The sequence below is a fragment of the Vigna angularis genome, chromosome 8, assembly GCF_016808095.1.
Source record: "Vigna angularis cultivar LongXiaoDou No.4 chromosome 8, ASM1680809v1, whole genome shotgun sequence".
Taxonomy (NCBI): domain Eukaryota; kingdom Viridiplantae; phylum Streptophyta; class Magnoliopsida; order Fabales; family Fabaceae; genus Vigna; species Vigna angularis.
Window position 1 is genome coordinate 34,511,848 of NC_068977.1, and position 125,858 is coordinate 34,637,705.

Consider the following 125,858-nt stretch of genomic DNA (forward strand, 5'->3'; position numbering starts at 1 on the left):
TTTCAGCTTTTTTGTTGTTTGATCTTCAAATTATAAAAGTAAAAAAAAAGTTTTAATATACTAACTGTTTCGACCGGGGTCCGGGCGGACCCTGCAAAAACACACGAGCTTACTGTTGAAGGCGGACGGGCGGACGACGAATGCTGAGGGCGGGCGAACGACCGATGGCGGGCGAACGGACACTCGAAGACGAACCGGCGAACGACGAAGACGAACTCCCGGGCGGATGAGAAGACGGGCGACTGATGGTGAATGCTGGAGCCGGGCGGATGAGTAGTCACGAACCGAGGCAAGCTTCACTGGCGGGCGGCATCAAGATGAATGATCACTCTGTGTCCCAAACGGGGCGGACGTCCTCCAATCCGGACGTTCGCTCCCTGCTCCAAACTGGGCGGACGTCCTCCAATCCGGACGTTCGCTCCCTGCTTCAAGCGGGACGGACGTCCTCCCCTCATGGCGGGTGATCCTTAGCATTCAGCTCCAAACTGGACGGGCGTCCTTCCTCTCCTTAGCGCTGCTTCACCCTCCCAGTGGGGAGGGGCCGGGTACCTGCTAAAGGCACTCCGACGCTCAAGTCAGTAATATGACAAGGCGTTAAATAATGCATGCATGCGTTGCATTCTAAGCAATCTGTCTAGAAATCATACCTGAGACCTTTATTTATACTGATCGTAATGGGCTTTTACCTTTTGGGGGCCTTCAAACGGCCCAATAATACCTTAATCTTTATTAAGGACTTAATGTGTCATTAGCATTTAACCGTGTAATCAGCGAAGTGCGTCGGTTGGGAATGATGGTCGGTCAGGGATGTTACCCTAGGCGATCGTCCGGCTCTTGGGCGGACGTTCAGTCCTTGGGCGATCGTCCTACCTCTTGGGCGAACGTCCGGCTCTTAGGTGGACGTTCCACATTGGGCGGGCGCCCCATACTGGGCGGACTTATCACATTGGGCGGATACTGCACACTGGGCGGACACTCCACATGGCGGACGCTCCATACTGGCGGACGCCTGGGCGATCGTCCTACTTCTTGGGCGAACGTCCAGCTCTGGGCGGACGTCCTACTCTGGGCGGACGTCCACTCCTTGGGCGGACATTCCACACTGGGCGGACGTCCAGCTCTTGGGCGAACGTCCACTCCTTGGGCGGACATTCCATACTGGGCGGACGTCCAGCTCTTGGGCGAACGTCCACTCCTTTGGCGGACGTTCCATACTGGGCGGACGTCCCACTCTTGGGCGAACGTCCACTCCTTTGGCGGACGTTCCCTATTGGGCGGATGTTTCACTGGCGGACGTTCCACACTGGGCAAACGCTCCATACTGGCGGACACTCGACATTGGGCGGACGGTCCACTTTGGGCGGACGTCCACCTCTCAGATGGTTGGCCGCTCGTTCGGTCCTGATTCCTGGGCGGACGTCCTTGGACGGTCGTCCGGTTCCTAAGGACGGACGGTCCTAGACTATTTGGCGGACGTCCGGACTACTGGGCGGGCGCTTCTTTATGCCGGGAGGACCTATCAGTACATAAGCCCCCGAAGCCCGAGCAAAATTTTATTGTGCGAAGGGGTTGTCCGTGCCTGGATGGGCGTTATTTTGGAAAACCGCTGGATCCATGCAAACTCGGACTAATGCTTATTTGGGTGTTCGGTCTTGGTTGCTTGACACGGATGGCCGCTCGTCATTTTGAACGGACATGCCATCTTGGGGACGATCGTCCTGTTTTCCATTTTTGGACGGACGTCCGGACTACTGGGCGGACGTTCCATCTTGGACGTGCCTTTTTCAGTGATTGGGCGTTCGTTCAATATTTGGGCGGACGTGCTACTTTATATAGACGTCCGGTTTTTGTGTTATGCGAGTCGTCCAGGATGTGTGTTCGGCTTTGGTACTAGACAGGGGTGAACGCTCGGCCTTGGTCCTGATTGCCATTTTGGGAGGACGTATCAGTACATAAGCCCCCGAAGCCCGAGCGTAATTTGATTGTGCGAAGGGATTTTTTAGATGGTCCCCGAATTGTTGGGTCCATGTGGTGGTTGTCTTGGCGTACCTTGGAGGACAAATGGCCGGATGGCTTATTGACGTCCTCCTATTTCATATTAGTGTTAAATGCCAGATTCGGCTAAGTTATAGACGGCCGGCTCTTTGCTGAATGCCAGATTCGGCTAAGTCATGGACGGCCGGCTCTTTGCTGAATGCCATATTTGGCTAAGTTATGGACGGCCGGCTCTTTGTTGAATGCCATATTTGGCTAAGTTACTGATGGCCGGCTCTTTGCTGAATGCCATATTTGGCTAAGTTATGGACGGCCGGTCACTTGCTGAATGCCAGATTTGGCTAAGTCATGGACGGCCGGCTCTTGTCGAATGCCAGATTTGGCTAAGTTATGGACGGCCGGTCTTTTGCTGAATGCCAGATTTGGCTAAGTCATGGATGGCCGGCTCTTGCTGAATGCCAGATTTGGCTAAGTTATGGACGGCCGGTCACTTGCTGAATGCCAGATTTGGCTAAGTCATGGACGGCCGGCTCTTTGCTGAATGCCATATTTGGCTAAGTTACGGATGGCCGGCTCTTGCTGAATGCCAGATTTGGCTAAGTCATGGACGGCCGGCTCTTTGCTGAATGCCATATTTGGCTAAGTTACGGATGGCCGGCTCTTGCTGAATGCCAGATTTGGCTAAGTCATGGACGGCCGGCTCTTGCCGAATGCCAGATTTGGCTAAGTCATGGACGGCCGGCTCTTTGCTGAATGCCATATTTGGCTAAGTCATGGACGGCCGGCTCTTGCCGAATGCCAGATTTGGCTAAGTCATGGACGGCCGGTCACTTGCTGAATGCCAGATTTGGCTAAGTCATGGACGGCCGGCTCTTTGCTGAATGCCATATTTGGCTAAGTTACTGATGGCCGGCTCTTTGCTGAATGCCATATTTGGCTAAGTTATGGACGGCCGGTCACTTGCTGAATGCCAGATTTGGCTAAGTCATGGACGGCCGGCTCTTGCCGAATGCCAGATTTGGCTAAGTTATGGACGGCCGGTCTTTTGCTGAATGCCAGATTTGGCTAAGTCATGGACGGCCGGCTCTTGCCGAATGCCAGATTTGGCTAAGTCATGGACGGCCGGTCACTTGCTGAATGCCAGATTTGGCTAAGTCATGGACGGCCGGCTCTTTGCTTTCTTGCCCGACCAAGCTGAGAGTTGTTCTCGTTGGAACACTCTTTTTCACCAGCTTGGTCTTACTGGGGTTGACGGTCCTTTTGCCCAACCAAGCTGAGAGTCGTTCTCTTTGGAACGCTCTTTTTCACCAGCTTGGTCTTAATGGGGCGGACGGTCTTTCGCTCCGTCGTCCAACCAAGCTGAGAGTTGTTCTCGTTGGAACACTCTTTTTCACCAGCTTGGAGTTTAGTAGGGCGGACGGTCTTTCGCTCCGTCGCCCAACCAAGCTGAGAGTTGTTCTCGTTGGAATACTCTTTTTCACCAGCTTGGAGTTTGGTAGGGCGGACGGTCTTTCGCTTTGTCGCCATCGTTGCCGGTTACCTGCACCATGAAGGGAACATAGCGAATTTCAAGTTTAACGAAAGATGTGTCTGTACCTTGTAAGGCCGAAAATATGCTATGGCCAAATGGCCGAGGAAAGGTTGAGGCCGAATGGCCAAGACTGTACTGAGGCCGAACGCTCTTAATCGGGTGGAGGCCGAATGGCGAAATAGGCTGAGGCCGAAAATATGACGAAGCCGAACGGCCGAAATAATTCGTAGACCGAGCGTCCTTAAATATGAGGAGGCCGAACGGCCGGGACTGCTGAGGCCGATCGTCCTAGATTATGCTGAGACCGAGCGTCCTTAAATACGAAGTCCGAACGATCAACAATACGCTGAGGCCGAGCGGGCCTATAATATGTTGAGGCCGAGAGTTAAGGCCTTATGGACGAGCGCCTGATGAGGCGTGATGGACGAGCGCTTCAGCCAAGTGGATGGGCGCTCTTTGAAGCTGGACGGACGAGCGCTTGAGTCCAGATTTGGACGAACACTCTTTGAATCCGGGCGGACGAGCGCTTAGGTCTGGATTGGACGAACGCTTCAGTCCGGTTTTGTTGGTCACCTGCAGTATAAGGGAAACATGATCGTATTTCTAGCTTAAAGGGTGTGTTCGTACCTTGTAAGGTCGAAAATATGTGTCCGAATGGCCGAGAATAGGTTGAGGCCGAACGTCCGAATTATGCTGAGGTCGAACGGTCGAGACAATGCTGAGACCGAACGTTCTTAAATGTGTGCAGGCCGAACGGCCGAGGACGTATGTCGAGCGGCTGTGAAGTACTGTCGATGGGGTTGTCTGTGCTCATTTCTCGTGGTCACCTTTGGGTAACCGAAGTCACACGGCCCCACGGTGGGCGCCAAATGTTTCGACCGGGGTCCGGGCGGACCCTGCAAAAACACACGAGCTTACTGTTGAAGGCGGACGGGCGGACGACGAATGCTGAGGGCGGGCGGACGACCGATGGCGGGCGAACGGACACTCGAAGACGAACCGGTGAACGACGAAGACGAACTCCCGGGCGGATGAGAAGACGGGCGACTGATGGTGAATGCTGGAGCCGGGCGGATGAGTAGTCACGAACCGAGGCAAGCTTCACTGGCGGGCGGCATCAAGATGAACGATCACTCTGTGTCCCAAACGGGGCGGACGTCCTCCAATCCGGACGTTCGCTCCCTGCTCCAAACTGGGCGGACGTCCTCCAATCCGGACGTTCGCTCCCTGCTTCAAGCGGGACGGACGTCCTCCCCTCCTGGCGGGTGATCCTTAGCATTCAACTCCAAACTGGACGGGCGTCCTTCCTCTCCTTAGCGCTGCTTCACCCTCCCAGTGGGGAGGGGCCGGGTACCTGCTAAAGGCACTCCGACGCTCAAGTCAGTAATATGACAAGGCGTTAAATAATGCATGCATGCGTTGCATTCTAAGCAATTTGTCTAGAAATCATACCTGAGACCTTTATTTATACTGATCGTAATGGGCTTTTACCTTTTGGGGGCCTTCAAACGGCCCAATAATACCTTAATCTTTATTAAGGACTTAATGTGTCATTAGCATTTAACCGTGTAATCAGCGAAGTGCGTCGGTTGGGAATGATGGTCGGTCAGGGATGTTACCCTAGGCGATCGTCCGGCTCTTGGGCGGACGTTCAGTCCTTGGGCGATCGTCCTACCTCTTGGGCGAACGTCCGGCTCTTAGGTGGACGTTCCACATTGGGCGGGCGCCCCATACTGGGCGGACTTATCACATTGGGCGGATACTGCACACTGGGCGGACACTCCACATGGCGGACGCTCCATACTGGCGGACGCCTGGGCGATCGTCCTACTTCTTGGGCGAACGTCCAGCTCTGGGCGGACGTCCTACTCTGGGCGGACGTCCACTCCTTGGGCGGACATTCCACACTGGGCGGACGTCCAGCTCTTGGGCGAACGTCCACTCCTTGGGCGGACATTCCATACTGGGCGGACGTCCAGCTCTTGGGCGAACGTCCACTCCTTTGGCGGACGTTCCATACTGGGCGGACGTCCCACTCTTGGGCGAACGTCCACTCCTTTGGCGGACGTTCCCTATTGGGCGGATGTTTCACTGGCGGACGTTCCACACTGGGCAAACGCTCCATACTGGCGGACGCTCGACATTGGGCGGACGCTCCACTTTGGGCGGACGTCCACCTCTCAGATGGTTGGCCGTTCGTTCGGTCCTGATTCCTGGGCGGACGTCCTTGGACGGTCGTCCGGTTCCTAAGGACAGACGGTCCTAGACTATTTGACGGACGTCCGGACTACTGGACGGGCGCTTCTTTATGCCGGGAGGACCTATCAGTACACTAACTAAAATTAAAACATATGTAGACATTCAGGTGCTATATCTGTAGTAATGTTATAATTAAACAACGTGATATGTCTCGAGATACAAACCATTCTTATAATTGATATCCAATATAAGTTTGTCACACCTCGTTTGGAATTCCAGTTCTTGTTACAAATTTAATATATTTTGATTTTTGAACTTTAAAAATAAATAAATAAAATATTTTTAATCTATGTTAAAATAATTTAACATAATTAAATTAAAAAAATTTATTCATTCGTATTTAAAATTTGAAAACTAAAATATATTAAAGGTTGAAAAATTTAATATAGATAGTAAAAATATATGTAATTCTATAAATAATAATGGTATAAATAAATGTTTTAACTTCCTATTTAAATCATTGAGTAGGTTTGCTATTTTGACAAGAACCATAAATATTTGTGCATGTTATAATCCACACGTCAACTCAGTTTATTCAATTATGAGAATCGAGACGATACGAGAGAGTGGTGTCGATCATGAGATGATCCACGTTTTTATAAGCTTAGCAACAATAATTGTGTGTTTATTAAATGAGTACGTATCTATACATTTTTAAAGTATACATATTTATAGGTATATGCAGATATTTGTTAAAATATAAATTTTTAAATTAAGAATAAAAAATATTAGAAATATATAACCAAATTAATCTCTCAAATGTCTAAAATTATGAAAACACAGCAGTGGCTTAAAAATCTGTTACCTGGCGTTGATTAAAATTTTAATTAACAGAACTAAATTTCATCAAATTTATCTCTACCTAAAAATAAAGTGATAACAACAAAAAGTTTTAACGAGTAATTGGAGGAGGAAGGTTTGGAATATGTGATAAAAATAATAATTAAATTTTAAAAAATAAACATAAACATATTATATGATTGTCGGTCACATATTTAAACATAAACATATTATATGTTGTTAAAATGGGTTCAAATATGCACGCCAACCCAGTCCATCGGGATTCATATTGGATTGGGTTGAAAAAAAATTGAAATTTTGAGATGAGCTAATTTTGAATTTGACTCACTAACCTGGATTGCTCACCAATCCCTAATTCATCTAATTTTTTTAATTTATTAGTTTAGACTCTTTTTTATTGTATTGTAGATGAAGATAAAGAATAAGATGTTTCAAGAAAGCAAAATATCGTAAATTTATTCATTCAAGATTACTCTAATATTATAATTGATAAGTGATACAAAAATGATCAATTTTTGATACTTATTTATTTTGTCTTTTGTATTTGTTTTTAGATTGTATTTGGAGTTTATGATAATTTTAGATTGTATTTGAATTTTATTGTATTTTTTTTATTTTGATTTGTTTATGGAGTTTAACATCATTTTGAATTGAAATTTATTTAGATTTTAATTAGAATTTGTTTTTAGAATTGAAAAAAAAACTTGTAATTAAGTGAGCTAGTGAGCCAACCTGTTTAATCCACAAACTCGTGGTGGTTGAGTTTAAATTTTTTTGGCTGATAAGTGAGTCAGGTTGGATTGACTTACTATGTGTTGCCCATTTTAACAAGAATAACTCTAATGTTGAACAACTTAAAATAAAGTGTAATTACCATCAATTGAATCACAATTAGGTTGTTGCTAACTAAAAGCGCACTCCAAATCTATAAATATAAATTTGAGGTAAGGAGGTAGGTATTGATTGATATCAAAGTATCTTCTACATGTGTCCTCCTATCGATTTGGACGAATAGTTAGAGACTTTGAGTATTAGTATTGGACTCCTTGAACTACTTTCTAGTTGAACACTCACCTCAATCTTACATTGGAAACATTTAATATTGAAAACTTTAAATAAAAAATTGAATGAATCTAATTTATAACGTTAATATTTAAGCTTGATACACCATCATCAATTTTATTTTATCTTCAATCTCAAATCCCAACTCCGAACAAAGTTTTTGACTTTTGCTCGTGAAAGGAAATTGTTCCCACGCCTACTCCCACGCCTAAACTAGGCGTGTAACTTTAAATGTAGGGAGTTTGTTTCTTTTTGAAAAAACTATCTATACTTTCCTCTTTTTTGATAATTAAGAATCCTACTTCACTATAATATATAGATACCGTATTCGTGAATGAATATACAAAAACCTAGTTGATTTTCCATCAAACAAGCCTTAAAATGTTACTTGAAACATTGGCCGTTCCTGCAACACTCCTTGTGGTATTCATTTTGGTTCTATCCTTTGCCTTGTTCCATCCAAACCACCTTAAAGATGATAGAAAACATCCACCGGGTCCCAAACCCTTGCCATTTATCGGTAACCTTCACATGCTAGGAAAACTCCCACATCGAACCCTTCAAGCTCTTGCCAAAAAACATGGTCCCATAATGTCCATCAAGTTAGGACAGATCCCAGCCATTGTGGTTTCCTCACCTGAAACTGCTGAACTATTCCTCAAGACACATGATATTGTCTTTGCCAGCAGACCCAAAACTCAAGCATCAGAATACCTATCTTATGGAAGCAAGGGCATGGTGTTTTCTGAGTATGGATCCTATTATCGCCACGTGAGAAAGCTGTGCGCCACACAGCTTCTAAGTGCATCAAAGGTTGAGATGTTTCGTCCTTTGAGGAGGGAGGAGTTACGAGTGTTTGTGAAATTGCTTGAAAAAGTAGCAGCTTCAGGTGATGTTGTGAATTTGAGTCAGCAGATTGGGGAGCTTATGTCCAATATTGTCTGTAAAATGATACTTGGCCGTACCAAAGATGATAGATTCGACCTAAAAGGACTTACTCATGACGTTCTGTATTTGACTGGAGTGTTTAATGTAGCAGATTATTTACCTTGGGCTGCCATCTTTGATCTCCAGGTACAACATTCAACTATTATTTAGATCTAAGTATTTCCAAAATCTATTATAACAGGGATTCTGTATAGGTTTAATAATTTCCAAAATCTATTATACAGGGATTGAAAAGAAAACTTAAGAAAGTCAATAAGGCATTTGATCAAGTGTTTGAGCAAATTATCGAAGATCATGAACATCCTACGGATAGAGACAAGAAAAGTCTATATTCTGATGATTTTGTTGACATACTTGTATCACACGTGCACCAAGCCATGGATGAGCAGGAACAGGATCACTTCATTGACAGAACTAATGTGAAGGCTATCATATTGGATTTGATTGCAGGAGCGTTTGAAACATCAGGTGTGGCCCTTGAGTGGGCCATATCAGAACTCTTAAGGCACGCAAAGGACATGAAGAAACTTCAAGAAGAGTTAACTGATGTAGTTGGAATGGACAGGTTTGTGGAAGAGTATGACTTATCAAAGCTACCTTTTCTGAATATGGTAGTGAAAGAGACTCTGAGGCTATATCCTCCTGGACCCTTGCTAGTGCCTCGTGAGTCCTCACAAGACATTTCTATTGACGGCTATCATATAAAGAAGAAGACAAGAATTTTAATCAACGCATGGGCCATAGGACGAGATCCTAATGTGTGGTCGGAAAATGCTGATATGTTTTATCCTGAGAGATTTGTCGACAGTAACATAGACATCAGAGGACATGACTTTCGGCTTTTACCATTTGGTTCTGGTCGCAGAGGATGTCCTGGGATACAAATGGGTCTGACCACATTTGGCTTTGCTTTGGCTCAGTTAGTCCATTGCTTCAACTGGGAGCTTCCAACTGGAATTTCTTCTGATGATTTGGATATGACTGAAACATTTGGCCTTTCAATACCAAGAAGTAAGCATTTACTGGCTATACCAACTTATCGCCTAGCTATTAAACCTTAGCCAAACGTTTGTTTAAGAAACTTGATTTTATCAGAGCAGAAGAGACAGCACCAAAAGTTTAGCAGAAAATTATGTGGCGAGGTTTTTGAGTAACGAGGTTATTTGTGTTCATTAGATTGGTTATAATTGTTAAGAAGGGAAATTTGTCGTCCAAATATATTAATACCAAACATGAAATATTAATGAATTATTCGATAACGACTAAAATAATATGGTAAATTTTAATTCTAATTTAATTATACAAAATTGTTTCATTAGATTGGTTAAATGTGTCTTAAGAAGTGGATTTTTATGTTTAAGTATATTTATAGTGTGATATTAATGGATAAGTAAAATAATACAGTGAATTTTAAGTTTAATTTAATTCTATAAAACTGTATGTTAAAATTAGTTTTACATCTATTTATATATCATAAATTGACTTTATCTCAAGTGGACGCAATATGGCAGGGATTACAGTGGTGCTGATGTTTATTTTTCTGGAATGTTTATTAATTAGCATTGATTTTATTACAATTTATGGTAATTGAATGATAAAGTCGGCCATTTAGTGCATTCTTGCAAAATCAACGGTAATAAGCCAATAACAGAGAAAGCCTCGTTCTAATGTTTCTGGTACTGTACCGATGAAAATAATTCTTTGATATCAAAAACAACCATTTAACGATTGTAGAAGTAAAATAGTTATTAAACAAACTGATTTTTATATTTATAAAGAAATAAACAGAATAATAAAAAATAAATAATAATATCAAATAGATATGAAAACTTTTTAGGTATCAAAATATCGTTCTTCCTTCTTAACTATTTTTATTTTAAGTAGTTTTTCGGTTTTGTTCACTAATAAATTTAGAGAAGAGTGATTGAATGAATTTAAGAGAATTTTTTGTTGTTTATTTGAGTGAATTTAGAGGTAAGTGAAAGTGAATTTGGAAGTAAAGTTGGTAAGAATTAGTATAGGATTTGATTAATATCACACATTAAAAAAATTTATTTTCAAATTCACTCTCACTTACCTTCAAATCCACTTAAATAAACAATAAAAAAATTTAAACAAAGTGTTAATGTATATGAATAAAAATCAGATTCTACGACAATTTATCGAAGAAATTATTTCCTTTGTCATGTTCCAACATCAAAATAGTTCCGTATTTTGTACGTAGTCGTTTGAGTGGGCAAATTAACTAGTTTTTTATTTCGAATATTTTAGTGGAAGGATGGTCTTATAGACTAGCATATATGAAAATGAGTATTTATTGAGATCTTGCTTATTGGCGTGGAATTGATATTCATGATGATCTTTGATAAGTTACTTTATAAAAATTTTATATATAATTTATTAGTGCGTGCAATGTTATAAATAACCATGAATAAAGGTAGGTAAAAATAATATTATTGAATGTAGGCATGAGATAATAACATGGGTTACATATATTTTTTATCTTAAAGTCAAAATTGGAATTAATTTATTTTTATAATTTTGATTTAATTTAGTCTTACAACTTTAAAAGTGTATGAATTTAATCTTTTTAATTAAATTTTATTAAATTTATTTAATATTTTAAATATGTTTCTCATTTTTCGTTAACATTATTATGAAAAGATTGTGTTATAAAATTGTGTTAAACAAGATAAATTATTATGAAAAGATTTATATAAAATTATATATGAAAAAAATTTATATCTAATTACATATGAAAAAATTCATATATAATGTTATTTATGATTATTTAATATACGAATTTTTATGCATATAAAAATCGCGGTTTTTCTTGAAATGAAAATAGGTTTTTTAAGTTTACTTTTAAAAACAACAAACCTAATCAATATAGTTTTTTATACCATACATTTTATTATTATTTTAAGTTAAGTATATAATTTTAGTTACTAAATATCAAATTATATTTTGTTGTTTCAAATTTTGAATTATTTTTATCTTTAATTGTTAATGAATGTTTAATCTTCGTGATAAGATAATCTTAAAGATTTGTTAACGTAACAAATTACAAGAACAACATACATCGTTTATTTTACATTAATTAATCTCAAATATTTAATGTGATTACAGAGATCAAATTCATTAATAAAGTTTGAGAAAAAAAAGAATTTTTAGGATGGGACAAAATTCAATTTCAAGAATATAAAATTAAAAATATATTTAACCTTTTAATATTTTTTAAAAAAATATCTATTTTCTAATTAATATTAGATGATTTTGATTTAGTTAACAAAAAATTATACACACTAAATACATTCTAAATATAGAATATAAATTAAAAAAATTAATATATTGAAAAACCAGATTAGGTATTTTATCTAGATAGTGGAACACTTGCTACTGTGGTGCCCTCATCAAATTGGCTGGCCAATCCAAGGCTCGCGATTTTCTCTCTGTCACACAATTTGTTTAGTTGTCTGTGGTGGAGGTGAGACAACTCTTTAACGGATTTTATCTTCAAAACAATCCATATGTAATACAAATTTAATTTGTTGAGAAATTTTGCTAACAAGAAGTTCATCAATAAATTAAACATGTATTATTGATAGATTTATCAAAAAAATTTCATAAAAATAAATCTGTCAATAAAATATTTTGTAATTAAAATTTTAAAAATTCATCAATAAAATTTGTTAATAATATCAATTTACAGACACAGTTATTTTTGTCCATAAAATTTCTTCAATCATTTCAAGAATATTTGTAGTTATCCTATTATTTTTAAATAATATGAAAATTTTAACTCATTTTAAATTCCTAAACACACCTTAATAGCCTAACATATAAAAAACAATATCATTTATACAAAATATAAGCTACAAGCAATTTCAAAAACAAAAATGTTAGACTTAAACCATTGAATTGATACACTTAAATCCAAAATCAAAAATCAAAATGATTATTCAAACTTGTGTCTCAAATTGGAATTGAAATCAACCACAAATATAGATGGACCTTGTTTTGCATTAGTATCCGTTCTTAAAACCTAATCAAGTAGTCGATGAACTGGTCTAGTTAATAGATGCTTTTTTCTTGGTATAGTGAGCCCAAATATCTCTTCCATGTCTAACTCATCACAAGACATGCCCAATGGAAGCTCCCAATCAAAACAATGCACTAATTGAGCCAAAACAAAACTAATCGTCGTTAAACCCATATGAATCCCGGGGCACACTCTTCGACCCGACCCAAATGGTAAAATCCGAAAGTCCTTTCCACGAACATCTATATTATCATTCTCAAACCTTGTAGGGTCGAAAATCTCAGCCCTGTCCCAAACTTTAGGATCTCGCCCTATAGCCCAAACATTTACCATAACTCTTGTTTTTTTCTTTATCAAATAGCCATCAATGGTAACATCTTCTCGACACTCGCGAGGTACCAACAAAGGTCCGACTGGGTGTAACCTTAGTGTTTCCTTCACCACCATGTTCAAATAAGACAACTTTTCTAAGTCATTTTCCTCCACGTGTCTGTTTATTCCGACCACATGTTCTAGCTCCTGTTGAAGTCTTTTCATGACAGAAGGGTGCCTCAGGAGTTGTGACATGGCCCATTCTACTGTTGTGGAAGCGGTGTCAAATGCTGCACTTATCATGTCTAATATGATAGCTTTCACGTTTGTTCTATCAATGGCGTCTTGAAAATCGTCGGGTTGATGCATGAGTGACAGCAAAATATCCACAAAGTCCATATTGCGATTCTTATTTTCGTCATATGGATTACTTTCATGTTCTTGGATTATTTGTTCCAATAGCTCATCAAACGACTTTGCTGTTTTCTTTAATCTTTTTGTTATTCCCTGCACAATTGTTGCATGTATAAGGGATAAATAAACCTTAATATCATTCTTTCTAAAACACATTAATTAATTTATTTTATTATAGTATACTAAAATAATAATTTATGTAGTTGTAAATTTGAGAATAGAAAAAGAAAAGGATAGGTGTGAATTAATCATGATTTATACCAAAGTTTAATAGCTTTAATGATTATATTATCTTAAAACTGAATTGTCAAATGGTTAGTGAAACGTAAAAAGATAATTTCTCAAATGTTTCATGTGTGTAAAACAAAAGTGACAGCACATATAATTTTATATCCAATAAATTTTTACATTCACTTTATATTTATTATTTTATTTTTTATGTTTTACAAATGCAAAAATTTGTTTTTTTAAAAATCATACAATCCTAAAAATGAATTTCAAATTGGTTGGTTGTTGGTGGGTGAAAAGATATTGCCAATAATGTCTTTTGTACGGATATGACCGACAAATGTTTTGGTTTGTTTATTTATGGAGTTAGATCATTTCATTTAATAATAATAAATATGGCAAAAGTTAAATAAACACTAGCATGAACAAGGTATAATTTTTTTTTGTGAACTACATTAGACAAAATATATATGAAAAAATAACTAGAGCAGTAAACACAAATAATAATATTTTCTATAAGAATTAAAACACATGCTTAATGCTTCTGGTAATAAACATAAATGATAAATGTAATAAATGAAAACGGTTTAAAGTTTGTATTAAAATGCACAAAAGAAAATTCTCTCTACACCAATTAATATATTCTAATAATATATATTAAAATATATTCTAATAACATTTAAATGTGGTGGATTGTACTAGAACAAGTGATTCAATTTGTGGTGGAGTTTGCAGTAGAACATGTGATTCAATTTATTATGGTGCTATTTGTTGTGGTATTATTTTGTGTTGGGAATATATTTTTTTCTTTAAAAATCTATATGTTTTTAGTAATGGGAGTCTGATTTCTTAGCTAGTATATCTCTTTTAAAGAATGTAATTATTATCGTTAATAATTTGCAAGATTTACGATACTAAACTTATTTAGGAAATACTTTCTAATTATTTGATGTCTAACAAAATTTAATATTTAAAAAAAGTTAAAATTAACTTTTAAATGGACTAATATGAAAAAGAAAATTAATATAGAAGAGAATGATAAACCAATTTAAACTATAAAAGAAGTTTGATAAAGATAAGTTAGAAAAAGTTAATCCTAAATTCTTCAAAAACAACCATTTTTAAAAAGCACTAATTAGATTTAAAGGCTATATGAAGAAAAAAGTATGAATTAATTTTCGAGAATGCAGTGATGAATTTTCTATTATCTTTATTATTGTTTGGACATAATTTTTATATAATGGATTTTTTTTTCTGTGTATAATATAATTTTATCAATGAATTTTGTGTAATTTATCATATTTTTCTTTTTTTCTCTTTTTATATTTTAATTTTTTAATATCATTTTAAGAATAATGTTTAATACAAACTTGTTTTTGAAAAATAAATATATTTTGTTTTATAAAAGTATAAATGTTTTATAGTTGATAGGTGGGACAAAGACAAAATACATAAAAGAAAAGATACGGTTGAACTTTTTTTGTAAAAAATTGATGATAAGGATAGGAAAGAAAATAATAATAAAAGAAAAAAAAAGTAGGAATTTGTATTTGTAGTGGTTGTAAGTGATCGGTGAAGGATTGCTGTAGCAGGAAGTTCTCGATATTATCGTCTGTATATATCCACCACAAAACAAAGCGCCACGTGAGTTGTTTCGTGCAGTGCTGAATCATAGGTTAACACATTTTTAAAATATTTTGGTACATGTATTATTTTTTTATTGATAGAGAATATAATAAATAAATAATAAACTAATGAAAAATATTTAATATATAATTAATTAATATCTTATGATACGAAAACTGATTATTTTATATGTTTATTGCACCACTTCATCATATGTTATGAAAATTGAATGCAAGATATGGGATTGAATTTGATACCTGAAGATCAAACACGCCTAGCCAGGGCATGTAATCTGCAAGATTGAATGATCCAATCAAGTTCATCACTTCGTGAATCAGAAATTTTAAGTCAAATCTATCATCTTTGGCACGCCCCAACACCATTTTGAACACGATGTTCTCCATAAGCTCTCCCAGCAACTGACTCAGATCAACAACCTCACCTGATTCTGCAGAATTTTTCAGCGACTTCACCAACACTCCCAGCTCTTGTCTTCTCAGAGGAGCAAACATCTCAACCTTTGAGGCACTCAGAAGCTGCAGAGTGCACACTTTCCTGGCGTTGCGCCAGTATGCACCGTACTCAGAAAAGGCCATACCTTTACTGCCATAAGAAAGAAATTCTGTGGCTTGGGTTTTGGGTCTGCTGGCAAAAACAATGTCATGGGTTTTCAGGAACAGTTCTGCAGTTTGTGGAGAAGAAACCACTATGACTGGGGTCTGCCCTAGCTTTAAGGACATTATGGGACCATATGTTTTGGCAAGAGATTGAAGGGCTCGATGTGGGAGTTTTCCTAACATGTGAAGGTTACCAATAATGGGCAAGGGTTTGGGACCTGGTGCAGTTCTCCCATCATGTTTCTTTTGAAACACAAAAACAATGAATGACAGTGTGATGAAGAGGATAGCTAGAGCTTGAAGCAACATTGCTGAATACTTTAGTTGCATAATGAGAAATAAGATATATGAGTCTGGTATTTATAGACCACAATGTTATTTGATGTGAAAATAAAAAAAGAAATACATATATATATATATATATATATATATATATATATATATATATATATATATATATATATATATATATATATATATATACTGGAATAGAATGTGTATGTTCTCTCTTTTTATACTCTGCCATAACAAAAAAAAATCAGAATATTATAATCAAAGATATATAGTTCAAAACTTATTAAAAAAATCTACAATATTAGAGATACAAAAAATGATAAATTGAATGTTTCAAGAAATTTAAATATATTAGTATAGATGAAAAAAGAAAAGTAATTTGACAAGATTAAAATCAGTTTTTTAATGCATATAAAATGTATGTTTGAAGGAAAGACAAAGAAAGTATTGAGAATATTTGAAGAAAAATTAAAAGAGGAAGAATATTTCTGAATTATATATTACATATTGTATTTTATAATGGAAATAAGTTAAGAGAGCATTTAAAAACAAAAAATAGTTGAGTCACTAGTTTAGTTGTATATGAATAAACAGATAGATAAAAACAATGTGTATGCAAGTAATTGACACTTATATTTGTTTAACAGCGACAAGTATCATCACTAGGATATCTACTTTTGAAAAAGAAAACTAAAAAAATAGATATTACAATTTTTAAATTAAAATTAATTTTATCGGTTACACCCTTAATAGTCTCACATAATCAAAACTAAAAATGATTTAAATAAATCCTTAATTTTCTTAAACGTCCTCAAACTTTTACTGAATTTCAAATGTAATAATTGTAAAAGTAGAATGACTCTGAAGAAATTAATACTACATAATATATGATTAGGTGGTAATTAGGTTAATGTAAAAGTTTGTTCAAACCCTTTAACTACAAACTGTTTCTCATTATCAATGATGAAGGATTGCAGTGACATTGTGTTTGCAAATAATTACATTCTTCCAAAATAGTTTTGCAGAAAGTTAAAGAACTTCAGACAAAAACAATAAACAAAGACGAAGGTCCAATTTTCTAATAAATAAAAATTAACGTCACTAATCTCATTACCGTATCATGTTATTAAAAAAATCTACGTCTTCATACTTAATCATTGCTTTTTTTAATATCATTCAACTAATATAACGATAAAAACCACGTTATTTCAAATTTTTGAAATTAAAAACTTAAATGAGATAAAAAAAATTAAGAGTCCCAGACTTCCAATACAAAAAATGCAAACCTCTAAAATAATTAAACCTTATATATAATATTTAATAAAAGTTACATTAATATAATTTGAAATTGTATATTATTTATTTATTAAGTAGGGACCAGAACCTAAGATAGACGGCATTGGGATTGGGCTGCACCGACTTGGAAGGGTCACCTCACATTAAATGTGATATAACAAAAAAAAAAAAACCTTCAATGTCTCTTCTACGGTGTCAGAGAGGACATATATTTATAAATTTTGAAATATATAAAATAAAATTCCCTAATCCGAAACTTTTAATTAAAAATTCAGCTAAGAATTCGATTTTATGATATCGACTTGTTTTCCAACTAGTTTTCTCTCGATCACTGTTCAAAGTTCGATTTCATGGTAAACAAATTTTGACCAGAAAATTTCTTTTGTTTGTTTATAGAGAAAAAATATCTTATTCAAACCTTTCAAGAAAATATATGAAGATTTTCTCCACCACAATTTCATAACCCAATTCTCACAAAGCCAACCTTACACATGTGGCCACCTTTAAATTTAATAAATGAAATATTTCTATTAGTAGTTTTGGCTTTTTAAATTTAATAAATGAAATATGATGGTAATTTTAAAAATTTCGCCATCTAATAGATTTTTGTGTGAAAGGAGTTGAAGCCATTACAAAATTTTCAAATTTTTTTAAAATTCTATTTATTTTCCCTAAGGGAAATTGGTTTTTATTATAATTCAAGTCATACATCATTTTTATTTCAATTTTCCAAAAATCAAAGCATGCGTGAAAATTTTTATAATTCTCGCTATTATTTTACCATAGTGAGGGGAATTTGGTTTCGGTTAACTAAAGTCCTACGTTTATTTTGTTTCGAATTTTAAAGAACCCAAACTGAAGAGTGTATAATAATTTTCAAAATTTATATTTTTTTTAATTCTTTTATCTAAGTGAAAATATTTTGTTTCGATTTTTCTTATAATTGATGTGACATCCCAAAACATATAACAATGTATATATGTAGAATGCATCGATTATAATAATAGAAAGCAGTTAAGAGTACACAATAGATAGGATTAAGGAGTACAGTTATCTAAGTCTGGCTGGAAAATTTTAAAACTTAAGTACAAGTTCATAATTCTCCAAAATACATGATTGAATAAAGATTCAACGAGACCTAAAGAGTGTTTCCAAAATACAGATTATGATAACATGGAGGCTAGAAGTCTTTCAAAATAAAGAGCTGTTTAAAATAAGAGCTTGTAGAAATCCTAAGCACTAGGGGCTGGGTCTTCCTCAACTTCCAAAGCTTGCTCCAAAGGTACATCATCACCTACTGCTCACATCCAAAGGATTGGATGATCATCGCAAGGGGAAAGCAAACACATGCAACACATACAAATGCAAGGATGAGCTAGGTCTCAAACAATCATACAATTTATTTTCAATCAGTCTAACATTTCCCAGAATATCCATACCCACATAAACACCTTAGTCACCATAAACATAAGCATTTATTTCATAAAACTCATCAAGACAAGCATCCTATCATGTTAAGACTCTAGACACGTCCGGACATAGAATGTATGTAGAGCTGGGGCGGGTTGTGCACTTGTGATGGCCTCTACTGCTTTGCAAAGCCATTGCCGAGGGGTTCCACCCGACCATACACAAGGCTAGTCCGTTACCGCGGAATAGACCTCCAGTGATAGCGTCTACCCTAGGACCTCCCACTACTCCCACCACACGCGTCAATCCTCTCTAAGTGAGAATGAAAGACCGTTGGAGTGTTAGGGATAACCCCCCATATGGAAGCCTCTTACATTCATTCAATACACTAACTGATCCCACCGAGAGATCTAAATTTCCGATTCAATCCGACCATTTTAAATCTCATGATATTCCTTTTGGATCAACAATGTACATCATAAACCACTTATAACCATACACTTTCAACCAATTTGGATCACATGAAAATGCATTCATAAATTGTAACTGAAATATTTAAATAACATAGCTTACTGGAATGAGGGGAAACATAACAGAAAACATCACCACTTAAATGGACGAACACTACTTGGACGAACGCCAAAATCCCTTGGGTATTTGGACGAACGTCATAAACCATTGGACGGACACTGTTTGAACGAGCGCTCAACGATCAAACCTCATGAAGACCGAACGTTCACGATCACTAACAAATATCAAGACCGAACGCCTAAGATTCAAACCTAAGAATACAAACTTAAGGCTGAACGCTCACAATCGCAACTAAACCAAGGCCGAACGCCACCAATATGAACTCTCGCTACTACATATGGACGCTCGCTACTAATTCAACCTCTGACCGAACGCTAATTAAACCATCAACTGACCGAACACTACTAAACCAACGAATGAACGAACGCTACTAACCAACACCTGAGCGATCGTTATTTAAACCAATGACCGAACGCTATTAATATCATCCCCTAAAACCGAACGTTCTCCAGACAAGGACGAACGCTAAATGCCTAAGCCAAAGCATGATTATGACCGAACGCTACTACCAAGAACGAACGTTAACCAAACCAACATTTGACCGAACGCCACTCAGCACATGGCATGACCAATCGTCCAAATCCGTCATGGACGAACGGTCAGTTTTCACATTCTGCAGAATTCTGCAGAATGGTAGCAAAACCTCCCTTGACCATTTCTAACCACTTTTCTCAACTTCTTAGACTCTTAATTCTCGTTTTAGACTTCATTAAACTTATCCAAATGATTCTAAGCATTTCTACTACCATTTTTAAGTGATTAAAGTTAACTTTCAGCTCCAAAACACTAACTTCAACAACTTAGGGACCCAAATTTGATTCTACTACTTGGAACATGTTTTCGACCACTTTTATGTTTCTAACAAGTCACAATGGACTTGTCTAGGCTGCCTAAACAGTCCAGGAACACTGCAGCCCTCATTTACTCAAAATCCCTACCTCACTTCCTCTAAAATAGCCCAAATTGATCATAAAGACACTTGATTTCCTTTCTAACAGCACTACCACCGAATTTTCATGTCAACACAGATCCAACATACACAATTTCATCACTCCAAATCATTCCAAACAGTTTATAGCCATCCATCACCAAATTCACATAATACACACTTCCATACAGTAAAGCAAGAGTAGAACTAGCTCCCCTTACCTTAAAGTTGAGCAGTCTAGCACACAACACAATTTTCAACAGTATCCTACCCCGGGAAGAACTTAAGCAATGCCCTACAACCATCACATTGGTGATGAGAACAACCCTTAGAGCTCAAACTTGACAGGAATTGAAAAGAGGACAGTTCTAATTGCACAAAAGCAGTAGAACCATAAGCCCTAAATTTCGAAAATAGCAGAGAAAAGAGGAAGCCACTTACCGGTTGAAGAACGTAAAATCAATCGGATGGTTTTAAAGCTCTCTACGAGACGGTCGCTAGGGTACCACCTAACAGAACATGCAATGGCTAAATCAGTGTGGAGGCTAGAGAGAAGGCAGAAACGAATTTGGGAAAGGGGGTTTTAGAGAGAGAAAGGAGAGTTGACAAATCAACTTTAGCCTTTTCTTTTTAGGAGAGCCCCCTTACCAAGGTCATGAGCCCAAATTGCTAAAGGTCTGACTGCCACAATTAAGGCCCAATAACCCTGGGTTCAAATTTTTAGGTCCTTACAATTGAAGCATAAAATATTGTCTAGGATTATTTTTAACGAAATTTTTATGAAGATGTTACGGTTTTTTATCTTTTTTCACTATTTAGGTTTTCTGCTATCGTTGCGTTGTCACCATTTTTAACTTTTTTCGTCATCAAACGTCACCAAGTTCTCATTTTGCCACTCCTACCACTCTTTCACTCCTTTGCTGAAGTTTTTTTTATTCGAAATATTAATGCAACTACTTTTTGTTTAAATTCTTTCCATTAGACACAATTTGTCACCTGATATTTCAAAAATTTACGAGATTTCCATTTCTAACTTTTTTTATGTTATTGGGTTCATGAAAAATTTTATTCTTTTATAAATATCTTTTTAATATATTTTTTTATATATTTATTTTAAAATATCTTTTTTTCTATGTTTTGATATATGCACTAATATTTAGCACTTTTACTTATAATCCTAACATCTTATTGTCTATAGATTTTGACTAATTCTTTAGATGATAAATATAATGTGTTGTTTTTTGGTGGTTATGAGATATTTTATGTAAATTTAATATGTCGAAAGAAAAAAAAAATTAAAATAAAACCCGGCTTCAATTATAACCCATAAGAAAAACATAAAATGGTATTTGACTTCCATTTTAAAAGAATCAAAGCCTACTACCTTTTTTATTTAAAATACTATTTAATTTTAAGAATATTTAAAAATCAAGGTCAAATATCTTTAATATTAAATAATATTTTAAATCACAAAGAATTAAATTCAGTTGTTATATATAAATAGAAACTTAATTCACATTTTTTTTTATTTTTTTTTATTTTTTACGGTTTGATAATTCGATCATGAGAGAACCAAAATATAATATAAACATTTATTCTTTGGTTGATAACCAAAACCAAAATATCATTCTTTTTTATCTTATTTAAATATACTTCATTTATAGAACCGAAATTCAATATTAAATGGGATCAAAAACTCTTTCATGTATTCATAGATTCATTATTCTTCATTCTAATAACTTCGTACTATTTTATCACACTTAGAACATGCATTATGTTTACATACGACCTTCCAAAAAACATATGTGTCAGACCTCGTAATTAAGCAACCAAACTCACCTGTCTAATCTCATTTATTACACCCAAAACTTTGCTCAGAACCATTAAAATGCACTTAGAAACCCTTCTGAGCGGACGCCAGGTGTCAATAAACGAGGATTCGAAAATCAGTTAGTGGGATGCAGGTGTCAGCAGGAGAACGGACGTTCGTTTTTAAACAAAACTGAATTTTCTGAAATCCGCGTCACTCTTCTGCATGCACCTTCTCCATTCCAAAACTCTGACTTTCTATTTCTCCTCCTTCTCACTAGAATTCCTACCTTCTCTCAAAGAAAACTAACCTTTTCTCTTCTCCGATCATCATTCAGAAACCGTAGAAGTGCTCCCGACAACTCAAGCTTCATCTTGAACCGAACAAGTTTCAAGTTTGAGCCGGTAAGTTTTCTCCCCATAGTCGTTCGTTCTTTTATTACATGCAAACCAAGTTCTGGTTGCATGCAGGGGTATAGTTTAAGTGATGTTTGGTTCTTTGTGATTGTTCGGTTTAGTTTGGACAAGTGTTGATAGTTGAGGGTAGAAGTTGTAGAATTTGACGAACCAAAAACCCACTCTTAGACTATTTCCATCACGTATCCAGGTAAGGGAAGCTTATTCAATTTAATTTGTATGTTTGTATTGTACTGTATGGACGTTCTGTGAGTGATATGAAGCATGAATTTGTGATATTTGATTTTTAGTATATGGTTGTGATTATGAACTGATGCATAAAAATTTTGAAATGTACTATGATATGAGTACTTGAAGATATGAAATTTATGTTGAGAAATGAGTTTAATATAAATGAAACTTTGAATACAAATTCCCTATGATAATGAACGTTCGTCATTGAACGGTCCTTGACCGTTCGGTGATTACTAGTAAACTTCTTTGAAATTGAATTCTTTCATTTGGAAAGAATTCTAGTTGAGAACGAACGCCCTTTTATAATAGTTCTACGTTTGAGCGTTCGGCCAAGCGTAGGTTGCCTGAGTGCTATGTGAGGAATTGAGAAACTTGTAAACATATATCTGGACACTTAGTCATTCTTCAATCCTCTCTTCACCATCCCGTATTATATTTATTAATATTAATATTTTATCACGAGTTCAAATCAGTGATGGGTTTCGACCCAAAGCGTTCGTCATGAGTGGCGCTCGGTCTTATACCGAACACTCGTACTCGTCTTTAACTATTAAACTTGTGGAAAATAGCGTTCGTCCAAATTCAGTAAATCCTTTTACCGTGTTCGGTCATTGACTGACATTCGGTTTTCTGTAATTGAATTATTCTAAGTATAGTTCTTTAATCGTTTTGAGGGGCCTGTATCCATTGGATCTGGCCTAGAGCCTTTGTACTTAAACTATTCGTTGAGTATTGATCTGAACTTCCGAGAGTCAGTTCATTCACTGACTCAAGTGGTAAATAACATCCGTTATATACGGTGTTCACTGTAATCAGTTTTATTCTGTTCTGGAACGGGGGATTCCTCGGTCTCGTTCCTAACGTTCGTCCTCGTTATGAAGAGGGCTGAACGTTCGTTATTTTATGCACTTGAAATGGATGACGAAAATGATATTAAATTGAAAGAGTATAAATGATGAACAGTATATGAAATGAATAATCGGTTGTTGATGTTGAACGAGCGTTCCGGGGAGGAACGATTCTTGGATGAAAGTTGAGATTTGTAAAGTATGAATGTGGACAAAGCTTAGCTGGCGATTCATCCTGATGTTCCGTGAGTGCTCGTCCTCAAGTAGAGGGGAGTATGTCATGTGTGGGAACGACGGGAGGTCTTAGTCCATAAATGTAATTTGGACGGAACGGACTAACCTCGGGTGGTAGCTGATGAAAATTCCAGTTACTATATCACCGGGTGCACGAACGTCGTAGCTACACAGAATTCATACAGTCCGGACAGTCAGTCTAGTATCAGGAATTGATTGAATTGTATATTGGAATATATTTGATATGTTTGATATGTTGAGAAATGCATGTTATTACTTGAATTAAATTAAATAAGCTTACCCTGTGTTTTTCTTTGTGTTGTCCTGTATCTGTACGTCCGTCTTGTCTTTGCAATGATCATCCGTGTGGATGTGAGCAGATGGTGATGCGTTACTGGAGGAGACGCTGGAAGAAGGAATATTAGAGGAAGAGAATCTCGTTGATGTAGAAGTGAAGGCCGAACAGTAGTCCGAACAGTAGTCCGTTCGGTTAATTGTTTAGTTAGTTATTTTAGCGAGTTGTCTTAGAACGACCACTTTTCCTTTTTCCTGACATAACCGTTCGGTATTTTCTGTTTTGTAAACCGTTCGGTCAAGTTAGCTTATTGTACATATCGCTATTTTGTAACTCGCTTTGTTTAATTAAGACTGATTTGGTTTATCATTAAATGTAATTAATTCTACTATATGATGTTTACTGTATTTTTGGGATGTTATAATATGTAATTAAATAACATAGCCATATGCTTAAAATTTTATTGATATATAATTTAAATTTATGAAATTTTCTTTTAAGAAAATAAGTTACTAAGAATTATTAAATTCTTTTCTTATAAAAGTTTGTATTTATTATTTGCAAATTATTCTGGTTTCACTTACGGTATTTATCTGGAAACTTAAATGGTAGAAAACGTGAATACAAAAATTAAATTACCAATTATAGAACAAAAACAAGTAAAAAAATTTATGAAAACGATGACTTAAATAACAATAAACAGCATCATCACATTATCATGTTTGCAGTGTTCTCAAAATATGTGTTATAAATACATCTTGTCATGATTTTTTCCTATATATTCCTCCCCTTTTTCTGGAGGTAATTTAAAATAAAATAAAATAAAGATAGTTGATTTTGAAAATCTTAAACTCAAAATAATTTTTCTTAACAAATTTTTAAATTCAACAATCCAAATAAATATAGATTTTTCAATTTATATATTATACATCATATTATTTTTTTAACTAACGGGAACTTTTAACTCATTTGAATTCTTAAAGGACTCCTTAATCATCTAACTTATAAAGCAATGTCATCAATACAAAAAATACAGTTATCACAATTGCAACACCACAATTAGAAAATTTATATTCTCACTCGTTATGACAAACAAAAATAGTTACACTTAAACCATTGAATGGATGAAACACTTGATCACTCAAATCCAAAAACAAAATCATTGTTCAAATTATTTTACAATATTGTTAAATGTGTCATGTCTCAAATTGGAACTGAAATCAACCCTCTCAACCAAAATGGCAAGTCGATAAAATGGTCTAGTGAGCAAATGCTTCTTTCTTGGTGTAGTGAGTCCAAATATCTCTTCCATGTTTAACTCATCACAGGACATGCCCAATGAAAACTTCCAATCAAAAAAATGCACCAATTCAGCCAAAACAAGACTAATAGTCGTTAAACCCAAATGAATCCCAGGGCACCCTCTTCGACCCGACCCAAATGGTAAAATCCGAAAGTCCTTTTCACGAACATCTACGTTGTTATTCTCAAACCTTGTAGGGTCGAAAATCTCAGCCCTGTCCCAAACTTTAGGATCTCGCCCTATAGCCCAAGCATTTACCATAACCCTGGTTTTTTTCTTTATCAAATAGCCATCAATAGTTACATCTTCTTTACACTCACGAGTCATTTTTCTCCACATGTCTGTTTATTCCGACCACATGTTCTAGCTCCTGTTGAAGTCTTTCCATGACAGTAGGGTGCCTCAAGAGTTGTGACATGGCCCATTCTACTATTGTGGAAGAGGTGTCAAATGATGCACATTTCTATTATAATGGCTTCACGTTTGTACTATCAATGGCGTCACGTTTGTACTATCAATGGCGTCTTGGTGATTCTGAAGATCATTGGGTTGGTGCGTGAGTGACAGCAAAATATCCACAAAGTCCATCTTGTGATTTTTATCTTCGTAGTATGAATTACTTTCATGTTCTTGGATATTTGTTCCAATAGCTCATCAAATGACTTTGCTGTTTTCTTTAATTCTTTTGTTATTTCCTGTAAATAAACCTTAATAGCAATCTTTCTGTTATTCCATGTTGCATGTATAAGGGTTAAATAAACCTTAACATCATTGTTTCTAAAACACATCAGTTCATTTTTTTTTATTATAGTATACTAAAATAACAGTTTATGTAATGGTAAAGTTGAGTATTGAAAAACAAAAAAGATAGGTGTGAATTAATCATGATTTGTACCAAAGTTTAATAGTTTTAATGATTATATTGTCTAAAAATTGAATTGTCAAATGGTTAGTGAAACGTAAAATGATAATTTTCTCAAATGTTTCATGTGTGTAAAACAAAAGTAACAACAAATATAATTTTATATCCTCAATACTCAGAAAAAGCCAAACCCTTGCTGCCATGACAGAGAAAGTCTGTGGCTTGGATTTTGGGTCTGCTGGCAAAAACAATGTCATGGGTTTTCAGGAACAATTCTACAGTTTGTGGAGAAGAAACCACTATGGCTGGGACCTGCCCTAGCTTTAAGGACATTATGGGACCATATTTTGTGGCAAGAGATTGAAGGGTTCGATGTGGGAGTTTTCCTAGCATATGAAAGTTACCGATAATTGGCAAGGGTTTGGGACCTGGTGCAGTTCTCCCATCATGTTTGTTTTGGAACACAAAAACAATGAATGAGAGTGTGATGACGAAGATAGCTAGTGCTTCAAGCAACATTTCTGAATAGTTTTGTTGCTTATGAGAAATAAGATGAGTTTACGGTATTTATAGACCACAATGTTTATCAGTTATACACTTAATAGTCTCAAACTTTTACTGAATTTCAAATGTAATAATTAACCCTAATAATATTGTATAAAAGTACAATCACTCTCTGAAGAAATTAATACATAAATCATTTCTAGATTGGAATCATTATCACCTTAAATCTCACAAAGAAACTAACACATTAATCATATTTTACATTAATTTTCACTGATTTACTTTATTTCGGAATTCACTCTCTTCTACTTTTAAAACCCTTTAAAATAACAACCATCAATTTATTTTCGATTACCGTCAAATTAATCTGCCATTTAACTTGAATTTTACACAAAATCGACGACATTGTAATTAGGCTGCACAGACTTAGAAAGGACACCTCACATTAAATGTGATATAACAAAAACTGAGAAGAAACCTTCAATGTCTCTTTTACCGTGTTAGGTAATATATTTATAAATGTAACATAATTCTCGTATCAATGAAAAATAAAATATTATTACAAAAAAGGGGTTACGAGAGATTTTTTCACACACTCGAATTTAAAGTTTATTGAAGTAACTTATTGTATTAAACACTTACACAATTTACATGATTTTTTTTTTCAAGTCAAAGTTTGGAATCCGGATAAGCAAATTTTAAATTGTTACTTTTTACAATTTTTCTTTTTAAATCTCTTTCTCTTTTCTATAAATGAAAATAAAAAAAATTAAGTTAAGAATTCGATTTTATTGGAATCGACTTGTTTTCCAACTAGTTTTCTCTCTATCATAGTTCAAAATTCAATTTCTTGGAAACAAATTTTGACCTGAAAATTTATTTTGTTTTTTTATAGAGAAAAAAATATTTTATTCAAACCTTTCAAGAAAATATATTAAGATTTTCTCCACACCACATGTTGAAAACTCAAATCTCACAGAGCAACCTTATACGTGTGGCAGCCTTTTAAAACTTAATAAATGAGATATTTATATTACTTCAGATAGCTTTTAAAATCACGTTTGTTCTGATTTTCAAGAAATCCAAACATATAAAAATGTGATGATAATTTTATAAATCTTGGGAATTTATTGGTCACACTTACAAAAGAAACCGAAACTATAAGTATATTTATGCTTTAGTTTCTTATTAACAAAAATTTAAAGGTGTCCGAAATTTTTTTAAAATTTTTAATTATTTTAATTATGTAATTTGATTGAGAGTATTTAAATTCAATTATATAAATAATTCAATTCATATATTTTTGTTTTAGTTTGCGGTAAACAATCAAAATTTTTAAAATTTTAAATTTTTAAATTTTAAATAATTATTTTATCTGAATGAGAATATTTGATTTCAATTTTTATTATAGTAGAAGCATAAAGTGTTTTGTAAAGTTATTTTAAACAAAATTTTTAGGAAGGTGTTAGTGTTTTCTATCTTTCTCTATTATTTTTGTTATCTGTTTTGTCATCATCCTTATTGTTTTCGTTGTTAAATACCATCACATCATCACTTTACTATGTTGTTTAGATTCTTCACATCAAATAAAATTTATCACTTGGTACTTTGAATACTTGGGAAGCTTCTGGTTCTAACTTGTTTTGGCTCTCAAATTCAATAGAAAAATTTTAATGTTTTAATTTTTTTATATATCTATATTAAAGTATTTTTTTTTTGTTCAATGCTTTTTTATGTTTGATATATGTTGGATTAGTATTCAACACATTTACTTGTATTATATTTTAGCTTAACTGAGTGTGATAAATATAGTGTATTATTTTTGTGTTAGTTATATGATATTTTGTGCATGTTTAATATGTAAAAAAAATAAAAAAAAATAAAAAAAATGTCGGTTACAACTATAACAAAAACATAAACTAGTATTTGACTTTGATTTTGAAATAACCAAAGCCTAATATTTTTTTATTTAAAATATTATTTAATTTAATACTCTTAAAATTAATATTTTTTTAAACAAAAAAGTATTTAAACTCAGTTGCTAATTAAACTTAGACTTAATCCATATTTTTTATATTTTTTTATTATTTATTTATAGTTTTATGTTTTAATTTTAAGAAAACAAAACTTAATAATAATCGTTTGATTATAATCGAAACTAAAAAATTATCATTTTTTATCTCATCTAAATTTGCTTTAATTATAAAACGAAAACCTAATTTTCAAAATAATCATGACTAAAATCCTTATCATATATTAATTATCCTTCGTTCTAATAACTTTGTACTATCTCTATCTTATGTGAATATTACTTACGAATTCATGCATTTCTTTTCTATTGATAGTACTTTTGTATTTTTAGATAATATGGTTTGGAGAAACGAGAATAAATATGAAAATTTGAATAATTGAAAACTTAAATGGTAAGAAACATAAATATAGGAAAATAAATTATCAGATATAAAACAAAAACTGATAAAAAAAAATCTATGAAAGCGATAAATCAAGTTAAAGTAAAAATCATCATTTTTTTTTCATATGAACAACATGTTTATATTCTCACAGTTAAGTCAAAGTAAAATAAAGATAATTGATTTTAAAAATCTTAAACTCAAAATAGCTTTTCTTAACAAATTTTTAAATTCAACAAACCTAATAAAAATAGATTTTTCTATTTGTATATTATACATCGTATTATCATTTTTAAGTAATAAAAGACTTCTAACTGATTTTGAATTCTTAAAAGACTCCTTAATCATCTAACTTATAAAACAATGCTATCAATGCAAAATACAGACATCACAATTGCAAAACCACAAACAGAAAATCTATAAAAACAAAATCATTGTTCAAATTATTTTATCATATTGTTAAATGTGTCACATGTCTCAAATTCAAATTCAAACTGAAATTAATACCAACCTTCTCTTAACCTAAATAGCCAGTCGATAAACTGGTCTAGTGAGCAAATGCTTCTTTCTTGGTGTGGTGAGTCCAAATATCTCTTCCATGTCTAACTCATCACAACACATTCCCAATGGAAGCTTCCAATCAAAACAATGCACCAATTCAGCCAAAACAAGACTAATAGTGGTCAAACCCAAATGAATCCCAGGACACCCTCTTCGACCCGACCCAAATGGTAAAATCCGAAAGTCTTTTCCACGAACATCTACGTTGTTACTCTCAAACCTTGTAGGGTCGAAAATCTCAGCCCTGTCCCAAACTTTAGGATCTCGCCCTATAGCCCAAGCATTTACCATAACCCTGGTTTTTCTCTTTATCAAATAACCATCAATAGTTACATCTTCTCTACACTCACGAGGTAATAGCAAAGGTGCAACCGGGTGTAACCTTAATGTTTCCTTCACCACCATGTTCAAATAAGACAACTTTTCTAAGTCATTTTCCTCCACGTGTCTGTTCATTCCGACCACATGTTCTAGCTCCTGTTGAAGTCTCTTCATGACAGTTGGGTGCCTCAAGAGTTGTGACATGGCCCATTCTACTGTTGTGGAAGAGGTGTCAAATGCTGCAGTAAGCATATCTAATATGATACCTTTTACGTTTGTTCTATCAATGGCGTCTTGGTGATTCTCAACATCATCGGATTCGTGCATGAGTGACAGCAAAATATCCACAAAATCCATGTTGCGTTCTTTATCTTTATGATATGGATTACTCTCGTGTTCTTGGATTATTTTCTCCAACAGCTCATCGTATAACTTGGTTGTTTTCTTTAATCTTCTTGTTAGTCCCTGGAGAGTGGTTGGTTGCATGTATAAACTATGGTTGTATAGATTGTATAAATATGTTTTATATCTATTAAATGTTTACATTATTTTCCATCAACCATTTTATATATTATATTTTTATAAATACAAAAATTTGTTTTTTAAATAATCATACTACCCTAAAAATTGATTGTATATTGGTTGGTGGTCCGTGAATGTAATAGATATTTCTCGTATTTCTGTGAATATTGTTTTGTCCGGATATGACCGACAAACGTTTCGATTATTTATGGAGTTAGGGATTTATTCAAAGATAGAAAGTATGTCAAAAGTTAGATAAACACTACCATGAACATGTGGTGTAAACAATTTTTTGTGGACCACTTATGTATAATGTTGCTAGATAAAAAATATATAAAGGAATAAACACAAATAAAAATATAACAAACATAAATGATAAATTTAATAAATAAAAAGGTTTAGAGTCAAAATAAATGTTGAAAGTTTCACGAGTTAAATTTACAATACATAAGCTAAATTATGTAGTTAAACTTTTAAAATTAAATTAAATCTAAAATTTTGTTTTTAACGTGATATTATAATATTACAATTAGAACCTACCTAGTACGTTCAAAATAATGAATATTAATTCTCTAAAAACCATTTTATAATAATAGATTATTTTTATATGAAAAGACTGATTTTTTATTCAAAACATCTTGCTCTGATTATGGATTTTGATAATAGCTTATTTTTATCTTAAATAAAACTGCTTGAATAAAAACATTTTTACTTAAATTTTAAAATATAAAAACAGTTTTCTTTGTCTAGATTCACCGCTAGTGAAATCTGAATTGTCCGTATAATTTTATTTAATATGTAACTTTAAATTCATTTTCCCATCTGAAAGATAATTATACGATATTTTCACCTCATACTTAAATCTCTATATTTCCTAGATAACATTCATCTCATATCTCAATATTATTAGTATATGTGTGTAATCGCCCATTTACAACTTTAAGCACTCAATGACAAAGATTGAAAATGATCTTTATATCTCTTACAACCCTTCTTTTTCTTATATCACAACTCTTCTTATTATTTTAATAATTTGTTATAACACCATGTCTTTTATTATATTTTTATTATATTAAAATAATCAAATCAATACCTATATACAACTCTCAAGATGTCAAAATATTATTTTTGTGACTGAAAAATGTATTTGTTTCGTAAAAGTAGTTTTTTCATTATTGATTGGTGGACAGAAGCAAATTATACAACAAACATAAGGCTGAACTTTTTCTTTTGTTCTCGAAAATCGATGAGAAGGATAATAAATGAATGAAAACTACAATAATAAAAAAGTATATATATATATATATATATATATATATATATATATATGTGTGTGTTTGTTTTTTTTTTGTTTTTGTTGTAGTCCTAAGTAATCAGTGAAAGACATCATGATAATCCGTATCCACCAGAAAACAAAGCTACTGATCAATTGTTTCCTGCTACTAAATATTGGAAAATATTTTTATGCACCACCTTAATTATAAAAAATGGTTATTTTTTTATTTATAAAGAAAGAGATAGATTAAAAGATAAAACCATGAAGGTTAAATATGTTTAAAAACTCATTAAATATTAAAATAATAATATTTAATAATAATGATACTTTGATAAACATACTTTTTACACATATTTAATAATACATTTAAAAACTTATACCTATTTTATTCCTATAACGTGTTTTCTAATGTTAATCTAATGAGTATAAAAGTATCGTTGCTCAATATATAACTTTAAATTGATAATTTATGATATAAAATTATTATCCTTAAGCTTAATTATTTGGATGGTGGGGGAGTGTATCAAGTTAATTTTTGTTTTTTAACAAATTGTAATTCATCTGTCATAATTAGTTTTTTTTTTTCTAAAAAAATTGTCATATGTTAACGTGTGATTTATTAATTTTTTTAATTTTATTTTATTTTTAAAAATTTCTTTAATAAAAATTTTGTTGTCATGAGTTAGATTTTTAAAGTGATATTGTGACAAGTATTATCACACGTCAATGTCAGATTATTATTTTGATTTTAATTTAGTTCTGTTTTTTTATTTAATTTTTTTTTAAATGAAACAATATTGTTCATTTTTACATTAAGACAAAATTTATTATATTAAAAGTTTTATGTAGGTCAAAGTATTGTTTTTTTTAAAGACAAAAAAAAGTAAAAAATATGAAGAATAATATCAAATAAATATAAAAAATACGCGTGTGTGAAAATATTTTTTTAATTAAGTTTTTTTCTTTTATATATTGCTTCAAATTCATTTGGATATATATATATATATATATATATATATATATATATATTATTTAACCACTCCATCATGTCATGAAAATTGAGTGCATATGCTAACAACTTATAGCTGCAAGATATGTGATTGAATTTGATACCTGAAGATCAAACACCCCAACCCAGGGCATGTAATCTGCAAGATTGAAAGCTCCAACCAAGTTCATCACTTCAAGAATCAGCCATTTTAAGTCAAATCTGTCATCTTTGGCACGCCCCAACACCATTTTGAACACGATGTTCTCCAAAAGCTCCCCCAGCAACTCACTCAGATCCACAACCTCACCAGATGCTGCAGAATTTTCCAGCGACTTCACCAACACTCCCAACTCTTCTCTCCTCAGAGGAGCGAACATCTCAACCTTTGAGGCACTCAGAAGCTGCACAGTGCACACTTTCCTCGCGTTGCGCCAGTACGCACTGTACTCAGAAAAAGCCAAACCCTTGCTGCCATGACAGAGAAAGTCTGTGGCTTGGATTTTGGGTCTGCTGGCAAAAACAATGTCATGGGTTTTCAGGAACAGTTCTGCAATTTGTGGAGAAGAAACCACTATGGCTGGGACCTGCCCTAGCTTTAAGGACATTATGGGACCATATTTTGTTGCAAGAGATTGAAGGGTTCGATGTGGGAGTTTTCCTAGCATATGAAGGTTACCGATAATTGGCAAGGGTTTGGGACCTGGTGCACTTCTCCCATCATGTTTGTTTTGAAACACAAAAACAATGAATGAGAGTGTGATGAAGAGGATAGCTAGTGCTTCAAGCAACATTTCTGAATACTTTAGTTGCTTTATGAGAAGTAAGATATGAGTTTAGGGTATTTATAGACCACACTGTTTTTTATGTGAAAATAAAAAAGAATTAGTATATATTATTTGACATAAATATCTGAATAGATTTTGAAATGTATTGCAAATTGTAAAATTAATTTTGATATTATATATTCAATAGTTTTTTTATCGCTTAAAAATTGAAATTAAAATAATTTAAATATATAAATTATATTTTTTTAAATGCTATTTATATAAAACTATTACAAATCGATGCTAATAATATTATTTAAAATTAAATTCGAAATATTAAAATTTTTAACAAATTTATACATAAATTATTCTTCGGTTGAAGTGATTCTCATCTTAAATACCACTTTCGATGAACAGGGAGAAAAATGAAAGAAAAGCTGCGAATGTGACAGTGGGTAACCCAGAAGTAGGTAAGAAAGATACAAAAGAGGTAAAAGTGAAGATAAATAATTTCAGTACATAGTACTACGTGTCTAGTGTGAGTCCTTGTACACCACAAAAAACTGATAGATATAATGTCGAAGACATAAAGATGACATTACAAGCATAAGAGATCATTTCTGGCACTCAACTATTATATATATAGTGCAATATTTAATAAAGTTTACATTAATATAATTTGAAATTGTATATTTATTTATTTAGTAAGGACGAATTCGTTGTGTTTGAAGTTTTGTTCATTTGAATGGATTTAGAGAGAGTGATTGAGAAGATTTGAAGATAAAATTTTTATTGTTTATTTGAGTAGATTTAGAGATAAGTGAGAGTGAATTTAAAAGTAATTTTTTAATATGTCACATCAATAAAATTCTACACTAATTCTTATAAACTTTACTTTCAAATTCACTCTCACTTACTTTTAAATCTATTCAAATAAACAATAAAAAAATTTATTTTCAAATCTTCTCAAATCTCCTCAATCACTCTCCTTCAAATCCATTCAAGTGAACAAAGTCTAAGAAAGTTGGCGTTAAATGTGATATGAGAAACGTGACTACTTTTACCTTTGAAAGCAAAGCACGATAATGTAATGTTGAATTAAGAAAAATGTAATAGGACTCTTATGTTCCATGTCAAAATGATGTTCCTATGTTTGGTCTCCCATTACCTTCCACCGCCTTTCTCCATCTTCATCCACCTTTCCTTCATCATGGTTTGATTCTTTATACTTTTTTAAATCAATTCTTACATTCTTACATGGATGAAAGATTTAACGTGAGGAATATTTAACACTTTCAATTGAAAAAGGTACTGTTTTTATTTAGTGATGTTTTATTTTCTAGAAATTGTGCAAAATGAATATTTAGTAACATGTGGAAGAAGGTGAAATGAGATGTTTTATTAGAGATTTTATTTGTTTATTTATTTATTTGTATAAATTATAGTATTTGATTTATAATAAATATTATAAATTTATTACACAAGTGATGAACTATATTTCTATAAATGATATAAATACACATGTACTTATTTACTTTTAAGTATTATAATCAACACTAAACGAGAGATCTCCTATTATATTGTTATACATAATACATTAAAAAAAGAATTGGATTTATTAACTATCAAAATTTGTCAATAAAGCAAAGTTATTGGCGCTTACGAACAATAAAAAAATTTGTCTATAAAATATTTTATAAATAAAAATTTTGTCAATAAGTACCTATGCTAAAAAATTCATCGGTTATTATACTAATAATTTAATTTTATCAATAAATATTTGTCATAATTACTTTTTTTATTGACAAATATTGTGATTTCCTCCTCATTCTCTTTCTTTCTTTTTCTTCTTCATCTTATTCTTCCTCCTCCTCTGTGTTGACATTATTATGTCCGTCACCACTTTGATAGTTGTCTTCAGTGTTATGTGTCTAGTGCCTCTGGCTCTCCCCTTCCTCTCCTCCTCATATTTCTCATCCTCTTTTTCATGTGTTGTTGTCGTGTTGTCATTGTCAATGTAATTGTCATTAGCATTGTTGTCATTGTAACTATTGTCAACACTTACTCTTCCTCCTTTTTCATTGTCTCTCTTCTCTTCTTCTTATCACCCATCTCTTGTATATTTATAATAAATATTTTGAGACTTTTTCAGAAAATTATGAATATTTTATTGACAAAATTATCGATGAATTTTAGAAATTACAACTATTAACAAATTTTCAAAATTCAATAATTATGATATATATCAATGAATTTTTAAAAAATTCAATTACCAACAAATTTCCAACGAATTTAAAAAAATTCATTATCAATTAATTTTGCCACATATAGTCAAAACCTAAAGAAAAAATATTTGTACCTATTTTACTGACATAATTTACTAGTGAGAATATTTGTCAATAATAAAATTTTAAACTATTGATGATTATTATCAATAAATATTTTTATCAATGGTTAAAATCCTAAAATATATTACTAAAATTTGTGAAATGAAATGTTACAATTTCTATTTCGTATATTTTTAATTTTTTTCTGTGTAACATATTTTTTATTTATTCAATTATAAATGAAAATAAATGTGACATCTCAAATATATAGCAGATATATATATGCAAAGACATCACCAATTTATAATATTAGAAAGCAGTTAAGAGATGTACTTAAAGTATTATAGGATTACAGTCTTCCAGAATTTACTAAGAAATTAAAACTTCAAGCACTAGAGTATTCCAAAATATGTCTAGAATTTGAAACTTAAAACATAACAAGGTTCTTCAAAATGACATAAGAGAACTAAGAATTCCTAGTGAGTCTAAGCTGTAGCATCATCTTCATTTCTCTTCAATGTTGCCTCCGAAGAAACCTCATCTTCCTCTGCTCACATCCAAGTGGATGATCATTGCAAAAGAAAACACATACAACAAGCACACAAACAAGCAAGGGTAAGCTAATTATATAAAAGCATGCATCATATCAAGCACATAACATACAAGAGTTAACTTAAATCAAAGCAGTTTAAGGCATACATCCTAGCATGTTATCTTCTAGACTTGACTCGTCCGGACTTTAGAATGATAGTCGAACTATGGAGGGTCCTGCACTCGTGGTGACTTATGAAACTTGGGTTCCCCACCCTGCCACACTCACGAGGTTAGCCTGTTCCGGGCCTTGAGGCATACTGGAAGCCCCCAAGACTAAAACCTCCTGCGACTCCTCACCACATGGATTAATCCCTCTACTTGAGTATGTTAGCCATTGGAGTTTCAGAATGACCCCCAAGACTGAGCTCGTACTTTCAATCTAAAACACTAAGGATCTCACCAAGAGATCCTACACAGATGGAACTTGATTTACAACTTGGATCATACTTTCATCACTTTGTAATCATATACTTTCTGCCACGATCAACATATACATAATCTCAACAATATACATTACTCACCACTCACAAATTATAAAAATAACATATCGACAATTGAATCTAAGTTAATCAATACCAAGAACCAAACAGCTCCTAACTAACCCATAACAGCTCATAAAATGCATCAATTTATACATACCTACAAGTAATATAATTATTGATTAACACTCACGTTTCAATATAAGAAACAATTATCCTTACTCTATTATATATATATATATATATATATATATATATATATATATATATGATACGTACATTATCTTGTAAATATACATATTTATATTATATTAGAAGCATATCAAACTCTCTTTTCAGGCACCTGTTTTGCTACAATCAAGACTACTCTGGATTCTAAATTAATCATAACTAACTGCCCATCCGGTAAATCATAAAGTGCAAAATGGATATTAGAGTTATTGTTTGAAAATACCAACGCACCATTAAACTAATATATATATATATATATATATATATATATATATATATATGTATATTACGTATTTTATCTTATAAATATATATATTTACATTATATTATTATACATATATATATATATATATATGATACGTAACGTTATAAATATATATTTTTATATTATATTAAACTAATATATATTATATTAAATATATATATATATATATATATATATATATATATATTTATATATGGATCCTTACTTTAAATTTCAAACACATAGTGACTGATTTCCTAAAATTATAATTGACTAGAAATTAATACATGATAACTTTATGCATCTACAATCAACTTGTTTTATTTTATTTTCATCCTAGTAGAGATCTTTCTTTACCCCAATTGGTCACCGGAGAGGACCCAGATGTCTAAACGCATCAAACTCACCTTTGACGCCAATACATATGACTAGTCACAACTGACTGGACCAGGCCAGGGCTGCTCTATGATCAGGGATGTGCCAACTACCTGTACATCTATTTAATACCCATATACATACTATTACAAAACCCTTACTCCAGACCTTCCAACAAGATCAATTTCAGCCAACAAACTCATTCAAAACATATTAAATTCATCACATCACAACATGCACAATTTCACAGTTTCATTTATAATACCCAATACAATAAAAGTCATAAAACAGTTTCACAAGAGCACACCAGTTCAACATTCATATGCATATATTTTTATAAAATAAATTCATACAAAAATAATTAGCTCCCCTTACTTGGAAAGCTTAACTGTACCACTCCTAGGAACGCTCTAGCAGTACCTCCTCACAGAGGCGAGTTTGACAACACCTATAAGCCACCAAAAATTGGTGCAAAGCACATTTCTTAGAGTTGGAAGGGACAGAGAAACTAAAGGAAAAGCTACCAGTAACAGGCAACCAGCAAGTTGCATGGCTTAGGTTCAAGAACGGTTGAAGAAAAGGAAAAAAAACACTTACCGGTCGGAATGGAAAAACGTTCAGTTCAAACTGAAGCCGGTGCAGCGAGTGCGGAAACACCTTCAAATCAAAATTTAATCGGTTCAGTGAAGAGAAAATCTAGAGAGAAGGTAGAGAGAATTTTAGGGCAAGGGTTTTAGAGAGAGAAATAAAGCTGACAAAATGAAAGAATTCTGATTTTTAGAAAACCCCTTCCTAAGATCATGGGTCCTTAGCTTATGGGCTGACTGTCTCATCATAAGACCCAATAGCCTTATTATTTTCAGGCTCTTACAATAAAAATAACATAAGAGACATACCGATGAAAAATATATAGTATTTTGTGAGGATAAGAATTCATTTAGAAAAATGTTAACTAGAAAAATGAAACTAATAATTTAGTGTATAAAGATTAATTTATACGCTTAAACTGAATTTTAAATAATTGCAATGCTTAAGAAAATCAAAATCTCACCGACGAATGTAAAGTCACAAAAGTGTTCTTAACTTATTTATTACGTAGCGAACTTTTATAAATGGTCCCTATTTTATTCTTTGTGATGTGAAGTTGATTATAACGTTCTTCATAATCACGTTTAACACAATATCAACCACCAAACACAAAACTATTTATTATTTATTCTGGTCGGAAAGAATGGAGGCTAAGGAAAGGAGAAAAAAAACGTTGAAATCTACTTATTTCATTTCTTATAAACTTCCTTTAATATTTTTAAAATTTGTATTAAATTAATAAAACTACATAATTTTTAAAATAATTATCTATTTCTGAACTTATTTTTCTATTTATTATCTCTATTTTTTCCCTCCAGACGAAAGATACTATACAGAGCACTATAGTCACATTTCCATCCTTATTCCAACCAATAATTATGGAAGCATTGTGTAGTCTATGAATGCTTTATGTCTATATACTATTATTGAGAAATAATACAAATTGCATATTTTTTAAGAGAAGAACAGTAATTTTATTATGAAAATTAGTGGTGTATAATTATTTCAAGTGAATAAATAGTCCATCTTCATTATTGTTTTCAATTTTTTTATTGATATATATAATATAATAATAGTTTTGAAATTTAAATTACTGACATTTAAAAATAAACTACCATGAGACCCGTGCGTACGGACTTTTTAAAAAATTTATAATAAAATAAAATAATTATTATTGTATTTAAAAATTTATATGTAGATTTTTGTGAGAACCTGGAAAAGGGGTTAAAAAAGTGAATATGTGTATTATACTAATGAGATCAGATTTTATTTTGATATAAATGGATTTTAAATATATCCTGGTTCATTAGAATAAACATTCAACCTCTCTCTAGAATTCAGAACTCCAAGTTTCTCTACTTTCTCTCTAACCTCCACACTCACTGATTCAGTGCATGGAGGTGGTGCCCAAGCGTCCACAGTGTAGAAGGCTTTATTTTGAACCGATTACTTCTTTCATTCTGACCGGTAAGTAGTTCTCCATTTTCCTCCTCTGTTTTGGAACCTAGGGCATGCTATTCTACTGTTTTCATGTAACTAGAAACCTTCTTCTGCAATTTCTTGTCAAAACTTAGCTCTAAATAGTTGTTCTATCACCCACTGGGTGGTTTGTAGGGTTTGGTTGAGTTCTTACTGAGTCAGGCACTGTTGAATCAAGTTGTGAGCTTACCTGTGAAACCCTAAGGTAAGGGGAACTAGATATTGTTTTCAATTTGCTTGCATTATTTGTATGTATGTTAAATTCTTTAATGGGTGTGCTATTTGGTTTGCTTGTTTAAGCTCTAAAAAGTTGGGTCATACATGTTGATGCGTGTGATGTATGAAACTGTAGCGTGAGGTCTGTAAACTGAATTGGTTGAATCTAGCTGTTGTAATTAGGTGTGTTGGAAGTGCTTGGAGTGATAAATCTGTTATAGCTTGAATGAAATGGAAAGTTAAGTGAAATGATAGTGTTTTAGGGCAAATTGGGGGAAGTGAGCTAGTGATTTTAGGCATTTTGGGCCTAAAGCGCAATTGGGCTGTTAGGACAGTCTTAGCTAGTGTATTGTGACTTGTTTGAGTCACTAAATTGATCAAAATAGGTGCAAAGCAGTAGGATTGGGTTTTGGGTCCCTAAGTTGGGGAAAATTGGTGTTTTAGAGTTGAAATTGAGTTTTAATCACTTTAGAATGGTAGTAGGAATGTTTAGAATAATCTAGATAAGTTTAATTAAGTATAAAACAAGAATTAAGGGTGTTAGAAGTTAGTAAAAATGGTTAGAAATGGTTATGTTAGGTGTTGTTCGTAATTTTGCAGAAGTTCTGCAGAATTATGCAGAACGCTGAATTGGTTAGTGTTGACCGTTCGACCTTGTTATGCTCTCGGTCATAACTGGGTCGGTCTCTTTAAAGCCTTACCAGTTCATAACCGTTCGGTAGTGTGGGTGGTCTTGGTAGCGTTCGGTCTTAGTAGCACACGGTCTTGGTAGCGTTCGGTCTCTCTTAATGGTCGGTCCTAAATAATGTTCGGCCACTTCTTCAGTCTTATCTTTTATGGACCCTTCGGTCCTGTCCTTTGGGAAGTGAGATACCGTTCGGTCTCCACCATTCACAAGGTGTTCGGTCTTGCTCATTATGTGTTGATGTTTTCTGTTCAGCCTATATTTCTATTTATTTCAGTATGCTATTTTAATTAATTGTTCCAGTTGCTTTAAGGGCTTATGTATGCATTATCATGTTGGTGTTAAAGTGAAAAGTATCAGTATTGGACGTAATTCCATGATCCTCAAGGGGGGATACATGGTGGTGCCCTTTCAATGTGTTTAGAATGATTTGCATGGAAGCTCAGTCTTGGGGGTTATCATAAAACTACAATGGTCAATCATTCTTAAGTAGAGAGGATTGAACCATGTCGTGAGTAGTAGGAGGAGGTCTTAGTCTTGGAGGCTCCCACTATGCTCCAAGGCACGGTACAGACTAACCTCGTGAGTGTGGTAGGGTGAAACCCATCGATAACGGCTTTGCAAAGCAGTAGAAGCCACCACGAGTGCATGACCCGCCATAGCTCGACAATCATTCTAAGTTCGGACGAGTCAAGTGTAAAGTGTAACAAGTGGTGTTGTATGGTTCATTGACTTTGAATTAAACTTGCATGTTGTATGTGATTGTTATAACATGATTTTCGTATATCTAGCTCACCATTGCTTCTGTGTTTGTGTTTTGCTTGTGTGTGCTTTTCTTTTACAATGATCATCCACTTGGATGTGAGAAGAGTGGGTGAGGTACCCCTGGAGCAGGCCCTGGATGGTGATGATGCTGCAACTTAGTTTATTTAGGAGTTTCTAAATTAAGTTCTATCATTTTAAAATACTCTAAAGTGTTTAGTTTTAAATTATGACTAAATTTGGGATGACTGTAACCTTAATACCTTATTTACAGTCTTATTCTAACTGTTTTTTTATATTAAAAATGTCAACTGCTATATTATATATTTATATATAAGTTGGGATGTTATAATTTGTTTGGATATTAAAACGTACAATAATAATGTGCATGGGTTTACAAAATTGTTTTAGATAATGTTAAGATAAATGAATAACTGAAATAAATATTTATTGTGATTAGAAATGAAATGTTCTTGAAGTGTAATAATTATAATGAGTATAAATATTATAATGAAAAATGCAATTATTTTAAATATAAATCATAAAACAATGAAATATAAATTATTGTTACAAATTTGAAATTTAAATTTAGTATGTAAATTCATAAACTTTAACGGTGATGATATTAAAATGTTATATTTTTTAATTAAATTATATCATATTTAGAAAATATATATCCTGGAGAAGATTATGTATAATCATGATTGCTAGTAAAGTAATAAAAAATAATGTATATTTCAATATAAGATTTAGAAGTATAAAAGTGAGTCAACAGGGTTTAGGTAAGTTAAAAAATAGTAAGTTCTATCTGATTATTTTTTTTGTAAGTTAAATATTTTGTAATTTGATTTGATTCACCGAGATTGATGGGTTGACTTATTTTATTTTTGTAATTTATTTTATATACAATAGAATTGACTCAAAATTATTTTACAGTGGTAGAATAAAAGTGTTTATCTAGTTTGTCACATTCACATATCTATTATACAAATTCAAGGAACACTTTGAATATCTGACCGGTCTTCATTTTTTTCTTAAAATATTTAAAAAGAAAAACAAATCTATTATTCAAACTTTAATATAATATTTTTATGTTGTACAATAAAATTAAAAATAATATGAATATTTTCTTAACATAAATTTGGTTAGATTATGATACTCTTTAACATTAAAAACGCCGCTTCAAGAGTTTATTTATGAATAATAAATTGTAGACTGAAATTTGATAAATTTTTTTGTAGTGCTACAACCTTCAAGTTTATTTATAATATATGGAAATATATATATATATATATATATATATATATATTGTGAAATAAGTGTGTGTACTTTCTTTAATAAAAATAATAATAAAATTTTAATAATAAAAGTAAATATAACTTTTTCATTCTTTATTGTTATGCTCAAAACAACCGCAAATAAATGGTACTTTTAATAGGGTGGGTTTGGGTGGTTGAATTTAGTTTTAATAGGATTTTGGAAGGTAACCTGAAGGTGTAATGAGTAATAATAGAGATTGAAGGATTGGAAAAATCAATTTCAAAACTGTTAATACCAATTTCATGAAAAAAAGTTATATTAATTTTTTTAAAATAAAATAAAAACTAAATTAAAAATAAAAAATAAGATATCAAAGGGGAAAAAGAAACTTGAAATTATTTTAAGTTTCACATCATATTCAAACTTTCGATGTGAAAATACATGGGACCAGAACAAATAGCATGTTTAGATCGACATCCCACATGTGTTTTTTCACTTATATATATAAGCTACGTAATCCACTTTTCTTTCTTTTTATTTTTTATTTTATCTTATTGAAAATATACAACATGAAACAGAATTAATCAATGGCTCTATGATTAACTCTTTTTTTTTCTACATATGATGTGCTGAATTAAACCTAACATTTGAAAGCTTTGAAAATAGCATTGAATTTCACCTAACATTTGAAAGTTTTAAAAATAGGATATCAATTCACTTTAATCCATATGTTTGCTTTGTATTTAGGGTATATTTTGTAGTTGCTTTATTTGTTTTTTTTGTAATTTATTTAGGTATATTGTTTCTCTTTTGATTATGCCCTATGCACGTTTTGAGGATAGTGTGTATATATTTTTATTAATATTTATTCCGTTACTTGTTAATTTTTATTAGATTATTATTAAAATATTAAATATATAGAATGTTATAATATATTGAAATACTTTACCTAATATCTTTTAGTAAGATATTCAAATACAAAATAATATTATTAATATATATACTAGGGATTGATTTACTTCAACAATAACTTAAATTACTTTTACTCTCAACTTTTTTACAGATTATTTTTTAATCAATAAATTATAGATTTACATTAATAGAAATTGATGGACCAAAATCAAACAAACTGACAGATTTTCCACTTTAATAGAAATTGAAACCAAAAATCAAGTACAAACAAACCACTTTTACAACAAACAATATCAGTTTTGAATCGTCAGCAGTGAGTTTCTCTGCAGACAAAAGAAATATAAGTGAAAAAAATGGAGAATCTTGAAAAAAAAGAAAAAGTATACTAGCAGGCACTCTTAAGGAATCTGATAAAATTACTCAAAACTAATGCATATATGTAATTTCTTAAAGACTAGCATCTCCATGGGAAGCTTGAGATTGTTGAATGAAGACCAGGATTTCTTGATGTGCGATCTGATTAAATGTTTTGTATACTTTTTAATGTTAAGAAATAAATAGAGTACCCAAATTTAAACACTATCAAATTCTAAATAAAAATTACACAAGTGTCTATGTGTTGCCATGTACCACCAAACAATTCACACCAATGTTTCAGAAATAGTTGTTCAAAACATAAAACATCACCTCCTCAAATTACACGTGTAGTTCAAGAGAATCGATTCACATAATTCATACAACAATGATATCCTAAAACTAAATGTCTGCATCAATGAGCTTTAGGCTTTTTTGTCTGACTTCCTTGAAGCCGAAATGCTGCACAGATCTTCCTCCAACAGCGGACGGCAATGATAGAGGGTATTACAATCCAAGAGAAATTTGCTCCAATATAGTATGCATAATAGTAAAATGTGTTGCTAGAAAAATTATCACCTTCCAAAATAGCTGTGATGTAATAGACAGCCGTTCCATATAATTGACCCAAAGAAATGGCAAACTGAAGTATGTAGCTGTATGACTTTCCCGTAGCTATTGCATATCTGGAGAAATGAAAAACAAGAGCAGATGAAACATTCAATCCAATGTAAACTTACTACAGCAACAGGTGTTTGTCTTGTTAGATGTTATTGGAAACAGAAATCAGTCACTCAGTTAATGAAGATTCTCTATCGGCAGAGTCACAACTATAGTTATCTTAGTAGAATCTTTTGTTCTTTAGGTTCAACTTACACTGCTAGGAGGCTAGCTGGACCCTCCAAAACAGCTGTTATTCCTTCAACAGTAACTACTCCTGCATCCCTTCCTGCATACCTTGAATCCCCTTTGCTATATTCCTTCCCTGTTCATTAGAAAACTTCCATCAGCTAAAAGAATGCAAATACCTTAAAGGGAAATCCAAATTTCAATTTGTATACATTTCTGACAAATGCTAAAGAAACTTACAAACTTCAGCCAGGTAGAAGCCACTCTTATCCTTGAAAAACTCAGGTGAGAAAACAAAATAGCCCTCAAGAATCATGTGTGTAAGACCTGTGAAGGCCCACCAGCACATCAGCACTCTGTCAACTTTCCTTTTCTTAAGACCTCCTGAACAAAATACAAAATCATCTAAACACAATCAGAAAACCTACTACCACCATTCCCACAACCTGATCACAGAAATTCAAATAACAATCATAGTGGAAAGCACGGACATCCTAAACATACCACTCATATCAATTTCACTCTCCAATACATTATACTTTCCAATGTCCTTGTTGGTCAGGACAAAACTTAGATGCAATTTTTTAAGTGCATTTGGTACTGTTCTCCAATTACATGACAGATCTTTATTACTTGGATTACTAAGATAAAACTTTTATTGTAAATCTCCACCAAAAGCACATATAATTTTGTTCTACTACACAGTTAGCCACTACGAAAGTGGGTTTGACAATAAAGGACTATAACTAGTTTCAGAGACAATACATGGTAAACCGGTAACAACTACTTTTGGATTGTATTATATTGATACCAAAGCACATTATTAAACAATAAATCAGAAGCATAGCAAATGCAAATCAAGATTGGAAAACAAAAAAGAAAACAGATCTATTCAATTTGGGAGACACTGCACATTCGTAACAGAGAGAAACAATGTTTGACAGATGCAAATAGATTGGAAGACACTGCACATTGGTAACATAGAGAAGCAAATGTTTGACTGAAGACACTGCACATTGGTAAGATAGAGAGGCAATATTTGACAGATGCAAATAGATTGGAAGACACTGCACAGAGAAGTAAATGTTTGACAGATGCAAATCAAGATTGGAAGACACTGCACAGAGAAGCAAATGTTTGAAAGATGCAAATCAAGATTGGAAGATACAGCAATGGTAACATAGAAGAAAATGCTTGACAGATTATTTTAATCCTGACTACTTCAAATCAAAAGAGGGTAAAAAAGCAATCTTTTCAATTGTGGCACTTGAAACATGTGAAATATCTAACCCCCAGTTTCTCAGTAACACTCAAAATCAAATTTTGAAAAGCAACCAACACTAAATACACAAACTTTAGCCGAAATGAAATGTTTCGAACAAAGGGTTTTTAATTTAAAAAAAACAATGACCCATCATGGTGACAAAAACCTCACCAGACACACACCCCACACAGAGATTTAAAATCTGTGAAGGAAAACAATTGAAATAAGAATGTTTAAAATAAGATGATGGGTTCTGAAAATGTGGGAAGAAAGTGTTGAAACCTGAGAAAATCCAGATGAGAGAGACGATGAGCAACGAGGAGAAGGCGAAGACAGAGATAATGTTGGACATGGAAAGGTAGCAGGGAGAGTAATCGGGTAGGTGCAAATCGAGTGGGACATAGGGGTGACCCTGCGAGACTAGGGATGGATCCATCTTCTTCTTCTTCTGCTTCTCCTGGCGTCGCAATGGGTATAGAGACTGCTTAGTGTTGACTGATGAGTTGGACAGAGAGTGTGTGAAAGGAGATAAGGGATGTGATGTGACACAATACTTCTTTCATCTTACGTTAATTCAATCTTCTACATTTGTATTTGGAATTTTCGATGATATTTTATAGATATTTTTAAATAAATAAACTCATTATAGTGAATAAATATTTTTACTAATAGCATTTTTTTAAAAAAAAATTACAGTTTTCATATACTTTAATTCTTAAATTGTAAAAATAGATTATTATAATCATTTTAGTTCCTCTCTTGATAAGAAAACAGTAAAAAATTATATGCTTAGATAACTATTTTTAAAATCGAGATTGTGAGATATATACTGTATATAGTTATGCAAAGAATAATTTTTTTTCATGTAAAAAAAATCATAATTGAGTATAAATTTTAAGAAAGAAGTATATACATCAATTGAAACAATTTCTTTTATTATTATTTTAACAACAATTATATTTTAGTTTGACAATGAAAAAGAAGGAAATATTGTTTTAATAAGTTGTATACAATAATAAAGATGATAGAGAATTAGGATATTTAATATGATACAATTCATGAGAGAGGAAGACAGAAAGTTATATTATTGTTTAGGAAATGTTCATTTTAAATATGTAATAATTAATGTTGCTGATTAAAATAATATAAGTTCATATAACTAACATATTTTCTAAAAACAAAAATACTTTTTTTATTTGTTATGTTTACATTTTTAAACACAAAAAAAAATGTTTTAGAATTTCTAACGTCTTTATAAGAAAGCAAAAATATTTATTTGAAAAATAAATGCTACAAAAAGTTTTCAAAGTGAGAGAAAAAAACTCAATCGAAGTATCGACTTTATATTTCAATTACTTTTTTGTAAAATCTTTAGATGTTTAGAATTTGATTATTTAATAATTGATATACTGGACTGTTTATTTTTTTATTTCAATTTGTTGCTTTTTCAGATAATTTAAGTTTTTTTTTCACATTTATTTTTTAACAATATTAAAATAAAAGACAATCGACTAAAAAGAAAAAGAAACCCTACAACAATATTAAAATTATTTATTATTTAATTATTATTTTTGTATCAAATAAATTATCAATTATATTTCTATAATATTTATAGACATTCTTTAAATAAAGTAAAACTTCATAATGATTTAACATCAAAATTAATTATAAAATTTTATAAAATGTAATGTTTATTAATTATGTTTAATCATTGTCCTACTCATGCATGGAAGATTGAGATTAACAATGATTTTATTTCAATTACTTTTGTAATAAATGAATCCCTACTCATATTTTATACAATGAAATTACAAAAATAATAGCGGAGTAGTTTATCCTATATGTTATAATTGAGTTAACATCTTAAATAGGATGAATTGGAAAATATGTTGATTAAGTAGAAAATTAAAACAAAAATGTAACTACATCTATGATAGTAATTGAATTACTAAAAATAGATGATTGCAAATTTTACCTCAAAGTTAAAATTTGAAATTTTTTATATCAAATATATGTCTATTAAAGGTTTGACTGATATTAGTTTGAAATTGTATAATTTGTTAAGATTAATTAAATTATTTAAAATTAAATAAGTTTAAATTACATTTAAAAATAACAATTTGAAAATATTCATATTTTTAAATTCATGTTTTCTTTTATTTAAAATTTGTTGAGAACTTTATAAATTACAATTTGTTGTTAATTTTCCTTTGATATTAGTTAGAATAATTTTTGAGAGACTTTTTTTTTCTAGATATTACTTTTTTTTCTAATATAAACTGAAAAAAGTAGAAGAGAATACTTAATTAGGTGTAATAGTCCCCCTTTGCTTTGCTGTACCCACACAAATATATTGTTTACCGGATCATGGGTTTTTCTAGGTGCATCATTATTAATTATGTTAATTATAATGTATTCTTGTGAGAAAAATGGTTAATTTTATGGAAAGGGTATGATGTTAGTGGGATCTTAATCGTGGTTTACGTACATGTGATAAAATCTTACTTGAATATTTTTAATAGTTAAAATAAAATTTTTTGCAACTTAAAAGAGAGAGATTCACTTGCAAAAATCTCTTGTCAAGTTATAAAAAAGTTTGAATCTTTTATAAATAGTAAACAGTATCAGGGATTATTAAATAAGTATTTTTTAGATAATATTAGTTGTATGTATAAGATCAACATTAATTGTACTTATAATAAATATATAATAACATAATAGTTAATAATAACATAATAATACATCATCATAAAAAATAATAACTATAATATCAAACTGTCGAGATTAATTATGATATGTGGATATTATCCTAAAGGTAGGTTTAAACTCTTTCAAAATGAAGAGACTTCATGTGCCTTACATACTCTTTAGTATGTCTATATATTGAAATTTATAGGCTGTGTTCACTTGGAGGAGATGATTTAGGGGAGAGTGAGAGGATGAATTTGAGGATAAATTTTTTGTTGTTTATTTGAATGGATTTGGAGGTAATTGAGTGTGGATTTGAAAGTAAAGTTTGTGAGAATTAGAGTAGGATTTGATTGATGTGATAGATAAAAAAATTTGTTTAATTGATAGAAATTAAAGATTACCAAAATGCCCTTAGTTATTAAAGTAATACAAAATGATAATTGTTAATTTTATATTTAATTCTAAAAATATTTATAAGAGAAAAAAAATTAATTTTTAAAATGTAATAAAAATAGTAATTTAGTAAATTGAAATAATAATAATAATAATTATTATTATTAATATATTTTTTTATTAATATTTTTTTATTTTAATAATAATATTATTATTATTATTATTTTTATTATATTTAATATTATTATTATATTTATTATTATTATTATTATTAAAGATGAGAAACACTGGGTTTAACACCTCAACGTGAATTGGCAAGGGAGGGTAGATACGAGAATTTCTCATAAATCCCTCCAAATCACACCTTTCATGCAATGATCGAAGAATAAAGCAATCCCACATTTTCTCGCTCTTATTTCCTCACAAATCAATCAAAACGAACACTATTTTTATTCTTAATCCGTATTCGTAAATTGGTGTAAACAGTAGTTTCCGTAGAAACGAACCGACCCATTGTAATAAGGTGAATTATGTTTTTGTCCTGAAATAAAAATGAAAATTAAAATCATTTTTACAAATAAAAAATACAATTAATTCTTATGTAAGCAATACTTTATAAAAATATATGAGTTAAATATATTTTTGGTTCTTTTAAATGAAAACTGAAATTAGTCTTTTTTTTTTTTTAATTTTAGACCAATTTACTTTTCCAATTTTAAAAGTTAATGAATTTATTTCTTTTAATCAAATTTTATTAAATTTATTTGATATTTTAAATACCCTTTTAACTATTATCGAACATTAAATTTATAATAAAAAATAAAACAATAAAGAAATAATCTGAATAAGTTAAATTAATAAATTGTAAAAAAAAATTAAGTGCACAGAGTAAGATAATAAGACACAAGTTGGATATTTAGATAAGTTATTTTAAAATGTTAATATAATAATATAATAAAAAACTGAAATTGATTAAAAAATCACCTTATCAAATTTAGTTCCATCTACAATTTAGATTAAATGTTTTGTCAAACTTAATATACAATTCGTATAATTATTTATACAATTGAAGTCAAAGTCATTGGCCGTTTTCTTTTTTCATTCTTATTCTGTATTTGCCAGCAGCACATCATTCATCGGAGTTGATTACACGAACAAGTTTACTCTACCAGTCTTTGAATATCATCTGTCGCACAAAAATGTTTTTTGTTTAACGATTAATTATTCTAGGCACTGAAGTTAAGGTTGTCATGTCCCCCCATTTTAGTGCTTAAAAATTCGGACATGCAAGAACACATTATATATGCACAGCTAATATCCATCACTGTTCACAGCTTCTTAAACCCATTGACTTTGCTTACAATTTGGCAGAATAAACTTGGTTTTGCAGAACAAAACTAGGTCTTGTGAAAGAATATGCAACCACTCTAAACTAATATATATAGCTAAACAGCTTGACAAGAGATAAACTAATTTATATTAAAGTGAGTAGAACAGTATATATACTAATGGCTAGATTTAATAAAGTGTAGTGGAATTTCTAAGTCCACCCTTGCATTTCGAAAAGTTTATCACAGACAGATATACACAACTCATATATATATATATATAATGCAACTCTTTTCTGATAGGATAAACAACAACAGGGCCATAAGAGTGTGTGAATCAATGGAGCTTTTCCAGTGGCTATATATATGCAAGATAATGTAGTGAACTAGGAAAAAGTTGCATAGAGTTTCTAATCTTAATCTGATATATAAATATATTCTGTGTCTGCTATATCTGCTTCAAAATGTACGAGGTAGAAGGTGAGAGAGCACAACAACGAAACAGCAATGCTCCACCAACTGGGAAATGGACAACTGGTTTATACGATTGCTTTGACGACAAAGGAAATTGTAAGTTCTCTATTCACACCGTGTCTTTTTATTACTATGTCTTTTATATTAACATTCTTCCATTTGTTTTCATGAAGGTTGTTTTACGTGGTGCTGTCCTCGTTTGGCCTTTGGTCGTAATGCGGAAATTATAGATCAAGGAAGAACATGTGAGTAAACTGAAATCTTTAAATGGTTCCACTTGGAAGTTACTTCATAGTCAAAAGAATATTTTACTTAGTTTCCTAATATGTGTCGAAAATATTGATCGCAGCTGCTACAAGTGCACGTTTGATATTTTGTGGGCTTGGCTGTTTTGGATTGGGATGCTTATATTCATACAAATTCAGAATCAAGCTAAGATCTCTCTACAACTTACCTGAAGAACCATACTCAGATTGCTGCGTTCACTATTGTTGTTTAGTTTGTGCTATTTGCCAAGAGCACAGGGAACTTAAAAACCGTGGACTTGACCCCTCATTAGGTATATATAATTACTCAATCAACAACTTACGCACACATATTTGGTTTCTGGACAAGGTCCTCTAATTAGTTGCATATGTATTTTTCTAGGTTGGAAGGCAAACGAGGAAAGAATGAGAAAAGCTAACCTGGAAGCTCCACGTGTTGCATCAGCCATGACTCGTTAGATATTGATCTCCTCAACTCTACCATTCATGGACACCTTACTTCTTTCTGCTTTTTTTCTTTTTCTTGATTATCTGTTTCTGCTGTTCCTTCAAAGAACTGTAGTTGGCTTTCTCCTGTGTAAAGTGTTTCCTTGATTTTGTGTTGTGTTTATTGTTTCTTGTCTTGTGAGTAAAATCAAAAGAATAATGTTATTAAACGTATTTTTAAGCACTTATCTAATTAAACTGTGAATTAAATATTATTTTTTTTGTATAAAATTGTCTTGGCAATTCTTTTCTTCTTTTTCCATTTCTCAGCACAACAAATCAATGGTTTTACTCTTCAAAATTAGAAATAAATCCCATTTTTTTTATTTTGTAAAAAAGTTTAATATCTCAAATTCATTTTAAAAGGTTGGAAACAGTTCTGAAAAAAATATTCTAATCATCAAATATTTTTTACTTATTACTGAAATAACCTTTTTAATTTTTTTAAGTTCACCTCTAACGCTAAGAATTCAAGATTTAACTATTAAGTCATAAAAGTTTGTCCTAAAATAAATAAACAAACAAATTAACAAATAACAAAAATTGAGCAGCGGGGGCCCAAAGCCCAGAGTACCGACTCGGCCCAACGATTACAAGAAAGAACCTTTCTCTTTCAAAACTGCATCTGTAAATGTAAAAATTACTCATGATAATGAAAAAAATTGATAACAATGATACAAATTATGAACACAGCTAAATCACTGGTTATTGACCAAATAAAACTTGAATAAAAGGTATTAATTAATCTAAGCTAATATTACTTAATTTAATTAACTTTGCAACACATTCAGATCCGTTTTTCTCATCCCACATTACCGCGCATAAAAGTTTTCCGGTTAGGCGAATACAAAACCCGAAACCGAGACACGAAAAGGAGAAGAAGAAAGTACACACGATTTCTTCAACCAATTCAGACACTGCACCACAAAATGGAGGCTCCATTAGGTGGATCCGGATCCGGACCCGAGAGGGACAAATCCACCGCTCCTCCATCCTCTTCTCCGATCTCCGTCGTCTCCGCCTTCTGGAAAGGTATCATCGAAACTTCACTTCCACGTTTTGCTCTTTCCAGTTTTCCATTAATATTCATAGCTTTCTTCTTAGTCTGTGTTTCTGTGCGCGGCAATTGACTTGGTTATCTCTAATCTATGATGCGTTGCCGCATTGTTTTAATTACTATTGTTTCGGGACTTTATTTTTCTTCTTTTCAGATTTTGAGTTGGAGAAGGAGAAAACAGTATTGGATGAGCAAGGGCTTCGAATTGCGGAGAATCAGGAGAACAGTCAGAAAAATCGACGCAAGCTTGCAGAGAACACTAGAGGTATGAGCAGTTAGTGTTTTCGTTTCTGTTTCCGAATTGTGCTAGAAATGTATTTAATAGAATTATTATTGACCTTTACTACGAAATCAGCATTTGATTTAAGCTTCAAAGTTCACAGTTCACCTTGGATAATGTATACTTACATCTTAGGGCATGTTTTCACTAAATTGGAACAACGGAAGGAGCACTGCTGCAATCTGCTTTTTTCATGCTCTGTTTTTTTTTCTTTCTTTTTTGTCGTTTATTGTTGGTGCTGTAAATATATGTATCTGAGAAACTACATATTATGCTTCTTACAGATTTCAAAAAGGCTTCTCCAGAGGATAAGTTAAGTTTGTTCAATTCCTTGCTTAAGGGGTACCAGGAAGAGGTTGATAATCTTACTAAGAGAGCCAAGTTTGGAGAAAATGCTTTTCTCAACATCTATCAAAAGCTCTATGAAGCTCCCGATCCTTATCCAGCTCTTGTATCGATTGCTGTGAGTTCTAGGATTTAGCTTACGTTCCTTGTTCTTTTTATTTTTGATTGTGTTCGTACGTGAAAGAACTTGTGTAGTGTTACTGGATGAATTAAATATACATTCTTGAGTTAGTTATGTATAATGAATGAATGATTCTCTGATCCAGATATACTGATGTAATATTGCTTTTTTAACAATGAGCACTGGGCACTCCTTCCATCTTGGAATGCATGCAACTTTAACGGTGTTTCCTTGCCATGAAATCTATGCTGAGACATTATTCTGTTTCTAGTATCTCTTTTTTGCTCTGCTCATTATTGCTTTAATTAACGCATTTTCATCTTTTGACATTCAGAGAGTTTGGCAACCATACTTTCTTAGTTTGTATGTTTAATATTACCAACTTAAGTGTTCATCATTAATTTATTATGCAATGAAACACAGTTTCATTTTTATTGCTTGCTAACTTGTGGGTACAATGCTCTTGTGCATTGGCACTTATGTTTTATGTGTGAAGGGAAAACCATGTCCATGTTTACATATGGTTGTTTATGTTCTGACATGTTTTCATTGTACAGGAGCAAGATCTCAAGTTATCTGAACTTGAATCTGAAAACCGGAAAATGAAAGTTGAGCTTGAGGAGTTCAGAACAGAGGCAACTCACTTGAAAAATCAGCAGGCTACAATACGAAGACTTGAGGAGAGAAATAGGCAATTAGAGCAACAGGTTATTAATGCTTCTGATACTGTTGTATATGGTTACGTAATGTCACAGTTCCTTTCATTTCTTGCGGAAAATAACTGTTGATGCTTTTATTTGTTGCCTCCTGTTTCCAATCTTTTATTTGTTGCCTCCTGTTTCCAATCTTTTATCAACTGGTGTGTTTTTTGGGATCCTATTTTGACTGCCTGTTTCATTTCTGTTATGAAACAACTCTCCCAAAAGCTTAAGCTTTTAGGTGAAAGCACAACAATGGTTTTTAATATATTAAATCTCTAAATCTTAACCATGTTCCTTGTCTAATTTAATTTCTTAATAATTTAAGGATGAATAAACTTAGGTGTACTGTAACTTCAAGTATAGTATTGACTAAAGATTGCTTTACATGTGTTTTATCTAATACTGTATCCTACAACTTTCCTTAAATCTATTAGAAAAGGGGCAAAGTAGGACTTACCAAGTTGCTGATTTTGTACCCTATTTTTCAGTAAAAAGATTTTTCATGAATTGCTAATTTGTCAATTTGAGATGCATTTCCATGTTTCATGCCTGTTTTATGCATATATGGTGCAAACAAGTGAACTTGGGATGCATTTGCATGTTCCACACCGGTTTATTATCTTGACATAACTGAATTCAATTCCCTACGATCAAATTGATAAAGTTCCTTTCAATCTGTATATTTATATCTTGTGGTTTTACGACATTTGCTATCATTGGAGTGCTCTAGATCCCCAATATCTTTAAATTTCAATCACAAATTAGACCTAGTTTTCTTTCATGATTTTTAATTAGTCATTTGAATTTATGTGAATTAGATGGAAGAGAAAGTGAAAGAAATTGTGGAGATTAAACAACGCAGTCTGGCCGAAGAAAACCAGAAAACATTGGAAGTTTTGAAAGAAAGGTATCCTTCAATCTTTTCTGCTATGGAGAATTGTTTGTTTGTGCAGTTTAGTACATGCAACAACTGCATTAGGGGACCATTGAAAAAAGAGAGGGGAAGTATGGGATTGGCACCATGTGTGAGCCAAATAAACACTGGCTCCAAGTACTACTTGTACACATGGCAAGGTGGGAGGAAGAAACAAAATTTGTTAGGAGTGTGAAGTATAAGAAGGTCTGCCAGGGAAAGGAGGGGCAAGCAAGGACCTATTGGGAGATTGGATGGATGTTAAGGTCTCTTGCATGACCTTGACTTTCTTTTTTTATTCCTTTCTGTGTGTACGTTTTCCGTTAGCTTTCAGTTTTCTGTGAGTGAGGGAGAGTCCATGTTTTGTGAGTTCTGTTTATGCTATTTGGAATTATTCCTCTTTTTCTACATTCAAATATGAAATGCCTAGGTTCCCATTAGTTTGTCCCTCTTGTTCTGTACAGACTGACTATTACTACTGTATCAGAAGTGTCCTCTGCTTTGGCATTGCTTACCTAGTATGATGATCTCTTTTTTGTATGCAGGGAACAAGCACTACAAGACCAGTTACAGCATGCCAAAGACAGTGTTTCTAATATGCAGAAATTGCATGAAATTGCCCAAAACCAGTTGTTTGAACTCCGTGCCCAATCTGGTAATCTAATAGTTTTCACTGCAATTTTAGTTGTATACTTCACTGGAATCAATGTAACATTGGTTCTTTCATTACTTTATAATCTGCGGATTAAGAGTTAAGACTGTGATTCTCCTGATATTATCTAATATTAAGACCATGATTCTCCTGTGTTCTTGAAAACTACAGAGGAAGAGAGGGCAGCTAAGCAATCGGAGGTTACACTTCTAATGGATGAAGTGGAGCGTGCACAAACAATGCTTCTTAGTTTAGAAAGAGAGAAGGTGCAATTTACAAACTTTTATTTCAATTATTTGTTTTAGAAGTTATGAAATAGTATGGTGCACTTCCTTGGATCTATCCCGTTTGATAAAATTCTTCAATTTTTGCTGCTTTCTCTCTGTTTGTTTTAGAAGGTATGAAATAGTATTGTGCACTTCCTTTAGATCTATTTAATTGTTCTTTTGAAAAAATAGCTTTTATAGAGCCTAGTAATAGGTTTTATAGAGCATAGTGGCAGAGTTTGGTCCATGGTGCAAACTTTTCCTAGTGAGATAAGGCTTGAGTTTTTTTGTATTCTTTTTTGTTCCACATTAGGTGCTCTGTTATGTTGTAATTGTTTGTTGCTTTTATCCTTCAAAAAATATGTCACTGCTGCAATCAATTCATGCTCCATATACATCTTAACTACATAGCTGGGAGTCTCTTACAAACCCACAATGCAGAATTTAAGGCTAGAATGAAAGGTAGGAATCTCCTTCTAAGGGTTTCCCATTGACAAAGGGGTTCCCTTTTTTTGCTTTGACATCTGAGCTATTTCTCTGCTTTCCAATACCAACACTTCTCAATGCTTTCTCCTTTCATTCCCATCCTATTATTTATGCTAACGTATAAACCGGTTCTGTAACTGATACTTGCTACTATTAACAACTCTTACTAATTCCATAACTGCTGTGACTACTTTGCTCTGAATCCCATTCCCATCAGAGTCCTTCTATACTCAAAAGTGGGAAAAGAAAAAATATATTGGTAACCAAGGGTGATGGCGTCTTAACACTAAATCCTTCTTTAACTATTCCTTGTGTTTGATTATTCAACTATTAATTGTTTCTTGTAGTGATCCTGATTGGAATAAGATCTCTGAATTTGAGGACAGAGGAGCCTCCTAAAATAGAGAAGAGAAGGAATTCTCAGATTATATTCATCATATCTCATAATATTAGAGTACACAGGTTATATACAATGCCTCATTCTAACCGAATTTGTCCTAGCAAGTTGCCAGCTGCATAATATCATAATAATATTCTGGAACCACTGTTATACTTTTATCCATAATAAACACAATTCAGATCCACGATTCTGCTAGACGACCCTTTTGGGCCTGTTGGATTGGGCTTCTTTGTTCACCATCGAAACAGATCCCAACTCTTATAAGGGTTGCTAGCTGTTATTGTCGAAAGTTCAAAAGAAAATTCTTTTCTTTTTTACATTTAATATCCTTTATGATCAACTTTAAAGTTATTTTTACAGCCTACCCCTCAATATTCTATACTGTTCTGATCTCACTAACAGTTTTCTTCCCACCAGGCATAAAGAATTGAATTACTACATTATATTATATGCTAAGGCTATCATTGACTGTAAGCTATATATAATTTGTAATTGTAATGCTGAAGGAACAGTTTTATTTGTTTAGGTTTCTTGGGTTTTAATGTAGGGTAGTTATTGCTAGCTCATGATCAAATCTTAAAATAACTAAGGCTCTGTTGGGTATGCAAACTTTGGATGGGAGAGGAAGGAACAGGGGAACAAAAGGATTGGTCCCTTGTTTGGCATCAATTAAGGGTAGAGAGGAAGAGGAAGATAATTGGATGAGTTTCATTGTCTCAATCTGCTGAGTGCTGATGCTTTTTTACATTCAATCAGACTTACGGCTTATTCTTGTGATACTCCTTTGTCTATGCAGGGGCTTCTCCGATCTCAGTTACAAACAGCACATGAAGGTACTGATTCTAAGAATAGGTATGGCAGTCCTCTTTGTTTTCTATTTATTATTGTTGATGTTATTATTCTTTTTTCTAAAATCAATATTATCTGCATTTCAAGTTTCTGACTTCCAAATTCTACATAAACATTATTTTTATTGGTAGCTAAATTAAGAACAGAAGTTACAGTTCTATGGATGTGATTTGTACTGTTCTCTAATTAGAATTGGAATTTCACCTTGGTACTATGTATAATTCTTCAATGTAAAGCTTTCCCTACATTTTAACAAGGTGAAGTGCCTATTCTAATTGGAGAATAGCAGCTATTGAACCTTATGTAAGTTTTACCTTAAACAAAAACAATATGTTGTAAGTACACGATCCATCTTTACTGTCCTTTCTAAGTTCAGTAACATTTCTGCTCTGCATTTTCTCCAAAGATCATTTGGTCTTCGTTCTTCCAAACATGATTAGTAAAGGCAAACCTAGTTTAAACTATTCAAATCCATATTTTCATCAAGAAGTCCAGTTTTATTTTTATGATCAATTTGCTATTTCTTGGAACAAAGTGAAAGTTGAAGCTGCTTGTTCCAAAATGAGTAAAATTATCACAATTCTCTGAATATGCTAAGCAACAAACCAGAAGTTGTTGGATATATAGCATTGTTTCTGTTAGTCTTATCATTCTAATTTGGTATTTTTAGCTTTATGTGTTATTATTTTAATTATTTTGTTCAGCTTAAAAGCTTGTAAAACAAACCCCCTTGATAAAATTCAGAGCAGGGCATGTGAAGCAAACTGCTTTCTTCACCTTTGGTTTTATCTCTTTCTGTTAACAGAAGCGATTACCTGGACCCCTCAACCTATTAGTCATACAAAAAGTCATTCAGTGGGCAGAGCTACTTGAGTTATTTGCGCTTTCTGTCCATCTGATCCTATATTCATTCATGCATACTCACTCGTTGATACTGCTCAAATTCTTCTAATTTCTTATCTTTTACACTGGATCACAGTCTTCAGATTATTGTTTGTTTTTATTTTTGCAGTGATAGTTTTGACTCAACTAGTGCACTTGAGAATTCTTTAAATGCCAAAGAAAAGCAAATCTCTGAATTGAACTTGGAACTACACAATATTGAAACAACCTTATCTAATGAAAGAGATGAACACATTAATGATGTCAAGAAACTTACTGCAATGCTCAATGAAAAGGTAATATTATGGTTTGCAAATATTTGGAGGCATTTTAAGTTATTGTGGTTTATGAATATGCATATATTTTGATCCAATATAATGTTTCAAATGGTACAAGTCCCACAGTAAATGCATTTCAGTTAATATATTAGCAATTCCATCTGCATCATTTCATGGCACATAGTTTTGTTTTTTCATGTTCATGAGACACTGAAACTACTTTTTAACTATTCCAGTCACAAAATTCTCAATTCAAATTGTGGTTTGGCATGTAGGTCTGTGAACTTTCACTTTAATGATGAATATTTCTTTTCCATTATTTGAGATATAAAAATGCAACTTGATAGTGCTCTTCCTTTGTGAAACTTTGTTTGTGTATGATACCGTGATTTACAAGCATTTGTTATGTCTATCAAAAGCTATTATCTCATGGTATGAGCAGTTATAATACATGTCTGATAATTTGAGTCTCTAAATTATTTTGGGAGCAAACTCACTTTTTTGTTGCCTTTTCTTAATGTAGGAGGCTGCCCTTGAGGAGATGAAGAAAGAACTTCAAGCAAGGCCTACAGAAAAAACAGTTGATGATTTGCGAAAGAAAGTGAAAATTTTGCAGGTGGTGTTATTGTTTCTTGCATTTTCTTATTTATTATTTTGGTTACCTCTTGTAACTTCACTATTTTTATACCTCCTTGTGAGCTATACATGCAGGCAGTGGGATATAATTCAATTGAAGCTGAAGACTGGGAAGTGGCTACAAGTGGGGAAGAGATGAGCAAGATGGAGTTTCTTCTTCTGGATAAGAACCGTAAAATGGAACATGAACTAACACAGTTGAAGGTAAGAATGCGATTTATTTAGAAATGGGATGCCCAGTCTTCCTGCCCCTATAAACAGAGAAAACTTTGAAAAAATTAGGGTGAAATAAATGATCAACTACCATAGCAATGTCCCTTTTTTGAAGAAACAAGACCAGTTTCAAAAGGATTCTTTGTACTTCCTTCATTTGAGCATTGTTCATGTTAAGGACTCAGTAGCAATATTATGTAGAAGGATGTTCTTTAAGATGATAGCTAGTGTTGTTGCTGTGCATTAAAGACTTTTATTATTCAGATGAAGTTCTACCATTTTCAGGTCACACTTTCTGAGAAAAAATCTTTACTGGAAACAGCTGAAGAAAAGATAGCAGAGCTTACGGCGAAGGTTAATGAACAACAAAAATTGATACAGAAGTTGGAAGATGACATATTGAAGGTTTTGAATAATTGTCTCTGCCACCACTTTTACATATCCCCCACTTTGAATAGAATTTGAATTGCTCTCTTTTTCTAATCTCTATTTGTCTGTTTATGCATTTGTGAATTATGATAAAATTTTGTGCTTATTATTTTTATAATGCACTTAATTCTTTTGATACAGGGATATAGTTCCAATTCAAAAGATCGTAAAGGGAACTTCCTTGATGATTGGGATCTTTCAGAAGCGGGAGGGGCTGAGGCCTCTGAGGTAGATCCTCTCTTGTGCTTCCATTCTTTCTGGATTCTATTTCTTTTCAAAGAATAATCTTGAAAGAACTAATGTCATGCATTGAGAAATTGGAAATAGACGCAGCCTCAACTGTTACTTTTTTTTAGGTTAATGAAAAAGGCTTAATCAATGATTTGTTGGGTGGAGTGGAATTGAGTGTACTTAACAATGGATAAATATAATTCTAATTCCAGATGCATCTCTTGGAGGATATATTAGCAAAATTCATCACAAGTCTTTTGAGATAGCTAGTTCATGGAGTGGTTGAAATCTTCTTTTACTAGACAATTGATAGATTGATTCTTATAATTCGCATTCTCCATTCAAACTTAGATGAACATTAGATGTTCTTCAAGCTAGCACGCTTTGAAGGGATGTACACCATTATTTAACTTTTTCTTTACAGCTTAAGCTTTGAGACAGATGGTTTAATGATACAATCTATTTTCTTTGATTTTTTTTAATGATGCACTTAGGTACAAATGTTTATTTTTGCAACTAGAAGATTAAGATTTTGGAAAGAATGAAAAAATATTTTGCTGGATAAGTAGTGATTGATTAATCACACACCCAAATATACTTCTGCATGTAGAAGTGCTTTAAAATTAGATTTGAAGGACTCTTAAATTGGCTCTTTTTTCATCAGAATACAGACCAGAGGCAAGTATCCTTGGACCAAGATCAGAGCTCAATGCTTAAAGTGATTTGTAATCAAAGAGATCGATTTAGGAACCGCTTGCGAGAAACGGAAGAGGTATGTATATATCGATATTACCTCATTTATTTTATTTCTTTCTATCCAGTATTATTTAAACCAAATTTTAGATTATGGATATGGCAGTGTAACAAGTGTTGACCTGGGTGAAATTTTCGCTTTTAATAGGAAATAAGGCAATTGAAGGAGAAGATCGGGATATTAACAGTGGAACTGGAAAAGAGTAAAGCTGATAATGTCAAACTATATGGGAAGATGCGTTATGTACAAGATTATAATATTGAGAAAGTGGTTTCAAGGGGTTCGAAAAAGGTTTTCTAAATTGGGCTTGCATCATTTTGTTTCTTTCTTCAAGATCATTTTTTACCTTTTACCCTGAACTTGAGATTTTTTTTTGTGATTTTTGTTTAGTATGCTGAAGATGTTGAAAGTGGTTTCTCGTCAGATGTTGAATCAAAATACAAGAAGATATATGAGGATGATATAAATCCTTTTGCCGCATTCTCGAAAAAGGTGATCCAGCTTGGCTAATGTAATGGGTCATGGCTTCACTACCTTAATGAAATACGCACTTGTTAAAGCTCTGGTGTCTATCTGTCCAAGATAACTAAAAGCCTAAAACCACACAATAAAATCTTTGAATGAATTTTCTATCTATTTTAAGGTTGTTGCTGCCATCAAACGTGACCTCTTTATAACTGTTTGTGAAATAACTTGAGTTTTCAGGTGTATTATTACTAGTATTGAAAAATTGTACGTGACTAGTCTTTGGCACAGGGAAGATACCTGTTATGTCCTTGATTGAAAATCTAAACTTTCTTGGTTAAACATGCATTTAAACAGTTGTTATTGCTTTATTGGATCTATTAAACACTGGATTCTCCTTATGCATAGATCTCCGTTTCCCATTTTGAACCTTACCTAGAAAAGGGAGGGCAAATTGGGATTGGATGAAAGAAGTGATTTGGTTAGAAATATGTAAAAGTTATCTTTATTGTGTTCTATTATCAATGTTATTAAATTTTAATTATGAACTGCTTCATCTATTTTCATTTAATTAGGAAAGGGATCAAAGATACAAGGAGTTGGGATTCAGGGACAGAATTACACTCAGCAGTGGGCGTTTTCTCCTCGGTAACAAGTATGTTTGAATGCTTCTACAATATTTTTGACATTATCCAATGCTCCTGTCTTCTTTTGCTTAAATTATTTATTATTTGATTTCAAAATATGGAGAGAAAAAAAATCTCAATTCTTCTAATACATTGACTTGCAAGCTCATAACTCATCATTAATTGTTGGCTTAAATATGTTACGGCCCTTCAATATATAACCGATTTTTGTTGAGTATCCAATTTTCCGTCAAATTAAATACTTAATCAAAGTTTCTGGTTAAGTCTCTTTCGTTTCTTTCATCAGTTGCATGGTCCACGTGACTGTTTAGTTGTCAAACATGTAACAAGATTTGAGTAAGTTTCTTTTGTTACTTGTATTAACATTTTCCGTCATCACATAATGAAAAATATATCAATTGTTGTGATAAATAAAATATTGAGGAATTAATTTCATCTAAAAACTAACTAAAAGATAAAAGATATAATATATCTAACAAATATTTCAAGGAATTGAACAAAATTAATATTTCATCTAAGAACTTAAATCAAAATTTGGAAAAAATTATTGTTTATTCAAGATAAAAATCGGTCGTATACAGGAAAGCATATTTAAGTCTTAATTTTTTCGCCAACCATTAATTTTGGAAAAGCTTAGCTTTCATGCTTTTCGAATCTCCAATTTCTTGCTGGTTCTGTCTGCCGAAAACAATGCTCTTTCTACTGACCCAAACAGGGGTGGAGCTATGAGTGGCTAGAGAGGAGCCATGGCTCCCCCAAGCTTTTCGTAACCACTTATATATCTATACTTTCTATATTAAAATGTTAATGAAAATTTGTAACGATTTAGTGTGTTTATTATATATATATAAGGTATGTGATAGCGTTATGCATTTTGTTGGTGTCGTATATGGTCTTTTGTGTTTACACGAAAATTAAAATTATATATAATATAAAATTGTAAATTTAATTATTTTGGCTCCCTCAAATTTCTGGGTCAAGTTCCGCCACTGGTTCCAAGTTTCAGTTTTTAGGGTTACCCTGGTCAACTCTTGACACAGCCATCCTTATATATGTTATTTTAATGATGTTATAGTCTATTTACCTCAATGGTATTCTTGTCTTTCACACTTTCTACAAGATTGCTCTGGAAATAGTAAAAAACTCTCTAACCTCTTGGTTACTAATCGTTAGTTTGGCCATAATATAAAAGATTAATGCTTATATCATCAATTGATCAACGGGTTTGTCATTACCCCAGAATTTGACAATTGATGTTTTGAGACTTTGGACACCTCAGCTTGAACTTTAATATGTTCTGTACACATTTTAGCAACTCACCCTTTTCTAGGGTTTCTTGATGATATAGATAAGAGTTGGTCTAATCGTTATCCTCATGCTGAAACTAAGGAAATTGGTATCGTATAAGTTAATTGATAAAAAATCCACTTGCAGGTACGCCCGAACTTTCGCATTCTTTTATACCATTGGATTGCATATCTTGGTCTTCACCTGTCTCTACCGAATGTCTGCTCTCAGTTATCTTAGGTAAAAAGATCTGATGACTAATTTCTCTGTTATAACTATTATAGATGGATTTCAGCCACTCTTACCCTTCTCTTTTCCTGCAGCAATGGCCCAGAGGAATTCCTTGTTGGAGAGAAAAACGTTGATCTTCCACGTGGGCTGTAGTGGATATGCATCTCAGTTTTCTTTTGCAGTGATTGATTTCTCAAATTGAACGGTGCATGTGGTCGGAATGCAACCTCTTTTCAGTGTACTTTATTTTTGCAGACAAAACGATAACATATTGTCAATATTCAAATATCAAATGTATTGTACATATGACTGTTGTTTTACTCTATACAATGTTGCAATGAAATAGAGAGGATTTTTTTTTCTTGTACACGACAATAGCAAAACACTATAAAAGTCGTTGTTGACGGGCCCACGAAAGAAGTGTGGACTGAAAATTAACGAATTTTAACTTACTGTCTTATCAATTAATTATGAGCATGCATTTTAATGAGTTCCTTTTCTTAAATTTATGTCTTAAAATTGGCATATAGATTTAACGAATTTATAGAAGAACTCGCTTTAATTATGAGTTCTTAAGTCATTGAATTTTGTAAGTGAAACTATTTTTTGTTATTGTTAGAAACTAGTAAATCACGTTGCTCGTTTAAAGCAATGCACCGTCACGTGATTTATTTTGGCGAAAAAAATATTGTTATACAACATTGTTTAATTTTAAAAACCTATTCTCTAGTACTCTAATTAGAGAATATTTTTATGGGATATGCTTAATTGGATTAGTTAATAAATTCTGTAAAAATGTATTTTCAGTAACTGTTTATACATATAAATTTTATCAATCAAATTGTTAAAAACTTCATTAAATAAATTAAAGAATTAAATATGTTTTACTTCCTGCATTTTGTAAAATTGGAATTCATTATTCATGTTCGAAATTTTGGTACTAAACTTTAAAAATGGATGTTTTAATTTAATTTTTAGTTTATATTGAAAAAAGGTGTAAACAATTTAAATACTAACACGTTAAAAAAATTTAACTTAGATTAGAAGAACTATATCTATTATTTTTTAAATTTGAGAACTAAAATATATTTAAATTTCTGAAAAAAAAATTAATTTTGCGTCAAAATTCAAAAACTAAAATTATATTTAATTCTAATATAAATTAAATATATTTTAAATAAATACAACTATTGTTATGATTGCGAAAAAGATGCAGCACGAGTTGAGAGTGGTTTTATTAGAAAAAAACAAGACTGTCTATTAACATTACCTCAGCTAAACTCCATTTCATCTCTTTCATTGGTAAAATGAAATAACTTCTTTTTCTCTTGTTTTAAAAAAATAAATCATCTTTGATTGTTAGCTCGTGATATTTGATGAGAAAGTCTTCCACACGGTAACTGTTCCATTGATTTTATGCACAGTTCTACTCTTCAATTGAGATTATACTATTCCTTTTCTGGCCATATCATAGAAAATAAGGAAATATTTGCAAGCTTTGTTGTCTTCTTCACCATGATTTTTTCTTCAAGATCATGTGCACACCTTACCTTCACTCTGAAAAAGGAAATAGTCAACATCCTTCAGAAGAAAGTTGGATACATTAGCTTATTTTTTTCTTTTAAAAAGGAATTGCCAAATGTGTTCTTAAACTTGTTGAAGGTAAAAAGGTTCAATCTTCCTCTTTATCAAGACTTGGATGTGTGAACAATCAGTGCCTCTATCAAGTCACTTTCAAATAGCTTCGGGAATAGAACAGAAGAACTATGCTCACAGAAAATAATATACTATTGAACAATAGTCTCATAGTAGTTGGAATTTATCAAATTCTTTATAAAGTGCTTGATTTTGAAATCAAATTTTAATCAACCTCACTTTTTCCTCTTTGATTTACCCTCCCTTTTCACACCATTCATCATATCTCTTTGGATGATCCCAATGCATAATCAGTGGTCAACACACAAAAGTTTTCTTGTCTTGAGACTTCATAGATTTTTTTTTTTGTAATGAACCCGTTATATAAAATGAATTTTGCATCATAAAACCTTAAAAGTGAAATTATATCAAATAATAAAGTCTTGAATGAACAAAAGAGATTCCATAAAAAAATATCCTCTCGTAAGCAATTGATTGGGGTTAATATCTTCATCCTTGTTTACCTCACATACCGTACAGTTTTTACTAGAGAGTGAGTGGTCAATCGATCAAAAACCTATTAGCTGATCATGTTGCAAATTGAACACGTTTAGTATACTTATCATCTTTTAGTTAACTTTAATTAAAAGTTCATTTTGAAACCTATAAATACAAGTGTAAGATAAAGAGGTAGGTGATTCCATTTATTCAATTTTTAGAAATTGGTTCTGATAATCGAATGGTCACATACGGACTTAAACATCAAAGTATCTTTTGCGGATAATTCTTATACGGTATAAAGAGTACTGAAAAGAAGGACTTGGATAACACAAACTAATTGAAATTTGTTCGGAGCTCTGTGTTAAAGATAGTTAATATCAACCCACATTTGAAACAAAATACATTAAAAAATTTAAGTTACTTTTATACATCTGTTTGTAAAGTAAAGTTTGAACTCATTTATATATTATGAATTTGTTTTATTATTAGTTGCTTTAAGATTTTCAAACATGCTTCTAACATTAAACGAAACATATATATTTCAAATGTGAAACTAGACATTAATAAATGATCCAATAACAAGTGACACGATATATTTAGCAAACAACAAATTTTATTAAAATGTATTTTATATGACTGAAGTGAACTTTAAATATAATTTAATATTAAAATACTGATTTACAAGATAAAGTGTGTAGGTATTTATATTTTTGTGAGTTGATCAATGTAAAATCTCTAATAATTATCAATAAAAATTTTATATTAAAAATACTACAATGTATGTTAAAAGAATAGTAATAAACACATTTTTCTTATAGTAATCTTTATTTTTGTCTCATAAAACCATAATATATACTTAAAGGAAGGAGGCAAAAGAATGGATGAGGAAAAGTTCCATGATTTGAGGCTTTATCAATTAGTGGCACAACACGTGCAACATTTTACGTGTGAAGGAATCGATTTTGGGACTTCCATTGCACTTACTTTATGCAGCAATTGTGGTTGACCAACCTTCATTCAACCTTTTTTTCAATGACATGATTTCATAACTGAAACTCTCTTCTTTGCTTTCATTCTGCTTCGACATTCCAACCACTGCTTTCATTTTTCTCATACAATTTTTTCTTCCATCCACCCTTTTTCTAAATATCTCATTAATATTTCTCATTTATTTGGTCTAAATTATCTATCAATTTCCTTAACAATTCAATTTTATCTAATTTTTTTAGTAGAATATCTACATCAAATCATATTTACTTTATCTAGAAAATTTCAATTCAATACATTACTTGAAAAAACAAAATACAAGTGTAAAACCAATATTTTATTGTTATATTACACTATAGGGAAATATCGAATTATAATGAGTAATAACTTTTACAAAATGCTATACGATTTAATATATTTAAGTGGACAATTCTTTTTTTCAAAAGTTAAACTGAAATTTTTCCATATGAATTTTATATACAAAATTGTATATTAATAAAAAAATTTAATGTCTAATCTATGTAGATCAAAATTATCATCTTTAAAATATAGTTAAATGTGAATAATTTGATCACATTTATTTAATTTTAATAATAGTTAACACAAATAATTATAATGCTATGAAATTATAAATTATAATTTAAAAGTTGAATTAATATTTATTTTATATAAAGTTGTTAATGGTATAATACTTTTTGAAAGTTATTTCACCCATTATAGTTTCCTGAGATAGGTTTTCTTATATAAAAAGTAACTTTGATTCTACATTGGACATGATAATTTCTCATTTTCTGAATGAATACAAAACAAAAATAACATATTAAAAGTTCATAAAGAATACTCTTTGTATATAGTTTAATACCATACTTTCAATACTCTTTGTATATAGTTTAATACTCTTTGTAAAATACTATGATATAACGATAATCTTATTATCAAATATATAAATTGAATACCGTGAAGATTTTGTAATATAGGTAGTTACTTAATAATGGTTACCTGAACCCAGCCTTTACTTTATATATAGGCCTTAATTTCTTTCATCTACTTTTAATAGGAACCGTATAAAGATTCCGTACATAATACGTTTATCATACTTTTAAATAAAGTCAACATACGTAAATAAATACACATTAAAATAAGTAAAATATTAGTTTTAATTGGTACTTTTATTTGTTAAAATTAAAACTTAAGTAAAATAAATAAATAAACAAGTAAAGTTGGATTTGCACTCTAGGATTATTTTTTTCATAAATAAAAATAGTAAAGAGTAATACTGGTAAATACTTTTATAGAAATAGAAAATAGGTACATATAAAAGTGGATTCCAGCTGTTGAAAGTAGACAGAACCAAACCTATTTACTGCTACCATCCATGAATCCATGCATTATTTGGCCTACAATCACGGACCCTCTGCCCCACTTTTCAATGTTCACCCTTTGCAAATAGGTATCCTACCCTTCATCTCTTCCCTTAACCTTCGCAGTATTAATAATGAGTTTATTTATTAAAGATATTATACATATAATAGTCTCACATAATTTAAATTTAGAAATTAAAATCAAACTTTTCAGAATATATAACGAAGTATCACTTGAAAAAAATCGAATTTATTAATAACCTGTCCAAAATAAAAAATCCAAGAGACAAACATCCTCAAATCTCCTTCATTATCCAAATAAAAGAATCCATAACAAGTTGAGTTCCGACATCGCTGTCACATTGTATGCCATGTGCCCTACATGCAAGCCTTTAACCAACACAGGAAAGTACAGTGCAGAGGGAAAACATGAGCATTGACCAAAGACTCCAATCTCAAAAGCCAAAACGAAAAAGAAAAAGGGCTAAGAGCTTCATCAATCTCAAAACCCATGCCATGGAAATCAAGTATTAATTCTCATTAAATTAAAAACCGCTGCTTTTGGAACCACACAATCCAATTAATAATACAAACCTACCAACCCTTTTTATATATATATATATATATTATATCGTCATAAATTAATTACTATTATTCATGTTATTTTTTCCATAACATTAATAACAATAAGGCTAAAGTGGTAAATTACACGGTCTAGCACTTGTTGGGAGAGAATCCCACTACAGAGTTCGCTAGATCGAAACTGACACGTGTCCCCTGCTGCTGCACGTTCCCTATGATCGAAAGAGACGACGCCGTTGGCGCAAACGCGAAACAGTAAGTTCCGGCGCCGTCTACCGGAATCAGATAATTCTTCGCCGGAAGCGCCCACGTCTTGTCGCCGGCGAAGTGAAACGACACTGTCGGCACGCGTACGGATTGCAGGGACGACAGGTCGTAGCACGTGTCGAACAGCGCAACTCCCTCCGCGGGACGCAGGTTCTGGGTCATCTTCTTGAATGCGTCGCGGACGGCGTTGTAGGCCTGAGTCCGCAGACGAGTTATGGCGGTACCAGAATCGACGATCACCCCGCCGACGCCGGACTGATCGACGGCAAAAGTTTCTGGTGGGATGGAGACCATCTCGCCGCCGACGCTAAATCCGGTGAGTTCAACGTAGTAGAACGTGTTCACTTGACGATTCTTCAGCAATGGTGCGGTGACCGAGTCACTGGGTCGAGGTGAGTTGAACTCAAGAGTGGACGATTTACCAGAGTCGCGATCCACTAAACAATACGAAAACGACCCCGCTTTGATTTGCGAGGTTAATGACAGCGGCCCACCACCAAGGCCGAGAAGCCCAGCCGCCCCAACGAACAGCCCCTCGTTATCGTGCCCGCACCCGATCGCGACCCGATTAACTGACCCGGACCCACCGAACGACACCGTTTCAGTGACGTACTCGCCTACGGTGAACGACCCGTCTCCGTAGGAAACCTGGTAGAGGCATCTACTGTTTCTGCAAGCCGACATTTCAAGGTCCTGACACTGCTGAGCGTCGCAGGTTAACGGGTAGTACGAGGAGGATGATGTAGGGTCGAAAATCGGGTCGGATTGTTGGTAACAATCTGAGCAGGGTTTGCATTGGAGCCAGTTGACGTCGGAGCCAGTGTCGAGGACCATGTAGAAGGGCTTAGCGGGCTGGCCGACGCCGACGCGTGAGAAGTACTCGCCGCTTCCCTGGGAGGTGCCAGAGGAGACAGGCGTGGAGAGGTCTTCGAGTCCAACCTCCGTCTTGGACGGGTAAAGGTCGGATCTTTTGACGCCATAGAGTGTGAGCTGCAGTTTGGTCAGGAGCGAGTTGACTCGTGCCGAGTCGCGGGCGAGTCGGGCCAAAACTAGGGTTTTGTAATCTGGGTGTTTCTCATTGACGAGGGTTTCTCTTGTGTGGAGTTGAACGGAGAAGAAAGAGGAAGAAGGTGAAGTGGGGTTTTGCTGTTGAGTTAAAGCTTGTTGCAGAGCCTTTTGGGGTTTGAAGGAGAGGATTTGGTTGGCTTGGTGAAGGGATGAAGAGATATTGAGAAGGTTGGTGTGTGAAGGAATGGTGATGGTGCGAGAAGATGTGAGAGATAGGGTTGTGAAAATGGTGCAAAGAGAGAGAAGAAAATGCGCCATTTTTGAGTTTGTTTAAAGAGAAAAGGTGTGAGAGTGAGTGAGAGTGTGAAGGAAGAGAGACTGATTGGTTTGGCTTTATTGGATTGAGAGAAGGAGAAGAAGGCACGGAGAAAGAGGTGTTTGCATTTCATTGCATTGCATTTCATTGATTGATTTGTTGGTTGGTGGATGGAAAATTAAAGTTGGAAAAAGAGTTTGGTAATGCATCTTAAGCATTATTATTATTATACTTGTAAATTGTACATGGATAGGTAGATTTCTAATCTTTCATTTTGTTTTCATGTGCATGCAGAAGGGTCAAGTTTACTGTTATTTATTTTGTATATATGTTCATGCTCCAATCAATAATTAAATCATCATACTGCTTAAGTTGTTGATGCTGTCAGAGATTGTGATGGACACTTAAATCAGATTGTATTTATGTATGTTTTTTTTTGGTAGTTCATCTTTAAGCTTGTGCCAAGATAAACTTTTTATTTCAATGATAATAATTTTGTCAAAAATACTTTTTGTGTTTAAAGTTACTCTGATACGAGAGTTATTTATTAGTAACTTTGTCACTGTTTATTTGAGAAGAAAAAACTGGACATGACTTTTTATGTTGATAATTTATTTTAGGAAGAGTTACATCTTAAAATGTGGATCTATGTAAGCATTTATTCTAATTTTGACAAATTTAACACGTAACACTTAAATAATGATAAAACTAATTTAATCTAAAAGGTTATATTTTAGTAAATATTAAGATTTAATTGAATTAAGAAAATATTAAAACTTAATTGAGTAAAAAAATTATAAAGTTTGAAATAAATCATACATCTTAATCATAGATATAAATAATAATAAAAAAGTCAAATTATTAATTAAATCTAAAAGATTTAATGAAAGGAACACCACTGGAAACCATAAATTTAACTTGAGAGTACTCACACTGAAGAATGCTAAATCTAGAAACAAAGTTTACTCGTTAGAAGCATATAAGAAAAGTTAAAAAGTATTACTAGATTGAACATGTTTTTAAACAAGATTAAAAACTATGTTAGAAGCATAACTAGGAGATATATTGACTAAAGGGTAAGTTGAGAGTAAACAAAGAATAATATGTTAATATTTGTATTATTGAGAAGTAAAATCAGTAATTAAATTATATTTGTTGGCAAGTCGCTAAATGACTTTAATATTTCTGGTTTAATTGATATATTAGTATCAATAAATTATAATTTAACAATAATGTCGACAATAACTTTAAATAAACTATACTGTCAATATAAGTTTTTATTACCCCTTCTTGGTAACACGTGCGTAACAATCTAGTTTTTAATATTTTTTCCTCTTTTGCTATTTAAATAAAATTGTCTTTAATTTTAATGCTGAATGTAATTACTATAACCAACAAGAGTATCTGAATGCTAAATCTTAGCTCACTTTGATTTGAATCATATCTCCATTTTTTTTTAATTTAGAATTCGTTAATATAATTTCATCACCACATGGGGTAATTCTTTACATAATTGGAGTGTCATTATCCATTCCAATGCTCTCAAACTAAAACTAGGGAAGTTTGTTAGTTAATGTATACCTATTGTACTTTTTTCTTAGTTTTTATGTTGATTATTTTAGGAAAAAGATGGTTAGTTTAGCTTACCTTCAGGGAAATATAATTGGTGAGGAAAGTGAGACAATGCAAGTGTCTTTAAATATTTTATCTAAGTCCTTCAATGAATAAACTTTATTTTATTAATAAACTCAATTGAACACGATTTTAATTGTATAGAGTATAGTAGGCTAGAGTGAGTTTTCTTGCATAGCACTTTAATGTTAACATAGCATCTACCTGTTATGTTCATACACAATAGTTGCAATTGTGAAAGGTATTTAAGCTAAGCAAATTAGAAAGCGTAAATTTTTGTTAGAATTTTAAGTGTGAGTCTAAGTTTAATATTAGATAACGAGAAAGTAAAATATTATATAAAAGTAAAATTTCATTAACTTTTAAGGTTTTGGATAATAATGATGTCAATACTTATGTTGTTGAACTCAGGTTTTATCGATGTCGTATCTTTCTAATGAACCTCCTACTTGATAGATTAAACACTTTTTACATTATGTTACAAGAATAGGACATTGTTTGATTTGTTTCAGATTGTTTCTGGCCCAATATGTTTGAATGGGCTACTTTAGCCCAAAAAGCTGATCGGCCCAAGTTATATTATGAATCAAACAAGGTTGATCAAAGTCAAACTGCATAGATACAACATTTCCAATCCAAGTTTTTCAGCAGTAAGTAGAGCTGTAATGTCAAAGCACCAAGAGACACTGTACTATCTCAAAGACATCAAATTTATGTATTCCTTAAATGTGTCTTGGTTGTTGAGGTTGTTGCATTGGTCATAAAAGCATGTCAGTGTCATTGCTATTCTTGTTTCCTAGACTTTCTTTTTCCTAGCTATGATCACATTTTCACGTTTCATTGCTTACTGGAACAAAGATTGCAACCAACCTGCATTTAAACTTTGGGGAAGCAACCAATGCTGTGCTGATGAACATATCAGTCATATCTGTTTGTTTTTAATGCTGCAAACTAGAATAGTTAAAATGCTTTTGAAGACACTAACAAACACTGCCATTTAAAGCTCATTCTCTGTAGTATTTATTCTTTTAGGTATGCAGCATTCTATGTAATCAATTGGTGCTTCAATTTTTACTTTCAACCAACCATCTTCATCCAAATTTTATGTTCTGTTCTGGCTATTGCTTATATAAAGACACTAGTCATTATTTTTCTATACAGACATGTTTAATGGTTGGAATTGGAAAGAAGAACATTATGGAACTGAGTAATTTGTAAGAAAGTACTAGGCTATGGAAATGATCTGTTTTTCTATCAGCAACCACCACCATCAGCTGGCTCAATTGAGCTTAAAAGGCCGTTTCCTCTCAACTGCATGCAGTGGTCTTCAGCATCCACTTGAGCACATGTGATCACCACTGCTAATCCATTATGATGTGCTTCCTGCATGATGTTAACTGCATTATCAATTGTCATTCCAGGTATCACCTTCATCAGCACTTGCACAACATATTCTCTCTTGTTGAAGTTGTCATTATGCAGCAAAACTCGGAATGGTGGAGATGTTTTCCGCGATTTCCTGATACAAAACATGTGATCAAAGATTTTATCAAACATTTGATGAAATGAGACAAGAACAAACAACAAAGATAAGAGTGAGCACAAGGAGAAATTGAAATTGATCACTTGTCTGCTTCATAGTTACAACATGCTGTTTAATTTGAACCACCCATTGAAATTGAAAGTTGAATTGTTATCAGTTGAAATACCATAACTAGTATGGCACATGAGTAATGAAACCTTCAATACACATAACAACATAATTTGGACATTTGCTATTGACACAGCTTTGGCATTTCATCTTTCAACAAGATCAGTTCCAGAAATCAAGCATTAGTATTGATGTGATATGTAGTATTGCTTTCATTTCATCAGTGGTTTTCAGTTCTTGCTGTAGTAGTTTAGTTCAACTGAAAGATACTTATGGAATTTAAAAACTAGTTCATACTCCTGCTAAACAGTAGGAAATTAAGGGTCCAAGTTTGTACTTAACAAGCATCAATTATAGCTTTTCAAATTGTTTAGATATTATTAGAAAGTAATGAAAATTAAAAAAAAAAAAAGAAAACAAAAATCAAATGAAAACACTGTAGGTGCTTCTTCTTGGCCTAAGATTAAAAGTTAAATAAAATGCAAACAAGAAGATAGACTACAAATGAGAAAAGGTCCCAAAACAGAGGAAATGATACATTTTCTCTGTGGCATCTAGCTAGATGGACTGATTCCAAAATATAATGTGTGCTGAGTGTTGAAAATGGAAATTTCTGACCTTGAACTAATAGTTACAGTTTCCTAATTACACTACACCAAAATTCCCTTTCTATTCTTATAACATATTTAAATGTTGAAAGTCTCACCCAATTAAAAATAAGACAAATTTATAATATATAAATAAATACAAATTTCATTTTATAAATTAATTTTATAGAATTAAGTTAGATTCAAAATTCAATATAACTTCTGTAAAGGCCTAATCTGTTGTCTCAGAAGCTAAGCGAAAGGTTTTACCATTTTGGTTTTTAAGAACCAAAACTAAATCTTTGGTAACATTAATTTTAACCTGTAAGAAAAATTATCCAGACATACACGTGAATTTTCAAGACGTTTCTTCAATTCTTCTGCATAATCATACAGTGAGAAAATCCTCTCAATTGTGCTCACTGTTCCTGATATTGGTATTACCTTACGTCAAATTCGGATTCCCTTCCAGGTGTTGTTGTCTCTATGGTTGGCCTCTCAATCAACCCTCCACCTTTTCCTAATATTCCAGTGGCTGCCATTGTCATTACAACACTACGATCTTTGCAATATTTCAAAGCAAAATTTTTATCTCCTGCGAATACAAAAAGTAATGAACCCTTATATTATTTTGGAAAATACATCAGAAAAACAAACAACTATAGTACAGTACTAATATGGTAATGAAAAAAAGATGAAACATAATTAGAAAGAGGAGATGGTATAGTACCAGGATTTACTGCATTGAATAGTTGGTTAGGTGAAAGAGCAAGTGCAGTGCTTAATGCAGCCTCCATTGCTGCTCTTTGAGTCTCTTTGTTGACACTTAGCAGACAGCTCCTGTAACAATAAGAGGGTAGCAATAATGTGAGATAAGTAATCCAATGTTGTCTTTGTCGTTAGCTCACTGATTTTTTTGGGTATAAAAATTGGTCAAGAGAATTTTGTAAGGTGCAAACTGAATTGGGTTTTACACGTTAATATGGTGACACGTGTAGATCCCAATTTTTTGAGGTTATTGTGGCCTTGTGATAATAAGGGTTTGAAATGGATATGAAATTTTGGAAAACTGCTTAAAGCCACAAACTAGCTTGAATTGTACGGTTGAAGAATTTACTCAGAAAATTGAAGTTTGGAGAAGTTGGCTTGTGACACAATTAATAGAGAAACATTGTATTGCCACAAAATTCAATTACTTTGTTAGCCAAATCTTCCCTTTTAAGAATGTGGGCATTACAAGTTTTATTTCGATCATAAGTGTCGAGTATATAATTAAGATCAATTATCAAGATATATATTTGAGACATTATTTTATTTGAAATTTAGTTTAATTTGTTTCATATAGTTTTATCTTTAAAAAAATGTTTTAAAATGTATAAAGGAAAAAAAAGTAGTTAAACTCTTTTATACTTCGACTTTTAAACTATAGATATCCTGAACAAGTTCAATATTCGACTTTTTTTTAGATTTGAGCTTACACGTTTCCATTCTAAAGAGTCATTATTTATTATTCTTTAACATTAGGTCCTTTCGATAAAAAAAAATTATGTTGAAACCTTTGTCTTGTAGTATAACTAAATTAAAATATAAATAAGATATTGTATCTTAGAGGCAAAATATTTTTGTATTGTGTGACCGTCTGGTTAGACATAGACCTAGTAGTCAATAATTTAGTAACGAGATAACTGACAAGTCGAACTATAAATAAAATTAAATATCGAACATAATTAAGTTAATCCTGAATCGAGTTATTAACATATAGATTGTAATTGAAATTGATCAAAAATCCATTATAAAAATCTATAAATACAATTTTGATATTAGATTACTTTTATTACACATTTTATTGTCAAGATATTCAGACAAAATACTGACTTAAGCATTAAAATGTTTTCTACTGATAGCATCTGACCAGATCGAATGACGTAAAGAGGATTGAATACCACACTGTTACCTATGCTTGGAGTTAGAAGATAATTTATGTAAGAAGACTTCTTAACCCATAAACCAAAACAATTTTTTTAATGTGGTAGATTTAAATCTCTGTTGGCCGAGGATAATTTTGGACTACTACACCATTACACCATTCAATCATGAACTATCATTTTTTAACATTAAAAGGACAAATTAAAATAGAAGGTAAAAATGGGTTATTTAATGTTATTAGTATACTTGGAAGAAACTTTTCAAAAGAGATAAATTACACTTTAAATCTACCAAAACTTCTTCTTTAAGGATAAAACGTTTGAAACATTGACGTGGTTTTAGTTTACTCTTGAATCAAGATTAATAATAATTCATATATATTATCCCTTTTAACCTGTTCAATTACAAGAAAAAAAAAACTATAATAGAAACATTAAATTTTAAAATAGACCATTCCTTGAACATATGGTATTCACTCTAACTATTATCATCACAAACTTGAAGCTAAAATATTAAAGTCATTTGTGAGAACAAAATGAAGGATTCAATGTAACTTTTGCCTTTTAGCTCTCATCTCGTTTTTTTTCTTTCTAAAAACTAAATTGGAATTTATTTATTTATTTACTTAAATATGTTTTCAGATTTGTATATTTTAAAATAAATTTATTTTTCACCTCTATGTTTTAAAATTGATTAATAAATTATAAGTTATTTACCTAATAATTTATTTTAATTTTAAATTTGATTCTTTGAACAAATAGTTAAAAACACATTTTAATAGAAATATTAACTTAATTGTCTTTTCAATTAGAGAGACGTAGAAATAATTTAAGTTTTGAAGAGTAAAAACAACACTTATCCTTAAATGAAGAAACTAAAAAAATCAATTGTTTATTAGTCAAAATGTCAAAGATAATTATTATTGAAAAAACATTAAAATTACAGTTTTACCCTCTCTTTTTTCAAGTTCACACAGTTGAACTTAAGAAATGTGTAATATAGATTATATTAGGTAAGAAAAGGTCAATATGTGCCAGCTTGAATGAATTATTAATGATACCACCAACCTATAGTCACATTAAACTTTCTCGTGTAAATTTTTGTGAATTAATTGCTAAACCTTAATATTGGAGGCTAACACATGAATTCTAAATTTTACTTTTCATATATACATGTGTATTCTTTTGTATATTAATTGCTAAACTCTAATATTGGAGGCTAACATGAATTCTTAATTTTACTTTTCATATATACATGTATGCTTTTTATTGTATGCTTAGATGAATTAAAAATGATATCTAAACTTAATTCAAAATATAAGATAAATATCTATTTATATATTATAAATTAGTTTTATTTTTAATTAATGAGGCTTTTAACATTTTTAATATATATATATATATATATATATATATATATATATATATATAATGTCATATTAAATATTAATAAATAATCGAGTGAAATAACATACTCCACAAATAATTTAGAAAAGGAAACTCTAAATCTATTTTATTTTATAAAATTAACATATAAATTGATGTTTATTGTGAATTAATCTTATTTTTAATTTATGTGAGTATATAGATAAAAATAAAAAAAATAAGAAAAATATTTGAATTTAAAATTCATAGAAAAAAATTCTAAAAGTCAACTTTTTTTAATTTCTTACTAAAGAAAAGAAAAGAAAAAACATTAATATTTTTCTTTTCTCCACCAAAGCAACCATAACACTAACTACAATTTTTCTTTTGATGTTTACAACAACTTTGTTAGACATAAATTTGTTCATATTCCCATAACTAAACTTTTAAATGTAATGGAGTATTATTAATTGGGTGAATTGAGTATAAGCAACAAACTCTTTTTATTTATTGGGATTGAAGACTCCGTCCATTGATCCCTCTTTTTAGAATTTCCCATCATATGAATCACGTAATGAAAACGTTTATTTTGTGCTAAGTTATTCATGAATTTCCCATCATATCATTAATGTTTGGTTTGGTAAAATGATATTAAAATGTAACTTAACTAACACCACTTCACGGCAAAATTGAATATTTTTTCTTTCTAGATTTAGTTCCGTCCATTAAAAGTGTTTGCTTATTTTTGTTTAATATTGAGAAATAAATAACTATTACTTAAAAAATATATGTTACTTGATAAAGTGGAGCTACGACAAAAATAGTAAATGCTCGATTTTTAGTAGATCTTGTCGAGAATGCTTTGCTCCTTTCAGTACATTGAATAATGCTACCAACACTCTTTTCATAATTTATTAAAATTTATAAATTTTTATTTATCTTGTCTCTCATTATGAATTTATCTCCTAATTTAATAGAGAGCACGAGTAAGAAAGATACCGTATAATAAAATTAATTAATAGCATGGGATGAAAATAAAGTTAATATTAGTCCTGCTTAATATATTTCATGTACACTCAAATTTTGATAATAAATTAGAGTAGTAAGGAGCTTGTGACAATGATAAGGGGTAATAATAGGATGTTGCTGATAATGATTAAAATTGTGATACCAATAATACTAATAGTGAGTTTAATAATAACAAATCTTAAAAATTTATATCGACTAAATATAAAATTAATTAATAATATATAAATAGGTGAAAATTTGATTTTGTAAAGTTAAATTAAATTTAAAGTTTATTGTATGATATCAGAGATTAACATGATATATTATGATTATAATGATTTTTTTCCGATAATAACGTGATATTGGGGGTTTATACTTTATAAATAAGATTATAATAAATGTTAGAAAAAAATATATTTATTGTGCACCAAATAATTGCTTACAACATTATAAAATAACGACCCTATAATATCTATCTTTTAAAAAAAATCCTAAAAGAGTATTAAAAAGAAATCTTATGACATTCACTAAATAAACAAAAAAAGATAAGGTGATAATATCACGTTATATTGTGAGCTTATGATCTTAACTACAATATTTTTACATAATTAATTCATAAAAAATAGTGTTGATATGATATATAAAACATTTATTTCAAAATTTAATACGGTAATATATTATTGGAGGATTCCAGCTAGCATATTTAATCTTAAGATAAAAAATATATATGAATTATATGTATATTATGTATTGAATTATTAATTATTAATGTATAAACTTAAGAAACATTTTCACCTTTTTCCGTCAAATTAAAACGTCTGCAAAGAAGGCGTGTCTCTTCTTTCAAGGAACAGGTGCATCATTGATTAGACTTAACTCGTAACTGTCCAACGCATAGCTGATTAAACTTGATCAACGGTTGATATCTTCTCCTATAAAACCAGGGCAATATAGCAGCACCACATAAATCCTCGGGACCCACACCTTATGTGTAATCATGATCCACAGACAAAAAATAATATCCAAAAAAGCACACTGAACCTTTTCGCCAATCAAAGATTTCCACGTGGCTCCCGGAGAGAAACCACCGACCTCTTAGGGGAAAGGTTCTCTGATTTGGTGTTTTATTTTAGAACCTTTCATCGGGTTACCGGTCGGTCACTGATTTCAAATTTCCATGACCATCCATTCCCAATATCCATTTTCAATTTGTTATTTTTCATTTTGATTCGATTCTGGGTATCGCGTAATTTCTCGATTTTCCGCGTATTTTGGATTTGGAGAGTTTCAACAAATAACCGAACTTTGGAAGGAAAAACACAACCCCATGATGCAACGGCTGGTTGATCATGTTCTTGCTATAACTAAAGAGTAAGGACATTTGACTTACCTATGTTGGATTTGAATGTTTTATCATGGTTTTTGATTATCCATGTTTTTGAATGAAATGGGGGGTGCCTGTATTTTTCTTTTTTCTTTTCCTGTGTGTGGGACTTTAATGTAATCATATTATGATGTTTTTTCTTTGAGGAAACGATTCAATGATAAGGACATGTTTGTTTTCCTTTTTGTCATTGTTTCTGTTTGGTCATGGTTTTTCTTTCCCTAAGGCTGTAATTCTGCTGATCCTTCTAGACAAGGATGTTTGGTATCGTTTTTTACTGTTCAATGTGTATCGTTTTTTATGTTGGAGAGGGTTAAGTCCTCTGGCTTCTTTTATGACTTTTTCTTTTCTTCTGGGGAAGGGGGTAAATGGTGTTTTATTGTTAATCTACATGTTTTTGCAGAAAATAGTTCTGTTTCATTGTTACTTTTATTCAGCCTTAAGGTGTTGATCAGTTTAACAGATTTTTTCTTTTTATGGCAGAGAATTCAGAATTCTAAAACTATTTCAATGAATTAATCAATTTTCACTTGGCAAAGGATGAGCATGTTTATCTGTTTTTTAGTGCAGGTCCGTGAAGGCATTTACTTATGAGTCCTTAAACAATATTGTGAGGCTAATCAATGGAATATCTGCCCTTTTGTTGGCATGCCTACCTGGGAAAGCTAATATACTTGAAGGTATCCATGGTTGGGAACTCAGGCCAACTTTCCGTGGACCACGATTTCCGCGGTGGATGGAGAAGTAAGTTTCCATCATAACATCAGTAATTTCTAAGTTAGAACTCAGAGTATTGGTATGGAGTAATAGAATCACTATTTATTTGCCAAGAGCCTTTAGTTCAGTTATTATAATTTGTTTGTTAATGTTCTTTACAATATTATTATATTTTCCATTATAGATTTTGTTGTGTTATTTACCAAGCGATTGAATGCACCCTGGTAATTAAGAAAAGGTGCACCTAATGCATTCTGAGGTCGCATGCACCCTTTACACCTTCTCGTGATTCTGGTGTCAATTGGGTCATGCCTACAGCACTTGGCTACTAAAAGAATTAAGAAACAATGCAAGTAGCTAATAACTATATTAGTGAAAAAACCAAATTCGGAAAGAATCGACTTAGGCTTTATATTTTCTGAATTAAAGATTCAGAGTTTTAAACTCAAGACAAGAAGGAACAATAAAACTTAAGAATTAGCAAAAGAATAATTTAGGACATAGAATGTAGCTAGAGAATTGGCAGAGAATGAGTTAAAGTAGACTAGAAAATAATTTATGCCTAGGAGTTAGTACACAAGGATAAAACTTGTTATTCTTTTAGTTATCGTGTTAGTGAGATATTTGAGTCTATTAGAGATTTGGGGTTGTCCTTATTTATTAAAAGTATTGTATATGTTTACTGTATTTTGTTATTTCTTTAACATTTTTGTACCATACAATCTACTTTCCTTTTTTCTAATGTTTTGTTTTTCTGATTCGTTGAAAATTTAGAGTTTATATAATTCATTTTATCTTATTTTGGAATGAATACCTTTACTCTACAGCTTAATAATGTGGCTAGTTTGTTCGTGGTATCATTGCTTTTGGGCTGATTTTTTTTTTCTTTTTTCTAGTGGTGTATCCTCTTTCAATCAGTTTGTCCATGATTTTTCTATGGATTCTGACAATTCAAGCCTTGAATACTCGTCCGAAGACGACGATAGTGAAATATATAGTGATGGACTTGAATACCCTCCAACTCCTGCATCTCAGAGTTCTAGAACATCAGAAGCTGGTATTACCAAATTCAGTAGGCATCAGAAGGATTGGATCCAATTCATCTTACTTTCAATTTTGTTTCCTTTAAAGTTATTGGTGTGGATTCCAGTTAACCTTTTTCGGTTAGTTTATTATGGGGTGTCAAAAGCCATGTCTTTCACCACAAATAAGCGTCCTCCTCATTTACGTGCACACAAGAGAGTGCTGAGTCTCAAGGATCATATTATCCACCGTGCTACTGATAGGAGACGAGGAGTTGTAGAGGTTGTGCAACATTTCTTTATATTAATCTCTATTTTTTTTTTTCAGATAAATTTCATAGGAATGTAAAGTTTGTGTTGCTAAGTAAGTTTATTTTGTCAACCAGGATCTTCATCTAGGCATCGAGTTATCTATAGAAGCCGTGTTTGATGTTGTTCACAAGGCAGCACATCTTCTTCTTTCCCCTTCAGAAGCTTTTGGGGCATTAGTCAGGCTGTTTTCGTCTCATGAAAGTGCTGTTAAAGGAGATCCTGATGGTGAAGAGGACGCCTCCATATATACAGATACATTAGGAGAAAATGACCCAAAACCCAAAGAGAGAACTCTCAAGTATCAGCCTCTGAATACAGATGCTCGGACATGTCAGGATGTCATAACGGACCTTGGGTAATGCCTATCATGTAGTTGCCTTTATAATTTATTCTTTTTTTGTTTTGAAATCTTTGCTTGTCTGCCTCATGGTTTCTCATTCTACTTTTGGCAGGTATCCATATGAAGCCATTCGTGTGATCACCTCTGATGGATATATTCTTCTTTTAGAAAGAATACCCAGGTAAAAAAATTCATTTCTGAGAAAGTTATCTTCATAAATTTAATTGCACATCCCTTTTTGATTTTTTGTACTTACTTTTATCTTCTGAAATTAAGTGCATAATAGATGGTTAGACACATGATGAATCACTTCAGAAGTAATAAATGTGCACAGGATACACTAGTTGCGATTCTAGTTGGCGTGTTTTGACATCTCATCTATTTTGTCATTGTGTGGAGTGAATTACTTCAGTTTGTTGAACAGTTACTGATGGAAAATATAGCAATTTTGGGATGAGGCCTTGTACAATTCATGTCTAGAGCTGGTTGAAATGCATGAAAATGTATCATGATGTTATCATTATGAATAAAGTTCGTTTTCATAAATTGATAACAACAAAGTTGAAAAACACATTTATGTGGACTGTGGAGATGATTAGGGTTGTCATTGTAATTTCTAGAAAAAACGTGGTCTCTTTGCATGCAGTGTGTTGTGTCTGACGTCTGTTCTTACTTCCCAGGCGAGATTCAAGAAAAGCTGTTTATCTCCAGCATGGGGTTTTGGATTCATCAATGGGGTGAGTCATTTTATCTCTATATTTTCATAGCTCTTACTTGATTCTGTTATTACCTGAGTTAAAAGAGTTGAGAAGTAGTATATTTATGTTTGGAAAATATCCTTTTGAAGAACACATTTTTTCCTGAGCGTTAGTATGACGCCAGGTAAGCTAATATTATGTAGAGAATTTGGACAATATTTTTGTTGTAACAATATGAGCTCTTGTTTAAGTCAGTAGGTTCATGAGTCTTACTATTGGTAGGATATGAATCACCTGTAGTTCCCACTTCTCAGACTTAGTGAAACTGACAAAACATTGTTGTTGTCTAAAGTCACTGGTGCAGAAGAAGTGCAGGAGAGTCATGACTTTGGATTTAATTTTTTTGTTTCAATTTACTTCTTAACCCTGGACTATGGTCAAAATGACAATGGTACTCTAACCCTTTTCTTTCTTGGGTTCAGTTGGGTATCTAATGGAATTGTTGGCTCTCCAGCTTTTGCAGCATACGATCAAGGTACGCTATATTTGGCAATAATGTCGGTACTTGACAAACAATTCGTCTTTTTGGAATTATTGCATGTATAGTTTGTTTTATCTGCAGGTTATGATGTATTTCTGGGGAATTTTCGTGGTTTGGTTTCACGGGAACATGTCAACGAGAACATATCATCACGTCAGTAAGTTCATAAAGTAAATCTATTTGAATGCTTTTGGAAATTTCAGAGAGAATGAAATGGAAAGGGAAACAAAAATGAAAAGTGAATAGATGGATGATTCAAAAAGGAGTTATTTGAAGAGAAACATGTGTTTGCTATTGTTTAAAATTTAACTGCCAAATAAGTGGAAGTATTTCGTTCCCATTCTTCCCCCTATTTTCATTTTGAATAATCTGTGTTTGAATTGATGTAATGCAGATATTGGCGGTATTCCATCAATGAGCATGGGACTGAGGATATTCCAGCTATGATAGAAAAAATCCATGAAGTAAAGACTGCTGAATTGAGGCTTACTAAACCTGATATAGAGGAGGAAACTGATGACGATCAGCCGTACAAGCTTTGTGCCATTTGCCATAGTTTGGGAGGAGCTGCTGTGCTGATGTATGTTATTACTCGAAGGATAGAAGGGAAACCCCATAGGCTTTCAAGATTGGTTTTGTTATCACCAGCCGGTTTTCACGAGGACTCTAACATTGTTTTTTCTGTGGCTGAACTTCTACTGGTTTTACTGGCTCCTGTTTTGTCTCTTCTTGTTCCTGCCTTCTATATACCAACCAGATTTTTTCGTATGCTTGTCAACAAGTTAGCGAGGGATCTGCATAACCTACCTGCAGTTGGAGGGTTGGTTCAAACTTTAATGAGCTATGTTGTTGGTGGAGACAGTTCAAACTGGGTTGGAGTTTTAGGATTACCACACTATAACATGAATGACATGCCAGGAGTAGCTTTTCGTGTTGCTCTCCATCTTTCACAGATGAAGCGCACTGGAAAATTCATAATGTTTGATTATGGTAGTACTTCTGCCAACATGGAAGTGTATGGTTCACCTGTGCCTTTGGACTTGGGTGAACGCTATGAACTCATAGACATTCCTGTTAATCTTGTTGCTGGACAGAAGGACAAAGTGATAAGGCCTTCAATGGTGAAGAGACACTATAAATTGATGAAGGGTGCTGGGGTAGATGTTTCATATAATGAGTTTGAATATGCACACCTGGACTTCACCTTTTCCCACCATGAAGAACTCTTGTCATTTGTTATGTCATGCTTGCTGCTTGTGGATCCTAATGCAAAACATCAAGTGAATCAAAGGGGTGTAAGGTCAAGAAGAAAAGGGCAAGTTGCAACCAGTGGTTAGATTGAACAAAAATCTTACAGAGTTCATACTTACTGAAGTACTTCTGCCATTTCTTGCAAGAGTCTCCGACACATGTATGCTTGATAATAGAGTTGCTCTTTACTAGGGTCATCATTTCCTTCAAATATCTGTTTTCAGTTTGGAGGAAAAATAGACCTTGAAATATGTTTGTATTGTACATTGTAAAATGTTGTACTGATTATTAAAATTCAGAACAAAGACATTAGAGTCTAGATTAATGTTGTATTATGTTGGTAGTTCACTAGTTTTTTTCTTTGACAATTTGACGTTGTGAGTAGATTTCCTCAGGCTCACTGATTGGCAGTGATACTTAACATGCTTTACTGTTTACCCCAATAAAGATATGTGAACCCCAATAAGATAAAATAGAAGTGTAGCAATGGAATTTTACAATAAACATTACAATAAATTAAACAAACAATGCAATGAACAAGGTATCAATAATTTCATTGAGACATAAAATGAATACTATAATTATTTAATTATATAATTTTTTGTTTCCTTTATTGAGTTTTAAGAAATACATATGTATTATTTTTTAGATTCATTTAGTTTTAATATAATCCAGAGAAAGCCAGAGTCACTGATCCGTGTTATCTTTCTAACACTAAAAATTAAATGACAGATTACTTAGATAAAAAAGAAGATATTTTAAATACTTAATTGTAATAAAAAAAAGATATTTTAAATACTGAATGCAGTAATAATTGTTAATTGATACTTAGGAGATATTTAAATGTGATTTAAGTCATAAATTATGAATGATTATAAATATTTGTTAGTACGTGTCCTCAATGCATGAAAAAAAGAATAAAAGAAGTACGGAAGTTAATTCCATAATCAATGAAGGTTGAGCTGTGTAATGAACATGAGTTTTATATAAACAACCAAACACTGCTCCATCTTCTTCATCATCTTCTGCAATTTCTCTTGTTTTTAGCAGATTTCAGTTCTTGATTCCATGGCAAATAACAAATGGTTAAACATAATAGTTGATGGAAACTCAGCCTTAGGTCCTTACTGGCCCAACATTTTTTCAAACTGTCTCAAAAAGATTCTCAGGTGTCGAAATTCTTGATGCTCATCATATACCATGAATCATAATTTGCTTCATCTCGTATATAAAAAGATATGCATGCTGTGTTTTTTTTTGTGTTTCCTGAAACTATTTCTTACCCTTTTTTCTTTCCAGAATGTAGATCTATAAAGTGCAGAACTTTTTCTTGGATTTAAGTACCCCAGTGAAAATTAGTCGTTTTTATTATATTTTTACAAGTGAAAACTATGACTTACTTTTACTTGATTGAATTGCTTTTATGATAGATATATATTAAAGTTAAGCTGAAGCAATATGAATAGTTTTGTATTCTTATATAATAAACAAAATATCAAAATATATCAAAGAGGTCCTTCTTTAAATTTGTATATATCAAAATATATTTTTATATTTTTAAATTTGTAACTCTGTGAACTGAATTTTCTCTCATGTGTGTGCATTAATTAATTACTTCTCTTATGCAGGTCCTTCTTTGACAACTCAGGAAAAGAGGTAATTCATTCTGTATTTGAATTTTTTTATGGTATGATCTCTTGTATAAACATGCACATGCATGAAAGAGTTTCGAGTTCAATATATAGATAATATTTCAGATGTAGTAATCGACTTCAATGATACTATATTAATGAACTTGAGATTGGAATAATAACATAATGGAAAATACTATCATGTCAAAGACAGTTAATTTTTATGTTATAGATACCATTGGACTAGGTTGGACAAATGCTGTGGGAAAAAGAAGCATGTGAATGGAAATTTGTGCATGCAGCGAGGAAGCAAGTTTTCTAGTAGCAGAAGGTTTAAGCTATTTGATGTTAATATACTCTAACCTGCATGACTTACCCAAATTGATTGATTTCAAAACTAAGTTTAAGGTTTCTTGGTATACCTCGTATCGATCAATCAGCTGTTCAATACTTTGCTGGAAGTAAAAAACTTCACAATCGAATATTAGTCATACATTAACATGTTCTTATGTGATATGAAGGTATGCAAATATAGTTTAGTTTTTCAAATCCACAAGACAAATCTCTTGCCTTACCATGCCTCATTTGTTTACAGGGAACTAATGCACAGGTAGGTCTGGTAATGTATAATGCCAACTCCAATGCAGGTATTATTTTAATTACCTTTTATTTACAAAAATACCTCAAGTCATTTTTAACTTATCTGATTGAACGTTGGACGTTATACCTTGTTTTTTACTAGTGTATGTAAGATATGCCATGTTGAGTTCAATTAATGACAACTTTGTACTAATTATTTTTGCTTTTAACCTTATGTAATGTTAATTATCTGGTCCATTCCTTTAGTAAGCACACACATCATATATGGATACTTTCTTTTGTTCATATATAGGAATGATTCATTCCACAGTAAAACTGTTATATTGAAGCAGAAATTTTAAATTTGTTTGTGTAGATGTCCAACATATCCATTGGACAGGAGAGGTGGATTATTTTTTAGGTGTGTTATCATCATTAGTCTTCAATGGAAATAATGAAAACCAACACACCACGGTGCAAGGTCTTGGAGAGGCTCTAATGGTATATATATGTTAACTATTTCTTTTACTCTTTAGTAATTTATGATACTGTTAAAAATAATTCAAGTATAAGTCTCGTATTAAATATAAATGAGAGTTAAAAATCGTATAAGAAAAAAACTCACTTTGAAATTTTTGTATTAGATGTGATGTCGGATGAGACGTATGTCACATATATATTATATATATAATCTTTGTTCAATGAATACCCTCCAAAATAGACCCATCAGTTATATATGGGAATTGCAAGCATTATATTATAAAACTGGGAAATAACAATGTGTAATGTGAATCATGGTCTAACCAGTTGTTTCCAAGGCCGTCTGATGTCATGACAAAAGAAGAATACTACAACGGTAGTAGACATTGTATTCTTATAGCATCCGGAGACCCTGTTCCTAGGAGAATGTTAGTCTCTGTGCCACAGGTTGATAAAGGAAGAATTTTTGGGACACAGTTGCATACTTTAAATGTTGATTTTTGTGAGGTGGCAGAAATGTTTGGCCCGGTAATATTGTGGAACTCTGTTCTTACTTGTTTTACCCAATGGTAGCCTTCTATTTACACTGACTGAGTTCATGTTACTACATGCAGCTAGCAGTATCCCTTTCAATAATATCTGCAGTGCAACATCCAATTTTTGGAGTGATATTCAATATGGTATAAGTTTATCTCCCATATAATTAACATCCTTTCACTTTCACTAATATCTTATTTGTTATTCTGGTTTAAGATATGTAATAGCATGTTCCAGGTCAGAAAGTATAGTGATCCCTTTCATTAGTCAAAGCCAAGGTTTTACACTGTAGTTTGTACAGTTAATCACAAGTTGTGTTGCTTATTTATGACAACATGGTATTCATATATGTTTTGGTTAGTACATAACTTTGTTTTCCTTGTTTTGTAGGGAAATAACGGTTCTCCAATGGTAACCACTCCAAACTCTAACATTAGAATTGGCGAGTTGAATGTTCTATTGGCAAGAAATTTTAAGGAGGCACATGATGCCCTTCGTGGGAAAAGAAGAGTGGATCCAGCCACAAAAGAGAGTGTAAAATCAATGAGGATGACAAATGGTATTAGACTTTCCAACCAGTGTATCTTACTGCTATGAAAATGGATAATACTGTGTTTTTGTCTGCAATATGGAAAGTGATATGAAACACATTTCCCTTCATTTTGTTTTGATATTTTCAGAAGAAGTTGCTAACATGGTTTATTCAAGGGGTGCTTTACCAGCTGATGACTCCATGTTCCTTCAGTCAAGAGGAAACATAGTTAATAGTGAACCATCCTTATTACCACCAATTCTTCCATATGGTTGTACTAGTACCAGCAGCAGCAGGCGTCCACATCTTCCATTCCTGGCAGCAGGCTTTGATCCATATGGTAGACCTGTGTTTGGACCAACCACTGGGGTTCCACCTCCACCAAAAACACCTCAATTTAATCCCCATGATTTTTGGCCTCCTCCACCATCTTCTACATATTCTCAAAACCTAGTGCATGCATGGGAGGTAAACTGATTAATTAGCTTCATTATTCTGCAGAAAACTAACATAATATGCCTTCATTGAACATGTTAAATTTTCCTTATACTAGTTTCTCTATAAGATACTTTTATACTTTCTAGCTTAAAAAGTAATCTTTGGTTTACGTTGACATTTTCTCTTCTGCTTCTCTAGGGAACTTTGTTTGGAAAAATGCACAGGAATCGCACAAACACTCAGAGAGGAAAGGTATGTTAGAATCCATTAACCTCTAAAATTAAGTTTTTTTTAAGTTTATAGGAAAAAACACTTTGAATATTACGAATATAGATAAAAAGTTTTAAAATTACGGATATAGAAAGTGATGCAGCTCTCACACAACTTCAAGTGAAGAAGTCGTGTACGGGTGCACTACTTCAGTTCTGACACATGGTAAATGGTGAAGTTGTACATCCTCTACACATATTTTGGCTTTGGTAATAGATTATAATAAACTGTAATCGATTACTTAATGTTAAAATCGTTAAAGGATGTACACCTTCCCTGATAATTAATTACAATATTATTGTAATATATTACCTGTGGATGTAATTCAAATTACTGCAACGGTAATCGATTAGGGTATAATTCGTAATCAGATTACCAGTGAAGTTGTGTATTCTCTGTACAATTTTAGTATTAAGGAATTTATTATAGTTATTGTAATAGATTATTAGAGTCAGAAAACCTATGAGGTGCATGATTTCTTCGTTTGAAGTTATATAAAGACTCCACGACTTGTTCATAACAATCATTTTAAAAGTTTTTGCCTATATTGGTAATATCCAAAGTGTTTTTTTCTCGAAATGTAAAAAAAACCCTAAAATCATCTTTCACTGCTTAGAACTAGTTTGTTAAACAAGATCAACAGTGACTTATGTTCTGACCCATGAAACAGGCCCTCAGAAGAGCAACCTCACCCCCTACGTAAATGTACCTTCTTTCCATGTATTCCCAATCTTAAGTTTTCTAAGAAATCCTTGTTTTTACATTTTCCCAATTAAATGATCACTATAATCTACTTTTGGTTTTTCATTGCAGGCTTACTTACGGGTGGTTTAGTAGGCTTGAGATATCCTTGTATTTACCTAAGAAAACTATCGATTATATGATAACGTAATTTTATGGAATAATGTTATTGCTACTTCTTAAACGATCACTTCCTTTTGTATAGAATCTTACATATCTTCCAATAATGCAGGATTCATCTTGGACCCATAGATTATGTTTTCTTCGACATATTGCATTTCAACAATCTGGACTTGTATGAACATCTGACAAACAAAAACCTGGTCTGTCATCGATACTCGTAACAATGTCCAAAAACATGTTATTTCTCCATTTGCCAGAGCTTCATTTCTCAATCAAAAGATATCAATTGCATTGCCTTTTTATTTCAAAACTAAATATAATTTACTTCATTTTCTGCTTGCTTTTTTCACCACTGATGTTAGATATCTGTGTGCAGTGTGCGAAAATTAATCTCCCTTCTCAGATTTTGATCATATCTCCAACCAAAAACAGACACTACTACATAGGAACAATCTTTCCTGCGGTGAACATTTAGCTACACACATGTTGTGACCTTTTGATCTGTTTTCAATACTTTAATTTTGACTAATCAATAAATTGCAGGATACTACATTTATTCAGAAGATCTGAGCTTGCAAATGACTTTGAAGAGAAGATAAAACTGAAATTTATAGGCGCTGTTGTGGATCTATCAACGATATAGCAGTTTTTGACAGTTTAGGGACTGTACATTAGTGTTATCTTTTATTGTTTCAGTTTGTTAAGTTCCTATGTAGAAACTGTGCGACACCTTTTATTGTTTTACTTATATAATAATTTATATTTTGTATAAAAAAATTGAAAAGCCAAAGTCCCTGTTTCATAATCAAATTCAGTCACGAAGGAGCAGGAACATGAAAGTTGACTTTCACCATGATAAAAATAAATATGATTTAATACCTATTTTGGTACCTATATTCGTCATTTTTGTTCAAAGTGATATTCACGTTTTTTCGGTGTTCAAAGTGGTTCCCTTTTTTGTAAAATTTATTCAATTTGTTCCATTTCACTGATGGCGTCTAAATCGCTAAAGTCCACTTAAGCCAAAATTAAATAAGGTGTCAATTTTGAAAATACGTGGCAAGTTCAAAGTGATTCCCTTTTTTGCAAAATTTGTTCATTTTCGCTAACGGCGTCTAAATCGCTAAAGACTACCTAAGCCAATATTGAATGAGATATCAATCTTGAAAATACGTGGCAAGTCAAGGGGAAGTGACATGACAATGTTAAGTTAAAGTTGTTTTTGTAAAATGAAATTAACATTGGTTTAGAAGAGACAACTCAATTTAAGTCCAGTTTGGGTTGAAGAAATTGGTGAAATTGTTGTTCAATTTGGGTTTGTTGTTCTTTTAAATTGTAATTGGAGGAACATAGGTTATGTAAGTGTTCTTAATGTGATGTTGTGTTTTTTGTGCATAGAGATGAAGGTCTAATGATGCGCGAATTGAACATGCAATTTGGGGGTTTTGTCGCTATCGTTTCGTGGTGCAAAAGGATTCTGGTTATGTGATTTGAATGTTTTTTTATAGGTTACATGGAGGCATCGCGATGAGATTGGAGATTTAAGTGGTTCAAATTCGCATATTTATGATTGATTTTTTTGTGGCAGCACAAAGATGATTGACGGAGGAAGATGAGATTATGCTAATGTGGGATTTTAGGGTTTGTAATTGGGTGTTTTGAGACGGTGAAGATCACGATTGTGTTTATGTGTTTCGCGATTTAGGTCTCTAGCTCTGGTTGCTACTTGCATGTTAGTGCTTGCAAATACAAATGAGTGACTAAATTCTCATAAGCACAAAAAATATATACGAGTAAGCGAGTGATAAATTTTTATTTTCAAATGTTATACCATTTCCTTTGCTATTTTGTATTATTTTCATTAAACAAGGAACCCCAACCTCATCTCTTTTTATTTATTGTAACTATAATTATATTTAAAACGATATTGTTAAATATTATTAAGTTAATAACAATACAATAAATAATCATAGTAATTAGAATATATATATATATATATATATAACGTGTAATTATGTGTGAAACTTTTTGTGTGATAAACATATAAACTAAAAGTATATAAAGGAATCATATAATAACAAAAGTGGTAAGAAAAAAAATATTTAAGAGAGAAGTTAATTTAAATGGTTAATTTTATTTTAAAAAAACGTATTACTCTAATTTGTAAATTAATTATTAATTTAGGAAAAAAGACGTTACATTTTTATTTTTTATTATACTCTTATTTCTCGTAAATGATAATTTACTAAATATATTATATTAGATAAAAAGAGAAATGAATAAAATAAGAAATTATACAATTATTTATTAGAATGAAAAAGTGTATTGTCTATTTGTTAGAAAAATAAATTTAAAAAATAATAAAAAAGGAACGGAAATAATATTTAATACTTTTACATTTATGGTGTTTTAAAGAAAACCATTCTTTATAATATTTATATATAGTTATATTTGAAACAAGAGAAAGTTATTTTTACAGATTTAAGTTTCAAGTCTGATTATTTTTATATTTTTTAATTAAGTTTAAGTAGTTTAATTTGTGATAATTATGTAAAGTGATTTTTATTTTGTTTCGTCGTCTTATTTATTTGTTTATTTGTTTTTAAGAAATATGAGGATCTGTGATTATAAGGTCATATTATGATCTCATCAATGTTAACAACGAGAACAGTTCCTTAATTATGATAAGTGATAGGATAAAATTTATGGAAAATATGATAATTTCGTTATTTAATATGTTTTTAACGAGAGAAATATAAATTGTTCTTTTGTTATATATATTACCTAAAATATCATTTTTATATTTCAATTTAAAATATTAAATAAATTTGATTAAAATTATTTAAATTTAAAAAATAATTTTAGTTTTTCAATTAAAAATGTAGTTTTATTACTTAAATTTATTATTTAGAAGTGATTAAACAGTTTTAAAATACTAGTTTAGTTTCTTAAATTGTGTTTTGAAACTAAAATGGTATTTTGTTTAACATAAGAACATTATCAAATAAAAACTAAATTTAGAGGCAAAATTAATTAATTACTATATTGACTAAATTAAAAATTATTTTATAAACTAAAAATATTGGTATCTTAAATAATCTTTATTATTAATAAAAAAATATAATCAATTTATTAATTGGAGTCTAAATTACTTTAGTTGCTATTTCTAATTCCTCTATCTTTTCCAGAAAATATCATTTAGAAATTCATTAAATTCTATTTATTTCCTATTTAATGATTTTTAATTCAACTTTATTAACTAAGAACCACATGCAGTTTGCATTTATGACTCAATAAATAATTTAAGGTTCTTTACAATTAGTGAATGCCTGAAATAAAGTAACAAAAGTCAAGTCTACATTAATGAGGGTTGACCTTTATAATGAACACCACTGTTATATAAACAACCAAACACTGCTTCATCTTCTTCATCTTCTTCATCTTCTGCAAGTTCTCTTGTTTTTAGCAGATTTCAGTTCTTGATTCCATGGCAAATAACAAATGGTTAAACATAACAGTTGATGGAAACTCAGCCTTGGCTTCTTACTGGCCCAACATTTTCTCAGACTGTCTTGAAAAGATAGTCAGGTTTCGAAATTCTTGATGCTCGTATACCTACCATGCATGATAATTTGTTTCATCTTCTATATAAAATAACATGCATGTTGTATTTTTCATCATATATAATCATCATTCATAACATGCCCAATTTATATATAGATTTTGTTTTCATAAGTAGAAGTATGGATTATTTTTTTAACCAGAGGATATGAGAGAAAAAGACTAAAAACAAGAAGATTTTTTCTTTTTTGAAATACGAATTTAGTTCTTAAATTTTTAACCTAAAATTGAAATTTGTTTTAATATAATTTGGATTTTAAACTTTAAAAATAAATAAATATAATTATTTTAATTTAATTATGTTAAATTTTTTTACGTGTTAAAAATTGAAGTTTGAGTTGTATATATTATTTTATTAATTATAACTCAAATGTCGAATGTCGTTTAAAAGATAAAAAAAATCAATGTATGAATTAAAAACACTGTATTTATTTACTTTTAAAATTAAAAGATCAAAATATATTAATTTTATATCCAAGTTTAAATTGTGAAAACATATTTAATATTTTGTTATGACTTCTAAAGAGAAACAGTTTCAATAAACGTATATAAAAATACACTTTATATAATAGAAATTTTGAACTAATTAGGATTATAATAACGTGTGCTTTGAAAACCCTGTGTCTAAAAAATATGATACTAATTAATACAGTTTATTGAAAAACAAAATAAATAACTAATGAAATGTCTAAAGTGCTCCTAATTTAAACAAGAAAAAATATATCATACTTTCCTTTCTTTATTACATAGAACATTAAACTATTTTTGTTGCATTATATTTTATATTGTTCGCCATTAGTTTATAAATAAAGTGACTAACCTTGTTTTATGAATGAATTTTGGGTGATTTAATTTATTTATCTAAATTTAAATTTGTGACTCTTGAACTGATTCGCTCTCATGTATAAATATAAATTTTTTTTCCCATATATGCAGGAACTTCTTTGAAGACTCAAGAAACGAGGTAATTTAAAATGTTGTAATTTTATCTTTTTTTGTTATGATCTTTCGTAAATGAGCACAGAAAGAAGTTACAATAATTGATTGATTGCAAAACTAAAACTCAAGGTTTCTTCCATAATTTATGCTATATCATTCATCCAAAACTTCATTAAGAATAAAAATACTTCCTGTCATGTATTATTAATGTGTTTTAGGTGTGTGAAGCAACGCAAATACAGAAGGTTAGTTTACACATAAATTCAATGAAGTATTCATTGACTTTACAATTGAGTATATGCATTATCATTGATTTTACAATTGAGTATATGCATTAATTGAAACAGAAGAGTTAATCAGGTGAAGGTATAAGAGTTTAGTAAATTCGACTCGTAAACTCTTAACTTCGTATAAAAAAATATAAATTTATAGACTTATTATTCATAAAAATATATTTATAAAAATATTGTAAAATATAAATTAAAATATTAAAATCTTTTATGTTTATTCCTATAATCCTTTAACAATGGCATCATCATCTTTATCATCTTCGTCCAATTCTTCTTCAGGTAAATGTTAGGCATCGTTATTCTCTCATAATGTTATGTTATTAATATCAAAATTATTTAGAGCAGAGAATTTGTTGTTGGTTCTGGAACATTTTTACTTCTACTTTTAAAAGGTTTCCATTGAGTTTGACACATTTGTTGACTTGATGTTCTAAACTTTTTCATTAGAAAAAAAAGTGGCAGGACTTAGGGTTTAAAAAAGCACAAACAATAAATTTCATTTCTTTAATAAAATCACAAGAATTTAATTCTTTAATAAATCATTTACATACTTAAATAAATTTTTTAATAAAACAATAATACTTCATTCACCACCACTTGCGGCTTGAAGAAGGCCAAACAAGAAGGTGTGGCGGCGAGGACGACAATGAGTGCAACGATGATCACAAACTAAGCGAAAATCGACGAGGACGAAACATGATCGCGAACGGCGATCACGATCGGCAAGCAAACCAAACGTGACCACAAATGCGACCACGAACAACAACCAGTTGGAGCGAAATGTGACCACGAGCGAAGAACAATGGTGAAATGAAACAAAACGAAAATGAAGAAGAATACTGATCAGGTTATTAAACCCTAAACTAAAAACGACTCCTCCTTTCTTCGTTTCTTCCTTTTTCGAACTCGTTAAATCGCTGCAAAGTCACAATTCTAAACGATCCCACCGAATTCATATACGATTTTATCAAGTTTAGTCAAAAACCGAATTTGGTTCTGAGTTAACTCAGAAACCAAGATTGGGAACGTAAACTCGGATGAGTTAACCCGCGAGTTTGAAAACCATGATTGTAACACAATGAAAATTCCATAAAGGGAACAACTGCTGATGAATACTTGTCTGAAATAAAATATATATATATATACTTTGACACAAATATATTTTTTACTTATCTTTTTTATTTTTTTTCTTAAAGGAAATACAAAAATTCATTTTTTTTATGATCATTTTATCTTTATATTATATTTAAAATAAATGTAAAAGTGTCATTCTATCATTACTTAATAAAAAAAATTAACAATAGTATATTATAATATGTTCTTATGTGAAGGTATATGCAATTATATATAATCTAGCTTTTCAAATCCACAAGACAAATCATCTTGCCTTACATAACTCAACTTTTTTACAGGGAGCTAATGCACAGGTAGGTCTGGTAATGTATAATGCCAACAACAATCCAGGTATATTATTTCATTTACCTTTTATTTTCAGTCTATATGAGATATGCCTTGTTGACTTCAATTCATAACAACTTTGTACTAATTATTTTTGTCAATAACCTCAACTAATGTTAATTATATATAAGATTATATGTTTTTACTCTTAAACTTTGAAACAAAATTTTCTGGATACATTCATTCTACACTTAAAACTATCATATTGAAGTAGAAATCCTAAATTTGTTCAAAAATATACTTTTAACACATAAATTTTTTACATTCGATGTTATATTTTTTTATCTTTTATTTTTTTTTTCTTTTTAAAAATACAAAAGTATATTTTTTTTATGATTATTTTATTATTGTAATTTGTGTTAAATGAAGGTAAACGTTACTCAAATTTGCTTGTGTACCTTATCTAGGGTTGGACGTTCAATATATCCCTTGGACAAGAGAGGTGGATAGTTTTTTAGGTGTGTTATCATCATTGGTTTTCAATGGAAATAATGAAAACCAACAGACCATGGTGAAAGGTCTTGCAGAAGCTCTACTGGTATATATATGTTAACAGATACTTCTTTTACTATATTGATGTAACTATCTAGCATATGGGATTTGCAAAAATCAATAATAAAAGTGTGTGATATGAATCATGCCCTGATAAGCAGATGTTTCCAAGGCCTTCTAATTTCATGACAACAGAAGAATACTATAATGGGACAAGACATTGTATTGTTGTAGCAGCAAGAGATCCCATTCCTGCGAAAATGACAGTCTCTGTGCCAGAGATTAATCAAGGAACAACTGTTGGCACACAATTATATACTGTAAATGCTGATTTCTACGATGTGGCAGAATTGTTTAGCCCAGTAATGTCATGAAACTCTATTTTTACATTTTTTTTCCTAATTCATAGCCCTGGATTTATACTGATTATGTTCATGTTACTGCATGCAGTTAGCAGTATCTCTTTCAATAATATCCCCAGTACAACATCCATGTTTTGAAGTGATATTCAATATGGTAAAAGTTTATATATATCTTCATATATAATTAACATCCTTTCAAAAAATATCTTATTTATAAGTAAGATATATATTGAATGAAATACTTTTGATTGATCTAAGCCAAGGTTTATAGTTGTATACTGTGAATGAATGACTAGTTTATTATTCATATATATGTTTTGATTCGTATACTTAACTTCGTTTTCCTTCTTCTGTAGGGGAATAATGGTTCTCCACTGGAAACCGATCCTATTTCTAATTTTAGAATTGGTCAGTTTAATGTTATACTGTCAAGGAATTTTAGAGAGGCACATGTTGCTCTTCGTGGGAAAAGAACAATGGATCCACCCACAAATGACATTAGGGTTCCTATACATTATGCTAACGACAATCAAGGTTGTCTTGCTCTCTGTGTTCATCAGTTTTCGTCCTTGTCTCAAGAACTATGTTATTTTTTAGTATCTAAGTTATAAACATTGATTGATCGACGACAACTGAAAGTTATTAGCTTTATTTCAATACAAATCTTCCCAACATTGTGTAGCTATTATTGCTGCAATTTGACAATTTTTTTGCAATCTCTGCACAAAATGTACTTGAACTTGGAAATGGATGATGTTGTTTTTTACCGTGCATTTGCAATAGATGCCGAGTGATTTGAAACACCGTTTGATATATATTTTCAGAAGACCTATTCACAATTGCTAAGATGATGATGAGTGGAGGGAGAAATACAGAAGCTGCCAGAGATAGACTTGTAAGTGTAGAATAGTTGGAGATCTTTTCCCTTTTTTCCTATAATTAAGGATGAAAATGTCAATTTTAAAGTGTTATTATTAACTCTTTGTTAGTTTTAATTTGAACAGGAGACTACAAACCCAGTGTCCCTAGCTGTCTCAGATGGGTTTTCAACTCCAGCAATGTTTGTTTCCAATGCAGAAAGTTCCACAAGAGAAGGGTCTTCAGAAGGATTAGTTGAAGAAAGAGGCATGGCTGATCAACCAACCTCTCGTTCAAGTGAAAACTCATTGAATATTCTACCCTACTTCGCACTACAAACGCTTCCTAATATTACTACTACCACTAGTAGTAGCAAAGGTTTTGCACGTCTTCCATACTTAGCAGCTGGGTTTGATCCATACGGTAGACCTACATATGAACCAAATGGGGTTCCTCCACCACCCATAACACCGCAATTTAATCCAATTGATTTTTGGCCTCCACAACCATCTTCAAACTCTCTAAATCTAGTGCAAGCATGGCAGGTAAGTTGATTACTATCCATGTTCTATATGTGTTCTATGTAGCTTTTTAATCTTTTTCTTACACCACTTATATCCATATTTCATTCTACATTGTTTACTGTTAAAGAAACTACCTGTGGAATGTCTGCATGCAAACACATACTCTCTAGATATATAATTAATCTTTGGTCTCCAGGGAACTTTGATTGCAAAAACGCACAGGAGTCGCAAAAACCTTCAGAGAGGAAAGGTATGCTAGAAGCAATTAACCTATAAAATAATCTTTCATGGCCTAGAACTAGTTTGCTAGAGAAGATCAACATTCTAACAATTATATATGCCATCAACAGGCTCACAGAAGAGTAACATCACCCTTCACGTAAGTTTACCTTTCATGGTCCTAAATTTTCTATATATATATATATATATAAAACCTATGTTTAATACTTATTTTGATGCTTTGTTTGGTTAGGTTTGTTCAAAATGTTTTTATCTTTTTTTCAGATGTGTACAATTGTTCCATTGTAAAAATAGTTTAAGTTGGTCTTATTTGCTTATCGCTTTAAAAACGGTGTAATTGTCCCTTTGCTAAAACTAAATGAATTGTTCAGTTATTCATTGTGTGGCACGATGAGTTAATTGACTTGGCAACTTATGTGGAAAGCGCCACCACAGGACCACCATGCTGCCATTAGCGCTACACAAGTTCATCTTCTCGCGCAATCAAACTTCCATAGTCACCACACCATCAACCTTCATGCGCGAACATCACATCATCTTCGTTTCAAATTGCAAAACCACTATCCACCTCCATTACACACCTTAAGCAGCCATGGTGACCTGCACAAAATAAAAAGTGCATCAAACCCTAAATATCGCCTCGCCTCCACCACAACCATGATCATTCAATCACAATGGTTCCTGCAGAAAAATCTCAAACCAGAATCACGATTCACCCCTTCGAACCCTAATCGCGAGTTACTTCCCTCGATTCAAAACCTACATCAGAAATCAAAAAAGCCCAGAAACCAAATTACCTAATTAAAATCCTCCACGACCAACATTTGAAAACCCTAACCTAAATCGCGCCGCAACGGCGAGTTCATATCCACCATCACCTTCGCGCACCGCAAGAAATTCTCCTCCATCTTCGTCTTCTCCACGAACTCGAAGAACCCAGATCACATTCTCGCGAACCACCATGGCCAATAAATATCTCCTTCTTCGTAGCAGCATCTTCTTCATCGCAGAATAAATGCAGACATCATCTCCATCAATCTCCAAACCTACAAATTGAGAAGGAACCACATAGAAATCACCTCAGCAGCCGCCGTAGATGAGGGTCGAAAACCCTGGCTCGAGAAGGAGATAGCGTTCCTGGCGCTGCAAGCACCATTCTGGAATTGTGTGAAACCCTAATTTGGGTGGGAAAGGGACTGTCACGTGGCAATCCCTCATTGGTTGAGCTTGTCACGCAATCAATAATTGGACAACTCATTCAGTTTTGGCTAGAGGGCAATTACATCATTATTAGCGTTTTTAACGTCATAAGCAAAAAGGATCAACACTAGTACAATAAAGAGTAAAGGCACCGGTTGTAAATGTTTATAGGCCTCGGTTCTACAACCGAGGCATACGGGGGCGAGGTAAAAAGGTTAAGGTTTATGCTTCGGTTATAGACCGAGATAAAATGAAACAAAAATATGCCTCGGTTCTTAGATAACCGAGGCAATAACGTGTGTGTGTTTTTTTTTAAACTTTACTCGGTTCATTCATGCCAACCAAACTCAAAATTTCCCATTCAGCTCAAGAATCTACCACAACCAAGAAAACCATAACAGAAATCAAACAAATCACAGTATTACAACAACCAATAATCAATGTCAAAAATCTGTCTACAGAAGCAGCAAACATCATGAACTCACCAATGTCCAAATTACAACCCACAAATTACAACAACTAATGAGAAGAAACTCAAATAAAGAAACTTGGATACAGAAACTCAGAAGCAGAGATGAAGATGGACTTAAGCTGAAGCGTTTTAGATCAAATTTCTTCCTCTTCGCACATGGGTTTCTCTGTTCTTCCCCCAATAGAAGCATCTCCGACCACCACCATCTCCCCCACGAAGGTTGCAGCATCCACCATCATTGACTTCCTCTGCTCCCCCTCCGTCGTCCCCACCCTCCTCGCCACCGTCACTGACTTCCTCTGCTCCCCCTCCTTCCGCGAATCCTCCGTCCACCGTCACAGATCTGCCCTCCACCCCTCCATGCGCGCAGATCTGTTCTCCGCCCCTCCATGTGCCCAGATCTGCCCTCCGCCCTTCCATGCGCCCAGATCTGCCCTCCGTCACCTCCCTCTGTCACCGCTGCGTCCTCGTCGCCGTTGCGTTCTCGTCGCCGTTGCGTTCTCGTCGTCGTTGCGTTCTCGTCGTCGTTGCGTTCTCGTCGCCGTTGCGTTCTCGTCGCCGCGTCCTCGCCGCTGCTGCGTTCTCGTCGCTGTTGCGTCCTCGTCGTTGTGTCCTCGCCGTTGCGTCCACCGTCGTCGCACATCGCACATCGCAGGAGGAGAATATCGCGAGGCGGAGAAGAGGCAGAGAAGATGAGAGGTGCTTTGGGGAAATGATCAGGGTTCTCTCGATTTAAAGCCCAATATGCCTTGGGTCCATGCCAACCGAGGCCGATTTAGAGCCCAATATGCCTCGGGTCCATGCTAACCGAGGCCGTATCTTTGCTACGTGAGGGTTATGCCTCGGTTCACCCTGAAAACCGAACCAGTATTACTTTTAGACACCGGTTTCTTAACAACCGAGGCATATAATGCTTTTAAAATTACGAGACTACCACCGCGTTTTGATACTTTGGTTCAGTAAAAACCGAGTCATAATGTACGAGTTAAAAACGTCATTTTTTACTAGTGCAACTTGCACCGTTTTTACAAAATATGGAACAACTCTTAACATTTGAAAAAAAAAAGGATCACTTTTAGTAAACCTAACAAACCGAGGGATCAAAATAGATATTAAACCTAAAACCTAATTGTCACATTTCCTTAATAATGTATTTAAAGTTTTTTACAAGGCAAATATGCCTCTACTCAAAATTTAAAAAAAAAATTACGAAGACAAGTCGTATCATCTTCACATGACTTTATGTGAAGTTATGCATTCCCTATACAATTTCAATTCTATCATATATAAAAAGTTGAAGTGATACACTTTTAAACAATTTTAACGTGTTGTAATCAATTATAAGAATGGATAATCGATTATGTATTATTGAAGTCGTTTATTCCCATACGATTTCAGCCACTTATACATGATTTTAATTTTTTTATATAGCAAAGCTGAAATAGTTTAGAAATACATAACTTGTTTCATACGAAGTCGTGACCGTAAGATTTATCAATTTTTATAATTCTTTTAAAATTTAATACTCTCGTAATACCCTGTTCTCCTACAAAAACTACACAAATGAATGATATCAATATAAGGTCACTATCATCTAATTTTTTTTTTTCATTGCAGGCTTACGAATGAGTGGTCCAGTAGGCTAGAAGTAGCCTTCTATTTACCACAAAAAGCTCTCAACTATACGATAACGTAAATTTTTTTAACAATTCCATTGTTAGTTCTTAAAGGAACACTTCTTTCTGTGAGGAATCTCACCTATTTTCTGAAAACATTTAAATGTAGGATTTTTCGTGGACCCATTGATTATGTTTTCTTCTATATGTTGCATTTCAACAATCTGGACTTGTATGAATATCTGATGAAGAAAAACCTGGTCAGTCATCTGTACTTACAGCAACACTGTAAAAAAAAAAGTATTATGTTTTTTCATTTGCTAGGGCTTCATCAACCAATCAAAATGTTGGAAATAATATAAATACGAGTCTAAGTCATAGAAATTACTTTTTTCAATGATGTGGCGTTGCAGTGTGCGAAAGTTAATCTCCCATTTCAGACTTTGATCATATCTCCAACGAAAAACAGACACTTCTACATAGGAACAGTGTTCCCTGCGGTAAGTGTAATGTAAATAAGATTTCACATTATTATTCTTCTTAGGTTGTCTGTTGCACATTTAGCTACACACATGTTGTAACCTTTTGTTTTTTTCAATACTTTAATTTTGACTAATCAATAAATGACAGGATGTTACATTTGTTCAAATGAACTAAGTATGCAAATGAAGAGAAGATAAAGGAGAGGTTGTGTGCATCAATTATAGCATTACTTCAATGTATTCTACTCTTTAAATAAAGAAACTATTTAATTAGTTTGGAGTAAAGAATTTATGCACTTACATATTGATTGTTAATTTTTGTTACTAAAAAAGTTAAAATTATATATTTTTTTAAACCTTTCAAATAAATCTTATATTTTTCATTTGAGATAGAAAAAACTATTTTAACATAAGTCTCAACTTTGTATTCATTTGCATGAGTTTTCATTATACCAACATTTCCAAAGATGTTAATAAATTCAAATTACTCTAATTCAAGTGTCTAGAACTTAAAAATTAATAATTTAACCTTTTAATTAAATTAATATTTTTATTCCAACACATAAATTATTTGTTAGAAACTATAATGAATGAGTCATTTTATTTTCAAAATTAACTAAAAGAGAAGCTCCAGTTCAATAAGAAATTTCTAAGCATTCCAATTTCGCCTCAAAGTTGGTCCGCTCAATGTTCCTCCAACACTATATTTGACTAAAAAAATAATAATTTATAAAGGTTGTGCATTAATTTTTTTTCCCAACAACACATTTATTATATAAATATACATTAATTTGCATTTATAACCCTGTTAAAAGTATATTTTATTTAAAATACTGCCATTGGAAATTTAAATTGCATAATAATTCCTTTGCTTACTTACCTTAATGAACATTATTTACAGAATAAAGACGCAAATAAATTTTAATTACCCTTAAACGTGTCTTCTAAAATAGTATTAAAAATATTAATTTAATAGTCCTGCGTTTTCTTTACATTAACTTTGTTTTAATGAAATAAAATTATTATTTAAAATATATTTTGTTTCAATATATTTGAATTTATCAGTTACAACTACTTTCAATTTTTTTAATACCCAATACTTTCTTTAATTTTTGATATAGAAAATTTAATATTTTTTATACTTTTATTTCTATATTGAGATAACTGCTATAAAATTCTAATCGGCTTTTTCCGCGGGTGATAATTTATTAAATATATAAGTTATTAAAATTATAGTTTAAAAATAAATAAAAATATAATAGAAAAAAAATTTTATTTAATAAAAAAATTATAAATTTGAATTGATTTAAAGTAGTTTATTTGAATTAAAGTTAACAAATGTATTTAAATGTATATTTATATGGTTAGAAAAAAATCCAGTATGACATGCCTATAACAATTTAACACGTGACACTTTTATATTTTAATAATAATGATATTTTTAAACTCACGTAAATAAAAATAATAATATAAAACAATTGATAAATCATAGTTTTAAATATAAAAATTAAATTACTAACTATCATCTTAAATCTTTGATTTAAACAAATAAGCTGACTCATAATTCCCATGCTTTTATTACATTTCTAAATTTATTTTATAAATTTATGTGATAATAATAATATAAATTTCTTAAACCTTTTACAATTCATTACAATAATAACAAATTTTTACAAAAGTTTATACTCTACTCTTTCTAAAAGTTATTCATATTTAAATTATTTCTTTATTTTGTTGCTTCTCTAAAATCAAACTAAAATTAATTTCAACATTTTTAATCAATTGATTTAATAATTTCTCATGAAACCATCATTTTCCATCATGAAATCCCATGATGACAAAGCCCTTGAATTGTGCTACCACCATCGTCGAGCTACTTACAACCACAAATAGACTTGAAAATTCAAACATAAAGAAACCCTAACCACTGTCGCGTCTCCTATCTGCGATTTAACTTGCAAAAAACCACAAAATGTAGAAAATCACAATGTCCAAAACGCAGAAAATCCAAATCGCTTAAATTGAACAATCCAGAAATAGAAAAATTGTCACGTCAATTGGACTGATGTTGTCATGTAATGCAAAACTGGATAGGTCTTCAATATTGTCTAAGGTGGACATTACGTCGTTAGCGTTTTTAACGCTATCAGCAAAAAGGACGAACTTGAACCATTTTTACAAAATATAGGACACCAAAATTGGTATTAAGCCTAAACAAAAAAAAATACAAGTATTTTATTAAAATGGTTTTGAAAAATTGAAGCAATGAAATCATCTTGGCGTTAAATTGACTAAAAGACATTAAAAAATATTGACATGCTTATATGAATTTTTTAAATGATGTGACATGTTGATATGAAATTTCGTTTTTTTTAAATAAAAATTTTAATAAAAAATTTGAGAAATAGCTTAAACCCTAATTAACACTTCCTACATTGCGCCGCCCAACCACCATGCTCATCCTGAAGGTTCAATCACCATTGTTTGACTTCACTTCTTTGATGGTGGTCGTCATCTGCTTTGTTCAGGTCGATCAGTTCCGTAGTGTTTCAATGTTGTTCATGGCTACTATGTCTCTTTATGTCGTTTTCTTTTGCAGTCGACATTATTGGGGTTCAAGACCACCACACTTTTTGGTGCAATCTATTTCTGGTGCGATTTTGTTACTTTGCCAATATCGTCGTCGTCATCGGATTTTTGTCATCTGCAATCACCATGAACCCACAACTTTCACTGTTATTGAAGCTCATAGCATCTTGTGGAAGCACTAGTGCAGCTATGTGATGTCGCAACTTAGAGATTAACCTCACACCAAACCTTCTTCTTGTCCTTTCTCAATTGATTTTAAAAATTTTTAGTTGTTATTCTATTCTCTGTCATTAGGTTATACAAATTCAGAAAGAACGATGAAGGAAGAATACCACCATAAGAGAACCAATATTAACGTCCACAAATCTATATATCTTTCATGACAATAGAGAAAACAAAAACAGAATGAAATTGAAGATTTTTTATTTTAGAGTTTTGTACGAAAATTGGAAATTTTCATTTGTTTGGCCATTTTCGAACCTCATGATACACACGTGAAGAATGTAGGGGTTTCAGTCAAGTGATTAAGATTGAGGAACAATGAAGAAAAGATGAAAGAAGAAAAACAACAAACAACAAATTAGGGCTTCAATGAAATTTTCCACAATTTTCCTTTTTAAAATTGTGAAATTCCACGCCGAAAACATTATTTAAAATAGCCACGTCAACATATTTTTAATGTAAATTAATTTAACGGTAAGACCACGTTACTTCAATTTTTCAAATATAGAGACTCAATTGAGAGAAAAAAATAATACTGATTTGATATTTAAAAAAAATTAGGATTTCAGAAATGATTAAACCTATTAAAATTAATTATATTTTCCAAAATTAATTTTAAAATGCATGCAATAAAAAGAATGGAGTATTTGTCCGTATCTGTCATCCATAAATAATGAAATGACAAAAGTCAATGCAATATGTTAATGAGGGTGGAGACCACAACTATAGCTTTATAAACAACCAAGTAGTGCTTCATCTTTTTCATTCTCACCTTCATTTTTGTTCTTTAAGCTTTCATTTCTACAAAAATGGCACCTAAGAAATGGTTAAACATACTTGTAGATGGCAGCTCAGCCTTGGGTCCATACTGGCCCAACATTGTTTCAGAATATCTCGAGAAAATTGTCAGGTATGGAAATTTTTGCTACTTAAGATTTTCTTTTTTAGGTAGTTTTTTTCTTATAATTTTACTCTTTTACGATGTTATTTTAAATTAGAATAATTTCATTTTTTTAAAGTCATAGTTAATTTAAATTTTATTATTTTTTAAATTAAATTATTTCATCATTTTATCATTTTAAATCATAATTTTTTTAATTTTTTTAAAATTAAATCAATTTATAATAATAAAGGTAAACACACCACATATATTTTCACTAATATATATAAAAATTATAATTTGTATCACATTATATATATATATATATATATAATTAGATGACATGTAACAAGATGATATTATTAAAATTTATTATCTTTTTCCTGACATTTAAGGATAAAAATAAAAATAAATTATTTTATGGTGTACATTAATACATATTCTCTAATAAATGTCACTAATTAATAAAGTTTATTAAAAATTAAAAAACAAAAACAAAAAACTATAAAAGCAAATGTCTAAAGTGTCCTTAATTTGAGCTGGAAAAAGGTGGCAGAATTTATTTTCTTCATTGTATTTTATATTGTTGTATAATGCTATATTTTTATGCTTTGTGCATTTTTATTCATTCATGTTGTATTTCGTCCACCATTTCTTTATATATAAAAGTGAACTAGCTAGCTTTGTTTTATGAATGAAAGCATCAATTGTTTTAGTGTAAGAATAAAATATTTGAATTTGTAACCACAATTATGCTAAATGAATTATTAATCGCCTTGCTTATTGATTGTGCAGGACCTTCTTTTACAACTCAATAGAAGAGGTATATTTTATAATATTTTCTATAATTTTAATTTTTAATGTAATTTGGTATCTTTTCTAAACTTATACAACTTACAGAAATTTATTAATTTCAAAACCAAAACTATTTTGACAACCTTAAATATAAAATTACAAACATTACAAATTTTCTCAAAAATACTTCTGTAGTACATATCTTCGAATCAAATTCGTATTTGTTTAGAATATTTTAATACATTTTTGTTTGCAAATTTTGTGTAGTTTCCAAATCTACAATTTATGTGTTTTTTCCTTACTATGCATCATTTTTTCACAGGAAGCTAATGAAGCACCATGTGAGTTGGGTCTAGTCATGTATAATTCCAACTCCAATACAGGTATTTCATTTTTGTTTACATTTTTTTTACTAAGACATGCTTTTTTATTGAAAATTTATAACAATTCTGTAATAATTTTTTAAGTTCACTTCTCCTATTTCTTTATATGCACATTTTTGATAACCTTCATTGACAAATTTTATTATAAAATGATTAAAACCTCAAATAAATGGTAAAAACTTTAATATTTATTTTATGGATTAAAACTATCAATAAATAGTTAAAAAGTTTTATTATTGGCAGACTTGTTATCAACAAAAAATATTCATCAATTAAAATTCTAGAGTGTTAGTTACTAATAAATTTTATCAAGATATTCAATATCAACAATTATTTAAAATTTATTGATATTTTTCATCGATAAACTCATTTTATCAAATGAATTTTTATCAGGTGGCAAAATTTTGTCAATAAATACAAAATTTCCTATAACAAAAAAACCTATTTCTGAAACATAATTCCTTCTCAGAAAAGGCCTATTCCATAACAAAATAGTAGTTTTGAAGCAAAAACCATAAATTTGATTAATATATCATTATGTGTGCAGGGTTGGACGTCCAATATATTCATTGGACAAGAGATGTGAATTATTTTTTAGACATTTTATCATGCTTAGCTTTTAATGGAGATAATCTAAACCAACATGCTATGGTGGAAGGCCTTGCAAAGGCCCTAATGGTATGTAGATGTCAACACACACTTCCTGTTCTCTTTATTCCAGTTTTAATTTTACTATTGCATATAACAGATGTTTCCAAGGCCTTCTAATGTAATGACAGCACAAGAGTACTATAATGGAGAAAGACATTGTGTTGTTGTAGCAGCAAGAGATCCATTTCCTACGAGAATGTTGGTCTCTGTACCTGAGATTACTAAAGAAGGAATCATTGGGACAAATTTACATTATGTAAATGCTGATTTTTACGAGGTGGCAGAAATGTTTGGTCCGGTAATGTCTTGGAACTATGTTCTTTCATTATTTTTTTCCCATGTTAGCCTTCTGTTCATACTCACTGTACTCATGTTACAACTCTCAGTTAGCAGTGTCCCTATCAATAATATCTCCAATTCAACACCCAATTTTTGAAGTGATATTCAACGTGGTAAAAGTTCATCTCTCTAATCTCCTTCTACATGATATGAAAATGTGTTAATTTAGGATAATGAATTTACCAGTGTTTCTACTTATATACTAGTCATCTTTTTCACGTTTTATATGAATATGAAACTCAAACTCATTTTGAATTCTAAAATAGCTATTTTTTTCTTCTTTTGTAGGCAAATGATGGTTCTATAGTATCAACCAGTCCCATATGCAGTACTAGAATGGATCAATTTACTGTTTTACTGTCAAGAAAATTTAAAGAGGCACATGATGCCTTTCGAGGGAAAAGGATAATGGATCCAAGCACAGAAGAATGGATAGAATCAATGAAGAGAACAAATAACACTCGATTTCCCATAAACTTTGCTAACCACTGTCAAGGTTGTCTCTCTTTCTATGTTGTGTGTATTTGCAATATCTGGCAAGTTATTTTTTTCCCAAATGGTTGAACCAATGAATTTGACATTGAATTCCAGCAATGGTATCCACAACACCAACTTTGACAGCAGGAGAGGGGTCTTCAAAAGGAGTGGTTATGGAAGAAAGAGACAACATGGGTGTTCTTGGAGGCATGTCAATGTTGCCTGGTTCAACTGGAAATTCATTGAATGTTCAACCATATGCTACTAACAATGGTGGTGGTGGTGGTGGTGGTCACCAACATTTTCAATTTGGTAGATCTGCAGTGGGATCAAGCACTAGGGCTCCTCCTGCATCTGCAACACCTCAATTTAATCACACTAATACTTTGCCTTTCTCACCATCTTTTACAAACTTTCAACCCTACGTGCATGCATGGGAGGTAAGCTTATATCAGCTTCATCATTCAACATTAGACCATCATATATAATTTCATATCCCTCTGTTATTCTCATTCCTTTTTTCCCTAATAGTAGACTTACTTAATAGGGAAATTTATATCATTTTCAGAAAATGATTGACTTACAATTCTCTTTCTCTTATGCATCTCTAGGGATGTTTGGTTGGAAATATTCACAATAATCGCTCCTCCATTCTTATAGCAAAGGTACGATAGAATCAATGAATCTTTATATACCTTCAACATCTACTTTTGTTAAATGGGATTATAAGTGATCTATGTTCTACTTTTTTAGCACTAACATTCTAATAATTGTGTCAATTTGCTAAATAACTGATATTTCTACTTATGAAACAGGCTCTCAAAAGAGAAACATCGCCTTTAACGTAAGTGTATCTTCCTTATATTCTTAGTTCTATTTTTTTTTTAAAAACTTTACAATTAGATTTTCGTAATCAAAATATAACTAGCAACGATTGAAATTTATTTTTCTACATTAATAAATACATGTATAATTAATATCAGAAGCATAATAATTTATTTATTTTCATTGCAGGCTCACTGAGAATTGGTCTAGTAGGCTAGAGATTATCCTCTATTTATCAGAGAAAGCTGTATCCCATACAATAAAGTAATTTGAAGCCACAATGCTATTGCTACTCTTTAAAATACTTTTGTGAAAAAATCTTACATATACTTCAATTACATTTAAATGCAGTATTTATAGTGAGCCTGTAGATTATGTGTTCTTCAGTATAATGCAATTCAACAATCTTGACTTATACGAACATCTGAAGAACAAAAAACTGGTTAGTCATCTATACTCATAACAATAACGTAGAAAAAACATGTTATTTATCAATTTACATCTTTATTCCAGAAACATTAATTGTAGTTTGAATCTTAATGAAAAAAAATGATAAATTACTTCTGATTAGGGCATAAGTACTCTATCTAAGTCTAAAGGAAAAATGATCCATCTTCTGCAACGTTTTTTCCTCTTAGAAAGTGCAACAATCTATTCTAAATTTGAGTATCTTTGTGCAGTGTGCGAAAATTCGTCTCCCTTCTCAAACTTTGATCTTATCTGCAACTGAAAGCAAAGACCACTACATAGGAACAATTTTCCTTGGGGTGAGTTTAACATGAATAGTGTTTCACATCATTGTTTTCCTTTTAAGTTTTTGTCTAAGCATGTAATCATCAACATGCTGAAATTTCTTGTGCCTTTGTAAATACTTGATGACAGGAAACCATATTTGTTGAACCTATCTAAGCATGCATGTGATTCTCTGAAGAGAAGATAGAAGAAGAAGATCATGTTGTGGGAACAAGAAGAACATAATCAAACACCATGCTTCTCTTCACTGCCCTAGTTTTCATAGAAGACAGCTTAGTATTGAATCTGTCATGAATAAGATATCAATTTTTTGTTTTTATGGTTTCACATGTAACTTTCAGATGTTTTGCAAACTAATGATTCAGAACTTTGAAGTGTTTCCCAACTAAAATAAGATAAGTATTTAAGTTGTTGAATTTCAATTATCAATTCTTGTTTTAATCGTTATTTTTAATTCAATTGCTTACTCAAAAAATAAAATAAAATTATGTCACTGTTTTTTTAATCAATAAAAGAATCAGATATTTTCTGTTCCTATTATATTTCACTTTATAGTTTTTACTATACTAAAAAATCTTATCCAAAAATGCAGGTTTTACAACTGCATCAAACTACCATTTAAATGACGAAACAGTTGTGCAAATTTTAATCAATAAATTACATTTTTTTTTCTAAAATTACCCTTAAATCCCATTTTTAAAAATCCTACACAAATCTCCTTTTCATTTTAAAAATATTACATTATCATTCATTTTTACATTACATATACATCTCAGTAAATTTTGAAAGCTTTACATTTATATAAATAAATAAGGACATCATTATAAAAAATATTATATTATAATTTTCTTTTACTTTACACATACATTCTCTTGTTTAGAAAAGTGATATATACTTACATTATATAAATAAACCATTATAATGATGTAAGAAAGCAGAAGAGGTAAGCATTATTTGAAGAAAAAAATAGAGATAATAAGTTTTCATGATATTTAATCCTAATCAATCAACTCCTTTATTAAAAGATACATATGAACACATAAAAAAAAACTAAATATATAGTTTTTTCTTGTTTTGATCAGTAATATATTAGTACCTCATTAATCATTATATGAGAGAGAGTTGATAATATCTGGCCCATAAAAAGTGGGCCTGAGACAAACAAGGCCTAAATTGCACACACAAAAAACAGTGTCCACCCTCCTTTGTTCATGACACGACACAGATACCTTAACTTTGTTCTGTTGAACAAACCAGAGACAGCAATGGGAACGGTTTGCTGCATCAGCAAATTTGCTACTTTGAACTACGTCAGATCACGACCCTTCTCTTCATTCCTTCCCTCTCACCCTTTTCCCTCCACAACTTCCACCAACTTCAGCTTGGCCTCGTCTTTTTCTTCTTCTGTCACATTATCGTTCACATGGAACGATGCCATTGGCATATCTGAATCTCAAACCGACACACAAGACCGCTCTCGCTATCTCCAAGGCTTCTTCAACAAAGTTCAACTATGCAATCGTGGTTCTGTAAGCTCTTTGCACCGTTCTCTTTGCTTCCTTGGAAAACACAAACACTGAATGAATGAAGCAAATTTCATACATAGAGACACCCAATTGTGTGTTCGTTGGTCATAACCTCTTTTTTACCGTAAATTTATTTTCTTTTCGGTTTTTGAATTATGGGTCTGGCTAATTTTAAGTTTGTTGGTGGGTGAGCCCTTGCGAAATTGGTTTGAGTGCTATTGAATTGCGATATTGTTTTTTAACGGAATTGGTTTTAGACTGAAGCATTGTGTTATTACTAAAATGTAGTGTTAATTGTTTTATAACTGAAAATCAATTCTGGACCCTACATGAGACCAAATATATGAAAAGTTATATAAATTCATGATAGTCGGTATCTTAACATGATTTTATGAGTTGAAGTGAAACCAAGCAGGCACTAGATTATAGGATACACTTGTTTTTATTTCTGTCTATTCAACTTCATTGGTGCAGTGTCTGGCTCTATCAGAATTGAGTTTAATCATAGTCTTTGTTGTTGACATTGAACTTGCTTATAGGAAAAACAATCTGAGTTCCTTCCGTTTGTGGTCGAGGACCACATTGTTGGATTCATTCACAATGGGTAAGTTTAATTCAATTCTATCCTCTTTTTTTTCCTTTTAATTTTTGTGTCATCTATTGCATAGTTATTTGTGAATATCTCATTGATTAATCTTGTTTGGTCCTGACTGATCCATGTAGCCGATCTCACCTTATGGGATAAGGCTTCATGTCGTTGTTGTTGTTCTGATTAATTTTCATGACATGAATTGCTGCGCCTGCACCTCAGATTTGTGGAGCATTTGAGGGGCTTTGGCGATGTGTTTGTCTTCCCCAAAGAAAAATTCAATGGAGGCCCCAATGGTGACTTTGTTTCTTTGCATCCAATGCTGAAGACAGCTGATGAAAGAACCAGTGCAGTTGGATATGTAGTACAGCAGTTGGGAGAGGAGCGGATTCCAGGTATACGGAATGAGGTATAAAAATCCGTAGAATGTTATATTTTGTCATTCTTTTGTGCCTTCCTAATGCCCGGGTATCTAACCTATGTTTCTTGTCCATGTTTTACCAGCTTTACCCTGTGACATCATCCTTTGGTGCACCCATTTTCTTTTCATTGGAGCGTGCAGCAGCTCCTTATTTCGGCATAAAGGTGCAAAGGAGATTTTTCTTGCTACTGGTTTTCTGTACTTTTTGTAGTTACTGCAAATGTTAGAAGCCATATATTCAGCTGGTGTATACTGTGAATTCTGCCCTGGCCTTGTGCTGTTATCATAGATAGGCCTGTTATTTCTACTCTTCTAAGCATGTTTAACACAATTGATCATCTTCGAAGAAAACTGATTTCCTCCGCATTGGAGGTTTGTGAACTATTTTTTGCCAAATAGATTTCATGTGAAAAACTTTTAAACAAACAGGATTATAATTCATTGCTAAATTGTAATTGAAAATTGAACTTCCGTTAGTTTGTGGAATTGAATGTTACCACATTGCGATCTTGTGTTGGCATCATTCTGAAATTACTTGGTGATCTGTGTTCAAGCAAATTTGGGGCAACTACTAAATATTTGTTTTTCAAAAGCCTTTCTGATTGATAATTCGGTATACATCCTGAAGCTCTTGTTCAAAACTTTTCGTCCTTAACCTGTCCTTTTATATCTTAATTCCAAAGCTCTTGTTTTAACCCTTTTTTTTCTCTTCAAAGATTAGGCTTATGGAGTCCATATGAATGGCTATGTTGAGGTGGATGGGCAGAAGCACCTTTGGATAGGAAAGAGAAGTGACACAAAACAGACATATCCTGGAATGCTTGATCATCTAGTTGCAGGAGGACTGGTTTGTAGTTTCGTTTTTCTCTGTTCTGAGCTTAAACATTCTCCCCAACATCACTATTACCTTTTGGGTGAATCATTTTTCCGCTGGTTAGGAACTGAAAAGTTTTAGCAAAGTGTAGCCACTGAATAAGCAAATCAATGTACAAGATCCATTTACTATTAAATGTTTCCTTTAGTTCAATATATTATCATCAAGTTTCTTATTTAATTGCTACTGTCACAGCCACACGGCATTGACTGTCAGGAGAATGTCATAAAGGAATGTGAAGAGGAAGCAGGAATACCTAGATCTCTCTCTGTCAAGTAAGCAACTAACCTCATTCTAAACTTTTCTCCTTCCTCCTATATTCCTCTAGTGCATGAATTTTGATTTGCCTTTGGAATGGTGGGTTAACTGATTTTTGGTTTGCCTTTGGGATGGTCGGTTAACTGATTTGTTTTTTTCTTCCTATACTCTTTAATGAGGTGTGTGTACTACTTTACTCTATACAGTCATTAGCCAAAATGAAAGATTTCAAATTAGTACACTTTCTCTCTGTCTGATTCTTTTTATTGTTGCTTCCACAGAGCCATACCTGTAGGGGCTGTTTCATATATGGACATTGATGGGTATAGATACAAGAGAGATGTCCTATTCTGTTATGATCTAAAACTTCCAAAAGATTTCATACCTAATAATGAAGGTAAGCCTTACATGTCCTTCAATTTTACTGCTGTTTGTTTTGCTCTATCGCTGCCCTTCTCACCTTTTTGTGGTCTAATTAATAAATATCAGATGGAGAAGTTGATAGCTTCAAGTTGATCCCTGTTAGGCAAGTTGCAGAAGTCATACGTAAGACACAGTTTTTCAAGACAAATTGCTCGCTCGTAATCATTGACTTCCTGTTTCGACACGGGTATTTGTCAACATCTTTCCTACCTTTTTTTTCATGTATGCTATTGTAAACTTTTAATTGGAAGGGAAATATTAAACGGCCTTTCTGCATTAAAATCCTAACATGCATCTAAAATGGCGATGTGATCATTGTTCTATTCTGGGAACCATAGGTGTTGCATTTGATTGTAACACTTTTGGTTGTGTGTTACTGTGGCCTCTGGATACTCAAACTTGATTCACTATCGTTTCCAAAATTTATGGACCTTTGGTAGAGTATACATAATAGATTTTGGAATTTTTGAGGCTTTGTGAATATAAACTATGAAATCATGTATTGCAAACATACAAAGTAACGAAAGTGAAATTTCTTTAGCAATAGTTCTCTTAAATGGTTATTCTTGGGATGGTTCCAGTGAAAACTTTATGATTATTTGTTCTTATATTGCAGATACATCACTCCTGAATATCATGGATATTTGGATCTCCTCCGTAGCTTAAGAATAGGAGATTGTTCCTGACACAAAGCATCGTGACTATTCACTGTGTCATGCATTGATGTTTGTTGTTCAAACTTCATAATGGTTAATTCAATATTATGTTAGAAACTGTGGGATTGGACTTTTCCAGTATGCAGTCTTCAACTTGGATAATCTTACTGTACTTCTGATTTTTGCAATAATTGGTGAGTAAGCATTAAATATGTTCAAAGAATTATTCCATGCAAAATCTGACATTCAGATTTCATAAAGTCAAAATTGCGGCTGTTTGTTTTCCTTGTTGCAACCACTTAAAATGAAGAAAGAAAAATGGTCCAGATCCATGTCTCGAAGATGAACTTGACCAATGGATAAAATAAGATTCGTGTCAACACACTTTATTTGCCAGCATACCTATATCAGAAAGAGATTCAAAAAAAGTACATTTCCACAAAGCTGATTCACATTATTATTTCAAGAGTACAATGAATTAAGTAACACGTACCACACTTTGTCCAGATCAAAACACCATATAAACCTCACACAAACTACACGTGTGTTTGGAACCACGTCTGGTGTGCGTTCACTTCAACACAAAATCTAGTCACTTCAGTATTAGCGTGGGTTGTGAACGTAGTTCCAACCAAACATGTACATCAACCTATATAAATGAAATCAGAAACAAGTATAACTAAGATGACAAAATGATGGAGATTGAGAATTACAAGCCAATAACACCCTTCAGCACATCAACTAGCTGAGGGCATGCAGTCATCTGAGGAAAATGCCCTTTAGCTTCCAAAGCCTCCAATGTAACTTTTCCTTTAATTTTTCTCTGCATGTATAGTGCTACATTGAATGGAACAATAATGTCACTAGTGGTCTGAATGATGGTGCATGGAGTTTCAATTTTCTCAAGTATATCTCTGTAATCACTGTAGAACACAGTCTTGGCTAAGGATACTGCCACATCAGCTCTCATTCTTCCCAGGAACTCTCTGAATTTGTTAACAGATGGCTCATCATTTGGGTCCACTGCCAGTAAGGAGAAGGCAATAACCCAGTTGTCATAGTTGGACTCCATGTTCTGCAAAAACTGCTCAACATCTGAGCTAGTAAAGCCACCCTCATAGTCATCAGTATTAAGATACCTGTATGTCATAGCAAGAAGTTAGAGGGACTTACCTTAAGATGTCTTGGGTTTGAGTTCGTCAAAAAGATGATTTTTTCAATCTTAGCAATGCTATTAAAAGCTTAAAATACTGTTATAACTCTTAAAAACATATATAATGAAAGTTTATTAAAGATAAAATCAAATTGCATACAAATCTCATCTTTGTAGGTTAAAGTTCACTTTTTTAATCGGAAGAAAGATTTTTCCTTCTTTTGTTTGGTATATTTTTAAAGGTGAAAAGAGAAAAATCGATATTTTAGGACCTGTTTGGTTTAGTATACGTATTTTGGTCTGACAGTTCTAAGATTGATATGAACACACATCTTAATCACTTCACCTCTTTAAATTGTACATATCTTTCTACCTTTTATTTTATATAACTCTTTACTTTAGAGGAATCAAAATTAAAAATTGTCAAAATGGTGAGAGAATATCTTTTTAACTGAAATTGACATGGCCGGCAAATCGGTGGTTCAAATTTGAAAAGGGCTAAGGAGCAATCTTCCAAATCTAATTTTATAAGATGTGGAGATAATTGAAGTCAGCAAAGTGGGAAGAGAAAGTGAAGTTTTGTCTTTTTGAGTTAGTTCAGAGCTTTCTGTTTATTCTATTAACAATTTTTATGGATGAAAACAAGGTTGTTTCATCAAACACACCACGCTGAAAAAGGTGATACCACAAGATTACAAAAAAAATTCGAATCCCTCCCCCAATTCCGTATACACCACATGTTTGGTTGGTTCATCTTTTTTTTTTCTATAATCCTGTAACTGGTTGGCTCTTTTTAATACTGAAATTTAAATTATTGTTTATTTGGGCTATGATATATCCTTATCTTTTACACAGTCGAAGATTGCAAGTTGTCCAAATTATTATGTGTGTTGTTCTGTGAGTACTGCTGATTATTGTTTTTTTTTTTCTCACAAATATAGATTCCTACAGACAGTGGAAAGTCCTAGAAAAATTCTGGAACCAAACCATTAAACTTTGTGTAGGGTTCCCTTAAGACAAAGAGACAGCAGAAAAAAACAGCACATATGACTCAAGCCTAACTCAAACAACATAGTGAGCATTGGATTATGAGACAAATACTAAGAAAAATTGACAGTGGGGAATAAAAGAGAGGAAAGTTATATTTGTAAAATAAATTTTAAACAATGAAGGAGAGATGAGAAAGAAAAATGAGTGACATGTGAGAAAGAATATGGATTGTAAAATAATGAATTACACAATAGTAAAAGTGATAGAAGTGTAAAATAAATACCAGGATTATTGATTTAAAAATAAAAATATTGTTAGAAATATATTTACTAGTTCAAACAAAAACTGTTAATAATTTAAAATGTTTAATAAATATAAAATATATGTAATAGTTTTCAATCTAAAAACACCTGTAAGTGGTATTGTCCATGATTAATGCAAAAGAGAGAAGGACTTGAAAAATATTCCAGAAAACTTACAAGTTCAACTTATTTTCTGCAAAAGGAGAAGTTAAACAGCTGATATAAGAATTCAAGTGGCATCTACTGGATCATAAGATTTAAACTTCAACCTCAGTATGATGAATGTAAGAAAATAAGAGGAAGAAGTTTAATCAAATAAAATGACAGAAAGTCAAGTTATTTATTAATCTTAAAAGAACATAAGGATAAGCAGACACTGAAATGTTTAGTACAAGAGTTTATGGAACACAGAACAAAGATACATGGGAGAAAAACAAAAAAAGAAGAAGAGGTAAAAGAAAAAAAGATCACCTGGGAGAAGCACCAAGGAGAATAAGCCTTTTGAAGAGGTCAGGCCTGGCGATGGAGGCTATGCAGCCAATCATGCCAGACATGGAATGACCAACAAAGGTGATAGCTTTGAGGTCCATCTGATCCATGAGAGTGACCAACACATCAGCAAAAGCTTCCATGGAGGAATACTTCAAAGGGTCATAGAGGGTTGGATCCACAGTTCCAGAAAAGGGCCAATCAAACAGCACAACCTTGTAGTGTTCAACAAGGAAGGGAGTGATCTTGTCCCAGACAGACTGGTCTGTTCCAAAACCATGAGCAAGGACTATGGTCTCAGTGCCTAATCCGATGCTTCTGGCATTCAAGGCAGTAGAAAGCCACTTTTTTTCTAACATCTTTGGGTTATTATGAAGTTTGGGTTCCATAAGAAGCAAAATTAGCAGGGAGAAAAGTAGTGGAAGATCAGAATGTGTGGTTTCTGTCCTCCATTTTGGTGTGTCTGGCCATATTTATAGCCATATGAGAAATGCTTTTCTCTTTCTTTTCTTTTCTATTGGTCAAAATAAAAACATGTAGAAGAACTGTAAGATGGTAGTTGTAAAGGTGCAATTCGCCAAATCGTGTGCCACCATTTGATCTCAGCTCATATGATCCTGAGCTTTACCTGTCTTTTTGGTTTGTTCGATGAATTTTTTTACCTCGAATATGTTAGCATATGTTTTTAATTCGTAAATCTCAAACCTTAATTTGAATTAGTTATTTTCTAAAACTTGATATATTTTAATTTTTAATTTTAAAAAAATAGACATAATTCTTTTAATTGAAGTAGTTTTTACATAACTAAAATATTTCAAATATAATAAATAACTCAAATATTAATTTTAAATTACACTTAATACATTAAACAAATTTAATATAATTAAATTAAAATGATTATATATATTTATTTTTAAAATTTAATGATGAAATTACATCAAAAGTTTAGATAAAAACAAATTTCAATTTCACAATAAAATTTATAAACTAAAAATATATTTAACTTTTTTACATTTAAAATAATTATAAATATGTTATTTAGTGAAATAATGTTATTCTCTCAATAAATATATTATAAATATTCATATTATTTGTAGATGAAAAAAAAGTAAAAGACGTAACTATTTTTAGTTATAGGAAATACTTTATGTCTATATATATATTTCACACATTTGAAAGAGAAGTTCTAAAAAGCATGTAACTAAAAATTTGATGGATTTAGTTTAGTTTTACATTTTTTTTAAGTATATTTTATTTTATTTGAGTATATTTCTATTTTATAATAGTCAAATTCTAGAATTTTAATAGTATAGAATTTGGAAGTGGTAGTATCTCTTTGTATTTAATAAATAAAGTTGTTAATATTATTATTGCAAAAATATAAAATTATATGGTTTTCATAAAGTTGACATATAAAAAGTAGTGAAACTTTTGTATAAGTGAAAAATATCATATTTTCTACACGGATTTACTTTTGGTATCACTCCAAAAGATCTCTTATTAAATGATGTATTTTATGTGTATATAAATCTATATGCATTTCATATTTTATCCTATGTGTTCAACACTGTGTTAATGCAACTAAAAAATCACTTTCTTATATGTTGTCATAGCACTGTTACAATCAAAAGTTTATTTATTTTTAAAGAAAATCACTTTCTTATATGTTGTCATAGCACTGTTACAATCAAAAGTTTATTTATTTTTAAAGTAATAATATAATGATATATTTTTACAAAGAAACGAATTTTTGTATTTTATTTTTAAAAAAATAAAGTAAAAAGTAAAAGTCAAATAAATATAAAATATTTATGTGGGTAAAGTATCATTTTTTTTTTGCTTATGAGGTTTCAATTAAAATAAGATGCAAATTTGATTAAAAATTAAAAATGTTATTTTGCTGCATCTTTTATTTTATTTTTTCCGAAATGAGTTTTAATTAAAACCATTTAATATGTATACATATATTGATATAAAGTAATTTTTTTTAAAGATTTTTTATTCTCGATTTTGACTACTTTATTTTTAGGAATAGTTTTAAAACAAATTACAGTTTTAAACAACTTTATTTTGTTCTTACGGGTTGATAAAAAAAAAAGTAATAATACTAGCGTCCAAAAGTGGTGACCAATTAAATAAACCTTCTAATTAAAATTTTAGCCAAATCCCACGTAAATTAACACATCTATTAGGAAAAACAATTAGTGTACGCATTTTTGTCATATAATTTTATTTTTTAAGTTAAAATTTAATTATTATTATTATTATTATCTTTGTATTTATGTTTATATTAATTTTAACTTTTTTCATATATTTATTAATGTGATTTTGTCTAACTTAAAAATATTGTTTAAAAAGTAAATTTAAGATTAAAAGAATTTGAAATATTCATTAAAAAGAAAAGGGAAATAAGATGAGGGAGAAAAGGAACTTAAAATTTACAAAGAAATAAAAATATAACCTAACGCGTGAAATTATTAGTTCTATAACTGAATAAAGAACACGAGACAAAAATAAATAAAATGATGTTAGATATATTTCATATCAAAAAGTAAAATGTATAAAATAAATAAATCCTTTTATATATCATATATTGTTATAGACAATACCCAGTTTGAGTTGGAATTCATATCTCTGTATTTTTTTTACCTAACGTAATTAAGTAAAACAATTGTTATCACAATTGTCGTACCAAATAATAGTCAAAGTTAAATATGAAAAACATGTGTACAACAAAAAAATAAAATATAAGAATATTTTTTCATTTATAGATAAAAATTTGTTAAAAAATCGACTTAATACATAAAATTAATTTATAATATATAAATAAGTGTATATTTTATTATATAAGTTAGTTTTACAAAATTAAATTAAATTTAAAATATCCACCTATTATTAAACTATACACTTCAAATATATAAATAAAATCTTTTATAATATCAAATTAGATTTAAAACTTAGTTGTAATATTTTTATTTATTAATATACTTATATATAAAAATATATTATCATTGATAAAAAATTAAAAAAGAATACAATTTAGTTTTTTTTAATTCAGACTTTTTACTGAATTTTCTCACGTTGTCTCCTATTAAACACTAAAACAAATAGACTGATACTATAATTTTAAAATTCTTTTAGTATATTTTAAAACATCAAATTCAGCGTCTATTAATATATGTTTTGAAGATAAAAATAAATAAATAACAGAAAAAAATACAACAAAAAAACAACTTTAGTGTACTCCTATTTTCAACTCTGTGAAACTGTGCTTTGGTCAAAAGTGTACGTAAGTGCATTAAGTTGTTTCCTCATTTAATTCGTTTTTCCGATTTTTTAATTATTTTTTTTTAAAAAAGCCACAGACAATTTATCATGAATTTCAGCTTATAGTTGGCTACATTTATTATTTCTAGTAGGCTCTACCCATTCAAACAAAAGAAAAATCAAACTCTTCATATTTCCCTCTTTTGAATTATTAGAATATATACATAAAAATTAAAAGTCTCACATTAAAAATATGGATAGTTTATCAACTAAAAATAATATAAATTTATAATTAATTTAATAAAGTTCTCGATAAAATAAAATTTTGAAAATATATAGAAGATGGAGTTTACTAATAAGATAAGGCTGCTTGTTGGCGATAGCATAATAATGATTTAGAAAAAAAATGATTAGTGTATATATTAAAGTAATATTTTTGGAGTATTATTCGTTGTGAAGTACAGTAAATAAGAAAAGTTTATGGTTGGGGTGAGTTAAAAGAAAGACGAAGAATAGCATAGAAAATTATGTTATGTCGTAGAAGTGATACATTATTGAATGAGAATAAAATAATAATAATAATAATAATAAAAAGGAAATTAGAGAGAAAAGGGGGAATTTGTCGTGTTATGTTTATAGCGGCGTGACAGTTGGTGGATGAGATAAAGAAAGTCCAATGGCTACCTTTTTCCGCCATTAAAACCTCCTTTTGCCATTAATTTTCTGTCCCTACCTTACATAACAACACGCCACTTTCTTCTCTTTCATTCCACAAATATAATGTTATTATAAACTATGCTCTTTAAATACACCACTTCAGACAAAGACATCTTAGAGGATATTTTTATATCAACTTCATTTCTTAACCTAAATAATAATCTTCCTTTAAATATGACTTTTTTTAGTATGGTTAAAATGGGTTGGAACTATAAGTTAATTTAGTCTACAAGTTTGATCCATTACTAATTTAAGCTGAGTTGAATTAAAAAAAAATTAATACATATTAATTTTGAATCTAATTTATTAAAAATTTAGTTCATTTTGATTAAACTGACGATAAGTTAGGTTGAATTTGTGATGAACTAAGTTGGATTGGTTTATTAAATGATTAATCTGTAAATGACCGATTGAACTAAATAATCTATTTTAACAATATTAATTTTTTTTAAAAAATTGTTTTTGCTATCAATATTTTCTTTTTCTTTTTCACTATGTATAAACCTCTTGTTTTGGTTTTAGTGGTGAATGTTCTGTTTAAATTCTTCTATTTAATACACAGTTTTAAAATTTTAAAATAAATTGCTTTAGTTTTTTTAATCTAATTGTGTATGATTATTTTAACGTGTTAAATGTTTTTTTTTTAAATTGATGATATTATATTCACTTAATTTTTATTGATTGGCCTGTGCATAAGTAAGTACATTTGAAAGTATTAAAAGTTTTGGTTTGCCGGCTTTAAATTTGCTCCATTTGTTTGATTGTAAAATCTTATCCATTCCACCATGATTGAACCAATAGAAGCTCTGAATTTGAGCTCCAGCAATTATGGCTAAGGTTTGCTTCTCATACATATATTTTCCGAATGAATTAGAATTATTTTTGGATTGATTGAAGTTTAAGGTAATGTTGATTAATTCGAACCTGCGCACAGCTTTAAGAAAAAGATTATCCAAAACTATATATTTTTATTTACAAGTTGATATGATAAAAGTGATTACAGGTGGCGAGCATTTTCCTTTTGGTGAGAATCTGATTTCATAAAGACATCATGAGGATCCATTTATAAGAATTCGCAGTCACTTTTGTCTTTTGTATCTCTTTCTATTCCAAATTGTGTGGACATAACTCACCAGTGTTATTTTATTTTTTTCTTTACAAAATATTCATTACCGACAAGACAATATGCACTATCCTCTCACTTTTAGCTGAATGTTTCAACTTTCATTCACACCATTTTCGTTTATTCTATTTTTGTAAACCAAACTCTGCACAGACAAACCCTAACACTTTTAGGTGAAATGGGAACACTATCATAGCTTTTAAACTTCGTTAATATTTATGTTTCGTTTGCTCATACTACTTCAATGTTTAAAGACAAAAGGTGATTTAGCTTTCAGTTTGCTCCTATGGGACATTTCTTAATTTTATTTAATTTCTCATAAATTTGATTTGATATTGTTTATACGGTCGGGATTATAAATTTCTAAGTCGTGTTCAAATGTGTCTTTACCACTATTCGATTATTCACTTCGTTTTCAATTAAGGTGGGAGATTATATGCAAAAGATGTTTCAATGTTAAAGTAAGTAAATATTTAACAAACTCAACAATAAATACGTAATAAATTCAATCATTTATCTTGTTATCTTATTTATAGATTTCATAATAAATTTTATATCAGTTCCAGCTTAATTACTACCCAATTAGTAAGGATCATATACTTTGACGTAAGTTAATCACTATCAAACTTAATTATTGTTTAAAAACTATCGTTTGGTCCATAGATCCAACCGATCCATCTTTAAGTGGTTTGATAAACGTTTCTAACTGTCTAGACCGTCTAATCTTGGAATGTTTTGACGATTATACAATAAAAATGTTAAAGATATTACTTATGTAATTGGAAAAGAAAAAAAAACAATTGGATTTATTGAGAGAGAAAGTTTACTAAAAAAACACAACAATAATAAGATTTTGAATTTAATCATGTAAAGAATTCACGTTACTTGCAACTAAAAATCTTTAAATCAATGAATTAATAAGATTTTTATCCTTATACATTATTTTATTTTTTAATTTTTATATAATATGGTGCATTTTCAATTATATACTTCTCGAGTTAATAAATTGTATTTGAGGATTAAATATATATTAGAGATTAATTGAAATATTTAATCAGGTTCTATGAGCAGTTATGGCTCCTCAATCTGTGGCATGATTCATGTCCACTAACTTTGTGCAGGATTACTTGTGAAATAAAATTAAGTATTTGACCTAACACTATAAACAACAATAACAGTATTGTTGATTATAAATTGAAATGTTTGAGATCCATCTTTGACCTATTAATTCGAGAATAATCTAAGAACAATTAGTTTATTCAATATAAATATATAATGCTTAAAAATATTTTGTTATTGAATGTGATAAATGCTTAAAATTATTATAATTTAAAAGTGAAAAATGTTTTATAATTAACTTTGTGTCATGGTTTGGCAGGAATTAGAACAAGATGCAAAGTCATAGGAATCTACCTCGCAACCTTGTTATGTCATTTGTGGTTGTGGTGAATACAACGATATTCTTTTGAGAAACATGGAGATGGAGGGAATGACACGTGCAATTATAAGTATTACACAGCAACTTGCATGTTTCTTTCGTCACTGTGTGCAAAAGCTGATGACTAAATTTTAGAAAGGTTAAATATGTATATAATTCTAAATTTTGGTACAAATTAAAATTTATTTGTATTTTTAATTTTGATATAATTTGATTTCAAATTTTAAAAATTAATAAATATAATATTTTTAATTCAAATAAATAAAAAAATGAATTTATCAATTAATGAATTAAAGAGAATAATTTATTCTTATATAACATAATTTTTTTAAGAAGAATTGTTCTTTTTTATGTTTTAAATTTGTTTAAATATCTTAATTTTTTTTATCCATTATACTCATATTTTCGTTTTTATCGTACATTTATTTTATTTTTTTATTAAAGATAGAAGTGAAAAAATTATGACATAAATTTTTTGAAATTATGCTAAAAGCAAAAAACTTTCATTTATTTGGGCAAAAGAATCTTAAACCATACTATTATATACGAACATACCGAATGCTATTTTCAAATGATCTTTTAATCATAACAATTCAGATAACCATATCTCTTTATTAAGGACGTATTAAAAAACTATGTCTATTAAAATTGTACAAT

General features: G+C 31.5%; 15 protein-coding genes and 2 long non-coding RNA genes across 19 annotated transcripts; 10 read left to right on the forward strand and 7 right to left on the reverse strand.

The window, feature by feature from the left end:
- The first annotated feature begins 7,809 nt into the window (after positions 1 to 7,809).
- On the forward strand, positions 7,810 to 9,764 carry LOC108345920 (cytochrome P450 CYP736A12). The gene is made up of 2 exons (XM_017584775.2): positions 7,810 to 8,722; positions 8,821 to 9,764. Exons 1-2 carry the CDS (start codon positions 8,030 to 8,032, stop codon positions 9,655 to 9,657), a joined length of 1,530 nt encoding a protein of 509 aa, XP_017440264.1. The 5' UTR covers positions 7,810 to 8,029; the 3' UTR covers positions 9,658 to 9,764.
- A 2,767-nt stretch (positions 9,765 to 12,531) lies between these two features.
- On the reverse strand, positions 12,532 to 16,176 carry LOC108345922 (cytochrome P450 CYP736A12). The gene is made up of 2 exons (XM_017584777.2): positions 15,476 to 16,176; positions 12,532 to 13,457 (listed from the first exon to the last, which is right to left on the reverse strand). The coding sequence occupies exons 1-2, from the start codon at positions 16,163 to 16,165 to the stop codon at positions 12,642 to 12,644; spliced, it is 1,506 nt and encodes a 501-aa protein (XP_017440266.2). The 5' UTR covers positions 16,166 to 16,176; the 3' UTR covers positions 12,532 to 12,641.
- Positions 16,177 to 25,362: 9,186 nt separating this feature from the next.
- LOC108343983 (cytochrome P450 CYP736A12) lies at positions 25,363 to 26,875 on the reverse strand. Its single transcript, XM_017582444.2, is given in 5 exon segments — positions 25,363 to 25,816; positions 25,818 to 25,957; positions 25,999 to 26,132; positions 26,135 to 26,217; positions 26,532 to 26,875. Coding segments are annotated over 5 exon segments (1,155 nt in total).
- Positions 26,876 to 29,689: 2,814 nt separating this feature from the next.
- On the reverse strand, positions 29,690 to 33,741 carry LOC108345921 (cytochrome P450 CYP736A12). The gene is made up of 2 exons (XM_017584776.2): positions 33,065 to 33,741; positions 29,690 to 30,618 (listed from the first exon to the last, which is right to left on the reverse strand). Exons 1-2 carry the CDS (start codon positions 33,731 to 33,733, stop codon positions 29,794 to 29,796), a joined length of 1,494 nt encoding a protein of 497 aa, XP_017440265.1. The 5' UTR covers positions 33,734 to 33,741; the 3' UTR covers positions 29,690 to 29,793.
- A 6,144-nt stretch (positions 33,742 to 39,885) lies between these two features.
- LOC108345504 (uncharacterized) lies at positions 39,886 to 41,911 on the forward strand. Its single transcript, XR_001833685.2, has 3 exons — positions 39,886 to 40,011; positions 40,159 to 40,228; positions 41,794 to 41,911. It is a non-coding gene; the product is annotated as an uncharacterized LOC108345504 (long non-coding RNA).
- Positions 41,912 to 44,416: 2,505 nt separating this feature from the next.
- Positions 44,417 to 46,888, reverse strand: LOC108344937 (probable 3-beta-hydroxysteroid-Delta(8),Delta(7)-isomerase). The gene is made up of 4 exons (XM_017583473.2): positions 46,608 to 46,888; positions 45,302 to 45,445; positions 45,089 to 45,197; positions 44,417 to 44,898 (listed from the first exon to the last, which is right to left on the reverse strand). The coding sequence occupies exons 1-4, from the start codon at positions 46,759 to 46,761 to the stop codon at positions 44,628 to 44,630; spliced, it is 678 nt and encodes a 225-aa protein (XP_017438962.1). The 5' UTR covers positions 46,762 to 46,888; the 3' UTR covers positions 44,417 to 44,627.
- Positions 46,889 to 51,143: 4,255 nt separating this feature from the next.
- LOC108345464 (protein PLANT CADMIUM RESISTANCE 7) lies at positions 51,144 to 52,100 on the forward strand. Its single transcript, XM_017584056.2, has 4 exons — positions 51,144 to 51,307; positions 51,385 to 51,456; positions 51,561 to 51,770; positions 51,860 to 52,100. Exons 1-4 carry the CDS (start codon positions 51,202 to 51,204, stop codon positions 51,934 to 51,936), a joined length of 465 nt encoding a protein of 154 aa, XP_017439545.2. The 5' UTR covers positions 51,144 to 51,201; the 3' UTR covers positions 51,937 to 52,100.
- Positions 52,101 to 52,743: 643 nt separating this feature from the next.
- Positions 52,744 to 64,453, forward strand: LOC108345857 (protein CASP). The gene is made up of 19 exons (XM_017584676.2): positions 52,744 to 52,995; positions 53,175 to 53,285; positions 53,585 to 53,763; positions 54,324 to 54,473; positions 55,286 to 55,374; positions 55,926 to 56,035; positions 56,204 to 56,298; positions 57,981 to 58,036; positions 59,046 to 59,211; positions 59,717 to 59,809; positions 59,905 to 60,033; positions 60,328 to 60,447; positions 60,613 to 60,699; positions 61,367 to 61,474; positions 61,604 to 61,747; positions 61,847 to 61,948; positions 62,497 to 62,576; positions 64,003 to 64,095; positions 64,179 to 64,453. The coding sequence occupies exons 1-19, from the start codon at positions 52,893 to 52,895 to the stop codon at positions 64,237 to 64,239; spliced, it is 2,076 nt and encodes a 691-aa protein (XP_017440165.1). The 5' UTR covers positions 52,744 to 52,892; the 3' UTR covers positions 64,240 to 64,453.
- A 4,631-nt stretch (positions 64,454 to 69,084) lies between these two features.
- Positions 69,085 to 70,878, reverse strand: LOC108346081 (protein ASPARTIC PROTEASE IN GUARD CELL 1). The gene has a single exon (XM_017585036.2). It carries the CDS (start codon positions 70,743 to 70,745, stop codon positions 69,285 to 69,287), a length of 1,461 nt encoding a protein of 486 aa, XP_017440525.1. The 5' UTR covers positions 70,746 to 70,878; the 3' UTR covers positions 69,085 to 69,284.
- A 2,493-nt stretch (positions 70,879 to 73,371) lies between these two features.
- Positions 73,372 to 75,507, reverse strand: LOC108345067 (ATP-dependent Clp protease adapter protein CLPS1, chloroplastic). Its single transcript, XM_017583634.2, has 3 exons — positions 75,344 to 75,507; positions 75,058 to 75,208; positions 73,372 to 73,894 (listed from the first exon to the last, which is right to left on the reverse strand). Exons 1-3 carry the CDS (start codon positions 75,408 to 75,410, stop codon positions 73,630 to 73,632), a joined length of 483 nt encoding a protein of 160 aa, XP_017439123.1. The 5' UTR covers positions 75,411 to 75,507; the 3' UTR covers positions 73,372 to 73,629.
- A 4,463-nt stretch (positions 75,508 to 79,970) lies between these two features.
- LOC108345993 (uncharacterized) lies at positions 79,971 to 85,495 on the forward strand. Of its 2 annotated transcripts, none has more exons than XM_052867222.1 (9): positions 79,971 to 80,282; positions 80,861 to 81,039; positions 81,909 to 82,317; positions 82,421 to 82,701; positions 82,799 to 82,867; positions 83,367 to 83,423; positions 83,867 to 83,919; positions 84,007 to 84,082; positions 84,320 to 85,495. In XM_052867222.1, the coding sequence occupies exons 2-9, from the start codon at positions 81,032 to 81,034 to the stop codon at positions 85,260 to 85,262; spliced, it is 1,896 nt and encodes a 631-aa protein (XP_052723182.1). In that variant the 5' UTR covers positions 79,971 to 80,282; positions 80,861 to 81,031; the 3' UTR covers positions 85,263 to 85,495. The 2 variants fall into 2 exon arrangements, with proteins under 2 accessions (XP_052723182.1, XP_017440384.1); XM_017584895.2 differs by having other exon boundaries at positions 80,866 to 81,039.
- A 2,722-nt stretch (positions 85,496 to 88,217) lies between these two features.
- Positions 88,218 to 90,346, forward strand: LOC128193809 (uncharacterized). The gene is made up of 6 exons (XM_052867933.1): positions 88,218 to 88,394; positions 88,481 to 88,546; positions 88,794 to 88,962; positions 89,084 to 89,403; positions 89,572 to 89,625; positions 90,314 to 90,346. The coding sequence occupies exons 1-6, from the start codon at positions 88,218 to 88,220 to the stop codon at positions 90,344 to 90,346; spliced, it is 819 nt and encodes a 272-aa protein (XP_052723893.1).
- A 268-nt stretch (positions 90,347 to 90,614) lies between these two features.
- Positions 90,615 to 91,160, forward strand: LOC128193545 (uncharacterized). Its single transcript, XR_008244847.1, has 3 exons — positions 90,615 to 90,707; positions 90,884 to 90,970; positions 91,051 to 91,160. It is a non-coding gene; the product is annotated as an uncharacterized LOC128193545 (long non-coding RNA).
- Positions 91,161 to 93,954: 2,794 nt separating this feature from the next.
- Positions 93,955 to 103,286, forward strand: LOC108343951 (mediator of RNA polymerase II transcription subunit 25-like). 2 transcript variants are annotated; one of them, XM_017582409.2, is made up of 15 exons: positions 93,955 to 94,095; positions 95,065 to 95,092; positions 96,770 to 96,821; positions 97,223 to 97,353; positions 97,469 to 97,669; positions 97,758 to 97,823; positions 98,026 to 98,203; positions 98,494 to 98,564; positions 98,674 to 99,072; positions 99,248 to 99,301; positions 99,402 to 99,430; positions 102,581 to 102,655; positions 102,749 to 102,839; positions 102,993 to 103,079; positions 103,210 to 103,286. In XM_017582409.2, the coding sequence occupies exons 1-15, from the start codon at positions 93,995 to 93,997 to the stop codon at positions 103,234 to 103,236; spliced, it is 1,590 nt and encodes a 529-aa protein (XP_017437898.1). In that variant the 5' UTR covers positions 93,955 to 93,994; the 3' UTR covers positions 103,237 to 103,286. The 2 variants fall into 2 exon arrangements, with proteins under 2 accessions (XP_017437898.1, XP_017437899.1); XM_017582410.1 differs by lacking the exons at positions 93,955 to 94,095; positions 95,065 to 95,092 and adding an exon at positions 95,579 to 96,204.
- A 3,395-nt stretch (positions 103,287 to 106,681) lies between these two features.
- On the forward strand, positions 106,682 to 111,349 carry LOC108343981 (mediator of RNA polymerase II transcription subunit 25). Its single transcript, XM_017582443.1, has 14 exons — positions 106,682 to 106,782; positions 107,548 to 107,575; positions 107,870 to 107,930; positions 108,478 to 108,608; positions 108,679 to 108,879; positions 108,968 to 109,033; positions 109,209 to 109,416; positions 109,512 to 109,837; positions 110,009 to 110,062; positions 110,213 to 110,241; positions 110,412 to 110,486; positions 110,574 to 110,664; positions 110,903 to 110,989; positions 111,105 to 111,349. The coding sequence occupies exons 1-14, from the start codon at positions 106,682 to 106,684 to the stop codon at positions 111,129 to 111,131; spliced, it is 1,485 nt and encodes a 494-aa protein (XP_017437932.1). The 3' UTR covers positions 111,132 to 111,349.
- An 824-nt stretch (positions 111,350 to 112,173) lies between these two features.
- LOC108344847 (nudix hydrolase 20, chloroplastic) lies at positions 112,174 to 115,945 on the forward strand. The gene is made up of 9 exons (XM_017583360.2): positions 112,174 to 112,504; positions 113,041 to 113,105; positions 113,313 to 113,499; positions 113,595 to 113,675; positions 114,233 to 114,358; positions 114,581 to 114,660; positions 114,925 to 115,040; positions 115,133 to 115,253; positions 115,683 to 115,945. Exons 1-9 carry the CDS (start codon positions 112,187 to 112,189, stop codon positions 115,750 to 115,752), a joined length of 1,164 nt encoding a protein of 387 aa, XP_017438849.2. The 5' UTR covers positions 112,174 to 112,186; the 3' UTR covers positions 115,753 to 115,945.
- Positions 115,946 to 116,155: 210 nt separating this feature from the next.
- On the reverse strand, positions 116,156 to 119,128 carry LOC108345256 (strigolactone esterase D14). The gene is made up of 2 exons (XM_017583843.2): positions 118,639 to 119,128; positions 116,156 to 116,861 (listed from the first exon to the last, which is right to left on the reverse strand). Exons 1-2 carry the CDS (start codon positions 119,043 to 119,045, stop codon positions 116,432 to 116,434), a joined length of 837 nt encoding a protein of 278 aa, XP_017439332.1. The 5' UTR covers positions 119,046 to 119,128; the 3' UTR covers positions 116,156 to 116,431.
- Between the last annotated feature and the right edge of the window lie 6,730 nt (positions 119,129 to 125,858).

Excerpts from the sequence above, each read along its gene's own strand:
- LOC108343951 (XM_017582409.2), top strand. The coding sequence starts at position 93,995 with ATGGCAAATAACAAATGGTTAAACATAACAGTTGATGGAAACTCAGCC. Across the intron at positions 97,354-97,468 it reads GTCTTGCAGAAGCTCTACTG|ATGTTTCCAAGGCCTTCTAA; the intron begins GTATATATATGT and ends CCTGATAAGCAG. Across the intron at positions 99,431-102,580 it reads AGAGTAACATCACCCTTCAC|GCTTACGAATGAGTGGTCCA; the intron begins GTAAGTTTACCT and ends TTTTCATTGCAG.
- LOC108345993 (XM_017584895.2), top strand. The coding sequence starts at position 80,239 with ATGATGCAACGGCTGGTTGATCATGTTCTTGCTATAACTAAAGA. Across the intron at positions 82,702-82,798 it reads GATGTCATAACGGACCTTGG|GTATCCATATGAAGCCATTC; the intron begins GTAATGCCTATC and ends TACTTTTGGCAG. Across the intron at positions 83,920-84,006 it reads TTTTGCAGCATACGATCAAG|GTTATGATGTATTTCTGGGG; the intron begins GTACGCTATATT and ends TTTTATCTGCAG.
- LOC108343981 (XM_017582443.1), top strand. The coding sequence starts at position 106,682 with ATGGCACCTAAGAAATGGTTAAACATACTTGTAGATGGCAGCTCAGCC. Across the intron at positions 107,576-107,869 it reads TTTACAACTCAATAGAAGAG|GAAGCTAATGAAGCACCATG; the intron begins GTATATTTTATA and ends ATTTTTTCACAG. Across the intron at positions 109,417-109,511 it reads CTTTGCTAACCACTGTCAAG|CAATGGTATCCACAACACCA; the intron begins GTTGTCTCTCTT and ends ATTGAATTCCAG.
- LOC108345464 (XM_017584056.2), top strand. The coding sequence starts at position 51,202 with ATGTACGAGGTAGAAGGTGAGAGAGCACAACAACGAAACAGCAATGCT. Across the intron at positions 51,308-51,384 it reads CTTTGACGACAAAGGAAATT|GTTGTTTTACGTGGTGCTGT; the intron begins GTAAGTTCTCTA and ends GTTTTCATGAAG. Across the intron at positions 51,771-51,859 it reads TGGACTTGACCCCTCATTAG|GTTGGAAGGCAAACGAGGAA; the intron begins GTATATATAATT and ends GTATTTTTCTAG.
- LOC128193809 (XM_052867933.1), top strand. The coding sequence starts at position 88,218 with ATGACAAAAGAAGAATACTACAACGGTAGTAGACATTGTATTCTTATA. Across the intron at positions 88,547-88,793 it reads TTGGAGTGATATTCAATATG|GGAAATAACGGTTCTCCAAT; the intron begins GTATAAGTTTAT and ends CTTGTTTTGTAG. Across the intron at positions 88,963-89,083 it reads ATCAATGAGGATGACAAATG|AAGAAGTTGCTAACATGGTT; the intron begins GTATTAGACTTT and ends TGATATTTTCAG.
- LOC108344847 (XM_017583360.2), top strand. The coding sequence starts at position 112,187 with ATGACACGACACAGATACCTTAACTTTGTTCTGTTGAACAAACCAGAG. Across the intron at positions 113,500-113,594 it reads TTCCAGGTATACGGAATGAG|CTTTACCCTGTGACATCATC; the intron begins GTATAAAAATCC and ends ATGTTTTACCAG. Across the intron at positions 115,041-115,132 it reads TTTCATACCTAATAATGAAG|ATGGAGAAGTTGATAGCTTC; the intron begins GTAAGCCTTACA and ends AATAAATATCAG.
- LOC108345256 (XM_017583843.2), bottom strand. The coding sequence starts at position 119,045 with ATGGAACCCAAACTTCATAATAACCCAAAGATGTTAGAAAAAAAGTGG. Across the intron at positions 116,862-118,638 it reads CTCCTTGGTGCTTCTCCCAG|GTATCTTAATACTGATGACT; the intron begins GTGATCTTTTTT and ends TATGACATACAG.
- LOC108345920 (XM_017584775.2), top strand. The coding sequence starts at position 8,030 with ATGTTACTTGAAACATTGGCCGTTCCTGCAACACTCCTTGTGGTATTC. Across the intron at positions 8,723-8,820 it reads CTGCCATCTTTGATCTCCAG|GGATTGAAAAGAAAACTTAA; the intron begins GTACAACATTCA and ends TCTATTATACAG.
- LOC108345857 (XM_017584676.2), top strand. The coding sequence starts at position 52,893 with ATGGAGGCTCCATTAGGTGGATCCGGATCCGGACCCGAGAGGGACAAA. Across the intron at positions 59,810-59,904 it reads AGAAAGTGAAAATTTTGCAG|GCAGTGGGATATAATTCAAT; the intron begins GTGGTGTTATTG and ends CTATACATGCAG. Across the intron at positions 61,475-61,603 it reads GCTTGCGAGAAACGGAAGAG|GAAATAAGGCAATTGAAGGA; the intron begins GTATGTATATAT and ends CGCTTTTAATAG.
- LOC108346081 (XM_017585036.2), bottom strand. The coding sequence starts at position 70,745 with ATGGCGCATTTTCTTCTCTCTCTTTGCACCATTTTCACAACCCTATCT.
- LOC108345922 (XM_017584777.2), bottom strand. The coding sequence starts at position 16,165 with ATGCAACTAAAGTATTCAGCAATGTTGCTTCAAGCTCTAGCTATCCTC. Across the intron at positions 13,458-15,475 it reads TAGGCGTGTTTGATCTTCAG|GGAATAACAAAAAGATTAAA; the intron begins GTATCAAATTCA and ends ACAATTGTGCAG.
- LOC108345067 (XM_017583634.2), bottom strand. The coding sequence starts at position 75,410 with ATGGAGGCTGCATTAAGCACTGCACTTGCTCTTTCACCTAACCAACTA. Across the intron at positions 75,209-75,343 it reads ATTCAATGCAGTAAATCCTG|GAGATAAAAATTTTGCTTTG; the intron begins GTACTATACCAT and ends TTGTATTCGCAG. Across the intron at positions 73,895-75,057 it reads GAATCCGAATTTGACGTAAG|GAAATCGCGGAAAACATCTC; the intron begins GTAATACCAATA and ends GTTTTGTATCAG.
- LOC108344937 (XM_017583473.2), bottom strand. The coding sequence starts at position 46,761 with ATGGATCCATCCCTAGTCTCGCAGGGTCACCCCTATGTCCCACTCGAT. Across the intron at positions 45,446-46,607 it reads TCTCATCTGGATTTTCTCAG|GAGGTCTTAAGAAAAGGAAA; the intron begins GTTTCAACACTT and ends TATTTTGTTCAG. Across the intron at positions 44,899-45,088 it reads CCAGCTAGCCTCCTAGCAGT|ATATGCAATAGCTACGGGAA; the intron begins GTAAGTTGAACC and ends TCATTTCTCCAG.
- LOC108345921 (XM_017584776.2), bottom strand. The coding sequence starts at position 33,733 with ATGTTGCTTGAAGCACTAGCTATCCTCTTCATCACACTCTCATTCATT. Across the intron at positions 30,619-33,064 it reads TTGGGGTGTTTGATCTTCAG|GGACTAACAAGAAGATTAAA; the intron begins GTATCAAATTCA and ends ACCACTCTCCAG.